The 144,179-nt window shown below is 39.4% G+C and overlaps 4 long non-coding RNA genes across 4 annotated transcripts; all 4 read left to right on the top strand.

Moving 5' to 3' along the window:
• The first annotated feature begins 34,239 nt into the window (after positions 1 to 34,239).
• LOC128651866 (uncharacterized) lies at positions 34,240 to 39,289 on the top strand. Its single transcript, XR_008401204.1, has 4 exons — positions 34,240 to 34,283; positions 35,483 to 35,554; positions 36,146 to 36,216; positions 39,232 to 39,289. It is a non-coding gene; the product is annotated as an uncharacterized LOC128651866 (long non-coding RNA).
• A 28,578-nt stretch (positions 39,290 to 67,867) lies between these two features.
• LOC128651865 (uncharacterized) lies at positions 67,868 to 78,566 on the top strand. The gene is made up of 6 exons (XR_008401203.1): positions 67,868 to 67,938; positions 68,075 to 68,138; positions 68,264 to 68,324; positions 68,481 to 68,544; positions 76,973 to 77,043; positions 78,355 to 78,566. It is a non-coding gene; the product is annotated as an uncharacterized LOC128651865 (long non-coding RNA).
• A 7,189-nt stretch (positions 78,567 to 85,755) lies between these two features.
• On the top strand, positions 85,756 to 92,415 carry LOC128651864 (uncharacterized). The gene is made up of 4 exons (XR_008401202.1): positions 85,756 to 85,786; positions 85,943 to 86,006; positions 90,942 to 91,012; positions 92,343 to 92,415. It is a non-coding gene; the product is annotated as an uncharacterized LOC128651864 (long non-coding RNA).
• Positions 92,416 to 94,816: 2,401 nt separating this feature from the next.
• On the top strand, positions 94,817 to 125,981 carry LOC128651863 (uncharacterized). The gene is made up of 5 exons (XR_008401201.1): positions 94,817 to 94,878; positions 95,001 to 95,061; positions 95,217 to 95,280; positions 104,217 to 104,308; positions 125,621 to 125,981. It is a non-coding gene; the product is annotated as an uncharacterized LOC128651863 (long non-coding RNA).
• The last annotated feature ends 18,198 nt before the right edge of the window (positions 125,982 to 144,179 follow it).

Here is a 144,179-nt window from a genome sequence, read left to right as displayed (position 1 = left end):
TCTCTCACGGCACACTAGTGTGCCACGACACACTGGTTGAAAAACACTGGTATAACGCATACTTCCCTCCTGTACAGTATGATAGGTATGAAATTCTTTTTTTTCCTCACTTTGACCAGTCTAGTAAGATTTTTGGCTGAGCTACCATGAAAGCTCCTGAAATATAAATTCATTTTAGTCTCTTCTTCTTGATGTTTTTGCTATAGAAATATGTCTCTTTCCTTCCTTAAATCAATATACTTTTTCCAATTAAGGATTGAACGAACTCTATGGTACTTTTTATAAGCATTTTTAACTTGGTTAGTTAGTTGTATACCTGTTGATTCTTATTAGACTTGTGAGCGGTGAAAAAAAAATTAGTTTTGGTTCGTTTCGGATCGATTCGGATGTTTCGGATCGATTCAAATTCGGATACATTCGAATGCATTCATTTCGGATTCGTTCGGATTCATTCAGATTCGAATAAATTCGGATGTATTCAGTTCGGATTCGATTCGTAAATTTGGAAACTCGGTATGTGTTAGGTGGGATGTACTGTAATATAAGGTGTAACCCATAGCAGAGTGATATAACCTAATATACAGTACAATACTAGTGTAATTGTGATTAGTCCATGGCCATCCGAATGTTACAAATAAATTCGAACTAATTCAGATTTATTCATTAGATTCTGTGCTACGGTAATTCAGAAATTCGAATCGATCCGAATCACAGAATTTGACAAATTTAAATTCGGAACGAAACAAAACGCACTTGTCTAATTCTTATTTCGAACATCAAGGAATGTCTTAATTTCCCCTCGTAAAACAGCTTTTGATGCCTTCCAAAATGTTTCAAATCTTGTGAAGATATGAAATATTACGAGTACAATAATCCTTCCATTTCTGTCTTATCCAACATAAAAACCTAGGATTATTATAAAGATAACGGGGATAAAAAAACGCCCTAGGGGCTTTTGGTTTGAACCTATCCTGGCAGTTTAAAACTAAATATATAATCGAGTGGTCCAAGATCAAAATCTCGCCTATTCCTGCTTCTGTTTTACAAATCGACAATGATTCAGAAATTAAAAACAAATCTAACCTAGAGAATGTCCTATGCGCTTTAGACTCACATGTAAAACACAACGTATCAGGGTTTAATCTACGCCAAATGTCAATAACCTGTAATTTCTGTCAGAATCTAGAGAAGTATTTTGAGTTTCTCTTAGTCTCTGGAACATTTTTATGTGAAAATCTATCTATTTCTGGACATATAGTCATATTAAAATCTCCGCCATGTATAAGGTTCTCTTTAATATGAGGAAAGAGTTTAACCTTGATATTCTCCCAAAACTCGCTGCTGAATTTATTTGGGCCATACACATTGCAAAGGATGAATTTGGTATTATTTATAAGAATTTGTAATAGTATAAACCTAGCAGCAGAATCCGTCTCCACACGTAATATCTTATAATCAAGAGATTTATTAATCAAAATAGCTACGCCACGGGGGGCGGAGCTAGCTACCTAGCTGAACAGTCACAGCAAAGAGGAGCTCCTCACAGAAAAGTGTTCAAAAGTCTAGTTTTCGCTAATTACAGTCTTGGGATGAGCTATTCTATACACATAGTTAACCCCCTGTACTAAGGGTTTATGATCCGGATCTCTCCCTGCATCGACCGGTGCTTATTGAAGGAATCGCACTAAGTCCAACTGCCTAACAGCCTGCATCTTACAGCAATTACTTAGACACAGTTACCCTACCAATCAGCCGGCATCTGCAACCGAGACCCAGCTCCGGAGGGTCGGAGCTTCGCTCCGGAGCTATAGTGGCCCCAGGCAGCGTCGCTCCCCATCGCTGATCTCCAAACATAAGCAGGGACGTGGCTCAGACCTGCATCCAACACGAAAGGAGACCTGGCGGCAATCCAATTACTGCTGACAACCACTTACCCAGGCGGTCTCAAGTCAAGAAAGACGTCCCTCATCTTGGGAAAGTTGTGGGGCTAAACGGGTAAGTGCTTTTGCACTTTACATTACTAGTGTGGTGTGGCACGAAAAGCCTTCATTATACCCTCCCCCACACCAATCTCACACAGACGCCCGCAGCAGGCTCCGGAGGGTTGGGGATCCGCTCCGGAGCTGAAGAACTGGGCCACATCTACAATTCAGGCCAAGAGAAACGGACTGTAGCTGACATCAACCTGGGTCTGGCTGGGGAACCCCTTGCTATACTTATATGTCCTACGCTGTAACCCGGTGCAGCCCGGACGCCTGACCGCTTCGCTTACATCACACTGCCCAGAATGAGGAGACGAGAGGTGTTAGGAGGCCACTGATAGAACCTGTGGTTCAAGAAGAGGATAAGCAGAGGCCTGTGAGCTTACCCTTAGCACCTTTGGAGCGAACCGCGGCCATATTGTTTCAATAAACAGGAGGCCGCCATCGGAGGTGAAGGTGGCCTTAAAGCAACAGGGTCACCTCTGACCTTTATGTCCGGACGGCTTTCCTAGGTGCACGAAGAGTCTTTTGTGTGAGGTGACATCAAGGAGTTCCGGTATATGGACTTTCCTCTGAACAATCTGGGTGAGATCAATTTAATTTACATATAACCTGTGGGCTGCCTGGGGACACTGACACCTTTTGCTACCCCTATTTATTAAGTAGGAGGCATAAACTTAGCCCTAAGGCCCTTTATACTGTTTTGTGAACTTTGCAGCTACATCGCAACAGTGACATTGGGCTCATTTGTATATATTTTAAATGCCTCTACGATTATAGGAACTATAATTCCAGCTTGTTTTGTGGCCCCTGGAAGGGATCTTCAAGATATTTAATGTTTCCATAAGCAGGGAGGTCCTCCTGTACCCAACTCTTTCCTGGTACTTTGCAAGCCTCACCTTATTAGCAGAATTTTCCTTATCGACTGCACTGCTCTTACATAAGCAATAAACTTCTCCTTTACTGCCCTTTATCGATTTAGGCCTATCCCTGCATCTGTTCTGCAGTGACTCTCTTCAGACACATTAAAGGCCCATACCACAGGCCATCACTCTCATTGCATTTTGCGGACCCTCTACACTAACAGCTGCTGTGCCAGCTATCTACCCAAATTGGAGTGTTAATTTTGCCAACTAACTCTAACCTTTTCTTTACAGGGATACTATTGCAAATGTTTTTCTGTTTATAAACAGGTCATGGAGCAGGGCTACCCAACCTATATAATCTGCTTGTATTTTATATAATAATTGCCACCTGGGAACCTCTGACCAGCTCCTCATAAATCTACTGTCAGCGTCAGTAGACAATAGTATTTGGGGACTGTCCCCACAAGGTTTAGGAGACACAGTGTGTCTATTATTTAACATATCCTCTAAGCTGCTGCGTCAGCTCAGGTGTCTCTGTAATTTTACAATACAGAGTGTAGTGTTTATTTCCTAACCTGTATTTTTCTCCGCAGGAGACTAGACTTGGATAACCCACTATATATTAGGTGCCAGCAATTATAAGCCAAATACTTTGCATTCCTCGGCACTCTCTCCACCCCTTTCCTGCTGTATACAAGTGCAGCAGGTTATATCCCCACTCCTTTTTCCGTCTTGGCCCAGTGAGGGCACTTTCCCCGGAGAGGGTGAATACAAGGATTATCACTTTATTTGTTTCTGTGGAAGGTTGACCAGGAGAAGGTACTACCGGGGGTCATGTTGACATATTTTTCCCTGGCTGCAGGCAATATGTTGAACATGGCTGCCTAAACCAAGATTGACGTCAGGGGGACTATGTTATAACTCTCTTTACCATTGCTTTTCCTATCAGTATTCTGCATTCAAGTGTGATTTATCATTAAACATATACCATATTCACCGGTTTGACCAAGGATATAGCACAGAACATGTCCCAAACTACCAAAAGAAAATCAAAACCGTCTCACCCACCCAAAAAAACAGTGGCAGATCATTTTAAAGGCCAACCTACTGGAAAATCTCAGTTGTACAGAGAATCTACTTCTGCATTGGAAGGCAGTGAATCTGAAAGCAGTATGGATTCCCAGTCTCCTACATCAGATGCTCTATCTACGAATATTGTCGATGTTCTATCCAGACGTATGAACCTCCTTCAAGACACGCTAACTAAAGAAATGAAAGGTTCCACAGCAGAGCTTCAAAGAGAGATTGCAGCGTTAGGAGCTGTGGACCAAGCCCATCTACTAACTTATTCTCAGAGTCTGGCAACCCAGATATCTGACCTGGAATTAAAACTAGCTGACATGGAAGATCGGTCCAGACAGAATAATTTGAGGTTTAGAGGGATATCTGAAGAGATTGGCTCCCAAGAGCTTGAGTCCTATGTTTTGGAATTTTGTAATATCTTGCTACCTTCAATAGACCCACTGGGTCTTCTACTCGACAGAGTCCACAGAGTAGCACGCCCTAGATCTGTCTCGCAGGACAAACCAAGAGATGTCCTAGCTAGGATTCACTTCTTCACACATAAAGAGAAGATAATGAGAGAGCTGACTAATAAACCTCAACTGACAGATAAATTCCAACAAATTACTGTCTTCCCGGATATTTCCAGCTACACCTTACAAAGAAGAAGAACCTTCAGAAACATCACCCAAATTTTGAGAACGGAAAATATTAGATATAGGTGGGGGTATCCGACAAGGCTAATAGTTTCAAAGAATGGAGAGACTCATACAATCATGGCCCCCCAGGAAGGGTTTGACCTGATAAAAGAATGGGGTCTAGCTTTGACTGAGCCCCGAACAACAACTGACTCTATGCATCCTAAAAATCGTTCTGAAGCCTCATGTTTGGCCCTACAGCTACAGCGGTCTAGTGCATTGGAAGTTCCTCTAGCCGCAAAAATCCGAGCTGGAGCTCCAGATTTCACTCCTAGGTCACAACGGCCTACTACATGAAAATAAATAGCTCCTGCCTCTTTGCTAGATTGAATATGATATGATAGCATTTCTTCATACAATATATGTGTATTTATGTGTTTTGCTAATTATATTTATCCTGTGTCTAGATGCCTGTTTAGTGTAAGGAGCGGAGGGACTCGGGACTTCTCGCAAGAGACTGTAAATCTACCTAGAAGCACTTGCCTCTACCCTTTAAATACTCTTTTCTCAATAGCTGAGACTCGCGGGTACCTCTCCAACTCCTTTAAATACTTTAGGTTGAATAATCTCTATCAGACATCTAACAAACGTTGTTCAGAACAGCTTTTAGTGACAATTGGAATTTGAGTCTATTAATATAGCATAAATTAGACATATTGCACTGAATGTAAAAATGTGTTATTTCGTTAGTTCACTAGAGAGACAACATTGTTGTCTTATAGTTCACACTCCCCCGTAGATAGTCAATCTACTCATACAAGTTGTTTTACTTGTACTGCCCCCCCCTCACTTACGCAAATTCTATTTGTGTTATCCCCTTTTACGGGGACTGGAGAAGTCAGTCTAATTTCTAGATAAACTTCTCCTTTTGGTGATCCAGTGGTTCACCATATTTGTTAATGCACTTACGCCTTAACTAGTTAATACTTGATACGTTTGGTTCAAATTTAACAATATATATTGTATCCTTTATATTGCACAGTTTACTTTTATGTTCACTTTGCTCCTTTTTCTAGGTGAAAGTCATAAATCTTTCGGGACTTGGTCCCCTGTGGCTTTTCTGACCATTGATACGATCATATAGATCTAAGACCACCGAGAGTCACAGTTGGGTGCGCAGATCCAGGCGGGGTGAGTTGAATACCTAAATCCTATTCCTTTCCTTATCCTCTTTACATCTCCTTCCCTTCCTAAGCCTATAATGGTGACAATCCCCAATAATATCTCCTTTGCAACATTAAATGTTAAGGGACTTAATTCACAGGAAAAAAGAAGTATGCTCACTAACACTATGAAGACTCTAAAAATACAAGTTATATTTTTACAAGAAATTCATTGGCTAGCATCATCTCAGAATCCATACAGAACCGCAGACTATCCCATAGTGATTCTAGCCTCTCATTCTGAGAAGTCTAAAGGTGTAGCAATTGCCATACATAAATCTATACACTTTGAACACATCCATGTAGAGAAAGACAATCAAGGGAGGTTTCTACTGCTCAATTGTAAACTAAATGGTATTTTATTTACATTGGTCAACATATATGCCCCGAACCAATTACAATCCAATTTCCTGAAGGGGATACTGTCTAAAGTTGAGAAACACAAAGTCGGAACTATAGTCCTGGGGGGTGATTTTAATATGGTGTGGGACCCCCTAGTTGACAAGAAAGTCCAAAGGGGGAAAAAATTGACGCATACACCATAAATACTGCCAATAAATTTCGTCAGTACATAATCCAACACAACCTATATGATATCTGGAGGGCACACCATCACAACGACAGAGACTATACTTACTTTTCCAGACCCCACAACTCTTACTCGAGACTTGATCATTTTTTCACAAACTCGTGGTTACTTGACAGAGTTTTAACGTCACATATTAGGGTTTGCCCATGGTCAGACCATGATATCCTTATGTTCACCCTCTCCACTGATTTAACCACAATGTCTAGACCTAGCTGGAAATTCCCGAACGAAATACTCCAAGATAAAGCTTTTAGGATCTCCCTCCAGAACTCTATAACTGAGTTCTTGAGAATAAACGAAACCCCAGATATGCCATCTCAAACAATATGGGCTACTTTAAAAGCATATGTGAGAGGGATATGTATTAGGAGACAGGCAATGCTTAGACGTCAAGCAGGAGCTTCCTTAGGCCTTCTTATGGTTGAACTACGATCTGTAGAACAAGAAAATAAAAATTCTCCATCCATACCTCTAGCTGATAAAATTAAAAAACTTAGAGCACTAGCAGACAGAGAGCTAGAGAGAGTGAAGGAATCCTATACTCGATTCAAGAAGTTAATGTACTATCAGGGCAATAAGGCCTCGACACTCCTAGCTCATAAATTGAGAGGTAGAACCGAGGCAGCCAGGATACTGTCACTCAAGCTGGGGACTATATCGGTCTCTTCGCCTAAGGAAATCGGAGAAACTTTTGCGGCCTACTATTCAGAACTATATCACCTTCAACCCTCAATGGCTGGTAGAGAATCCTCTGTACAAAATATAGTTGATTTCCTACGAAACTTAAACTTGCCAACTTTATCAGAAGGAGATAGGGAAGCGCTTAAGGCCCCATTTTCTTTAGCTGAACTTAACTTAGCCATTAAACATACCCAAAATAATAAGGCTCCTGGTCCAGATGGTTATCCGGTGGCCTTCTACAAACTTTTCAAGACAGAGTTAAACAAGATCCTCCTCAAAGTTTTTTCAGAGGCCTGAGAGTCAGGTTCGTTCCACAAGGAATTTTTTCAGGCAATAATCTTACCTATCCCTAAGCCGAACAAAGATCCTTCTCAGTGTACCAGTTATAGACCGATCTCATTGATCAATGGCGATGTAAAGTTGTATGCAAAACTTTGGGCTAATTGCCTCAATAGCCTACTCCTGAAGGTAATACACTCTGACCAGGTCAGGTTCACTTTTGGCAGGGAAGGCCCAGATAATTCCCGAAAAATGCTTGACATTCTTACAGAGGCTTCCCGGTTGAAGTTACCCATGCTGGCCCTGTCGTTAGATGCAGAGAAAGCGTTTGACAGGGTCAGATGGGACTACTTGTGGTGCACGCTTGCTCAGTTTGGTTTACCAGGCGAGGTGATTATCGCAATTTGAGCCCTGTACTCTTGTCCCTCTGCCGTGGTTAAGGGCCTGGGATTCGCTTCTCCGGAAATACATATCACTAATGGTACCAGACAGGGGTGTCCTCTGTCGCCCCTAATCTTTACAATGGCCATTGAACCTTTAGCCCAAGCTATTAGGCATTCCCACATGATATGAGGTGTTCAGTTTGGCAGAGAAGTTGCGAAGATAGCACTGTTCGCGGACGACGTGACATTATTTCTAACAAACCCATTAGGCTCCTTGCCTGCTCTCGTTGACCTTGTTTCCGAGTATGGTGCCTATAGCTATTACAAGGTCAATGTTTCCAAAACTGAGGCTTTGCCTGTTGGCATCCCGGCATTTGAACTGGATGTTCTGCGAACGTCGTACTCTTTTCAGTGGTCACAAAACACCATTCGACACTTAGGAGCGCAGCTTGGCCCCCGAAGTTAGTAGTTGCCATAAATTACTCAGATATTATTAGAGAAGTCACTGAACTTACCACCTCCTGGAGTCTTAAGGAGATCTCATGGTTAGGCCGCATAGCATCTTTTAAAATGACGATCCTACCCAAAATTCTCTACTACTTTCGCTGTATTCCTCTTAATGTTCCTAGAGCCCTAATAGATAAGCTCCAATCTTTTGGTCAAAATAATATCTGGGGCAAGTCTAAACCTCGTATTGCAGCGAAAATACTCCAGAAAAAATATGAGCAGGGAGGAGTAGCTATGCCTAGCATATACTGTTATTATGAAGCTGCCAGGCTCTCTCACATTTCGGCATGGGCGGACAAAGGCGAACCGCATGGGTGGAAGAACATAGAGGCCTTAGACCTCCCCGTGGGTTTGACCTTAGCTGACTTACCCTGGATCCCTGACTACCGGTTAGACACTCTGGGAATTAAGAATGTCATTGTCAGAGATAATCTAAAAGCTTGGCATAATCTTAGGAATCTACCTGAGATTGCCCCGCATCCATCTCTTATACATTTTTATCAGCCTTACTTGCAGCCCTGCCTGATACGCATGTGCTACAAAGGGGTGAGTGGGACTTGAGACTGGTCTCTCACTTATACTCCTCGGGCACTCTCCTCACTCCGAACAATATAGGATCTATCATTCAAGACCCTCCTCTATGGGCCACATTTGAATACTCTAGACTCTATACTTTCGTGATATCTTGGGGATTCCCTAAAGTTCTTAATAGACCCCTGACTAACTGGGAAAAATTGTGGCAGCTCAATGTCAAGACTCCTAGACTTATATCATTCCACTATAATCTATTACAGACGTCCACGAACAAGGACAGACCCTGGCAACTTAGGGCCTGGGAGGGAGACTTATCCAGATCTACATATAGCTATGACATTAACTAAGAAGACTATACACTGTGCAAACACTTTAGAATCATACATGAAACTGTTCCTGAAATGGTATTATACCCCCTCTAGACTTTCACAGATGTTTCCTACAACATCCCCTCTATGCTGGAGAGAATGTGAACAAAGACGCTCAGATATACATATATGGTGGGACTGCCCAAAATTAAAACCCATATGGAATCAGATATCTAACCTTTGCTCTACCCTTGGGCTGATTGTCTCGCTCACCCCTGAAATTGCTCTACTACACATGTTCCCACGAAATGTCCCGACTCCCCAATCTAAGCTGATAATCTTTGTTCTCGCGGCCACAAAATTGGCGTTAGCGAGAGAATGGAAGCAGTCCCAGCCCCCAGATATTACAGCTGTCACCTCTATAATGCAGATATATGCCAAGATGGAACAAAGTTTCTACTTTAAAATGGATAAAGAGGACCTCTATTGGCAGATTTGGGAGCCCTGGTTTAGCTATCAGGAAGACCGTAGACAAACATGCAGGCACGATGCGGTCCCTGGACATCCCCATTAATGTAACTTAGCTTTAAAATTTGATGTTACCTAGCTAAGGAGTAGGACCCTCGCCTACTCCCTTTTATCTTTAAACTTTGACTAGTACCCTCCCCCTTCCTTCTCTATCCCCCTCCCCCCCTCTTCCCCCTATAATATGCGACCTGTTACTCCCGTCCTACCTTTTACCCTTTTCTCGTCTCACCTCTTTTGGAGCTGCTTCCCCCGCCTGGAGATGCGCACTAAGGTTACTGGAAGAAGTATGTTAACAACTATTTATTGGCAGACTCTCCGAAGCCTCTATAAGGTTTAGTTAATATTTATGACTAATGTATTACACTAGTCTCTACATTTAAATTTTATTGATAACTATTGCTCACTTTCTGTAACCTCCTAAATTAAGGAGACTTTATGTATGTATGATATAATTTCTTGACGGTCCATGTGGACAGTCTTACTGTGTTTATTTAGCGAATATTGTTTGACATATGATTGTAAAAGAAATTGATGAACCTGCTGTTGTTATTAACAAGTTTATTTTGCAATAAAAAAAAAAGTGTAAAAAAAAAAAAATAGCTACTCCACATTTTTTCCTTCTAGTTGATGAGGCAATTACCTCACCTACCCATTTTGTCTTAAGCTTAATGACTTCCTGCTTTTTAAGATGAGTCTCCTGTATAAAGGCAATATCCGGTTTAGCTAGTAATTTTTTTTTTTTTAAATTATTTTTTTATTGAGGTTATGCAACGATACAAAAGAAGGAACATCAAACATTGATATGGTTGCAGTAGTAAATACGTTTCAGTCAGTTGTGAATAAACATTTTTGAACATAAAAAAGAAAGACAGTAAGAATCATATACAACAGAAATTGCAACAATGTTTGACATCAAATAAGTTTCTCAAACCTCAAGGTTTTTTTTTGTATATATTCGTAAAACTGGCTGACTAATGAGAAGGTCTCTCATGGACCCATTGGCTTTGTTAAAGTGAAATAATCTATAAGACAGTCAGATCTGCGGCCACTATTGGGCCTAGAGATAGCTCATGTAACAATATTATGGGTGAGGGAGGAATTTCAGCGGGTAAGCACCGCTCATCAAATAGGGGGGAGTATGGGAGTATGGAGGGGCGGAGCCATATATAAAAGTTACTAAGGTATCTAGGGGGCTGGTATAGGGCATAAAATTGATAATAATGCTATGGTAATAAAGAACTTAAGGTCTGCTGGGGCTGGTTATCATCTTGAATATCCTGGGTAAAAGTGTATTAACTGAGCGAAATAAAGAGAACATTAATAGAACGGGACCTACACAAAAGGATGCAGATGTGCACTAATCCATAATAGTAGTAGTCGCAAGACATATAGGTAATAGGGGTCAATCAGATCGCTGTTAGGCCAGAACATATATGAATTGGGGCTATATAAGCGCTGTGGGTGACTCAGCTATCTCTAGAAGCTGATATAGCAGGTATAGACGTGACCCTTAAGATGGGAGGTAAAACAAAGCAACGGCTTATAAGATACTATTTGGGATAAGTTGACGTAACTAAATATTAATTACACCATCTAATGTGCTGGCTAAATAAATAAGGAAAGACATATCCTGTTCTGACTGCATATCTAGGGGGTGGGGGTGAATTCCAATGTAGCAGTGAGTACCGTCTAAGAAGTATATGGGTGATGTGAAACACAATTGGGTCAGCATAACCATTTGCTAAAATCTTTGCATAAAGATATGACTACCATAATATATTGTAGAGGATAGGCATAAAATCAAAATAATATATCAGTAAATGGTAGCTTAGCCGTTTAAAGACCAGAAAGCTAAAAAAACAGCTCTTATACCAGTAAATAAGTACTACCCTGCATCAGAGCCTAATGAGGATTAATATAAGTTTACCTAGATTATAACTCGAAAAGAATAAATTCGCTAGGCATTAATTTAAGTTAACAAGACCAGTAATTCTACACTTAGAAGTTTTTTTCTTTTTTTTTTTCCCCTTGTTTATTTAGAAACCTTCTCTTTAGGTTATTATCAGTCATAATAAAATATGGCGCTTGAGATATGCTGGGTAACGCTTAATAAAGCTAGTAAGGGGGATTACCATTATACAGCTTTAGGATCAGTATATCCAATCAAAATATATAATGGAAGAGGGTCCAAAAAAGAAACCTATAAACAACATTAGTAAAAAAGCTTGCTCGAGATATACAGCAATGTATGATGGTTGTCTACATTGAGATTGCCATTACCTAATATTTTTAAGCAGCTACCTGCACATTCCCAATACACAAATTGTGTCTGCGACCGGATTTTTAATATGTGTACCTCAAGCGTGAGACAAGACATTGTAATTTACATAGTAACATAGATATCGTTTAATAGAATGAGCAATGAAAAATGAAAAATGAAAAATGAAAATGCAGGTGAGTTTAGTAAATAATATAGAATAGCCCTAATGGGTATATTTCCTCTAATACAATTAGGGACTGAGGTGTAACTAAATAGCTATGCCTGTGTATAAAACAAGACCTAGGTTGATATATAAATGCTATACAAAAAGAAAAACAAAAAACAAAAAAAAAATGAGTTAGTGCAAGACTAAAATTAAGCTGTAAGTTTCAAAGTATAACAGCAACGTATATATCATTTGCTTATATAAATCAAACAAATCATCATAGTGAGAAGCTATAGCATAGGGGCTATATAGTCCACTAGTAAATGTTCAACCTGCAGGGGAGAGAGAAGACAGTCTAAAAAGTGTAATACACATTGCAAAAAAGGATACATGTAGCAGATGGCTGATTTTCCAGATAGTAAGGATATAGGTGTGTTTCAGTGTTGCACAGGATACCGTGGTGTATAATTACAAACTTGGTTGTTTAAGGGTCCTGTTGGCTGGTGTTGCGCCTCTTAGATGCAGGAGACAAGTGTCTCGGCTTTGGAGCCCATTCGGAGGCGGACGCTCTTAAAGAAGCAGAGTTTGAAGGCAAAGATGCTTGAGTGGTGATCTCTCTCAGGAGAGGTACTGTATCCCGCTGAACAGAAGGCTCAGTAGAAGAGTTCTGAAGCAATTTCAGTTTACACAGTAGCTCCATTCCCTGTTGCAAATTAGATAAGGTGTAGGATAAGTCCTCATATTGGAAGAAAAGTTTCACTGGAAACCCCCACCTGTATTTAATTGAATGCTTGCGTAGACACTGGGTTATAGGTTGAAAGGACCTTCTCTTAGCTAATGTATGGGTTGACAGGTCTGGGAAGAATAGAATCTCTTTATAGGGATCAGGCAAGTCTTTATTGGCGAAGGCGGCCTTAAGTAGTTTCTCCTTATAGGTAAAATAGTGGAGTCTGACGATAACATCCCTTGGCTGAGCTTGGTTGGCATTCCTGGGCCTGATTGCTCTGTGCGCTCTGTCTATTTTAGCTTCAGGATCTTGTGGATTGCTTAATAAGATCCCAAATAAATCTGAGAGGTATGTAGGGAGGTCTGCAGGAGCTATACTTTCAGGTATTCCCCTGAGTCTCACGTTGTTGCGGCGAGACCTATCTTCAAGGTCGGCTAGTTTCGTCTCGAGGTCTGAAATCAACTCTGCAAGTGTTTGGGAGTAGGACGGTTTAGCTAGTAATTTAATGATCAATTTACGCTTCATAGAAGAGGAAATCCCTCCTACATTCCAAGATAGAATTTTAATATCCACTAAAGTCCCCTAAAACCTTTTTCCAAACTCGCGGACCCTGGGGGAACACAAAAAAAAAAAAAAAAGAACCCAGAAGATAGAGGAGACAACCTTGTCCAATAAGAGGGAAAAAACACAACATTAACATCATATCTTAATAAGAAAGTAATGTAAGTAACTCTACAAATGAATTTAAAGCCCCATAGGGGACAATATATATATATATATATATATATATATATATATATATATCAGTTTGGAGAAACATTCTGACTATTAACCATCTGGAAAGCAGAGAAGAAAAAAGAGAGATATCTCACTTATCTTCCAGAAATTCTTTTACCGCTCCAACCTCAGAGAAGACTAATCTAGACCCACTGTGCTCCACTATAATTTTAGCCAGATAAACCATCCTTACACTTATTCCTTAGTTTATAAGTTGGGTACAGAAGGGTGCCATTGTCTTCCTTTTTAGTGAGGTTTCAGTTGAAAAATCCTGGAATAGTAAGATTTTGCCATTTCCGAATATAAGGGGATTACTTTTTTAAAATAATTTAATTATCTCAATTTTATCCTGGAAATGTAAGACTTTGAAAATACACATTCTATTCCTAGCAGGGCCTTCAGAGTGAAATTTCTTAGGGCCCATTCTATGGGCTCTCTCAATAGCGATTGGTAACGCCAGCTGTGGGAAGCCAAGAGCCTGGGGCAAAACCAGTGAGGTGAACTTTATCAAGTCTTCATATTCGGCTGATTCAGGGAGACCGACAATTCTAATATTATTGCGTCTTGAACGATCCTCAAGATCGTCAAGACGCAATTGAAGATAATTAATTTTAGAATCTTGCTTGACAATGATATTACCTTGGGTACTAACCTGGTCCTCTAGTTCAAGCATTCTGTTAGAAAACTGCCTAACTTCTGCCGAGAGAACAGATATTTCTGAAGAGATTGTACCTAATTCTTTTTTTATCATGCCAAATTGGGGGAGAACAGTTCCAATAACTGAACAACCAGGGTCTGATTATCTCTATTATTAGCCATAGAATCACCCGTGATATCTAAATTAGACTTGGACAACTTAGTTTTTTTGTCTTTACCTTTTACAGGCATTTTTGGTGATGAAGATTTAATCTGTTGTTGTTGTTGTTCAGGAAAAAAAAAAAGGAATCACCTTTCTTCCCCCCCCCCCTTCCTCTCTCTCTAGTGTTCCCCTTCTCCTTCCTCCTTCCTTTTTTTTTTTTTTTTTTTTTTTTTTTTAATTATCATTTGTCCACCTTCTAGCATAAACAGTTGTAATCAGGCCCTAAGATCTATACTTTCAACATATACCTATATACACCCCTGGCTTGAACCAATACCACTGTTCTAAATAATAACTGGATTGTTCCCTCTATATAAGGAGATGCTCTAAAAAAGGATGTGTCTAAGCTAGTAAATTCTATAGAGTGTTCACAGCTAGGGGATGGGTACTAAAAACTCGCTGTAGGGGGATATAATACCAATGATTATGTAAATGTCAGCAACAGCATTCCTGGATTTTCAATGAGATAGATATCACCCAAACCAGCCTCTGCTGCTTTACCATGAACAAGTCATCAGTAAGGTGATCCGCCCAAAGGTTGATCCCCCGAGGATTAGGCCTATATAGTAACAATATAAATATGCCTAATTCTATCTCAATTTTTGACTCTCTAATTGTTACATGCCATTCTCATTACTAGGACAGAAGATATCAAGATTAATTACAGGGAGAAACATGGAGTAATCTCTCATTATATCAATTGATGATGTTTCTTCACCCTTTCCTTATACAGACAGAGTTTCGCCCAGTGTCCAGGGAAGACAATATAAATCAAACCCCTTTTTCTTTCTTTCTTTCTTTCTTTCTTTCTTTCTTTCTTTCTTTCTTTCTTTCTTTCTTTCTTTCTCTTTCACCTTCTTTTTAATTGGGGCTTGTACAGTCAACATATAAGTGTTAGTGTCCCGGGCAAACACCTGCGATATCATCCATAGAAACCCCAGTCACTTCCCTTCTGTGGAGCAAAACCCTTTTAAGGAATCTAGGCTTGGTTTACCATTCCCTTAAAATGATTTTATAGGGCCAGCAGATGGATAGTTTAAAACTTGCTGAAAGAAAAGAGAACACCAGGATTTGTACATATATCAGTGACACCGCTCCACCCCTAGGGCTAAAATTATTAATGCCTTATGTTAGGGTCACTGTATAACAAAAGAAAGTACTTGCTTTTACCGGACTCCTGTCCGTCCACAACGAGTGGATAAGCGATTTTCTTGTGACTCCCAAAAGCTTGGAACCCTAGGAGAGATGCGGTGAGTAGGCTGGCTCAGTGACGGCACCCATATGCTGTGATGATAATCATCGGAGCTGCTACACAGATTTCAAGTTGATTTGTAGCTTTGCAACAAGTAACAAGCCAGAATTCCCTGAGCCGCTACTTTGTAGCTTTCCCCAGACGTGCAGCTCGTACTGAACGGCTTCCAACAGGTGCTTCCCCTTGTAGTTATCGGGCAGGAACTAGGCTGGTGTAGACAGACTAGGAAACCACCTCCGGGCAGCCTGGCATCTTTGCAGGTGAAAGCTTAATTTCTTAGTCCCAGCTGTTATCGCTCACCTTTTTTTTGCCCTCGGTGTACAATTTGTGGAGAGCCTCCAGAGAAAAGTTAAAAAATACTGCGATAAGATTGCAAGCCAAATACTGCTTGGGAGGGCTCCAAACTCAGGCGGGCCAAAACCACATCAAGCGCCACACACTTCTTTTTCCCCTTGCGAGCGCACCGGGGTAAGTGGCTGTGAGTGGGGAGATGATGAATCGGCGTTCTCTCACCATGCTGTCATGCAGGTACACTGCACCGCTCCTCCCCCAATGGAAGTCCTTCTGACCCAGTCTCTCTTTTCCTCTGAATACAATTCTAAGCATAGATAAAAAATTATTAAAACCGACACCTTTACATCCCAGCCATGCTGTAGAGACTCACCCAACCGGTAACCAGGATTCCAATCCACACCAGCAGATGAATCCTGTTCAAACTGCAGATCCTAGAAATCAGAGAGAAGAGACAAGCAGCAACAATGCCAGAAAACCTGGTCTGTCTCCTAGAAAATCCAGCTTTAAAGCACCCGGCTAGAAACAAACTGTTCAACACTCAGGAAGTAACAGAGCGGTCACATGATCGCAAATTGAAAAATAAGGTGTGATCCAACAACTTTCTTAAAGAGATATTACCCAAACTAAATAAAAGGTAAACTTGTGCAAGCAAATCCCCATAGCCAAAATAAAAAAAGCCTTCACATGATTGAAACAGTGGATATTCAGTCCCATAAGGATCTACCTTGTTCTCTAAGTATCCTTTTTTTTCTAAAACAAGGAACTCGTAGGTGCTGCATCCTTCTCACCTAGAAGGTAAAAGCACTTACCTGTGGATCCGCTGTAGGGCAGGTACAGCAAACAGATGTGACAGAATCCTAACTGACACAGACCTGTAGATAGAGACAAAACAGAGTAACCAACCCTGGTTTTCTATATTGGGGTAGCAAAAATGTTGGAAGGTAATCAAAGATCACTTTGCCGTCTTCCAACTGCTAAAAGCTACCATTACTCTTACTAAAGAGAATTACATGGACACAGCATAACCCCAATCCTTGCTTGCAGGGAAAAGTACCCATTAAAGGATTAACAATTAAATTTCTTCAGGCACCTTCTTCGCACATCCGTCTACAATGCTGCACAGGCAAAGAATGACTGGGGATTGTGGGTAGGGGAGGATACTTGAAGCTTTGCTGGGGTGTTCTTTGCCTCCACCTGGTGGCCAGGAGTTGAATTCCCACTAGTAATTCAATGGATTTGTGGACTCTCCATGCCATTGGAAAGAAATAATATTTTTTGGAACAATGGTATCTTATATCTGTTTATTTCTGGTTATATTTTCCCTTTACAGCAGGGCTAATGCTGCTATAAGGCAGAAAAGATTAGGGCACTCTTGCAGCTGGTTGCAGGGTCACACTGCAGCAGGGCACAGAAAATTGCTTTTAAGCAGTCAGGATTTTGTGAAATGGTAATCTATATTCTCTATATTCAAGTTTTAGATTTGATATTTAAAAAACATGTGAACCAAAACATAGGGAATTATAAAACAAGCAAATAACATATTCATAGAAACAATATCTTATAAAACTCAAGAGGCAAACTGGTAGGTGCATTTTCTGCATTATACTGGGGCAGCATCTTTTAGTAGTGAACTTCATGTGGCTCCACAGAGCTGTAAACTCCACATTGCTTCACCTTTCCACAGACTCCACTCTATAGAATTTTCTTTACCCCACTGATTTAACCTAAGGGCTTACACATAGCGTAGTTTTCCTACATTTGCTTTGCTGTGTTATCTTAAGTTTCCCTTACCCTGGAAACCTGTGCAAAGTGTTATACTTAATGTTACCAAATAATAATAGTTTACATTTATATTTATATATATATATATATATATATATATATATATATATATATATATATATATATATATATATATATATTGTCAGTTAAACAATATTTATTTACCAAAATAGTAGCAATGTTTTGCCAGCTATGGGCTAGATAACAAGTGGAGCGCTAAATTATTGCACTCCCGCAAATGGGCAAATTTGCCTGTTTGCAGGAGAGCAATAATTAACCGGCCATTATAAGTGGCTGGTTATTGCTATCACAAGCTTGCGGTAGTAATTTTCTAAAAGTGCCCCAAATGCCCTCAAAATAGAGGACATTGTAGTTTTTATTAAAAAAAATGTAGCTTTTTTTTTTTTTAAATTAAAAACAACTGCACTAGGCAGTTTTGGGGGTCTAAAGTTGGTGGGAGGGGGGTGCTAGAAAAAAAACGGCCTTCACATTGCAGTCTATAGGAACACACAGTGTATATACACATATCGTATATACGTATATAATCCTATACATATATATTTTAAAACGCTGCCCATCGCTGCACTACTTACCCCCTTTGCTGCTATGGAAGCGCTCTCTCGTGAGCAATTAACTTGTAATAACAGCACACATTATTGTGCAATATTTAGCGCTTCACTTGTAATCTGGCCCTATGTGTGCAGGAAATAATTTAGATCACATACCTGCTATTTCATCCCTTTTCATGATTCTGTAGCCCCATTTGTGCAAAATATATAACCGATAGACATCAGCTCAGCTGTGTGCTCTACTGAGAGATCAGGTCAGATCTATAGCCCCACAGTCTAAATTAGATATCTGAACAGATGTAGAGTCTCATCCCTTTATTGCTGCCCAAATAAGGCCTAATATTAATTGTATTAATTGTTGAGTCTTGCAGGTCACTTTATGCCAGCTCTGTGCCCAATGAGACCTAAGATCAGATACATAGTTTCTGTTGACCCATCATGCCACCTATATACCTAGATACCTACTGTATATACCAAAATTTGAGTTCAGATCAGAGGCATAACCCCTCAATATTGTTCACACTAGATATAAGACCAAATTCCATTTTACATCATGTACACAGCCGCTGTAGTCCCAGCATCCTCTTACTCTATTTAGGTAAATGTAATAAGCCCTTTAAAAAAAAATCCCAGTCTAAATCCTGCAACGCAGTTCTGCAATCGCCCTGCATCGCTAAATGCTAACAGCATACGCAAAATATATATACAGGTGGCCCTCGGTTTACAACGGTTCAATTTACACCGTTTCAGATTAACAACCTTTTTTTTCAGTCATGTGACTGCTATTGAAAAGCATTGAGAAGCAGTGCATTGATTAAAATAGCCAGTAGGTGGAGCTGTCCGTTTGTGTTGCAGCAAAGATATGCAAGCAAAGCAAGCTGAAATTAATCAGTTTAACCAGACCTGAGCTATCGAGCAGATTTCAAAGGAACAAGATCTTCCTGTCTATAAATCAGTCCATATTGGAATGCATAGAAAGAAATGTTTGCAGAAAAATGCAAGTAAAGTCTGTGTTGTGTGATTATTTTATTAGGCTTATAATGCTGTTTAGCAAATGTTTTTGTTCATTTAACTTAGTTTAATTATATATTCTGTGCTGTGTGATTATTTTATTAGGTTTATAATGCTGTTTAACATGTAAAGTCTTCATTTCAAAGCTTTAAAAATAATGTATTAGGTGTTACTTATGACAATTTTGAGAGGGGCCTGGAACCTAACCCCCTCACTTCCCATTGACTTACATTATAAACTGGGTTTCAATTTACAATGGTTTCGATTTACAACCATTCCTTCTGGAACCTAACCCCGGCGTAAACTGAGGGCTACCTGTATTCAATTTGCTAGTCACTGGGACCTCTGTACCTCTGCCACCACTGGCCCTAATACTATAATTTACAGTGGCTCAGAGAAATTGCTATGTGCTTGTCCCCCTCCAGACGCCCATGCACACGCACACGTTTTTGTCTCGTGTAAGAGTTAACCAGAGGGAGTTTACTTTCAACTTGTAACTGATGCGTGCAAAGAGCTGCGATATATCCCCTTATCGCTTTTGCGCAATAGATAACACTCCTCTAGTAATCTAAGCCCATACTAAACAGATTTCCCAGACCCAAATTTGAGAAAAACTGTTGAAAATTAGTAAAAACTGTTGCTAAGATCACACTGTTGTTTGATGTTATCCTTACTTTACATTTAGGATGAAGAAGTACTGTTGTATTTCTCAGAGCTACAAATTTTTCTGTGGTATTTTTTTAATCTCAAGCATCGATAATGTGCGCTGGTATTACATGTTAATTGCTCACGAGAGCGCGCTTCCATAGCAGCAAAGGGGGTAAGTAGTGCAGCGATGGGCAGCGTTATTAAATATATATGTATGTGTGTTCCCATAGACTGCAATGTGAAGGCCATTTTTTTCTAGAACCCCACTCCCTCCAACTTTAGACCCCCAAAACTGCCTAGTGCAGTAGTTTTTTTATTAAAAACTACAATGTCCTCTATTTTGTGGGCATTTGGGGCACTTTTAGAAAATTAACCAGAGATCTAATCTCTGGTTAATTTTCAGAGCGCAAATTACTACCGCGAGCTTGTGATAGCAATAACCAGCCACTTATAATGGCTGGTTAATTATTGCTCTCCCGCAAACAGGCAAATTTGCCCATTTGCGGGAGTGCAATAATTTAGTGCTCCACTTGTAATCTAGCCCATAGCTGGCAAAACATTGCTACTATTTTGGTAAATAAATATTGTTTAACTGACAATATATATATATATATATATATATATATATATAAACGTAAACTATTATTATTTGGTATATTTGGAATCATTTATTTTAATTTGGTTAAATTATATTTAAGTTAGGGGGGGGCTAGGGTTAGGGTTAGACTTAGGTTTAGGGGTTAATACATTTAATATAGTGGCAGCGGTGTAGGGGGGCAGATTAGGGGTTAATAGATGTAATGTAGGTGGCGGCGGTGTAGGGGGGCAGATTAGGGGTTTATAAGTTTAACCCGTTAATGACCACAGCACTTTTCCATTTTCTGTCTGTTTGGGACCAAGGCTATTTTTACATTTCTGTGGTGTTTGTGTTTAGCTGTAATTTTCCCCTTACTCATTTAATGTACCCACACATATTATATACCGTTTTTCTCGCCATTAAATGGACTTTCAAAATATACCATTATTTTCATCATATCTTATAATTTACTATAAAAAAATTATAAAATATGAGGAAAAAATGGAAAAAAACACACTTTTTCTAACTTTGACCCCCAAAATCTGTTACACATCTACAACCACCAAAAAAAAACATATGCTAAATAGTTTCTAAATTTTGTCCTGAGTTTAGAAATACCCAATGTTTACATGTTCTTTGCTTTTTTTGCAAGTTATAGGGCCATAAATACAAGTAGCACTTTGCTATTTCCAAACCACTTTTTTTAAAAATTAGCGATAGTTACATTGGGACACTGATATATTTCAGGAATCCCTGAATATCCATTGACATGTATATATTTTTTTTTAGAAGACATCCCAAAGTATTGATCTAGGCCCATTTTGGTATATTTCATGCCACCATTTCACCGCCAAATGCGATCAAATAAAAAAAATTGTTCACTTTTTCACAATTTTTTTCACAAACTTTAGTTTTCTCTAGGGATGCACCGATACCGATACTAGTATCGGTATCGGTGCCGATACTTAGCATTTGCACAAGTACTTGTACTCATGCAAAATGCTCCGATACCTCTACCGATACTTTTGGAGCTGCTTTGAAGGAAGGAGGGACGTGATGCAAGGGAGCTTTTGTCTTTACTTCTGCCCTTAGTATAGACACGCTGCCACGCTAACACAAATTGTTTCAGGAGAACATGCTACAGGGGGTGGGCGGACCCAGTGAGAGAGCACAATAGAGCGACGGCGCGTGGAGGTTTGAGGTAAGCTGATCTATAATGATGATCAGTATATGCATAATCTTGTGTAACAGCAAAAATTGGGCATAATTGTAGTCCCAGTCTAATTTAAACGAACGTATGCTTGTTTCATATTCAAAGCAATTGCATATTTATATCAGTGTCAGTGATATAAGATTTTTGGCAGCAAGTTATCTACAAAACGTTACATAGGTTTTTCATACATGTCAAAATATGGCACAAGCTAAAAAAGGAGACTGTAGCTAAGTATTAAATAAAAAGGTCTCTTTGCTTAGAGCATTTTATTTTTAAACAAAAACGGTTTGTTTTTTTGCTTATCAAATAAAATAAAAGTTAAATGAAATGTATGAAGTCAAAGTTCCACTTCCAGAATGCCGCAGTGCTTTTCAGGCCACTGTTTTATATGTTTTATTTATATTTTATACATTTTGTAAAATATGGTTATGGACTGGTAAATATTAGACCATTTTTTCTAAATATATTTAGCTCTGTAAGGTATACAGAACAAATTTAAATTCAGTAATTTTGAAACAAGCAATTCTCCCTATATTAATTCTTAATATTTATGGCCCTGTTTAATTTTGTGATGCAATGTGTTAATTTGCCTGTTAAAAAATATTTCACCTCTAACATGTCTCTCTTTTGGAGCAAAGATACTCTTTTTAAGAGCAAATTCATTTCTCATGATCCTATAAATGTTCATTTTTGAAAACCTTCTGGTTTTCAAAGGGAACAACTACCCTTACAAAAACTGGTAAAATCAACCTTTGAATTTGTGAAGCGGGGCATGTATACTTGTGTAGAACTTAATACATTGTACATGAATACATTTTTATTATTGGCCTTCTGGACAGGATTTTATATCATAAAATTAAGCTATTTTTTTTATAGAGACTTCTACGTCCCTTTCAGTGTAAATCATGATTTTGCAGCTGATTTATTATATTGTGTCACGGTAGCATGCTTGGTTTCTTCAACCCTAGCATGCTTAGGCATTGGCAGTACCTTTTCAATCCTCTCACATATTTTATTCCAAGCAAACTCCTTCTGAATTGTATACACTAATAAAAGGGACAGTAAAGTCAAAATTATTCAGAAAGAGTTGTGTTTTTGGTATTCTTTGTTGAAACACATATTTTTATATGCTCACTAGCAGAAATACGCTACTGGGAGCTAGCTGATGGTGGCTGCACATATATTCATCCTGTCATTTGCTCACTTAACTTGTTGAGCTAGCCCCCAGTAGTGCATTGCTGTTCCTTCAACAAAGTGTGTCTGTGTGAGAGAGTTTGTGTCTGTGTGAGAGAGTGTGTGTCTGTGTGAGAGAGTGTGTGTGTCTGTGTGAGAGAGTGTTTGTGTCTGTGTGAGAGAGTGTGTGTGTCTGTGTGAGAGAGTGTGTGTGTCTGTGAGAGTAGCTAAATCATTAGTCTCTGTATTGCTCTTGGGAAACTGTCACATGACAAAAAAAGTATCGGTAATTGGTATCGGCGAGTACCTGAAAAAAAGTATCGGTACTTGTACTCGGTCTTAAAAAAATGGTATCGGTGCAACCCTAGTTTTCTCACTGAAATTATTTACAAAAAACTTATGCAATTATAGCATACATGGTTGTAAATGCTTCTCTGGGATCCCCTTTGTTCATAAATAGCAGACATATATGGCTTTGGTTTTGCTTTTTACTAATTAGAAGGCTGCTAAATGCGACTGCGCACCACACGTGTATTATGCCCAGCAGTGAAGGGGTTAATTAGGGAGCATGTAGGGAGCTTCTAGGGTTAATTTTAGCTTCAGTGTAGTGTAGTAGACAACCTCAAGTATTGATCTAGGCCCATTTTGGTATATTTCATGCCACCATTTCACCGCCAAATGCAATCAAATTAAAAAAAACACAAAATTTTTCACAATTTTAGGTTTCTCGCTGAAATTATTTACAAACAGCATGTGCAATGATGGCACAAATGGTTGTAAATGCTTCTCTGGGATCCCCTTTGTTCAGAAATAGCAGACATATATGACTTTGGCGTTGCTTTTTGGTAATTAAAAGGCCGCTAAGTGCTGCTGCGCATCACACGTGTATTATGGCTAGCAGTGAAGGGGTTAATTAGGTAGTTTGTAGGGAGCTTGCAGGGTTAATTTTAGCTTTAGTGTAGAGATCAGCCTCCCACCTGACACATCAGACCCCTGATCCCTCCAAAACAGCTCCCTTCCCTCCCCCACCCCACAACTGTCCCCGCCATCTTAAGTACTGGCAGAAAGTCTGCCAGTACTAAAATAAAAGTTTTTTTAAAAAAAAATAAAATACATCTTTAGCATATTTACATATGCTACTTTGTAGGATCCCCCCTTAGCCCCCAACCTCCCTGATCCCCCCCAAAACAGCTCTCTAACCTCCCCCTCTGCCTTATTGGGGGCCATCTTGGGTACTGGCAGCTGTCTGCCAGTACCCAGTTTGCAAAAAAAAAACAGACCAATCCCCCACCCCCTGACTAATTTATTTTTACATAGCTAAATCTATTTTTTACAAGTTATCATACATAATTTTTCTGTAGTGTAGCGGTTCCCACCCGCTCCCTCCCTGTGCGCGCGCCCGCCCCCGCCCTCCCGTGCACGTGCGCGCGCCCGTGCGCGCCTCTGATGACCCCCGCCCACGATCCCGCCCCCTACACATCATCATGGCCAACGATTGCCGCCACCCGCCTCCCGAACCGGCTCCCACCCACCAACGGAACTAGCCGGTGATGTCCGGTGCAGAGAGGGCCACAGAGTGGCTCTCTCTGCACCGGATTGCTAAAAAAGGTTATTGCAGGATGCCTCAATATCGAGGCATCACTGTAATAACCGGAAAGCAACTGGAAGCGAGCAGGATCGCTTCCAGCTGCTTTCCAGACCAAGGACGTATGTCACACGTCCTCAGTCATTAAGTGTATTTTTTTTGAGGACGTGTGGCGTACGTCCTTGGTCGTTAAGGGGATAATGTAGGTGGCGGTGGGCTCCGGGAGTGGCGGTTTATGGGTTAAACACTTTATTTAGTTGTGGGGGGGGTCCGGGAGTGGCGGTTTAGGGGTTAATAAGTATAATGTAGGTGGCGGCGGTGTCGGGGCGGCAGATTAGGGGTTAATAAGTATAATGTAGGTGGCGGGGGTGTAGGGGGGCAGATTAGGGGTGTTTAGATTCGGGGTACATGTTAGGGTGTTAGGTGTAGACATTACCATAGGAATCAATGGGATATCGGGCAGCAGCGATCATTAGCTTTCGCTGCTTTCCAACTCCCATTGAAAACCAGGTACGCTGGGCCGGAAAAGTGCCGAGCGTACCTGCTAGTTATTTGATAACTAGCAAAAGTAGTCAGATTGTGCCGAACTTGCATTCGGAACATCTTTAGTGACGTAAGCATCGATCTGTGTCGGACTGAGTCCGGAGTATCGTATGTTACGTCACTAAATTCTACTTTTGCCGGTTTGTAGGGTTTGATAACTAAGGCGAATCAGGCTCGCCACAAATACGCTGCGGAATTCCAGCGTATTTGCGGTTGACAGCTTGATAAATAGAGGCCAAAGAATTCTTTGGACATTAAACTACTTTCTTGGAAAGTGTTGTTTCTTTTGGCCATTTCTTCTGCTAGAAGAGTTTTTGAATTATTCGCTCTCTCTTGTGAATCTCCTTTTCTGATTTTTCATCAGTTTTGCGGACTTTATTTAAATTCTTACCTAAGGTTGTGAATTCTAACAACATTAATAGTGAAATTGTTGTTCCTTCCTTGTGTCCTAATCCTAAGAATTCTTAAGAGAGATCTTTACATTCTTTGGATGTGGTGAGAGCTCTGAAATATTATGTTGAAGCTACTAAATATTTCAGGAAGACTTCTAGTCTATTTGTTATCTTTTCTGGTTCCAGGAAAGGTCAGAAGGCTTCTGCCGTTTCCTTGGCCTCGTGGTTAAAGCTTTTGATTCATCAAGCCTATTTGGAGTCGTGTCAAGCCCCGCCTCAGAGAATTACAGCTCATTCTACTAGATCAGTTTTTAAGAATGAAGCTTCAGTTGATCAGATTTGCAAAGCAGTAACTTGGTCTTCTTTACATACATTTACTAAATTCTACCATTTTGATGTATTTGCTTCTTCGGAAGCAGTTTTTGGTAGAAAAGTTCTTCAGGTAGCTGTTTCAGTTAGATTTTTCTGCTTTTGATTTAAGTTTTTTCCTTTCATTTATGAGCATGAACTTATATTTTGGGTTGTGGATTATTTTTTTCAGCTGAAAATGGCTGATTTTATTTTTATCCCTCCCTCTCTAGTGACTCTTGCGTGGAGTTCCACATCTTGGATATTGCTATCCCATACGTCACTAGCTCATGGACTCTTGCCAATTACATGAAAGAAAACATAATTTATGTAAGAACTTACCTGATAAATTCAGTTCTTTCATATTGGCAAGAGTCCATGAGGCCCACCCCCTTTTTTTATGGTGGTTATGATTTTTTTGTATAAAGCACAATTATTTCCAAATTCCTTTGTTGATGCTTTTTACTCCTTTCTTTATCACCCCACTTCTTGGCTATTCGTTAAACTGAATTGTGGGTGTGGTGAGGGGTGTATTTATTGGCATTTTTAGGTTTGGGAAACTTTGTCCCTCCTGGTAGGATTGTATATCCCATATGTCACTAGCTCATGGACTCTTGCCAATATGAAAGAAATTAATTCATCAGGTAAGTTCTTACATAAATTATGTTTTTCCTTGTTCCGTTATTCTGAAGTTCCTGTGCAGACTCACAAAAACGGGAGTGGCTGTTTGTCTGTTGCTAGGCAACATTCTCTGCTCCCAGCTTGTGCTTCTAAAGGCTGCTGAAGGAAGGGAGGTGCAGAACCGGTGAGTGAGCCAACTGGTACTCATGTTCAAAACAGTTATGCTCAGAATGAAGTCAATCCCTCATTGTGCTGTAGGAGATGTCAGCAACTGGCATGTAAGTGTCAAGTGGATTTTACATCTATGTGCATGTCACTGTAAGCAAGTGTGTAAGTTTGTTCCTGGGTGTGTCTGTGTGTGCAAGAGTTTTAGTTGTTCCTGTTTGTGCGTGTGTGTGTATGTGCGTGTGTTAGCAAGAGTGTTATTGTATTCCTGTCTGTCTGTGAGCAAGAGTGTTATTTTATTCCTGTCAGTGTGTGAGCAAGAGTCTTAGTTGTTCCTGTGTGTGAGCAAGAGTGTTAGTTTATTCATGTGTGTTCATGTGAACAAGAGTGTTAGTTTGTTCCTGTTTGTGAGCAAGAGTGTTAGTTTGTTCATGTGTGTGTGAGCAAGTGTATGTATGTGTGTGTATGTGATTAAGAAGGTGAGTTTGTGTGTGTGAACAAGAGTGAGTGTGTTTGAGCAAGAGTGTGTGTGAGTAAGAGTGTTATTTTGTGGGTGTGTCAGAAAGTGTTAGTTTGTTCCTGTGTGTGTGTGTGTGTGTGAACAAGAGTGTTAGTTTGCTCCTGTTTGTGTGTGTTTGTGAGCAAGAGTGTTAGTTTGTTCATGTGTGTGTGAGCAAGTGTATGTATGTGTGTGTATGTTAGCAAGAAAGTAAGTTTGTGTGCGTGTGTGTGAGCAAGAGTGTGTGTGTGAGCAAGAGTGTTGTGGGTGTGTCAGAAAGTGTTAGTTTGTTCCTGTGTGTGTGTGTGTCTGTGTGTGAATGAGCAGAGTGTTAGTTTGTTCCTGTTTGTGTGTGTGTGTGTGTGTTAGGGAGCAAGAGTGTAAGTTTGTTCATGTGTATGTGAGCGTGAGTTTGTTTGTGTGTGTTTCAGAAAGAGTAAGTTTGTTCCTGTGTGTGTCTTTGTGTGTGAGCAAGAGTGTGTGTGAGTAAGAGGGCTAGATTGTTCCCGTGTGTGTGTGTGTGTCAGCAAGTGTTATTGTGTTCATGTGTGTGTGAGCAAGAGTGTGTGTTTGTTTGCATGTGTGTCAGAAAGAGTAAGTTTGTGTGTGTGTGTGTGTGTGAGAGAGAGTGAGTTTATTGGTGTGTGTGTGAGGAAGAGTGTGAGTTTGTTCATGTTAGAAAGGGTGTGTATGTTCCTACAGTATATATATATATATATATATATATATATATATATATATATATATATATATATATATATATATATATATATATATATATATAGTGCTCAAGATATTATGTTCACTATTTATGTGTTTATACTACAATATTATTGGATATAAGTGATTATCTTTTAAAATATATCTGGAAATAGATCAGTTCCAGATGTTATAAATAGAAATATTTTCTAAATGTCGCCACTTACAAAAACAATATATGCTAATATGTAACATATAGTCAACAAACAAATAAAACACATCTCAAATGAATAAATGATAGCAACTTGTTTTAAGCAATATGTAGCAATATTTCACCAGGGCCGTTTTTAAAAAGGGGGAGTTCATGGGTGGGAAATCAAATATCCAATGAACTCCCGCCGGAAGAAGCCCTTATTGGAATGGGGTGAAATGTGCATAGCTGATGTTTGTATTGTTGGTGGTGTAATCAGCTGTACAGCACAAACTTTTTCTCAAACTGCTACAAAGTGGGAAAGTTAAATTGAGAAGGCATGCTTGCCACTAATGTGCCTTCTTGCAATAAACAGAAGTATCTGCTGGGATCTGTTAGGTGATGAATTTGTCTGAGGTGTGCTAGTTACCTGTTAGCCTCGGTGGTATGTGATAATCCAAGTGTGCTATGTGGCAGCCGAGAGCTGTGTTATAGTCCGGATAAGCTAATCACTGTTACTAGAGATGTCTCAGGGATAAAAAGGAAATATATGACCGGTAAGCACCGAACCTTGATTGAATCCTGGTTTTAAGGTAACACATCGTGCTTTTTTGCACATTACCACATTGGATTACAATTGCATTGGGAAATTGGAACTTTATGTTCACCCTCAGGGTTTGAGAACTTCTATTACTAATTCTGGAACGCTTTATATAGCACGTTGTTGCAATTGATGAATAGTGCTTTATACTATTCTGTATGGGAATCTGGTATATGACAGTTTGTTTATTTGCCAACCTTTAAGCATTTTGAGTTTTGATTGTTAGAACTACAATGAGAGGGGGCACACACTATACAAAATATACCATATACCCTGTGAAATTGTATATCCACACAATGAATATATGATCAGTTGATATATAAAGATGGTAAATGGATTGATATATAAAGGTTGTAAATACTGAGTCTCAATATAGCGTCCAATATTGTGCAATGTTCATGATCTCAAATGGTAAACAACTGCAGCTGCTCTCCTCCTCACAGACAAATCCAAATAGAACTATAAAAAGAACAGGAGACAGAGGGGCGCTTCATGTTTATATCAGCATATCCACAAATAAGCATACAGGTATTCAAGCCAAATGGATACTCACATTTGAAATTAGTACACTTATGTACTGGTAGGAGCAGGCTGGTAACTTGGGGTGTACCAGCTAAACCTCTCTTGGTTCCCACAAGGAAAATAAATGCAATCCAACCCACTACAGAAGTAGGTGACTTCCGCATAGATCACGATTATATCTTTCACCGACTAGAACCTGTAAGTAGGGAGCTGTCAGCAAACGTATTGAATCCGATATAGAATCATGAATAATATTACCAATGATCCCATGATACCAACTAAGCAACCAAATAAGAGGTGGCCAATAATTGTCTCATATTCCACTATGTATCATTACTACGAAAAGCTACAATCTATGTGGAAAGTGCAGCGGTGATTTAATAACCTTGTATAACACTAAAGGTCTTATAGCATAGAGATAACACAGCTGTTCACCACACTTAAGACAAGGTTTACACATATTATACACAGTAAACTCTCAAATAACTGGCACCCATGGGGATTGGTAGATTCCAGATAAGTGTATATCTGGTTGCTTGAGAGTTACTATTGAACCTGCAGCAGTTAGAAGACTCGCCACCGGAGAGGTATTGACTATGTACAATACAGCTAGGAAGGGTTATTGTAGCAGAAAAAAGTCCTGAGACATCAATTACTGTGCCTGTCTATTGGTCTATCTACCGCAGCTCCTGCTGTTTCAAGAGTTTCGGACTGTTTGTTTGTTATAGAGCACATTTATGCTCTAACATGTTTCCTTTTTTTTTCTGGTTGGTTGAGAGTGCCGGTTGCTTGAGTTCCGGATAACTGAGAGTCTACTGTAAATATATATATATATAAAGTCCAGAAAGAAAGGCACTTACCGGGTCTGGAATTACAGTAATAACTTCTTTAATCAGGTGATGTTTCGAGGTCTCCCTCGTCCTCAAACCAATAAACATACATAACAAGTGATTTACCAAACTTAAATAAGCCCAACATGCCCAGACCACTGCTCCATAACCCTGCCTGCCTGCTCTGAGCAGGCGGACAGGAATCGCCACAATTCAACCCGATCGAGTACGATCAGGTTGATTGACACCCCCTGCTGGCGGCCCATTGGCCGCGAGTCTGCAGGAGGCGGCATTGCACCAGCAGCTCTTGTAAGCTGCTGGTGCAATGCTGAATACGAGAGCGTATTGCTCTCCGCATTTAGCGAGGTCTTGCGGACCTGATCCGCACTGTCGGATCAGGTCCGTAAGACCTTTGATAAATAGGTCTTCATAATCCCTTGCTTAACAAGATGCAATCGCCATGTTACACTTTCTATGTACGGTGTTTTCAACGTATCACTTAGTATGTTGCATATAACGGCTTTGCAGTGTAGCTTGCCGGTTACCATAGTGATCAATGACGTGGATCGTTACCACGTGATCACTGGGACTTCTGGTTATTTGCTAGGGGTGCCGCAGGTTGGGATGTTGGGCTTATTTAAGTTTGGTAAGTCATTTGGTTTGTATGCTTATTGGTTTGAGGACGAGAGAGACCTCGAAACGTCACCTGATTAAAGAAGTTATTTCTGTAATTCAAGACCTGGTGAGCGCCTTTCTATCTGGACTTTGTATTTAATTTAAAGTGCACCCCGGGCAAAACTTTGTTTATTTATTTACTGAGAGTGCTGTACCACCAATGACTGTTTATATATATATATATATATATATATATATATATGTGTGTGTGTGTGTATACATGTTGGCATTGATATTCTTATGCTTAGGGCAGTTTATTTTTTGCCCCTAGCCCGGAAACATTTCTGCAGACGCCAATGGTCACGTGACAGCATCATATACTAATCTGTGCCTTTAAATTCTATCCTTTTGCTTTTATGCTCCTTTAAGATAGTTTAGAAATGTACCACCTTGCTATAGTGTGTTTAGAGAATATAGATTACCATTTCACAAAACCCTAACTGCTAAAAAGCTATTTTCTGTGTCCTGGTGCAGTGTGACCCTGCAACCAGCTGCAAGGGTGCCCTAATCTTTTTTGCCTTCCAGCAGCATTGGCCCTGCTGTAAAGGGAAAATATAACCAAAATAAGATACCATTGTTCAAAAAAAGATTGATTAATTTTGAATTAAAAGTACTGTAATATCAAGATCATCATTTTCTCAACTGACTCAGGTTAATAAATTCACCTGCATCCCCCCGACCACTTGAAAGGAAAATTTTACCCCATTTTTTTCTCCACATTAATTTGTTTCCAATGATCCATTTGAACTGCTGGAGTGTATTAAAATGATTACAAACGGCTCCTTTTATTTTATTTTGGCATTTTAAATATATGACTTTTCCTGTGCTATCCCTATCTATTCTGAAAGTTTCTATACTTAAGTATAGGTTAAAGAAAACCTGTGTAATATTGAAGAAATTACACTCCCAGTAGGAGGTAGAAGAGATAAGCAATGAAATGTTAATTTTCAATTGTTCTGAGTATTGGTCTTTAGTTTACAGGGAAAAGCATGTGTGTAGCTACCAATCATCTGCTAGCAGCAACCAGTAGCGCATTGCTGCGGTGCCTACCTAGGTATGCTTTTCAACAGATGATACCAAGAGAACAAAACAAATTTCTCAATAGTATTTAAATTACATACCTGATTCATGCAAGTTTAATTTTTCCTTTCATGTCCCTTTTTAAAGGGACTGAATCACTTTAGCTAAGCAAACTACTATTCTATTAGACTATAACACTTCATTCAAGGACATATTTATAAGATTTGTTCCATATTGGAAACCTCTAGAGTAGCAGTTCACCTCATTGTCTGTGGTTAGAGGAGGGGAGTTACCATGGAGCCTGTGATGTCACAGAGGAGCTTTTGCTAACAAACAGGTATCAACTCTTGAGTCAGTGATCACATTTGCTCTGACAATGGATAGGGCATTAGTAACTTATAGAAAAGCTTTTATTGCAGGCTATTTTTTTGTCTTCAGACCAGCAATTTGTGGTGTTTGAGTAGCAGATGCTATAACTTTATAGTGTGAATATTTATCAGGGATGGTCTCATATTTCACTGGACAAGATTCAGGATCATCACACATCAGTAGATAATTAAAGTTGCCAATACTTTCTTTTGTGATGCTGTTGTGGAAATAATCTTCATCAATGCCAAAATGCAGCTTGGCCCTTTAACTAGAAGAGCCTGGTGGTTAAAATCTTGGTCGTTGGATATGGTTTGTAAAGGCAGATTTTGTCTCCTCCTTTTCAGGGGCAGATTTTATTCAATTCCGGACTGTATGCATGTTCTTCTACAGCAGTTTTTTATGTTTTTCTGATTTAGCCATTGACACTCTTCTTCAAGGCAGCAATCCTTCTTCAAGTCTAGGAAGATTTATCATAAGGCCTGGAAATGTTTTCTTTCTTGATGTCACAGTAAGAGTTTCCTTGGAAAACTGAAATATGTTACATGGTTTAGAATATCCAATACAGCAGTAGTAGATGACTAGGTACACACAGTAATATTAATAGAAATCTGAGTTATGTTGCAGGGTCAGGGTATACAATACAGTTGTAGCAGATGACTGAATAATCACATTAATACTTGTCTGTTAATTGAGTTATTTTGCAAGATTAGGGTATAGAATTTACTTGTAGCAAATGGCTGGATGATCACAATAATAGTTCTTTGGGAACTGAGATATGTTGCAGAGTTTAGAATATACAATATAGCGGTGTCCAGGATAACATTAGACAGATGTTTTATCCAGTATCTCCTCCTTGGAACCTTTCTGGCCCTATGGGTGTTATAAACAACATCCTTTACACTTATGCATGGTTTGGATACTCAACTTCTGTGTGGAAGATAATATCTTATATCTAATACACTTTCTTCTTGGCTAAAGCAAATGATTACACTTATGCTGGTAGAGAGATCTGTTTCTACTTCTAGGGCTTTTAGGAATTAAGTATCTGTGGAACAAATCTGCAAGGCATCTATTTGGTTCTTACATTTTTTTACTACATTTTATCATTTAGATGTTTTTTGTCTCTTATGTTTTTAGCAGGAAAGTTCTCCAGGCAACAGTATCTGTCATTAGTTTTCATGTCTTAAAGGGACAGTCTACACCAGAATTGTTATTGTTTTAAAAGATAGATAATCCCTTTATTACCCATTCCCCAGTTTTGCATAACCAACACAGTTATATTAATATACTTTTAACCTCTGTGATTATCTTGTATCTAAGCCTCTGCAAACTGCCCCTTTATTTCAGTTCTTTTGACAGACTTGCAGTTTAGCCAATCAGTGCCTGCTCCCAGATAACTTCACGTGCACGAGCACAGTGTTATCTATATGAAATACATGAACTAACACCCTCTAGTGGTGAAAAACTGTTAAAATGCATTCTGAAAAGAGGTGGCCTTCAAGGTCTAAAATATTAGCATATGAACCTCCTAGGTTAAGCTTTCAACTAAGAATACCAAGAGAACAAAGCAAAATTGGTGGTAAAAGTAAATAGGAAAATTGTTTAAAATTACATGCTCTATCTGAATCATGAAAGTTTTTTTTGGCCTAGACTGTCCCTTTAAGTTCATGTCCCGTGCTTTCATGGTTATCTCGTGGACTCCACAACTTGAGTATTAGATCACAGATGCGATGTCTTGTGGACTCTCTACACCTTATGAAAGAAATCAAAATGTATACTTACCTGTTAAGTTCATTTCTTTCATGGTGATGAGAGTCCACAAGACCCGCCATTTTTATACTCGGCAGCAGTTCCATTTTGCACTTAATTTACCCTACCTTGATCTTTTCTGATTTTCTGTTCCACTTCTTCCTTGGCCATATTTTTGACTGCGGTAATATGTGAAATGGATGGGATTAAAAGCTCTTGGTATGTTGAGTATTTTGCCTCCTCCTAGTGGACTGGAGTATAATCCCACATGTGATTTCTCATGGACTCCACCATGAAAGAAATTAATTTATCAGGTAAGAATATTTTTTTTAAAGCTCTTCTTTTAAAATCAAATTGATACAAATTGTATAAGTATTTTTTAAAATATTTTTATATTGGTGTAAATCTGTATGATCCTGAAAACATACTAATCATGGGGAAAGTTTCCTTAACCTCTTTTTTTAGCTTGTATATGTTTGTATACTAAGTTTGTATGTTTATTTTTTATAGAAACAGGTCTCTTAACTTAAACTTCCCAAGAAGTTTTTAATAGAACTGTTCATCAAACCACTGGAATGGAGGAAGAGGTAAGCTGTTTTAATTACCACCTCTTTTGGGTTAAGAACTTTTTAGATTTGTGTTTTTGATAAAAGTATTTGCTTTTGGAGAGCTGCCAACACCTCTAGAGCCAACTAGTGCTTTTAATGAATTGTTTTAATATTAGAATAACAGTTTTGTTTTGTTCTCGGAAGGACCAAAAAGGTCACCAAGCAGAGTGACACATCCCCCCTCTTCCTCTATGGAGTATTGGATTAGTGGTGTGGTGTTGTAGGAGGGAGAGAGGAAGTGATTTTCACACTGGTTGATGCACCTTTTTGTTTTTTAGAAAGAGCAGGTAATCTTAAGTAAAATATAGCAGTGGAATTAATAATGTTTTAATGTGTGTCCTCTATATTAAAGGGCCAGTCAATGTACAAATTAATGCTACATAATTATGTAGATAGTGGAAAGGATTTTAAAGATTTAACTCCTTAAACTCATACTTACCTCACCTCACCTTTCTCCCAGCCTCTTTTGCTCTTCTGGTTTCTTCAACAACGAGGTTTCTAATCACAGCGCAATCGGTCGTCTTGTTGAACTGCATGTAGCACTGGGCAAAGCTGTCGGCTGCTTTACCCAGCACAGGAGCGCACTACATGTAGTTCAACAACATGACCTGGTGCACTGTGATTAGACCGCACACCCGTGACGTACTGTTGAAGAAACCTGAAGAGTAGTAGAGGCTGGCGAAGAAGGTAAGGTGAGTATGGTTTTGGTGGTTGGGGGGTAAATCTCTCTTTTTTCTTTTGCATGTGCCGCTAAGTTAATGTTACATAATTCTGCACATAGTGCAGAATTATGTGACATTAATTTGAACATTGACTGGCCCTTTAATTTGTAATGTAGCCTGTACATGTCTGATTGTCTTTTTATTAGCATTTTTAAATATTTCCACCAAATATTATTCTATATTAAAAATAGTGTCTTTTTTTTTAACTTGTTAAAGAGTTGTTCAAAATATAGCTTAATTTTTTCAAACATGAGGAGATTATTGTTTTATTTTTATTAAGCTCCTCTTTAGGAATCAAAATTATACAAATCTGATAAGGCCTGTGTAATACAAAATGAATGCCATTGGTATAAAGCTGTAGTGATTCTAAGAGGACACTAATCATGTTGCAATATTCTTCACCCTCTTTTTTATGTTTTATATTTTTGTAAAATAACTATAATATTCTTTAAACAGGTTTCTTTACTCAAGGTTCCCAAGAAGTCTTAAATTGAACTGTTCAGCAAACCCTCGTAATGGAGGAAGGAGGTAAATTATTTTATTTACCACCTATTTTAGGTTAAAACCTTTTGTTTTGTTTTTTTAATAAAAGCATTTAGGTGAGTTGTCTAAACCTCTACATTACCCAAATGGAAGCCAAGCAGAGTGGCAGCCCCCCTCATCCTCTGAGGGGAACTGGAATGGTAAAGAACTTGTGGAGGTGAGAGAGGAAAGGGGGTTGTCACACGGTTTGGTCAGTCTTTGGGTTCTGTAGAAATCAGTAGGTGATCTTATAGAATTTATATCAATAAAATTAGATAGATGAAAGTTTGATGTGTTTCCTTCCTTTAAATTTGTAATTTATATTGTATTTAGCTGTTTTTTTTATTTTTTTTATTCGGTTCTTGTTGAATATTATACCTCCTAATTTGATTTAACATTTATTTTAATATTTTTTTTATTACTTTTAAATTAAGATAAAAAAAATCTTGTTTTGGCTGAACCTTTAAAGGGATAGAAAGGTCAAAATTGAAATGTGCATTTCATTTTTAAATATATCTATTTTTACATGTACCCTTAAAGTTATATACTTCCATTAGCTTGAGACCTATATATCTTTGTTTTAATATTTCTAAACAGGTCTCTTTACTTGAGCTTCCCAAGAAGTTTTAAATAGAACTGTTCTTCAAACCCTTGGAATGTAGGAAGAGGTAAGCTTTTTTTTTTTTTTTTTTGTTTAAATGGTTTTTATTGAGGTTTATGGCAAAAAAAACCATACAAATATATTAAAAGACGAAACTCATATAACAACGGGAGACATCATTATACAGTAAAAGCTCAGTAGTTATCAGGTACAGGTCACTAGTAGCATATTGTACAATAGTTTCCAATACAGAGTAATGTTAGACAATATGAAATCATAAATAGAGTTCCAACATAAAACAAACCTCGTATAATTTTTACTTTTGTAGTACTAGACATAATGATTCATTAACAGTCAATAAACAACACTTTATTATATAAACATAAACTAACGAGTTGGTTATTGAATATTGATATCAAGCGAGAGAAAGAGCAACTCACCAAAAGTATACCACATAGTTTAGGGAAAGAAGGGGAGGGAAAGGGGGGGAAGAGAGAAAAAAAAAAAAAAAAAAAAAAGGGGGGGGAGGGAGGTAAAGAGTGAGGAGGGCAGGTAGGAGAGTGACTCCCTATCTCTGGTTCTAAGTTTCCCAAAGGCACTAAATCTCTACAGGAGGACCCACCGGCGGTCAGTCTCCACACCCAATGCCTGGTGTCATCTAAAGTCCTATTACTTAAAACATAAGGCAGAGTTAGCACGTGGTAATCTCTCCTTCTAGGCATTGTCGCCAAGCTTCCCAGCATAGACAATGAATCGGGATTTTGTTGTTGGCTGCAAAGACCGCGCATTCCATAGTTTCAATATGCACCATTGTAGACTTAATCTGGTTCCACCTAGGGCCCTTAGGTTGGAGCCATGCCTTGGCGATATTTTGTTTAACAGACATGAAAATATAGATGCACAGGTATTTTAAGTGTCGAGGTATCTTGTCAGAGAATATATGGAATAGTGCCACAGCTGGCCGATTGGATTCCACCAAACCTAGTTTGGTGCAGTAATAGAATGCCCTGGTCCAAATTCTCTGAATCTTAGGACACTCCCACCACATATGGGCAGGGGATCCCACTTTGCCGCATCCCCTCCAGCACATAGAGGAGTTTGTTTTGGAGATCTGAAATAGGCGTAAGGGGGTGTAATGCCATTGTGTCAGGATCTTAAAATAAAGTTCAAAATAGGTAGTACTATGAACCGCGTTTTTTGTTAACAGGGTTGCAAATCTCCACTCTTCTTCAGAAGCGTTGAAGTGCAGAGCACCCTCCCAATGCACGATATAGAAAGATTTGTTATATATAGGTGCTTGTATGAGGGCGGAGTATGCCAGAGAGAATACCTTTGGGGCGAGATATTTTGCGTCCCAAAGTTTCTCCCACAAAGTTCGGGTTCTTAGAGGTCCCGAGGTAAAACCCCACACACGCAGAAAGTTTCGTAGTCGAAAGAACTCGAAACTCATCAGGGGTGAAGGGGAAAATCTGCTTTGAAAAAGCGTGACTGAGAGTAGACCCGTATCCGAGATCAAGTCCTCTACACTCCGAATCTGTAGTGCCTTCCACTCCTGGGGATGTGAATCTGCTAAGGCCCCCAAAAGGCCGGCGATAGAGTGGGTCGGGGAGGGATGTGGAGCTATAGCATTTCTATGGTGAATTTTATCCCAAAACTTTAAGTTAGTAGCTATGATGTAGTTTAGACCTAGTTCTGGTTTCCTGGAATGTTTTGGGATCCAGATAAGATCCCGTAGGTTAAGTCCCTTTGGTAGAGACGCCTGCTCAAGCTCTGCCCATCTACTTTCAGAGGACTCCAGCCCCCAGGCCGTGATATGAGCCAACCTAGAAGCTTCATGATAAACCATTATATTGGGAGCTGCTGCTCCGCCAGCTAGTATTGGATATGTCATGATTTTCATCGCTACTCTAGGGCGCTTACATTTCCAAATAAAATTATTACACATTCGTTGGAACTGTGAAATTATGCTCTTGGGAATAGGGAGAGGTAAACATCGGAAAAGTTAAGTCAGTTTTGGTAGGAGGTTCATTTTAATGGCGGCTATCCTACCCCACCAAGAAATAGTATGTGAGTCCCATTTTACAAAATATTCTTTAAACTTACATAATAGGGGATGAAAATTAGACGATATAATGGTAGAAATATTTTGCGATAGATAAACTCCCAAGTGTTTTAGCCGCGTGGAGGACCAAACAAAAGGGAATCGACGCTTTAGAATCTGGAAGTCTAAATTGGAGATGTTTAAGGTGAATGCCTCAGTTTTAGAGTAGTTAAGCTTGTACATGCTAATGTTGGAAAAAGTTTCTAATAGATCGAATAATTTTGGTAGTGATTCTAATGGGTTGGTAACTAACACAGTCAGGTCATCTGCGAATAAAACTACCTTTTGGGTAGTACCATGTAATGTAATTCCCTTTATTTCACTAGACATCCTAATAGCCTCTGCAAGTGGCTCCATCATAAGAGCAAAAAGCAAGGGGGACAACGGACACCCTTGCCGGGTACCGTTTGTGATTTTGAATTCAGGAGACAGGAACCCTAATCCTCTCACTCGAGCTGAGGGGTTGGAATAGAGCGCAAATATTTTAGTGCAAATAGACGACGTGAACCCAAAGTGCATCAAGACCTCTCTCATATATAGCCAGTCGACTCGGTCAAACGCTTTCTCAGCGTCAAGTGATACTGCAGCGCATGGAAGACCGAGCCGACCTACTTCAAAAAATATATTTAACAATCTTCTAGTGTTATCGGGACTTTGTCGCCCCAAGGTGAAGCCCACCTGATCTGGAGTCACTAGACAGGGGATCAGTTTGTTTAGGCGCTTAGCCAAGATCTTGGCATATAGTTTTGCATCAAGATTTAGAAGGGAGATCGGCCTGAAATTAGGACAAACGTCTGGGGGTTTCCCGGGCTTAGGTAAAGTTACGATGGATGCCTGAAGGAATTCATTAGCTTTTTTATTAATCATCTCTTTTGGGTTAAACTGTCTTTACATTTGTGCTTTTTATAAAAAATATTTATATATGTTTTATATTTAGCTAAACTAACTTTGTATGTTTTTTTTAAAAATATTTTTAAACAGGTCTCAAGGTTACCAAGAAGTTTAAGATAGAACTGTTTGTCAAACCCTTGGAATGGAGGAAGACGTAAGCTAATTGTTTCACCATCTCTTTTTTTGTTAAACCATATATAAATTTGTGTTTTTTGATAAAAACTTTGTTATGTTTTATATTTTTGTAAACCGTGTGTTTTTTTTAAACAGGTCTCATGCTTCTCAAGAAGTTTTCAATAGGACTGTTCAAACCGTCGGAATGGAGGAAGAGGTAAGCTATTTTATTTACCATCTCTTTTGGGCTAAACTGTTTTATTTTTGTGTGTTTTTTGTTGTTTTTTTTAATTTTATTTTAAAAAGAATTAAGATGTGTTTTTTTATTTTGCTAAACTAAATTTATATATTTTTTTGTAAGATGTTTTAAACAGGTCTTGAGCTTCCCAATAAGCTTTACATAGAACTGTGCATCGAACTCTTGGAATGGAGGAAGAGGTAAGATATTTTATTTACCATCTCTTTTGGATTAATCCATTTTTATTTCATAAGGTGGTGAAAGCCCATGAGCCATCACATGTTAAATTAAACTCCAGTCCATTTGGAGGAGGCAAAAAATACCAGGGGCCTTTAATCCTTCCCACTTCCCAGTACACCTCAGTCTTATCTGCCTCCATCAGAGAAGGTGAAAATTGAAGTTCTCTTCAGGGGTTCTCAGACCCATGTGAGACCCATTATCCCCTTCAGAGAGTTAGGAATAGGAAAATGGAATGTACTTGAGTAAACTGGCAGTGATAGTAATTCTCCCTTGGGAGTTTGTCACTGACCTGCCTCAGTTGTTGATGGGAATTATGCTGCAGCCTCCTCCTGTTGACCTCTCAATGTACTTCTGCTTCAGATCTAGCCAGGATGGGCTATTGTGCTGGACACAGGTTTACTGCAGCTGTGTAAGAAAGGTGGGCCCAGTTCTAACAGGTAGGTGAAGATGAGTATTCACATAGCCCACAGGCTATTGGTATGTATATTGTTAATTTTACACCTAGCCTGAGGACAATACACACATAGGTTTTTCTCTCTGATGGGTTTATGTAACTTTATAAGTTAGAGTCCGTCATGGGTATAATCTCTTTACATTCTTTGTGTGGAGGTCAGTTTTTGCCTTTGGAAACTATTTGTGTTATAGATGTGCTGACTGAGAGACAATTACAGTATATGGTAGATCCCAATGAAGTTACCTAGATACTTCTCCTGATGTTAAGGAATATTTGCACTCCTCTATTTGTGAAGTTTTGGCATCTATGCTTCCCCAGAGCAAACATAGTGTAAGGATTCTGATGTGTAAGATTCAGATACTTCATAAGGTGAGATACTGTTAGATAGTCAGGATTCTTCATTGGAGCTGGAACAACAGTTCATATTTAAGATAGATTATCTGCACACTTTGCTGCAAGGTTTTCCTTACTCTGGGAGTTCCAAAAACCTGTTCCTACAGAAGAAAAGATTGGTTTAACAACTAGATTTGTTATTTAAGCCTGATAAAACTTTGGAGAGTTCAAGAGGATATTTCAAATTCCTCACAAAAATGTTGAATTTTGGGAATCTTTTCCAAAAGTGAATGGAGCTATTTCTACGCTTGCTAAAAGTACTACTATCCCCTTAGAGAATAGTATCTCTTTAAATGAGTCCATGGATAAAAAGCTAGAGGCTCTTCATTGGAAAGGTTTCATCAAACAGAATTTTTTATTCAGGCCAGCAATCAGTGTGGCCTAAGTAGTGGGAGCTATCACTTTGTGGTGTGACACCTTATCAGAGATGGTTTCTCTTTAGAAACCTCTCCTAAGAGGAAATTCAGGATTGTATTAAAATGATCAAGGTTGCTAATTCCTTCATTTGTGACAATTTTTTAAATCATTTACATTAAAGCAAAGATTTTGACTTTGGTGGTTCTCACAAGAGCTTTGTGGCTCAAATCTTGGTCTGTAGACATGGGGACTGATTTATTACAGCACAAATGGAGCCGTGTACCCCTGTTTTCACACAAGCCTTCTGGCTCGCCAGAAACAGGAGTTAAGAAGCAGCGGTCTTAAGACCGCTGCTCCTTGACTCGTTCGCCTGCTCTGAGGCGGCGGACAGCAATGCGCCCGATCTTATACGATCGGGTTGATTGACACCCCCTGCTAGTGACCGATTGCCCGCAAATCTACAGGGGGCAGAATTGCACAAGCAGTTCACCAGAACTTCTTGTGCAATGATAAATGCCGACAGCGTATGCTGTCGGAATTTATCGATATCTGGCGGACATGAACGCTACAGCGGATCATGTCTGCCAGACAGATGATAAATTGGCCCATTGTGTCAATGGACAGACTCTTATTTCTATCTTTTCAAGAATAAATTTTATTCAGTCCTAGTTTGAAAGCAATTATTGACACAGTGTCTGGTGCTAAGGATGCTTTTTTTTAAAGTCCAAAAACAAAACTTGATTTGCATATCATTTTCTTTCTTTTCACTGGTCCAGTAATAAGAAATATTCCTCATTTGACCAGAAAGCTTTACTTAGAACAAATCCAAGCACTTTTCTTTCTTTCAAAATCTGAATAAAGGTGTGACACCTAAACCAGGCTTAGCTCTGGTACGGGGCAGATAGAGCCTTTTTCAGTCAGCTTGGGCACTGAACATTGTATTGCAGGGATACAGAATAGGGCTTTGGTCCAGGCCTCCTTGGTAAAGGTTCTTCCTGTCACATGTACCCAAACTTCAGTCAAAGGCACTAGCCTGTTTCTAATGTTAACAAGACCTGAACAATTTGGGAGTGATCATTCCCATTCCAGAGATGGAAAGAAGTCAAGGGTTTAATTTAAATCTTTTCACAGTTCTGAATAAGGAGATAACTTACAGACCCATTCTAGATCTCAAGTTCTTAACATTTCTTTGGGTAACCACATTCAAGATGGAGGGGATTTGGACCATCTTACCCTTAGTACAAGAGTGTCAATTAATTACCACCATAGACTTGAAAGATAACTTCTTGTATTTCTCTATTCACAAAGATGATTTTCATTGTAAAAGGTTTGCCTTCCTAGACAAACATTTCCAGTTTGTGGCTCTACCTTTCAAGTTGGATACAGCTCCAAAAGCCATCACAAAGGTTCTGGGCGCTATGCTAGCAGTGCTGCGGTCAGTCATTAATGGTGGGATTAGGGCACAATACATGATACTTATGCAAGAGATCATAGGGCCGATTTATCAATGTCTGGCGGATCATGTCTGCCAGACATTGCTAAATGCTGACAGCGTATGCTTGTGCAATGCCACCCCCTGCAGATTCGCGGCTAATCGTCCGCTAGCAGGGGGTGTCAATCAACCCGATCATACACAGAGGAGACGTACAAGTTAAGGAGCAGCGGTCTTAAGACCGTTGCTTCTTAACTCTTGTTTCCAGCGAGCCTGAAGGCTCGCATGCAAACAGAGGCATTGGGGCCGATACGGGGGTTGGTACATCGGCCCTAATGCCTCAATAAAAAATTACATTATTATCATTATTATATATATATCCTCAGTGCCACTGAACAGAAAACAAACATCTGGCAGGTCAGGTATGGACCCTGGGCATAGTTTGGACAGCCCTGCTCTATGTCCAGGGTTCTTCAATTCCACTTCTTAACAGCCACTAACTGGCAGAAACTTACCTAATCCCACAACAGGCTCCTGCCTCCACATAGAGGAAAGCTGAGGCCTGTCTTCTGCTGCTGCTCTCCCTAGGCGCATGGTGCCACATGCTGCTATAATTTAAAGGGGCAACAACTAATTACAAGAACTCCTACCTATGTGGCCACAGGTGTGGAAATTCTTTTATAAACTTACTCAGCCCATCACTCTGGGGTGAGTTATTGAGGAGCTTACCTCATGCTTACCGGCCCTCCTGTTCCTTTTCTCACTTATCCTAGTATCCCATAACATCCTGCTTAGTCTCCTGTATCTGGCTGTACCAGTGACAGCTTACCTGTATCCGCTGTACCTGCTGCACTCACCTGGTATCCTGTGACAGCCTGCTGAGCCTCCTGTATCCTGCTGTACCAGTGGCAGCTTACCTGTATCCTGCTGTACCTGCTGCATTCACCTGGTATCCCGTGACAGCCTGCTGAACCTCCTGTATCCTGCTGTACCTGCTGCACTCACCTGGTTTCCCGTGACTGTCTCACCAATAGTACCAGCTGGGTATCCTGCTTAACCTACTGCACTCACCTAGTATCCCGTGACAGCCTGCTGAGCCTCCTGTATCCTGCTGTACCAGTGGCAGCTTACCTGTACCCAGCTGTACTTGGTGCACTTACCTGGTATCCCGTGACTGCCTGCTGAGTCTCCTGTATCCTTCTGTACCAGTGGAAGCTTACCTGTACCCAGCTGTACTTGGTGCACTTACCTGGTATCCCGTGACTGCCTGCTGAGTCTCCTGTATCCTGCTGTACCAGTGGCAGCTTACCTGAATCCTGCTGTACCCAATTCACCCACCTGCTGAGTCTCCTGTATCCTGCTGCACCAGTGGCATATTACCTGAATCCTGTTGTTACTACTGCATCTATCAGGTATTCTGTACCAGCCTGTACACCTATACCTGTTGGACATTGCTCCTGCTTTCCCTCTTGGTACCTAGTTGCTGGTCTGATCTCATGGTCCTGACCTTTGGCCTGTTCCTGGACTCTGCAGTTGTTTTAAACCTTAGTTTTTGTTTCTCTTGCTTTATTAAAACTTTTTAAAATAATTTTGGTTTCCTGTACATCTATTCCTGCATATTCAAGTTACACTCATCCTAACTGTCACACTTACACTAACAGACCAGTGCATCAGTAGCACCATGGCTGAGAACAAGTTAAAAGGGACAGGAAACTCAAAATATAACTTTCATGTTCAGAACATGTTAATTTAAAAGACTTTACTTCTACTATCAAATTTACTTCCTTTGTTGAAAAGCATACCAAGGTAGGCTTAGGAGCAGCAATGCACTACTTGGAGCTAGCTGGTGTTTGGTTGCACATATGCCTCTTGTCATTGGCTCAACAAATGTGTTCAGGTAGGTCTGTGCCAGTACATTGCTGATCTAGGTTTAAATGCTTTATCCTCCCCCCTGGAATTTGCAAGCACACAGAAATTGCTCCAGGTGCAAGTACAGCGGTATACGTGAAAATAAGAAACAGCACCCACAGTTCACAGAACACGGAGAAGGCTTACCATGCCTATCTGCACATCCACATAAGAAGGAACCTCTCCAGCTGTGATAAATTAAAAGACCTTTATTTTTCACACAGGGTCAACAAACATATAGCGACGTTTCGGGTAAACACTTAGCGTGAAAAGTCACTGTATGTTTGTGGACTCTGTGTGAAAAATAAAGGACTTTTAATTTATCACAGCCGGAGAGATTCCTTCTTATGTGCAAGTACAGAGGTCTCAGTGACTGGCAAACTGTTTATGTATTTTATTACCTCACATTGCAGCTGTACCGGTTGTGGCACAACTGCTTTAGTGTCATTTCCAGTCATGTTGCAGCACAGTCTGCTCCTTCTGAAGTTCCTGTACAGTGACTCACAAAAACAGGAGTGGTTGCCTGTGTGTCATCAGTTGCTAGGCTAAATTCTTGCTTCCCAGCTTGTGCTTCTAAATGCTGCTGAGTGAGGGGAGGTGCAGAACTGGTGAGGGAGCCAGCTGGTGCTCAGGTCGAAAATGGGTGTGGGTGCCAGCTAATATAATATATTGGGTATGAACAATATTCAGGGGTTATTCCTCTGATCTGAACTCAAAGTTTGGTATATAGGTGGCATGATGTCTCATTGGGCACAAAGCTAGCATAAAGTAGCAGGCTGCAAGATTCAAACAATTAATATTAGGTCTTATCTGGGCATATAACAGCAATAAAGGGGGCTACTGAGACCATACATCTGTTCAGATATATAATTTAGGCTGTGGGGCCATAGATCTGACCTGATCTCTCATTAGAGCATACAGCTGAGCTAATGAGGCCGAATTATCAAATGTCTGTCGGACCTGATCCGACAGTGCGGAACAGGTCCGACAGACATCGATGAATGCGGAGAGCAATGCGCTCTCCGTATTCAGTATTGCACCAGCAGCTCACAAGAGCTGCTGGTGCAACGCCGCCCCCTGCAGACTCGCGGCCAATGGGCCGCCAGCAGGGAGGTGTCAATCAACCCGATCGTACTCGATCGGGTTGAATTGTGGCGATTCCTGTCCGCTTCATCAGAGCAGGCGGACAGGGTTATGGAGCAGCGGTCTTTAGACCGTTGCTCCATAACTTGTGTTTCTGGCGAGTCTGAAGACCTCAATGTCTCCTTTAAATGTATATTTTGCACAAATGGGGCTACAGGGGCATGAACAGTTATGACATATCATGTATGTGATCTAAACTATTACTTTCACATACAGCTGGCAAAAGATTACTACTATTTTGGTAAACAAATATTATTTCATGTATGTACCTTAATGTGTTTGATTAAAAGAATGTCTTATGTGGTTGTAAGTTAGGGACCCAGGGAGAAGATAACTTAATGTGACCCTGGGACTATCACTATTTAGCTAAACACTGTAACGCTTCCATTTTTCTTTTAGTCTAGCTGTGTGCCTGAAAGAGTGTCAGACTTTCTATCTTTTTTCATATATATTTATTTAAACAAAATGCTTTCTCATCATATTGCAGACGCCAATGGTCATGTGACAGCATCATATACTAAACTGTGCCTTTAAATTCTACCCTTTAGCTTTTATGCTCCTTTAAGATAGTTTAGAAACGTACCACCTTGCTATAGTGTGTTTAGAGAATATAGATTACCATTTCACAAAACCCTAACTGCTAAAAAGCTATTTTCTGTGCCCTGGTGCAGTGTGACCCTGCAACCAGCTGCAAGGGTGCCCTAATCCTTTTTGCCTTCCAGCAGCATTTGCCCTGCTGTAAAGGGAAACTATAATCAAAAATAACCAAAATAAGATACCATTGTTCAAAAAAAGATTGATTTATTTTTAATTAAAAGTACTATAATATCAAGATCTTCATTTTGTCAACTGACCCAGGTTAGTAAATTCACCTGCATCCCCCCGACCACTTGAAAGGAAAACTTTACCCCATTTTTTTCTCCACATTAATTTGTTTCCAATGATCCATTTGAACTACTGGAGTGTATTAAAATGATTACAAACGGCTCCTTTTATTTTATTTTGGCATTTTAAATATCTGACTTTTCCTGTGCTATCTATTCTGAAAGTTTCTATACTTAAGTATAGGTTAAAGAAAACCTGTGTAATATTGAAGAAATTACACTCCCAGTAGGAGGTAGAAGAGATAAGCAATGAAATGTTAATTTTCAATTGTTCTGAGTATTGGTCTTTAGTTGAGAGGGGAGAAGCACCAATCATCTGTTAGCAGCAACCAGTAGCGCATTGCTGCGGTGCCTACCTAGGTATGCTTTTCAACAGAGGATACCAAGAGAACAAAACACATTTCTCAATAGTATTTAAAGGGACTGAATCACTTTAGCTAAGCAAACTACTATTCTATTAGAATATAACACTTTATTCAAGGACATATTTATAAGATTTGTTCCATATTGGAAACCTCTAGAGTGGCAGTTCACCGCATTGTTTATGGTTAGAGCTGGTGAGTTACCATGGAGCCTGTGATGTCACAGAGGAGCTTTTGCTCACAAACAGGTATCAACTCTTGAGTCAGTGATCACATTTGCTCTGACAATGGATAGGGCATTAGTAACTTATTATAGAAAAGCTTTTATTGCAGGCTTTTTTTTTGTCTTCAGACCAGCAGTGTGTGGTGTTTGAGTAGCAGACGCTATAACTTTATAGTGTGAATCTTTATCAGAGATGGTCTCAGATTTCACTGGACAAGATTCAGGATCATCCGTAGATAATTAAAGTTGCCAATACTTACTTTTGTGATGCTGTTGTGGAAATAATCTTCATCAATGCCAAAATGCAGCATGGCCGTTTAACTAGAAGAGCCTATTCAATTCCGGACTGTACGCATGTGCTTCTACAGCAGTTTTTGATGTTTTTCTGATTTAGCCATTGACACTCTTCTTCAAGGCAGCAATCCAGGATAAATACAGCAGAATAAACTAACAAATAGGTACATGTGACACTAGGACACAGGCAGGACCGAAATCACTTGAAATATACAGGGAAAAGATATGCTGGAAACTGCAACTAAGCTGGTGCATTGAGCCTAGGCATAAGAATTTCCTAAATAGAAACTGAATCAGAGATCAGGTGGGAGAGAATTAATCACACAGGTTCCAGCAAAAGAGGTTGATGCCCAAAGCAAGCTGACTGACAGGGAAGCCGAGTATCATCCTTAAAGAGACAGGGGTATAAAACAAGCAGGCATGGCATAGACACCGTTTACCATTAGACAGATGTTTTATCCAGTATCTCCTCCTTGGAACCTTTCTGGCCCTATGGGTGTTATAAACAACATCCTTTACACGTATGCATGGTTTGGATACTCAACTTCTGTGTGGAAGATAATATCTTATATCTAATACACTTTCTTCTTGGCTAAAGCAAATGATTAGTAAGGCTGGTAGAGAGATCTGATTCTACTTCTAGGGCTTTTAGGAATTAAGTATCTGTGGAACAAATCTGCAAGACATCTATTTGGTTCTTACAGTTTTTACTCTATTTTATCATTTAGATGTTTTTTGTCTCTTATGTTTTTAGCAGGAAAGTTCTCCAGGCAACAGTATCTGTCATTAGTTTTCATGTCTTAAGTTTATGTTCCGCGCTTTCACTGTTATTTCGTGGACTCCACAACTTGAGTATTAGATCACAGATGCGATGTCTTGTGGACTCTCTACACCTTATGAAAGAAAACAAAATTTATACTTACCTGATAAGTTAATTTCTTTCATGGTGATGAGAGTCCACCATTTTTATACTCTGCAGCAGTTCCAGTTTGCACTTAATTTACCCTACCTTTATCTTTTCTGATTTTCTGTTCCTCTTCTTCCTTGGCCATATTTTTTACTGAGGTAATCAGTGAAATGGATGGGATTAAAAGCTCTTGGTATGTCTGAGACATCCACAGAAAACACACAAAGACATACACACACCCTCACAGAGACACCCACAGAAAACACACACCCTCACAGAGACATCCACAGAAAACACAGACATACATACATACACACACACCTTTACAGAGACATCCACAGAAAACAGATATACACACCCACCCTCACAGAGGCATCCAGAGAAAATACACAAAGGCAAACATACACACACCCTCGCAGAGACACCCATAGAAAAAGCTCAAAGGCATATGCACACACCCTTACAGACATCCACAGAAAATGCACAAAGACATACACACCCACCCTCACAGAGAGACCCTCAGAAAAAAATACATACACACTCATAGACACAAACCAAAGCACAAAGACATAAACACAGACACCCACAGAAACACTCACAGGAGGGAACATTTATGCACCTTGCATCCCCTAAATCAACAGTGTGTGACATGCATGATAAAAAAAAATTGCAGAAATTAAGAGAACACTTTTTAAAGAATCATATTTGTAAATGTGTAAACAAAAATAATTCTGTGAATTCAAAATTGTACATTAATGATCTGGGTAGATGGCTAGATGAAGAAAAGTACTTTTTAAAGGTTGACATATGTTTGTTTGTTTTTTCCCCATTTTCCCCAACCAAGAGCACCACTTCAAATATAGTGTACAAATGTTCCCATCTGTCAGCTATACTTATGTATTTTGAAAATGCTGTACTCTATATGGTCTTGGTGGAACCATAAGCTGTGGTGCTCATACCATTAGATCTGGTTTAATGCAGGATTTAGGTTTGTTGGTATGTATTTCAAAATTAAGTCAGCTGTAGTGTAAACTGAACAGTGTTAAGTTAACCTGTCTCATTTCAAACACTGAGCAATCTTAGTCTGAGAGTAACATTTTATGCAGATGTAAAAATCTTAGATAAAATGCCTCCTTGCATCTTGAAAGTCCTTGCATAAAGGGGCAGTAAACTGGAATGTAATGAAAATATATATAGTAATAAAAAAACTAATATCTGCCAAAAGGGCACCTACCATTTGTGTATTGAGGAGGAAACATTTCTACATGGCTTTAAATATAGAATTTCTACAGCATTGTCAAATAATCATAAATACACTGCTACATATTGCTAAAAAAATTTGTTTTCTTTCATGTAATTAGCAAGAGTCCATGAGCTAGTGACGTATGGGATATACATTCCTACCAGGAGGGGCAAAGTTTCCCAAACCTCAAAATGCCTATAAATACACCCCTCACCACACCCACAATTCAGTTTTACAAACTTTGCCTCCCATGGAGGTGGTGAAGTATGTTTGTGGTAGATTCTACGTTGATATGCGCTTCGCAGCAGGCTGGAGCCCGGTTTTCCTCTCAGAGTGCAGTGAATATCAGAGGGATGTGAAGAGAGTATTGCCTATTTTAATACAATGGTCTCCTTCTACGGGATCTATTTCATAGGTTCTCTGTTATCGGTCGTAGAGATTCATCTCTTACCTCCCTTTTCAGATCAACGATATACTCTTATATACCATTACCTTTACTGATTCTCGTTTCAGTACTGGTTTGGCTGTCTACTATATGTAGATGAGTGTCTTAGGGTAAGTAAGTCTTATTTTATTATGACACTCTAAGCTATGGTTGGGCACTTTATATGTAAAGTTCTAAATATATGTCTTTAAACTTATATTTGCCATGATTCAGGATAATCAGTATTCCTTATTTTCAGACAGTCCGTTTCATTATTGGGATAATGCATATGAAATATTTTTTTCTTACCTTAAAAGAATTTTTTCAATTGACCTTTTTTCCCTGTGGGCTGTTAGGCTCGCGGGGGCTGAAAATGCTTCAATTTATTGCGTCATTCTTGGCGCAGACTTTTTTGGCGCAAAATTTTTTTTTTTGTCATTTCCGGTGCCCTAATTGACGCCGGAAGTTTGTGCATGGTTGCGTCATTTTGGACGTTCAGACGTTTTTTTGCGCCAAAATTGTGGGCGTCATTTTTTTCGGCGTCACAGGATGTGGCGTCATATTTGGCGCCAAAAAATATGGGCGTTGTACTTGGCGCCAATAATGTGGGCGTCATTTTTGGCGCTAAAAAATGTGGGCGTTATTCTTGTCTCCACCTTTTTTCACATTATTTCAGTCTCATTTTTCATTGCTTCTGGTTGCTAGAGGCTTGTTCATTTGGCATTTTTTTCCCATTCCTGAAACTGTCATTTAAGGAATTTGATAATTTTGCTTTATATGTTGTTTTTTCTATTACATATTGCAAGATGTCTCAACATGACCCTGGATCAGAATCTACTTCTGGAAAGACGCTGCCTGATGCTGGTTCTACCAAAGTTAAGTGCATCTGTTGTAAACTTTTGGTAACTGTTCCTCCGGCTGTTGTTTGTGATAACTGTCATGATAAACTTTCTAATGCAGATTGTGTTTCCATTAGTAATAATCCATTACCTGTTGTTGTTCCTTCAACATCTAATGTTCAGGATGTCCCTGTTAATGTAAAAGAATTTGTTTCTAAATCTATTAGGAAGGCTCTGTCTGTTATTCCTCCTTCCAGTAAGCGTAAAAGGTCTTTTAAAACTTCTCATATTTCAGATGAATTTTTAAGTGACCGTCATCATTCTGACTTATCTGTCTCTGATGAGGATCTATCTGGTTCAGAAGATTCTGCCTCAGATATTGACACTGATAAATCTTCATATTTATTTAAGATGGAGTTTATTCGTTCTTTACTTAAAGAAGTGTTAATTGCATTAGATATGGAAGAGTGTAGTCCTCTTGATACAAAATCTACTAAGCGTTTAAATTCGGTTTTTAAATCTCATGTAGTTATTCCTGAAGTTTTTCCAGTTCCTGATGCTACTTCAGAAGTAATTTCTAGGGAATGGAATAGTCTGGGTACTTCATTTACTCCTTCTCAAAGGTTTAAGAAATTGTACCCTGTGCCATCTGATAGATTAGAATTTTGGGATAAAACCCCTAAAGTTGATGGGGCTATTTCTACTCTTGCTAAACGTACTACTATTCCTACGGCGGATAGTACTTCCTTTAAGGATCCTTTAGACAGGAAGATTGAATCCTTTCTAAGGAGAGCTTATTTATGTTCAGGTAATCTTCTTAGACCTGCTATTTCTTTGGCTGATGTTGCTGCAGCCTCAACTTTCTGGTTGGAGGCTTTAGCACAACAAGTGTCAGACCATAATGCTTATAGCATTGTTAAACTTCTTCAACATGCTAATAACTTTATTTGTGATGCCATTTTTTATATCATTAGAATTGATGTCAGGTATATGTCTTTAGCTATTTTAGCTAGAAGAGCTTTATGGCTTAAATCTTGGAATGCAGATATGACTTCTAAGTCAACTTTGCTTTCTCTTTCTTTCCAAGGTAATACATTTTTTGGTTCACAGTTGGATTCTATTATTTCAACTGTTACTGGGGGGAAAGGAACCTTTTTGCCGCAGGACAAAAAATCTAAAGGTAAATACAGGGCTAATCATTTTCGTTCCTTTCGTCAGAATAAGGAACAGAAGCCTGACCCTTCCCCTAAAGAAACGGTTTCAGTTTGGAAGCCTTCTCCAGTCTGGAATAAATCCAAGCCTTTTAGAAAGTCAAAACCAGCTCCCAAATCTGCATGAAGGTGCGGCCCTCATTCCAGCACAGCTGGTAGGGGGCAGGTTACAATTTTTCAAAGATATTTGGATCAATTCAATTCACAGTCTTTGGATTCAGAACATTATTTCTCAAGGATACAGAATAGGTTTCAAGATAAGACCTCCTGTGAGAAGATTTTTTCTCTCTCGCATTCGAGTAAACCCAGTAAAGGCTCAGGCATTTCTGAAATGTGTTTCAGATCTAGAGTTGGCTGGGGTAATCGTGCCAGTTCCAGTTCTGGAACGGGGTCTGGGGTTTTACTCAAATCTATTCATTGTACCAAAGAATGAGAATTCCTTCAGACCAGTTCTGGATCTAAAAATATTGAATCGTTATGTAAGAATACCAACATTCAAAATGGTGACTATAAGGACTATTCTGCCTTTTGTTCAGCAAGGGCATTATATGTCCACAATAGATTTACAGGATGCATATCTTCATATTCCAATTCATCCAGATCACTATCAGTTCCTGAGATTCTCTTTTTTAGACAAGCATTACCAGTTTGTTGCCCTTCCGTTTGGCCTACCAACAGCTCCAAGGATCTTTTCAAAGGTTCTCGGTGCCCTTCTCTCTGTAATCAGAGAACAGGGTATTGCGGTATTTCCTTATTTGGACGATATCTTGGTACTTGCTCAGTCTTTACATTCTGCAGAATCTCATACAAATCAACTTGTGTTGTTTCTTCAAAGACATGGTTGGAGGATCAATTTACCAAAGAGTTCTTTGATTCCTCAAACAAAAGTAACCTTTTTGGGCTTTCAAATAGATTCAGTGTCCATGACTTTGTCTCTAACAGAAAAGAGACGTCTGAAGTTGGTTTCAGCTTGTCGAAACCTTCAGTCTCAGTCATTCCCTTCGGTAGCTTTTTGTATGGAAATTCTAGGTCTCATGACTGCTGCATCGGACGTGATCCCCTTTGCTCGTTTTCACATGAGACCTCTTCAGCTTTGTATGCTGAACCAGTGGTGCAGGGATTATACAAGGATATCACAAATAATATCCTTAAATCCCAATGTTCGATCTTCTCTAACTTGGTGGATGAATTACCATTGTTTAATTCAAGGGGCCTCTTTTGTTCGTCCAACCTGGACTGTGATCTCATCAGATGCAAGTCTTTCAGGTTGGGGAGCTGTATGGGGATCTCTGACAGCGCAGGGGGTTTGGGAATCTCAGGAGGCGAGATTACCAATCAACATTTTGGAACTCCATGCGATTTTCAGAGCTCTCCAGTTCTGGCCTCTTCTGAAGAGAGAATCGTTTATTTGTTTTCAGACGGACAATGTCACAACCGTGGCGTATGTCAATCATCAAGGTGGGACTCACAGTCCTCAAGCTATGAAAGAAGTATCTTGGATACTTGTATGGGCGGAATCCAGCTCCTGTCTAATTTCTGCGGTTCACATCCCAGGTGTAGACAATTGGGAAGCGGATTATCTCAGTCGCCAGACATTACATCCGGGTGAATGGTCTCTTCACCCAGAGGTATTTCTTCAGATTGTTCAAATCTGGGGACTTCCAGAAATAGATCTGATTGCCTCTCATCTAAACAAAAAACTTCCCAGGTATCTCTCCAGATCCAGGGATCCTCAGGCGGAAGCAGTGGACGCGTTGTCGCTTCCTTGGAATTATCATCCTGCCTATATCTTTCCGCCTCTAGTTCTTCTTCCAAGAGTGATATCCAAAATTCTAATGGAACGTTCGTTTGTACTGCTGGTGGCTCCAGCAAGGCCTCACAGGTTTTGGTATGCGGATCTCAATCGGATGGCCAGTTGCCAACCTTGGACACTTCCGTTAAGACCAGACCTTCTATCTCAAGGCCCATTTTTCCATCAGGATCTCAAATCATTAAATTTGAAGGTATGGAAATTGAACGCTTGATTCTTAGTCATAGAGGTTTCTCTGACTCAGTAATTAATACTATGTTACAGGCTCGTAAATCTGTGTCTCGGAAGATTTATTATCGAGTCTGGAAGACTTACATTTCTTGGTGTTCTTCTCATAAGTTCTCCTGGCATTCTTTTAGAATTCCTAGAATTTTACAGTTTCTTCAGGATGGTTTGGATAAAGGATTATCTGCAAGTTCTTTGAAAGGACAAATCTCTGCTCTTTCTGTTCTTTTTCATAGAAAGATTGCTAATCTTCCTGATGTTCATTGTTTTGTACAGGCTTTGGTTTGTATCAAGCCTGTCATTAAGTCAATCTCACCTCCTTGGAGTCTTAATTTGGTTCTGAGGGCTTTACAGGCTCCTCCGTTTGAACCTATGCATTCTCTGGATATTAAATTACTTTCTTGGAAAGTTTTGTTCCTTTTGGCTATCTCTTCTGCTAGAAGAGTTTCTGAGTTATCTGCTCTTTCTTGTGAATCTCCTTTTCTGATTTTTCATCAGGATAAGGCGGTGTTGTGGACTTCATTTCAATTTTTACCTAAGGTTGTGAATTCTAACAACATTAGTAGAGAAATTGTTGTCCCTTCATTGTGCCCTGATCCTAAGAATTCAAAGGAGAGATCTTTACATTCTTTGGATGTAGTAAGAGTTTTGAAATATTATGTTGAAGCTACTAAAGATTTTAGAAAGACTTCTAGTCTATTTGTTATCTTTTCTGGTTCCAGGAAAGGTCAGAAAGCTTCTGCCATTTCATTGGCGTCTTGGTTAAAGTCTTTGATTCATCATGCTTATGTGGAGTCGGGTAAATCCCTGCCTCAAAGGATTACGGCTCATTCTACTAGGTCAGTTTCTACTTCCTGGGCTTTTAGGAATGAAGCTTCTGTTGATCAGATTTGCAAAGCAGCAACTTGGTCTTCTTTGCATAGTTTTACTAAATTCTACCATTTTGATGTTTTCTCTTCTTCTGAAGCAGTTTTTGGTAGAAAAGTACTTCAGGCAGCTGTTTCAGTTTGATTCTTCTGCTTATGATTTCAGTTTTTTTCATTATTTAGATTAAAACTTTTGATTTGGGTTGTGGATTATTTTTTCAGCGGAATTGGCTGTCTTTATTTTATCCCTCCCTCTCTAGTGACTCTTGCGTGGAAGTTCCACATCTTGGGTATCTGCTATCTCATACGTCACTAGCTCATGGACTCTTGCTAATTACATGAAAGAAAACATAATTTATGTAAGAACTTACCTGATAAATTCATTTCTTTCATATTAGCAAGAGTCCATGAGACCCACCCTTTTTATGGTGGTTATGATTTTTTTGTATAAAGCACAATTATTCCAATTCCTTATTTTTGATGCTTTCGCTCCTTTCTTATCACCCCACTTCTTGGCTATTCGTTAAACTGAATTGTGGGTGTGGTGAGGGGTGTATTTATAGGCATTTTGAGGTTTGGGAAACTTTGCCCCTCCTGGTAGGAATGTATATCCCATACGTCACTAGCTCATGGACTCTTGCTAATATGAAAGAAATTAATTTATCAGGTAAGTTCTTACATAAATTATGTTTTTATGGACCCCTGGCCCCATCATACAACTACTACCACACTGAAGTTACAATCTGAAATTGCACAAAGAAATAAAAAACATTTGCTAAGTAAGTCCTACCTCCTCTGCAAATGAAAGTGATCTGCCGTCTGACTCAGGCACACACTGTACAAACAAAGTGCCTAGTCTGTCTCACACTGTGCATAGTGGTTTAGTGCACACTCAAAAATCCTCTCAAATACTAATACTTTACTCCTTCTAATAACATTCGCCATGCTCAATTAGCACTCTGCTGTAGTACCCACTGGTGGCTGCCAAAATTTGAAAACAAATTTTTTTTTTTTTTTAGTTCTTGCCTCATGGGGCCCCCCTGGCCCATTGGGCCCCTGACAGGAGTCACCCCTGTCATCCCCTGATGGCAGCCCTGACCTTATCATAGAAAAGCTTTTTTTTGCAGGCTATTTTTTTGTCTTCAGACCAGCAGTTTGTGGTGTTTGAGTAGCAGACGCTATAACTTTATAGTGTGAATCTTTATCAGAGATGGTCTCAGATTTCACTGGACAAGATTCAGGATCATCAGTAGATAATTAAAGTTGCCAATACTTTCTTTTGTGATGCTGTTGTGGAAATAATCTTCATCAATGCCGAAATGCAGCTTGGCTGTTTAACTAGAAGAGCCTGGTGGTTAAAATCTTGATCGTCGGATATGGTTTGTAAAGGCAGATTTTGTCTCCTCCTTTTCAGGGGAAGATTTTATTCAATCCCGGACTGTACGCATGTTCTTCTACAGCAGTTTTTGATGTTTTTCTGATTTAGCCATTGACACTCTTCTTCAAGGCAGCAATCAAGGATAAATACAGCAGAATAAACTAACAAATAGGTACATGTGACACTAGGACACAGGCAGGACCGAAATCACTTGAAATATACAGGGAAAAGATACGCTGGAAACTGCAACTAAGCTGGTGCATTGAGCCTAGGCATAAGAATTTCCTAAATAGAAACTGAATCAGAGATCAGGTGGGAGAGAATTAATCACACAGGTTCCAGCAAAAGAGGTTGATGCCCAAAGCAAGCTGACTGACAGGGAAGCCCAGTATCATCCTTAAAGAGACAGGGGCATAAAACAAGCAGGCATGACATAGACACTGTTTACCATTAGACAGATGTTTTATCCAGTATCTCCTCCTTGGAACCTTTCTGGCCCTATGGGTGTTATAAACAACATCCTTTACACGTATGCATGGTTTGGATACTCAACTTCTGTGTGGAAGATAATATCTAATATCTAATACACTTTCTTCTTGGCTAAAGCAAATGATTAGTAAGGCTGGTAGAGAGATCTGATTCTACTTCTAGGGCTTTTAGGAATTAAGTATCTGTGGAACAAATCTGCAAGACATCTATTTGGTTCTTACATTTTTTACTCTATTTTATCATTTAGATGTTTTTTGTCTCTTATGTTTTTAGTAGGAAAGTTCTCCAGGCAACAGTATCTGTCATTAGTTTTCATGTCTTAAGTTTATGTTCCGCGCTTTCACTGTTATTTTGTGGACTCCACAACTTGAGTATTAGATCACAGATGCGATGTCTTGTGGACTCTCTACACCTTATGAAAGAAAACAAAATTTATACTTACCTGATAAGTTCATTTCTTTCATGGTGATAAGAGTCCACAAGACCCACCATTTTTATACTCGGCAGCAGTTCCAGTTTGCACTTAATTTACCCTACCTTTATCTTTTCTGATTTTCTGTTCCTCTTCTTCCTTGGCCAGATTTTTGACTGAGGTAATCAGTGAAATGGATGGGATTAAAAACTCTTGGTATGTTGAGTATTTTTTGCCTCCTCCTAGTGGACTGGAGCATAATCCCACATGTGATTTCTCATGGACTCCACCATGAAAGAAATTAATTTATCAGGTAACCATTATTTTTTTTTTTTTTAAAGCTCTTCTTTTAAAATCAAATTTATACAAATTGTATAAATATTTTTTTAAATATTTTTATATTGCTGTAAATCTGTAATGATCCTGAAAACGTACTAATCATGGAGAAAGTTTCCTTAACCTCTTTTTTTAGCTTGTATATGTTTGTATACTAAGTTTGTATGTTTTATTTTTTATATAAACAGGTCTCTTAACTTGAGTTTCCCAAGAAGTTTTTAATAGAACTGTTCATCAAACCACTGGAATGGAGGAAGAGGTAAGCTGTTTTAATTACCACCTCTTTTGCATTAAGAACTTTTTAGATTTGTGTTTTTGATAAAAGTATTTGCTTTTGGAGAGCTGCTAACATCTCTAGAGGACATGAATGGAAGTGAAGCGAAGTGATATTCTCTGTAGGGAACTGGAATGGTAGAGAGTTTGTGGAGCTGAGATAGGGAAGGGGATTTAGTTTAATACGTTTTTCAACTAGAGTTTTGTATGAATTGTTTTAATATTAGAATAACAGCTTTGTTTTTATTTTGGAAGGACCAAAAAGGTCACCAATCAGAGTGACACATCCCCTCTTCCTCTATGGAGTATCTGATTAGTGGTGGGATGGTGTAGGAGAGAGAGAGGAAGTGATTGTCAGTGCACACTGGTTGATGCACCTTTTTGTTTTTATGGAAAGAGCAGGTAATCTTAAGTAAAATATGGCAGTGGAATTACTAATGTTTTAATGTGTGTCCTCTATATTACAGGGCTAGTCAATGTACAAATTATTGCTACATAATTATGTAGATAGTGGAAAGGATTTTAAAGATTTAACTCCTTAAACTCATACTTACTTCACCTTTCTCCCAGCCTCTTTTGCTCTTCTGGTTTCTTCAACAACAAGGTTTCTAATCACAGAGCAATCGGTCATCTTGTTGAACTGCATGTAGCACACTATCACGCTGGGTAAAGCTGTCGGCTGATTTACCCAGCACAAGAGCGCACTACATGTAGTTCAATGACATGACCTGGTGCACTGTGATTAGACCGCACACCCGTGACGTACTGTTGAAGAAACCTGAAGAGCAGTAGAGGCTGGCAAAGAAGGTAAGGTGAGTATGGTTTTGGTGGTTGGGGGGTAAATCTCCCTTTTCTTTTGCATGTGCCGCTAAGTTAATGTTACATAATTCTGCACATAGTTCAGAATTATGTGACATGAATATGAATGTTGACTGGCCCTTTCATTTGTAATGTAGCCTGTACATGTCTGATTGTCTTTTTATTAGCATTTTTAAATATTTCCACCAAATATTATTCTAAATTTAAAATATTGTCTGTTTTTTTTTTAACTTGTTAAAGAGTTGTTAAAAAAATAGCTTAATTTTTTCAAACATAAGGAGATTATTGTTTTATTTTTATTAAGCTCCTCTTTTGGAATCAAAATTATACAAATCTGATGTCTTTTTTAATACAAAATTATTGACATTGGTTTAAATTTGTAGTGAATCTGAGAGGACACTAATCATGTTGCAATATTCTTCACCCTCTTTTTTTATGTTCTATATTTTTGTAAAATAACTTTAATATTCTTTAAACAGGTTTCTTTACTCAAGGTTCCCAAGAAGTCTTAAATTGAACTGTTCAGCAAACCCTCGTAATGGAGGAAGGAGGTAAATTATTTTATTTACCACCTATTTTAGGTTAAAACCTTTTGTGTTTTTTTTTTTTTTTTATAAAAGCATTTAGGTGAGTTGTCTAAACCTCTACAGTACCCAAATGGAAGCCAAGCAGAGTGGCAGCCCCCCTCATCCTCTGAGGGGAACTGGAATGGTAAAGAGCTTGTGGAGGTGAGAGAGGAAAGGGGGTTGTCACACTGTTTGGTCTGTCTTTGGGTTCTGTAGAAATCAGTAGGTGATCTTATAGAATTTATATAAATAAAATTAGATAGATGAAAGTTTGATGTGTGTCCTTCCTTTAAGTTTGTAATTTATATTGTATTTAGCAGTGTTGTTTTTTTTTTTGTTGTATTCGGTTTTTGTTGAATATTATACCTCCTTATTTGATTTAACATTTATTTTATATATTTTTTTGTTATTACTTTTAAATTAAGCTAAAAAAAATCTTGTTTTGGCTGAACCTTTAAGGGATAGAAAGGTCAAAATTGAAATGTGCATTTTATTATTTTTTTTTTTTTTTAAATAAAGTTTTATTGAGTACAAATAAGCATAGTACAGAATATCATACCACACATATTCAAATGTTACAAATAGAAAAAGGGAAGAGAGGATAAGGGGCAAACACAGATATATCTTTTGCCAGGGAGTGAAAAGAATGAATCAGTCTTTTGCCCATTACCTAGGCCATTCACTTAAATGTCCAGCTGTGTTCAATATGTACTTGCCGATCATGTGGGTAATCAAACTACACTTTTATGAGAAACCATCACAAATTTTGCAAAATTCAAACTCAGAACCTGTTTAACCATCATTCCAATTGTTGTAAAAGAGGAGGGGGGGGGGGTCAGCCCGGGTGGGCAGTTTAGATTAGCTAATGTTCATGTTGTTTTACTATCTAAGGTGGTCTTATAGGAGCGTGTAGTAATGTTTGCCAGTAAATCTGGATGTTATGGTATAGGGGAAAACAACCACTCTTAAAATAAGAGTATTCTTCCACAGAAAGGAGTTCAGATGTGTTAAGTAGCCACTCATGCACAGTAGGTACACCTGTAGACTTCCACTTTCGGGCAATAAGTAATCTGGCACTATTAAGGCAATTTTGTATAAGTTTCCATCTAAGTTTACATATTTTGCCTGGGTTGTAGTTAAGAAGAGCTGTGAGAGGTCATAAGTTAAATTGATCCCCTAAGACTATTCTCATGTGACTAGTGATACCTTCCCAGAAGGGAAGCAGCCTCAGGCACTGCCACCAAATATGGGCCATCGTGCCAGGAGACCCACAGCCCCTCCAGCATGTCGCATTGGAGCTAGGATATATATGCTTAAGCTAACTGGGGTAAGATACCACCGGTATAGAATTTTGTGATTCATCTCCAGTATCCTGGGAGATGATGAGGACTTGGAGGAGTGGTAGAATATGTTTTCCCACTGTTCTTTGGAAATAGGGAAGTCTAACTCAGTCTGCCAGTGTAGGTCGTATGACGAGGGTGGTAGTGTAAGGGACATGTCCATCAGTTTTTTAACCATCGATAGAGACCCCTTAGGAACCGTTCCTTCAAAGCAGAAACGTTTGACGCGTGTCATTTCTCTCAGGAGGTCTTGTTTGTGGGGTGAGGTGCTCAATAAGTGTGTCAGTTGAGCGTATTTAAGCCAATGGGAGAAGGCCCCCCCAGCAGTGTCTAATAGTTGTGTTCTTAGTTTCAGGGCCCCTCTATTAGTCAGGCATGTGAATGGGATTGTTTGAGTTGTGCCTACATGGCCTGGCACCTGCGGGACTATCCCTCCACTAAATTCTGCATTTATTGGTATTGGAGACATAGGTGAGGTAAACGATGATATTCCCTTAACTTTGATTCTAACTGAGTCCCATGTACGAAAAATGTGGGAGTATAACAATGAGGACCTAGCGTATGCAGGTCTGCATTTGTGTGAGATCCAGCAAAGTGGGCCTATGGTAGGTGTTCCCAAGAGAAAGGAGTCAATGGAGGCCCAAGCCTTAGTGGAGGAACGGTCATGCCACTCCCACACTCTCTGCAGTGTTACTGCGCTATAATATTGAGAGATCAAGGGAACTCCTAATCCTCCCCCTCCCAATGGTTTTACTAGAACTCTCTTACTGATCCGGGGTTTAATATTCCCCCATATGAAGGAATTTATTAGAGCTTGGATTTGATTCAGGTATGTAATCAGTAAGTGAACTGGAGCAGCTTGTAGAATGTATAGGATCTGAGGGAGGGTAGTCATCTTAATCGACTGGATCCTGCCCCACCAAGAGAGGGGTCGAGCTTGCCAGGAGTCAAAGTCCTTCCTAATCTTATGCAGGATAGGTAGGTAGTTGTATTTAAATATTTTATTGATGGATGGGGCTATGTGTATTCCTAAATATTTAATTTTATTGTGTAGGAGTCTATACTGACAATATGTCTTAAGTGCATCAAAGTCTCCTATTCGCATATTGAGGTTAAGAATTTCCGACTTTTGTGTGTTGATCAGGAAGTTTGAATGGCCACCAAACTTATCAAATTCCTCTGTGCAAGGTGGGGGTGGGGAGCGCTCAAAGAGAGCTGTGAGTTGGACTGTGATTCTATTAACTATTCCATAAATTCCTTAAAAATCTTCTCACGAAAATCGTTAATTAGTATGCCTGTGTTTATATTATAAATGTGAATCTGCTACAAAGTGTTTACCTCGTGTTACACCACTAGTGAAAAAATGTGTTGGTGATTATTCTCCTAATCGGCAACTGTAGAATTGCCTGATACAACAATATATATTGTTTAAAAGTTAGTGTGAGGTGAAGTGTACGTGTATATGTACGTATATAATTTATTCCATCTGCATCGGATGCTGTTTAAATTACTCCTGTTCTTATAGGTTCTGGTTATTGTGTACAGATTACTGACTTTCAATATTCTTATGTTCTATGTTCCTTTAGACTTTCATCTGTGATACATGCACAATATTGTAAATATACTTTACTCCAACTTATAAGCAAATAATAAAACTGAACAGTTGTATAAGAAATAGCGTTTACTTAAAACTTGGTTAAAAAAACAGGTTCTACTGGTATAGGCAATTCATAAGGTGTTTCATACCATATTTAATTTAAGCATATATATTAGAGCATGTCCATACCCTGTAAAAAATACGATTTAAAACTTGATAATGTTCAGTGAGTTCAGATATTGTAATCCTTTTGTGATGTATCTGATAGGATATTCCTAAATTGTGGCCACAACTTGTCCTGAGACTGTTAAAAATCCCAATGTTATAGTTAAAATTAAAAGTATCAGCTAGACTCCCCCTAACCGGACCTCCGATATCCCTTACCTCTGTGTTTTTTGAACTTTTTCGTGGTGCCGTGGGTTCTGGGAAGAGCAAACTCAGCTTGTACACAGAAGCACTCTTCCCAGAACCCACGGCACCACGAAAAAGTTCAAAAAACACGGAGTTCAATATCTGAACTCACTGAACATTATCAAGTTTTAAATCATATTTTTTACAGGGTATGGACATGCTCTAATATATATGCTTAAATTAAATATGGTATGAAACACCTTATGAATTGCCTATACCAGTAGAACCTGTTTTTTTAACCAAGTTTTAAGTAAACGCTTTTTCTAATACAACTGTTCAGTTTTATTATTTGCTTATAAGTTGGAGTAAAGTATATTTACAATATTGTGCATGTATCACAGATAAAAGTCTAAAGGAACATAGAACATAAGAATATTGAAAGTCAGTAATCTGTACACAATAACCAGAACCTATAAGAACAGGAGTAATTTAAACAGCATCCGATGCAGATGGAATAAATTATATACGTACATATACATGTACACTTCACCTCACACTAACTTTGAAACAATATATATTGTTGTATCAGGCAATTCTAGAGTTGCCGATTAGGAGAATAATCACCAACACATTTTTTCACTAGTGGTGTAACACGAGGTAAACACTTTGTAGCAGATTCATATTTATAATATAAACACAGGCATACTAATTAACGATTTTCATGAGAAGATTTTTAAGGAATTTATGGAATAGTTAATAGAATCACAGTCCAACTCACAGCTCTCTTTGAGCGCTCCCCACCCCCACCTTGCACACTTTCACATAATCTGATATTGGGAGCATATCAGACTTGGGGAAGCAAGTTGAGTCTGATCTAAACTTCACTCCACATACCCTTTTTTTGTTTATCAAATTCCTCTAGCAGGTGTGGCAAAGACCCATGCGGATGAGTTAGCAGGGTAAGGACATTGTCGGCATAAAGGGTGAGTTTATATGTATTTGGGCCTAATTTTATGCCAGATATGTTGGGATTATTTCTGATGTGTGACGCAAGTACTTCAATTGAGATGGCGAATAGCAGAGGAGACAGGGGGCACCCCTGTCTCGTGCCATTTTGTATGTTAAAACTATCAGACAAAGTCCCATTCGTGCGAACCCTTGCCGTGGGGCGAGAATATAAGCTAAATATCCTTTGGATCATGACAGAGCCGAAGCCGAAGGCCTCCAGACACTGCTTCAGAAAGTTCCAGTCCAGTCGGTCAAACGCTTTTTCAGCATCTGTAGAGATTAGGATAGATGGTATGTTCGACCGGCTGGACTGTCCGATCAAGTGCAGAACTCTGATAGTATTGTCTCGGGCTTCTCTTTTTGGTATGAAGCCCGATTGGTCGACATGTATGATTTGGGGGAGTATTCTATTGACTCGGGCGGCAAGGATCTTAGCATAAATTTTCAGATCTGAATTTAATAGGGAGATTGGCCTATAGTTGCTTACTAGTGTGGGGTCTTTATCTGGTTTAGCTATGACAGAAATATGTGCTTCAAGGGAGCTCCTAGACCATTTCATACCGTCATCTATAGATTGAAATAGAGACGTGAGATGTGGGATTAATAAATTCTTAAACTGCTTGTAATACATATTGCTGAAGCCATCAGGGCCAGGGCTTTTATGGGAAGGAAGAGATTTTATAGCCTCCGCCACTTCTTGAGGTGACATAGGGTTGTCTAAGGTTTCGGAGGTTTCTTTAGGTATAGTAGGGAGTGAGGCCTCTGCAATATATTTTCCTGTAGCTAATGGGATGCCTGCTGTGCGCAGGGTAGGTAAGTTGTATAGTGTACTGTAATACTTTTTGAATTCGTCTGCTATTGAGAGGCTACCTACCACAGGATCCCCAGAGTTATCTAGTATTTTATGGATATAAGAGTTGAGTTTATGCTCTTTAAGGGCTCTAGCTAGCAACGGGCCTATTTTATTAAATCTGGCTAAGTATAATTTCCTAAGGTATAGGGCTCTGGTTTGTGCTTCTGCTTATAACAATTGGTTGAGTTCGTTTCTGTAGTGTCGAAGCTGACTAGATAGTGCTACATCATGGGGAGCCTCCTGGTGTCGCCTCTCTAGAGTGTAAATGGACCGAAGAATACTGTCATGTCGGACTCTATACTGCTTCCTTTTCCCCGCTTTATATTTAATGAACTCACCCCTCAACACAGTTTTATGGGCTTCCCAGAGAGTATGGGGGGAGATATTATCTATGTTGTTGAATCTGAAGTACTCTGCCATAGTCTCCGCCAGCCTCTTAGTCAAGGCATTGTCTTTAAGTAATGACTCATCCAATCTCCATATGTATGGGGATAACGGGGTGTTTAACCATTTTAAGCTTAAGGAGACCATGGCGTGGTCAGACCAAGTTGTTGGGATAATGTCATTCTCCATGACCGAGTCATAAAGGAGTTGGTCTGTAAAGATATAGTCAATTCGGGAGTGATTTCTATGGGGATTAGAGTAAAAGGTGAAGGTGTGCTGAGAGGGGTGTCTCATTCGCCATGCGTCAATCAATGCTAATTGATGAATTAGGGATGTCGTATCTGACAGTGTTTTGGGAGAAACGCTACTTCGGCCCGATGAACAGTCCAGTGTTGGGTCAAGTGCTATGTTACAGTCGCCCGCTAAGATCAGCGGTCCAGTCTGGTTAAGAAGGAGGTGTCGCTTTAAGTTCTTAAACAATTTGGTGTGTTTGGTGTTAGGAGCGTAAATATTAGCCAGAGTGAGTGGTCTATTGTGAAAAAGTCCTGTAACCATAAGCCATCTACCTCTGGGGTCTGCCTCAACTTTGTTTAGCTGGAAAGGGACATTTCTGCTGATCAGGATCCCCACTCCCCCTACTTTTCTAATATTATGGGCAAAGTATCCCGTTGGGTAGTCTTTATTTGCTAGTGTGGGGGGTGAGTCTTTGGGGAAGTGGGTCTCCTGCACAAAAACGATATCTGCCTTTGATTGTTTAAACCATGCTAGTGCGACAGAACGCTTGGTCGGGGAGTTCAGTCCCTTAGCATTCTGTGTGACTATAGTTAACACTCCGGTTGCCATGGATTGATATATGTGGTTGAAACATTGTTGTGGCTCTGGAGGGAAGAGTTATGTGCTACAGTAACGTTAGTTAACAGCGAATAGAAGTTATGGCTTACCTGACTTGTGGAGATCTTGTTACCACTGAAAACCCGGGCTGACCACCAGGGATATAGGGTTGGGGATGGGGAGGGTGGAGAGGAATAGAAAGCAATGACCATTCTGGAATGAAGAAACACACATGTAAACAATACAACAATAAACAAGGTAAAACAAAAAAGAGATAACAATTTAACGAAAATGATACTCATAAGTTTCTCTTAGGAAAATTTCCTAGAGGAGGAAAAAAGTGATTGCTACAGCTCTTGGTAGCAGGTCGGTTAACTGATATGCATACAAACAGGAAAAGTTTTGATTAGACATACATATCTAGTGTACTATTCAATTATGAGCCAAAAGTTCTAGAAAGTTTTGGCTGCATACAATGTAGACCATCTTGGCGACAATCAGAATGTACTCTGGACCTCGGTCCATGATAAAAGGGACAGATTGTTTGAAGCTTTGTAATTCAGTATTGTCCCGATTTGAATAGAACATAGGGTACCTCAGCGTTCATGGAGGACTATAGAAGTATAGCACCAGGGGGGGTCCCTGGACTATGGTAGCATAGGAAGAGTGCCAGGGCGGCAGGGGCTACCAATTTTGCAAAGAAATTGAACCAGGTTGTAGTTTCAAGTGGCTCGGTCCTGGACAGAGGACAAATTTTTGTTTGTCATCTTGTTTCTTTTATGGCGAGAGACTCTGCTCCATTCTTGGCGTGGGGGTCTCTGTTCCAGTGGGTCAGGGCTAGGATCCCTGATTGTAGGTAGATCTGGAGGTTTGATTCCCAGCTGGGTGCAAAAAGTGTCCAAATCTTCCTGGGATCTGTAAGTTATTGTGGCATTGTCCTATATTACTTTCAAACAAAAGGGAAATCCCCAGCGATAGGGGATCTTCAGTTCCCTTAGGTGCATTGTAAGTGGCCAAATTTCTCTTCTTTTGGTTAGTGTCATTTGGCTGAGGTCTGCGAAAAATTGAAGGGCATGGCCCTCAAATGTTATAGGGGCTTGTTTCCTGGCCGCAGATAAGATACTTTCTTTTTCTTTAAAACGTGTAAATTTGAGGATGATGTCTCGTGGCGGTGCTGTGTCTTTAGGTGGTGGCCGGAGGGCTCGGTGGAATCTATCCAGTTGGAATTCGGCAGGGGTCCCACTGTGATTGTCCCCTCTCATTAGCTCATTAAACAACTTTTGCAGAAAGGGCAACAAGTCCGCAGATTTAATGGATTCTGGTACACCTCGACCTGGTCATGTAGTTGTTAAATGAGATTAGAGTTTTGAGTGGTATGACGGATCTGCTGATCTAAGATTCTATCAGTGTGTTCCACATCCTCTTCAAGATGCATAATTCTGTTGCCAATCTCAGTTATTTATTTTTTAACTTCAGAAAGACTTGATTTTATCATAGAGTTTACTTGTGAGATAAAACTAGTAAAATCTTCCTTTGAGGGGAGTGACATACTGTCTGCTTTTGTGAGAGTGGTATCCCCCTCTGTTTGGCTTTCAGTGGTATTTAAAGTGTTTACAGTCTCGTGTGAGAGAGAGGGGGGGAATGCGGTGCAGAGACCTCCATAGTTTTGAAGTGAACTTTTGATGGTGCTGGAGTAAGCCCTTTACCAGATTTTTCAGTTCTGGGCCCTTTTTTTGATGCCATGAGGGGATATGTGAGTAGAAAGAGGACGCTGAGTATAGTAAAATGCAGCCTTTCAAAACAGGTGAACTGCAAACTTCAAGTGGCTCAGGACACTTTTTAACAGTTAGAGATGCAGCTGTCCTAAGATTAAGGGTTGAATAATTTAGGTTCTGTTTCTCGTTACAACGATAAAGATGGCGCTCAATGTAAATTAAATATTGTCTGATGTCGCAGTGGAGGAGCGCAGCAAGTCGTGTATATAGTATCCCCTACTAAACGGATGATTTATCTCCTTTGGAGCATAATTAGGATATTGCGGTTGTTGAGCAGTTATGTCCACCTCTTAATCCGCCTGCCTCCGGTTCAGCTTAATTGCTGTGGGGCTTCCAAGTGTCGGGTAGACCTTTATTGTACAGCTGGGCTGGTGCAAGGAGACACAAAACAGGCCGGAGTTGTGCGGCGGTATCACTAGCAGCCACGTGGTCGGCCATTCAGCTCCGTGTCGGCTGAAGTCCAGAGCTCCGTTCTGCCTCTCCAGCGGGTTCACCAGTTGTCAATTGGTGTCCGGTCACTGTGTGTTATAGATCCCAGGCCATAGGTCTCTTTTCCATGTCCTTTAGCTGTTAGAAGGACCGACCTCACTTTGGAGCTCTAAGAGCCTGCGTCCATCTTGGTACAGGCTAGCTCCGCCTCCCCGTGCATTTCATTTTTAAATGTAACTATTTTTACATGTACCCTTAAAGTTATATTCTTCCATTAGCTTGAGACCTATATATCTTTGTTTTAATATTTTTAAACAGGTCTCTTTACTTGAGCTTCCCAAGAAGTTTTAAATAGAACTGTTCTTCAAACCCTTGGAATGGAGGAAGAGGTAAGCTTTTTTATTTATCATCTCTTTTGGGTTAAACTGTCTTTACATTTGTGTTTTTTATAAAAAAATATTTATATATGTTTTATATTTAGCTAAACTAACTTTGTATGTTTTTTTTTTTTATATTTTTAAACAGGTCTCAAGGTTCCCAAGAAGTTTAAGATAGAACTGTTTGTCAAACCCTTGGAATGGAGGAAGAGGTAACCTATTTGTTTCACCATCTCTTTTTGGTTAAGCCATATATAAATTTGTGTTTTTTTTATACAAACATTTAGTTATGTTTTATATTTTTGTAAACCAACTGTGTGTTTTTTTTTTTAAACAGGTCTCGTGCTTCCCAAGAAGTTTTCAATAGGACTGTTCAAACTGTCGGAATGGAGAAAGAGGTAAGCTATTTTATTTACCATCTCTTTTGGGCTAAACTGTTTTATTATTGTGTGTCTTTTATTGTTTTTTATTTTATTTTAAAAAGAATTAAGATGTGTGTTTTTTTATTTTGCTAAACTAACTTTGTATTTTTTTTTGTAATATGTTTTAAACAGGTCTTGAGCTTCCCAATAAGCTTTACATAGAACTGTCCATCAAACCCTTGGAATGGAGGAAGAGGTAAGATATTTTATTTACCATCTCTTTTGGGCTAATCCCTTTTTCTTTCATAAGGTGGGGAAAGCCCATGAGCCATCACATGTGGAATTAAACTCCAGTCCATTTGGAGGAGGCAAAAAATACCACGGGCCTTTAATCCTTCCCACTTCCCAGTACACCTCAGTCTTATCTGCCTCCATCAGAGAAGGTGAAAATTGAAGTTCTCTTCAGGGGTTCTCAGACCCATGTTAGACCCATTATCCCCTTCAGAGAGCTGGGAATAGGAAAATGGAATGTACTTGAGTAAACTTACAGTCATAGTAATTCTCCCTTGGGAGTTTGTCACTGACCTGGCTCAGTTGTTGCTGGGAATTATGCTTCAGCCTCCTCCTGTTGACCTCTCAATGTACTCCTGCTTCAGATCTAGCCAGGGTGGGCTATTGTGCTGGACACAGGTTTACTGCAGCTGTGTAAGAAAGGTGGGGCCAGTTCTAACAGGTAGGCGAAGATGAGTATTTACATAGCCCACAGGCTATTGGTATGTATATTGTTAATTTTACACCTAGCCTGAGGACAATACACACATAGGTTTTTCTCTCTGATGGGTTTAGGTCACTTTATAACTTAGAGTCCGTCCTGGGTATTATCTCTTTACATTCTTTGTGTGGAGGTCAGTTCTTGCCATTGGAAACTCTTTGTGTTATAGATGTGCTGACTGAGAGACCATTACAGTATAGGGTAGATCCCAATGAAGTTACCTAGATACTTCTGATTTTAAGGAATATTTGCACTCCTCTATTTGTGAAGTTCTGGCATCTTTGCTTCCCCAGAGCAAACATTGTTTAAGGATTCTGATGTGTAAGATTCAGATACTTCATAAGGTGAGATACTGTTAGATAGTAAGGATTCTTCGTTGGAGCTGGAACAGTGCATATTTAAGATAGATTATCTGCACACTTTGCTGCAAGAAGTTTCCTTACTCTGGGAGTTCCAAAAATCTGTTCCTACAGAAGAAAAGATTGGTTAAACTAGATTTGTTATTTAAGCCTGATAAAACTTTGGAGAGTTCAAGAAGATATTTCCAATTCCTCACAAAAATGTGGAATTTTGGCAATCTATTTCAAAAGTGAATGGAGCTATTTCTACGCTTGCTGAAAGTACTACTATCCCCTTAGAGAATATAATCTCTTTTAATGACTCCATGGATAAAAATCTAGAAGCTTTTCATTGGAAAGTTTTAATCAAACATGATTTTTTATTCAGGCCAGCAATCAATGTGACCTAAGTAGTGGGTGCTATCACCTTATCAGAGATGTTTTCTCTTCAGAAACCTCTAATTAGAGAAAATTCAGGATTGTCTTAAAATGATCAAGGTTGCTAATTCCTTCATTTTTGACAATTTTAAATAATTTACATTAAAGCAAAGATTTGGTTCTCACAAGAGCTTTGTGGCTCAAATCTTGGTCTGTAGACATGGGGGCTGATTTATCACGGCACAAATGGAGCCGTGTACCCCTGTTTTCGCATGAGCCTTCTGGCTCGCCAAAAACAGGAGTTAAGAAGCAGCAGTCTTAAGACCGTTGCTCCTTAACTCGTCCACCTGCTCTGAGGTGGCGGACAGGAATCCGCCCGATCTCATTTGATCGGGTTTATTGACACCCCCTGCTAGCGACCGATTGCCCGCAAATCTGCAGGGGGCGGCATTGCACAAGCAGTTCACCAGAACTTCTTGTGCAATGATAAATGCTGACAAATATGATTTTCGTTGTAAAAGGATTGCCTTCCTAGACAAACATTTCCAGTTTGTGGCTCTACCTTTCAAGTTGGATACAGATCCAAGAACCATCACAAAGGTTCTGAGAGCTATGCTAGCAGTGCTGTGGTCAGTCATTAATGGTGAGATTAGGGCACATTACATGATACTTATGCAAGAGATCATAGAGCCGATTTATCAATGTCTGTCTGACATGATCCGCTGAAGCGGACCATGTCTGCCAGACATTGCTGAATGCCAACAGCGTATGCATGTGCAATGCCACCCCCGGCAGATTCACGGCCAATCGTCCGCTAGCAGGGGGTGTCAATCAACCCGATCGTACACAGAGGAGACGTACAAGTTAAGGAGCAGCAATCTTAAGACTATTGCTTCTTAACTCCTGTTTCCAGCGAGCCTGAAGGCTCGCACGCAAACAGAGGCATTGGGGCCGATACGGGGGTTGGTACATCGGCCCTAGTGCCTCAATAAAAAATTACATTATTATCATTATTATATATATATCCTCAGTGCCACTGAACAGAAAACAAACATCTGGCAGGTCGGGTATGGGTCCTGGGCATAGTTTGGGCAGCCCTGCTCTAAGTCCAGGGTTCTTCAATTCCACTTCTTAACAGCCACTAACTGTCAGAAACTTACCTAATCCCACAACAGGCTCCTGCCTCCACATAGAGCAAAGCTGAGGCCTGTCTTCTGCTGCTGCTCTCCCTAGGCGTATGGTGCCACATGCTGCTCTAATTTAAAGGGGCAACAACTAATTACAAGAACTCCTACCTATGTGGCCACAGGTGTGGGAATTCTTTTATAAACTTACTCAGCCCATCACTCTGGGGTGAGTTATTGAGGAGCTTACCTCGTGCTTACCGGCCCTCCTGTTCCTTTTCTCACTTATCCTAATATCCCATGACATCCTGCTTAGTCTCCTCTATCTGGCTGTACCAGTGACAGCTTACCTGTATCCAGCTGTACCTGCTGCATTCACCTGGTATCCCGTGACTGTCTCACCAATAGTACCCGCTGGGTATCCTTGCTTAACTTACTGCACTCACCTAGTATCCCATGACAGCCTTCTGAGCCTCCTGTATCCTGCTGTACCAGTGGAAGCTTACCTGTATCCAGCTGTACTTGGTGCACTTACCTGGTATCCTGTGACTGCCTGCTGAGTCTCCTGTATCCTGCTGTACCAGTGGCAGCTTACCTGTATCAAGCTGTACCTGCTGCACTAACCTGGTATCCCGTGACTGCCTGCTGAGCCTCCTGTATCCTGCTGTACCAGTGACAGCTTACCTGTATCCCGCTGTACCTGCTGCACTTGCCTGGTTTCCTGTGACTGTCTCACCAATAGTACCCACTGGGTATCCTGCTTAACCTACTGCACTCACCTAGTATCCCGTGACAGCCTACTGAGCCTCCTGTATCCTGCTGTACCAGTGGAAGCTTACCTGTATCCCGCTGTACCTGCTGCACTCACCTGGTTTCCTGTGACTGTCTCACCAATAGTACCAGCTGGGTATCCTGCTTAACCTACTGCACTCACCTAGTATCCCATGACAGCCTACTGAGCCTCCTGTATCCTGCTGTGCCAGTGGAAGCTTACCTGTACCCAGCTGTACTTGGTGCACTTACCTGGTATCCCGTGACTGCCTGCTGAGTCTCCTGTATCCTGCTGTACCAGTGGCAGCTTACCTGAATCCTGCTGTACCCAATTCAGCCACCTGCTATTCCGTGACAGCCTCACCATAAGTACCCGCTGGGTATTCTGTGCCTGCTGAGTATCCTGTATCCCGCTGCTGAGTCTGTGCTTACTGTACCAGTGGCATATTACCTGAATCCTGTTGTTACTACTGCATCTATCAGGTATCCTGTAACAGCCTGTACACCTATACCTGTTGGACATTGCGACCTGTTGGACATTGCTCCTGCTTTCCCTCTTGGTACCTAGTTGCTGGTCTGATCTCATGGTCCTGACCTTTGGCCTGTTCCTGGACTCTGCAGTTGTTTTAAACCTTAGTTTTTGTTTCTCTTGCTTTATTAAAACTTTTTAAAATACTTTTGGTTTCCTGTACATCTATTCCTGCATATTCAAGTTACACTCATCCTAACTGTCACACTTACACTAACAGACCAGTGCATCAGTAGCACCATGGCTGAGAACAAGTTAAAAGGGACATGAAACTCAAAATATAACTCATGTTCAGAACATGTTAATTTAAAAGACTTTACTTCTACTATCAAATTTACTTCCTTTGTTGAAAAGCGTACCTAGGTAGGCTTAGGAGCAGCAATGCACTACTTGGAGCTAGCTGGTGTTCGTTTGCACATATGCCTCTTGTCATTGGCTCAACAAATGTGTTAAGGTAGGTCTGTGCAAGTACATTGCTGCTCTAGGTTTAAATGCTTTATCCTCCCCCCTGGAATTTGCAAGCACACAGCAATTGCTCCAGGTGCAAGTACAGCGGTATACGTGAAAATAAGAAACAGCACCCACAGTTCACAGAACACGGAGAAGGCTTACCATGCCTATCTGCACATCCACATAAGAAGGAACCTCTCCAGCTGTGATAAATTAAAAGACGTTTATTTTTCACACAGGGTCCACAAACATATAGCGACGTTTCGGGTAAACACTTAGCGTGAAAAGTCACTGTATGTTTGTGGAATCTGTGTGAAAAATAAAGGACTTTTAATTTATCACAGCCGGAGAGATTCCTTCTTATGTGCAAGTACAGAGGTCTCAGTGACTGGCAAACTGTTTATGTATTTTATTACCTCACATTGCAGCTGTACCGCTTGTGGCACAACTGCTTTAGTATCATTTACAGTCATGTTGCCGCACAGTCTGCTCCTTCTGAAGTTCCTGTACAGTGACTCACAAAAACGGGAGTGGTTACCTGTGTGTCATCAGTTGCTAGGCTAAATTCTTGCCTCCCAGCTTGTGCTTCTAAATGCTGCTGAGTGAGGGGAGGTGCAGAGCTGGTGCTCAGGTCCAAAATGGGTGTGGGTGCCAGCTAATATAATATATTGGGTATGAACAATATTCAGGGGTTATTCCTCTGATCTGAACTCAAAGTTTGGTATATAGGTGGCATGATGTCTCATTGGGCACAAAGCTGGCATAAAGTAGCAGGCTGCAAGATTCAAACAATTAATATTAGGTCTTATCTGGGCATATAACAGCAATAAAGGGGGCTACTGAGACCATACATCTGTTCAGATATATAATTTAGGCTGTGGGGCCATAGATCTGACCTGATCTCTCATTAGAGCATACAGCTGAGCTAATGAGGCCGAATTATCAAATGTCTGTCGGACCTGATCCGACAGTGCGGAACAGGTCCGACAGACATCGATGAATGCGGAGAGCAATGCGCTCTCCGTATTCAGTATTGCACCAGCAGCTCACAAGAGCTGCTGGTGCAACGCCCCCCCCTGCAGACTCGCGGCCAATGGGCCGCCAGCAGGGAGGTGTCAATCAACCCGATCGTACTTGATCGGGTTGAATTGTAGCGATTCCTGTCCGCTTCATCAGAGCAGGCGGACAGGGTTATGGAGCAGCGGTCTTTAGACCGTTGCTCCATAACTTGTGTTTCTGGCGAGTCTGAAGACCTCAATGTCTCCTTTAAATGTATATTTTGCACAAATGGGGCTACAGGGGCATGAACAGTTATGACATATCATGTATGTGATCTAAACTATTACTTTCACATACAGCTGGCAAAACATTACTACTATTTTGGTAAACAAATATTATTTCATGTATGTACCTTAATGTGTTTGATTAAAAGAATGTCTTATGTGGTTGTAAGTTAGGGACCCAGGGAGGAAGATACCTTAATGTGACCCTGGGACTATCACTATTTAGCTAAACACTGTAACGCTTCCATTTTTCTTTTAGTCTAGCTGTGTGCCTGAAAGAGTGTCAGACTTTCTATCTTTTTACATATATATTTATTTAAACAAAATGCTTTCTCATCATATTGCAGATGCCAATGGTCACGTGACAGCATCATATACTAAACTGTGCCTTTAAATTCTACCCTTTAGCTTTTATGCTCCTTTAAGATAGTTTAGAAACGTACCACCTTGCTATAGTGTGTTTAGAGAATATAGATTACCATTTCACAAAACCCTAACTGCTAAAAAGCTATTTTCTGTGCCCTGGTGCAGTGTGACCCTGCAACCAGCTGCAAGGGTGCCCTAATCCTTTTTGCCTTCCAGCAGCATTTGCCCTGCTGTAAAGGGAAACTATAATCAAAAATAACCAAAATAAGATACCATTGTTCAAAAAAAGATTGATTTATTTTTAATTAAAAGTACTATAATATCAAGATCTTCATTTTGTCAACTGACCCAGGTTAGTAAATTCACCTGCATCCCCCCGACCACTTGAAAGGAAAACTTTACCCCATTTTTTTCTCCACATTAATTTGTTTCCAATGATCCATTTGAACTACTGGAGTGTATTAAAATGATTAAAAAAGGCTCCTTTTATTTTATTTTGGCATTTTAAATATCTGACTTTTCCTGTGCTATCTATTCTGAAAGTTTCTATACTTAAGTATAGGTTAAAAAAAACCTGTGTAATATTGAAGAAATTACACTCCCAGTAGGAGGTAGAAGAGATAAGCAATTAAATGTTAATTTTCAATTGTTCTGAGTATTGGTCTTTAGTTTAGAGGGGAGAAGCACCAATCATCTGTTAGCAGCACCCAGTAGCGCATTGCTGTGGTGCCTACCTAGGTATGCTTTTCAACAGAGGATACCAAGAGAACAAAACAAATTTCTCAATAGTATTTAAATGACATATCTGATACATGCAAGTTTAATTTTTCCTTTCATATCCCTTTTTAAAGGGACTGAATCACTTTAGCTAAGCAAACTACTATTCTATTAGAATATAACACTTCATTCAAGGACATATTTATAAGATTTGTTCCATATTGGAAACCTCTAGAGGGGCAGTTCACCTCATTGTTTATGGTTAGAGCTGGCGAGTTACCATGGAGCCTGTGATGTCACAGAGGAGCTTTTGTGGTGTTTGAGTAGCAGACGCTATAACTTTATAGTGTGAATCTTTATCAGGGATGGTCTCATATTTCACTGGACAAGATTCAGGATCATCAGTAGATAATTAAAGTTGCCAATACTTACTTTTGTGATGCTGTTGTGGAAATAATCTTCATCAATGCCAAAATGCAGCATGGCCGTTTAACTAGAAGAGCCTGGTGGTTAAAATCTTGGTCGTCGGATATGGTTTGTAAAGGCAGATGTTGTCTCCTCCTTTTCAGGGGCAGATTTTATTCAATCCCGGACTGTACGCATGTTCTTCTACAGCAGTTTTTGATGTTTTTCTGATTTAGCCATTGACACTCTTCTTCAAGGCAGCAATCCAGGATAAATACAGCAGAATAAACTAACAAATAGGTACATGTGACACTAGGACACAGGCTGGACCGAAATAACTTGAAATATACAGGGAAAAGATACGCTGGAAACTGCAACTAAGCTGGTGCATTGAGCCTAGGCATAAGAATTTCCTAAATAGAAACTGAATCAGAGATCAGGTGGGAGAGAATTAATCACACAGGTTCCAGCAAAAGAGGTTGATGCCCAAAGCAAGCTGACTGACAGGGAAGCCCAGTATCATCCTTAAAGAGACAAGGGTATAAAACAAGCAGGCATGGCATAGACACCGTTTACCATTAGACAGATGTTTTATCCAGTATCTCCTCCTTGGAACCTTTCTGGCCCTATGGGTGTTATAAACAACATCCTTACACGTATGCATGGTTTGGATACTCAACTTCTGTGTGGAAGATAATATCTTATATCTAATACACTTTCTTCTTGGCTAAAGCAAATGATTAGTAAGGCTGGTAGAGAGATCTGATTCTACTTCTAGGGCTTTTAGGAATTAAGTATCTGTGGAACAAATCTGCAAGACATCTATTTGGTTCTTACATTTTTTACTCTATTTTATCATTTAGATGTTTTTTGTCTCTTATGTTTTTAGTAGGAAAGTTCTCCAGGCAACAGTATCTGTCATTAGTTTTCATGTCTTAAGTTTATGTTCCGCGCTTTCACTGTTATTTCGTGGACTCCACAACTTGAGTATTAGATCACAGATGCGATGTCTTGTGGACTCTCTACACCTTATGAAAGAAAACAAAATTTATACTTACCTGATAAGTTCATTTCTTTCATGGTGATAAGAGTCCACAAGACCCACCATTTTTATACTCGGCAGCAGTTCCAGTTTGCACTTAATTTACCCTACCTTTATCTTTTCTGATTTTCTGTTCCTCTTCTTCCTTGGCCATATTTTTGACTGAGGTAATCAGTGAAATGGATGGGATTAAAAGCTCTTGGTATGTTGAGTATTTTTTGCCTCCTCCTAGTGGACTGGAGCATAATCCCACATGTGATTTCTCATGGACTCCACCATGAAAGAAATTAATTTATCAGGTAACCATTATTTTATTTTTTTTAAAGCTCTTCTTTTAAAATCAAATTTATACAAATTGTATAAATATTTTTTAAAATATTTTTATATTGGTGTAAATCTGTAATGATCCTGAAAACGTACTAATCATGGAGAAAGTTTCCTTAACCTCTTTTTTTAGCTTGTATATGTTTGTATACTAAGTTTGTATGTTTTATTTTTTATATAAACAGGTCTCTTAACTTGAGTTTCCCAAGAAGTTTTTAATAGAACTGTTCATCAAACCACTGGAATGGAGGAAGAGGTAAGCTGTTTTAATTACCACCTCTTTTGCATTAAGAACTTTTTAGATTTGTGTTTTTGATAAAAGTATTTGCTTTTGGAGAGCTGCTAACATCTCTAGAGGACATGAATGGAAGTGAAGCGAAGTGATATTCTCTGTAGGGAACTGGAATGGTAGAGAGTTTGTGGAGCTGAGATAGGGAAGGGGATTTAGTTTAATACGTTTTTCAACTAGAGTTTTGTATGAATTGTTTTAATATTAGAATAACAGCTTTGTTTTGATTTTGGAAGGACCAAAAAGGTCACCAATCAGAGTGACACATCCCCTCTTCCTCTATGGAGTATCTGATTAGTGGTGGGATGGTGTAGGAGAGAGAGAGGAAGTGATTGTCAGTGCACACTGGTTGATGCACCTTTTTGTTTTTTTGGAAAGAGCAGGTAATCTTAAGTAAAATATGGCAGTGGAATTACTAATGTTTTAATGTGTGTCCTCTATATTAAAGGGCTAGTCAATGTACAAATTAATGCTACATAATTATGTAGATAGTGGAAAGGATTTTAAAGATTTAACTCCTTAAACTCATACTTACTTCACCTTTCTCCCAGCCTCTTTTGCTCTTCTGGTTTCTTCAACAACGAGGTTTCTAATCACAGAGCAATCGGTCATCTTGTTGAACTGCATGTAGCACACTATCACGCTGGGTAAAGCTGTCGGCTGATTTACCCAGCACAAGAGCGCACTACATGTAGTTCAATGACATGACCTGGTGCACTGTGATTAGACCGCACACCCGTGACGTACTGTTGAAGAAACCTGAAGAGCAGTAGAGGCTGGCAAAGAAGGTAAGGTGAGTATGGTTTTGGTGGTTGGGGGGTAAATCTCCCTTTTCTTTTGCATGTGCCGCTAAGTTAATGTTACATAATTCTGCACATAGTTCAGAATTATGTGACATGAATATGAATGTTGACTGGCCCTTTAATTTGTAATGTAGCCTGTACATGTCTGATTGTCTTTTTATTAGCATTTTTAAATATTTCCACCAAATATTATTCTAAATTTAAAATATTGTCTGTTTTTTTTTAACTTGTTAAAGAGTTGTTAAAAAAATAGCTTAATTTTTTCAAACATAAGGAGATTATTGTTTTATTTTTATTAAGCTCCTCTTTTGGAATCAAAATTATACAAATCTAATGTCTTTTTTAATACAAAATTATTGACATTGGTTTAAATTTGTAGTGAATCTGAGAGGACACTAATCATGTTGCAATATTCTTCACCCTCTATTTTTATGTTCTATATTTTTGTAAAATAACTTTAATATTCTTTAAACAGGTCTCTTTACTTAAGGTTCCCAAGAAGTCTTAAATTGAACTGTTCAGCAAACCCTCGTAATGGAGGAAGGAGGTAAATTATTTTATTTACCACCTATTTTAGGTTAAAACCTTTTGTGTTTTTTTTTTTTTTTATAAAAGCATTTAGGTGAGTTGTCTAAACCTCTACAGTACCCAAATGGAAGCCAAGCAGAGTGGCAGCCCCCCTCATCCTCTGAGGGGAACTGGAATGGTAAAGAGCTTGTGGAGGTGAGAGAGGAAAGGGGGTTGTCACACTGTTTGGTCTGTCTTTGGGTTCTGTAGAAATCAGTAGGTGATCTTATAGAATTTATATAAATAAAATTAGATAGATGAAAGTTTGATGTGTGTCCTTCCTTTAAGTTTGTAATTTATATTGTATTTAGCAGTGTATTCGGTTTTTGTTGAGTATTATACCTCCTTATTTGATTTAACATTTATTTTATATATTTTTTTGTTATTACTTTTAAATTAAGCTAAAAAAAATCTTGTTTTGGCTGAACCTTTAAGGGATAGAAAGGTCAAAATTGAAATGTGCATTTTATTATTATTTATTTTTTTTTAAATAAAGTTTTATTGAGTAAAAATAAGCATAGTACAGAATATCATACCACACATATTCAAATGTTACAAATAGAAAAAGGGAAGAGAGGATAAGGGGCAAACACAGATATATCTTTTGCCAGGGAGTGAAAAGAATGAATCAGTCTTTTGCCCATTACCTAGGCCATTCACTTAAATGTCCAGCTGTGTTCAATATGTACTTGCCGATCATGTGGGTAATCAAACTACACTTTTATGAGAAACCATCACAAATTTTGCAAAATTCAAACTCAGAGCCTATTTAACCATCATTCCAATTGTTGTAAAAGAGGAAGGGGGGGGGGGGAGGGATCAGCCCCGGTGGGCAGTTTAGATTAGCTAATGTTCATGTTGTTTTACTATCTAAGGTGGTCTTATAGGAGCGTGTAGTAATGTTTGCCAGTAAATCTGGATGTTATGGTATAGGGGCAAACAATCACTCTTAAAATAAGAGTATTCTTCCACAGAAAGGAGTTCAGATGTGTTAAGTAGCCACTCATGCACAGTAGGTACACCTGTAGACTTGATAAAGGCGCAAGTTACAGCGCTGAAACGCCTAGAAAACCTGACATCGAGTGTGGATACTATTGGCTCCAGCAGAAGAACTACAGGAACACTCACCCCACGATCCGGTTACCCGATAGGTCCTCCGTGCACCACGTCAGACGGGCATCAAACACACCTGGGTAGGAAGTAGTTGCGGAAGAAATTCAAACGGCGGCACGCCGACTGGAGAAACAGCAAACTCAGCTTGTACACAGAAGCACTCTTCCCAGAACCCACGGCACCACGAAAAAGTTAAAAGAACACGGAGGTAAGGGATATCGGAGGTCCGGTTAGGGGGAGTCTAGCTGATACTTTTAATTTTAACTATAACATTGGGATTTTTAACAGTCTCAGGACAAGTTGTGGCCACAATTTAGGAATATCCTATCAGATACATCACAAAAGGATTACAATATCTGAACTCACTGAACATTATCAAGTTTTAAATCGTATTTTTTACAGGGTATGGACATGCTCTAATATATATGCTTAAATTAAATATGGTATGAAACACCTTATGAATTGCCTATACCAGTAGAACCTGTTTTTTTAACCAAGTTTTAAGTAAATGCTTTTTCTTATACAACTGTTCAGTTTTATTATTTGCTTATAAGTTGGAGTAAAGTATATTTACAGTATTGTGCATGTATCACAGATAAAAGTCTAAAGGAACATAGAACATAAGAATATTGAAAGTCAGTAATCTGTACACAATAACCAGAACCTATAAGAACAGGAGTAATTTAAACAGCATCCGATGCAGATGGAATAAATTATATACGTACATATACACGTACACTTCACCTCACACTAACTTTGAAACAATATATATTGTTGTATCAGGCAATTCTAGAGTTGCCGATTAGGAGAATAATCACCAACACATTTTTTCACTAGTGGTGTAACACGAGGTAAACACTTTGTAGCAGATTCATATTTATAATATAAACACAGGCATACTAATTAACGATTTTCATGAGAAGATTTTTAAGGAATTTATGGAATAGTTAATAGAATCACAGTCCAACTCACAGCTCTCTTTGAGCGCTCCCCACCCCCACCTTGCACACTTTCACATAATCTGATATTGGGAGCATATCAGACTTGGGGAAGCAAGTTGAGTCTGATCTAAACTTCACTCCACATACCCTTTTTTTGTTTATCAAATTCCTCTAGCAGGTGTGGCAAAGACCCATGCGGATGAGTTAGCAGGGTAAGGACATCGTCGGCATAAAGGGTGAGTTTATATGTATTTGGACCTAATTTTATGCCAGATATGTTGGGATTATTTCTGATGTGTGACGCAAGTACTTCAATTGAGATGGCGAATAGCAGAGCCATTTTGTATGTTAAAACTATCAGACAAAGTCCCATTCGTGCGAACCCTTGCCGTGGGGCGAGAATATAAGCTAAATATCCTTTGAATCATGACAGAGCCGAAGCCGAAGGCCTCCAGACACTGCTTCAGAAAGTTCCAGTCCAGTCGGTCAAACGCTTTTTCAGCATCTGTAGAGATTAGGATAGATGGTATGTTCGACCGGCTGGACTGTCCGATCAAGTGCAGAACTCTGATAGTATTGTCTCGGGCTTCTCTTTTTGGTATGAAGCCCGATTGGTCGACATGTATGATTTGGGGGAGTATTCTATTGACTCGGGCGGCAAGGATCTTAGCATAAATTTTCAGATCTGAATTTAATAGGGAGATTGGCCTATAGTTGCTTACTAGTGTGGGGTCTTTATCTGGTTTAGCTATGACAGAAATATGTGCTTCAAGGGAGCTCCTAGACCATTTCATACCGTCATCTATAGATTGAAATAGAGACGTGAGATGTGGGATTAATAAATTCTTAAACTGCTTGTAATACATATTGCTGAAGCCATCAGGGCCAGGGCTTTTATGGGAAGGAAGAGATTTTATAGCCTCCGCCACTTCTTGAGGTGAGATAGGGTTGTCTAAGGTTTCGGAGGTTTCTTTAGGTATAGTAGGGAGTGAGGCCTCTGCAATATATTTTCCTGTAGCTAATGGGATGCCTGCTGTGCGCAGGGTAGGTAAGTTGTATAGTGTACTGTAATACTTTTTGAATTCGTCTGCTATTGAGAGGCTACCTACCACAGGATCCCCAGAGTTATCTAGTATTTTATGGATATAAGAGTTGAGTTTATGCTCTTTAAGGGCTCTAGCTAGCAACGGGCCTATTTTATTAAATCTGGCTAAGTATAATTTCCTAAGGTATAGGGCTCTGGTTTGTGCTTCTGCTTATAACAATTGGTTGAGTTCGTTTCTGTAGTGTTGAAGCTGACTAGATAGTGCTACATCATGGGGAGCCTCCTGGTGTCGCCTCTCTAGAGTGTAAATGGACCGAAGAATACTGTCATGTCGGACTCTATACTGCTTCCTTTTCCCCGCTTTATATTTAATGAACTCACCCCTCAACACAGTTTTATGGGCTTCCCAGAGAGTATGGGGGGAGATATTATCTATGTTGTTGAATCTGAAGTACTCTGCCATAGTCTCCGCCAGCCTCTTAGTCAAGGCATTGTCTTTAAGTAATGACTCATCCAATCTCCATATGTATGGGGATAACGGGGTGTTTAACCATTTTAAGCTTAAGGAGACCATGGCGTGGTCAGACCAAGTTGTTGGGATAATGTCAACCTCCATGACCGAGTCATAAAGGAGTTGGTCTGTAAAGATATAGTCAATTCGGGAGTGATTTCTATGGGGATTAGAGTAAAAGGTGAAGGTGTGCTGAGAGGGGTGTCTCATTCGCCATGCGTCAATCAATGCTAATTGATGAATTAGGGATGTCGTATCTGACAGTGTTTTGGGAGAAACGCTACTTCGGCCCGATGAACAGTCCAGTGTTGGGTCAAGTGCTATGTTACAGTCGCCCGCTAAGATCAGCGGTCCAGTCTGGTTAAGAAGGAGGTGTCGCTTTAAGTTCTTAAACAATTTGGTGTGTTTGGTGTTAGGAGCGTAAATATTAGCCAGAGTGAGTGGTCTATTGTGAAAAAGTCCTGTAACCATAAGCCATCTACCTCTGGGGTCTGCCTCAACTTTGTTTAGCTGGAAAGGGACATTTCTGCTGATCAGGATCCCCACTCCCCCTACTTTTCTAATATTATGGGCAAAGTATCCCGTTGGGTAGTCTTTATTTGCTAGTGTGGAGGGTGAGTCTTTGGGGAAGTGGGTCTCCTGCACAAAAACGATATCTGCCTTTGATTGTTTAAACCATGCTAGTGCGACAGAACGCTTGGTCGGGGAGTTCAGTCCCTTAGCATTCTGTGTGACTATAGTTAACACTCCGGTTGCCATGGATTGATATATGTGGTTGAAACATTGTTGTGGGTCTGGAGGGAAGAGTTATGTGCTACAGTAACGTTAGTTAACAGCGAATAGAAGTTATGGCTTACCTGACTTGTGGAGATCTCGTTACCACTGAAAACCCGGGCTGACCACCAGGGATATAGGGTTGGGGATGGGGAGGGTGGAGAGGAATAGAAAGCAATGACCATTCTGGAATGAAGAAACACACATGTAAACAATACAACAATAAACAAGGTAAAACAAAAAAGAGATAACAATTTAACGAAAATGATACTCATAAGTTTCACTTAGGAAAATTTCCTAGAGGAGGAAAAAAGTGATTGCTACAGCTCTTGGTAGCAGGTCGGTTAACTGATATGCATACAAACAGGAAAAGTTTTGATTAGACATACATATCTAGCGTACTATTCAATTATGAGCCAAAAGTTCTAGAAAGTTTTGGCTGCATACAATGTAGACCATCTTGGCGACAATCAGAATGTACTCTGGACCTCGGTCCATGATAGAAGGGACAGATTGTTGGAAGCTTTGTAATTCAGTATTGTCCTGATTTGAATAGAACATAGGGTACCTCAGCGTTCATGGAGGACTATAGAAGTGTAGCACCAGGGGGGGTCCCTGGACTATGGTAGCATAGGAAGAGTGCCAGGGCGGCAGGGGCTACCGATTTTGCAAAGAAATTGAACCAGGTTGTAGTTTCAAGTGGCTCGGTCCTGGACAGAGGACGAATTTTTGTTTGTCATCTTGTTTCTTTTATGGCGAGAGACTCTGCTCCATTCTTGGCGTGGGGGTCTCTGTTCCAGTGGGTCAGGGCTAGGATCCCTGATTGTAGGTAGATCTGGAGGTTTGATTCCCAGCTGGGTGCAAAAAGTGTCCAAATCTTCCTGGGATCTGTAAGTTATTGTGGCATTGTCCTATATTACTTTCAAACAAAAGGGAAATCCCCAGCGATAGGGGATCTTCAGTTCCCTTAGGTGCATTTTAAGTGGCCAAATTTATCTTCTTTTGGTTAGTGTCATTTGGCTGAGGTCTGCGAAAAATTGAAGGGCATGGCCCTCAAATGTTATAGGGGCTTGTTTCCTGGCCGCAGATAAGATACTTTCTTTTTCTTTAAAACGTGTAATTTGAGGATGATGTCTCGTGGCGGTGCTGTGTCTTTAGGTGGTGGCCGGAGGGCTCGGTGGAATCTATCCAGTTGGAATTCGGCAGGGGTCCCACTGTGATTGTCCCCTCTCATTAGCTCATTAAACAACTTTTGCAGAAAGGGCAACAAGTCCGCAGATTTAATGGATTCTGGTACGCCTCAACCTGGTCATGTAGTTGTTAAATGAGATTAGAGTTTTGAGTGGTATGACAGATCTGCTGATCTAAGATTCTATCAGTGTGTTCCACATCCTCTTCAAGATGCATAATTCTGTTGCCAATCTCAGTTATTTATTTTTTAACTTCAGAAAGACTTGATTTTATCATAGAGTTTACTTGCAAGATAAAACTAGTAAAATCTTCCTTTGAGGGGAGTGACATACTGTCTGCTTTTGTGAGAGTGGTATCCCCCTCTGTTTGGCTTTCAGTGGTATTTAAAGTGTTTACAATCTCGTGTGAGAGAGAGGGGGGGAATGCGGTGCAGAGACCTCCATAGTTTTGAAGAAGGAGTGAACTTTTGATGGTGCTGGAGTAAGCCCTTTACCAGATTTTTCAGTTCTGGGCCCTTTTTTGATGCCATGAGGGGATATGTGAGTAGAAAGAGAATGCTGAGTATAGTAAAATGCAGCCTTTCAAAACAGGTGAACTGCAAACTTCAAGTGGCTCAGGACACTTTTTTAACAGTTAGAGATGCAGCTGTCCTAAGATTAAGGGTTGAATAATTTAGGTTCTGTTTCTCGTTACAACGATAAAGATGGTGCTCAATGTAAATTAAATATTGTCTGATGTCGCAGTGGAGGAGCGTAGCAAGTCGTGTATATAGTATCCCCTACTAAACGGATGATTTATCTCCTTTGGAGCATAATTAGGATATTGCGGTTGTTGAGCAGTTATGTCCACCTCTTAATCCGCCTGCCTCCGGTTCAGCTTAATTGCTGTGGGGCTTCCAAGTGTCGGGTAGACCTTTATTGTACAGCTGGGCTGGTGCAAGGAGACACAAAACAGGCCGGAGTTGTGCGGCGGTATCACTAGCAGCCACGTGGTCGGCCATTCAGCTCCGTGTCGGCTGAAGTCCAGAGCTCCGTTCTGCCTCTCCAGCGGGTTGACCAGTTGTCAATTGGTGTCCGGTCACTGTGTGTTATAGATCCCAGGCCATAGGTCTCTTTTCCATGTCCTTTAGCTGTTAGAAGGACCGACCTCACTTCGGAGCTCTAAGAGCCTGCGTCCATCTTGGTACAGGCTAGCTCCGCCTCCCAGTGCATTTCATTTTTAAATGTAACTATTTTTACATGTACCCTTAAAGTTATATTCTTCCATTAGCTTGAGACCTATATATCTTTGTTTTAATATTTTTAAACAGGTCTCTTTACTTGAGCTTCCCAAGAAGTTTTAAATAGAACTGTTCTTCAAACCCTTGGAATGGAGGAAGAGGTAAGCTTTTTTATTTATCATCTCTTTTGGGTTAAACTGTCTTTACATTTGTGTTTTTTATAAAAAAATATTTATATATGTTTTATATTTAGCTAAACTAACTTTGTATGTTTTTTTTTTTATATTTTTAAACAGGTCTCAAGGTTCCCAAGAAGTTTAAGATAGAACTGTTTGTCAAACCCTTGGAATGGAGTAAGAGGTAACCTATTTGTTTCACCATCTCTTTTTGGTTAAGCCATATATAAATTTGTGTTTTTTTTATACAAACATTTAGTTATGTTTTATATTTTTGTAAACCAACTGTGTGTTTTTTTTTTAAAACAGGTCTCGTGCTTCCCAAGAAGTTTTCAATAGGACTGTTCAAACTGTCGGAATGGAGAAAGAGGTAAGCTATTTTATTTACCATCTCTTTTGGGCTAAACTGTTTTATTATTGTGTGTCTTTTATTGTTTTTTATTTTATTTTAAAAAGAATTAAGATGTGTGTTTTTTTATTTTGCTTAACTAACTTTGTATTTTTTTTTGTAATATGTTTTAAACAGGTCTTGAGCTTCCCAATAAGCTTTACATAGAACTGTCCATCAAACCCTTGGAATGGAGGAAGAGGTAAGATATTTTATTTACCATCTCTTTTGGGCTAATCCCTTTTTCTTTCATAAGGTGGGGAAAGCCCATGAGCCATCACATGTGGAATTAAACTCCAGTCCATTTGGAGGAGGCAAAAAATACCACGGGCCTTTAATCCTTCCCACTTCCCAGTACACCTCAGTCTTATCTGCCTCCATCAGAGAAGGTGAAAATTGAAGTTCTCTTCAGGGGTTCTCAGACCCATGTTAGACCCATTATCCCCTTCAGAGAGCTGGGAATAGGAAAATGGAATGTACTTGAGTAAACTTACAGTCATAGTAATTCTCCCTTGGGAGTTTGTCACTGACCTGCCTCAGTTGTTGCTGGGAATTATGCTTCAGCCTCCTCCTGTTGACCTCTCAATGTACTCCTGCTTCAGATCTAGCCAGGGTGGGCTATTGTGCTGGACACAGGTTTACTGCAGCTGTGTAAGAAAGGTGGGGCCAGTTCTAACAGGTAGGCGAAGATGAGTATTTACATAGCCCACAGGCTATTGGTATGTATATTGTTAATTTTACACCTAGCCTGAGGACAATACACACATAGGTTTTTCTCTCTGATGGGTTTAGGTCACTTTATAACTTAGAGTCCGTCCTGGGTATTATCTCTTTACATTCTTTGTGTGGAGGTCAGTTCTTGCCATTGGAAACTCTTTGTGTTATAGATGTGCTGACTGAGAGACCATTACAGTATAGGGTAGATCCCAATGAAGTTACCTAGATACTTCTGATTTTAAGGAATATTTGCACTCCTCTATTTGTGAAGTTCTGGCATCTTTGCTTCCCCAAAGCAAACATTGTTTAAGGATTCTGATGTGTAAGATTCAGATACTTCATAAGGTGAGATACTGTTAGATAGTCAGGATTCTTCGTTGGAGCTGGAACAGTGCATATTTAAGATAGATTATCTGCACACTTTGCTGCAAGAAGTTTTCCTTACTCTGGGAGTTCCAAAAATCTGTTCCTACAGAAGAAAAGATTGGTTAAACTAGATTTGTTATTTAAGCCTGATAAAACTTTGGAGAGTTCAAGAAGATATTTCCAATTCCTCACAAAAATGTGGAATTTTGGCAATCTATTTCAAAAGTGAATGGAGCTATTTCTACGCTTGCTAAAAGTACTACTATCCCCTTAGAGAATATAATCTCTTTTAATGACTCCATGGATAAAAAGCTAGAGGCTTTTCATTGGAAAGTTTTAATCAAACAGGATTTTTTATTCAGGCCAGCAATCAGTGTGGCCTAAGTAGTGGGTGCTATCACTTTGTGGTGTGACGCCTTATCAGAGATGGTTTCTCTTTAGAAACCTCTAATTAGAGAAAATTCAGGATTGTCTTAAAATGATCAAGGTTGCTAATTCCTTCATTTGTGACAATTTTTGAAATAATTTACATTAAAGCAAAGATTTGGTTCTCACAAGAGCTTTGTGGCTCAAATCTTGGTCTGTAGACATGGGGGCTGATTTATCACGGCACAAATGGAGCCGTGTACTCCTGTTTTCGCACAGGTCCGACAGACATCGATGAATGCGGAGAGTAATGCGCTCTCAGTATTCAGTTTTGCACCAGCAGCTCACAAGAGCTGCTGGTGCAACGCCGCCCCCTGCAGACTCGCGGCCAATGGGCCGCCAGCAGGGAGGTGTCAATCAACCCGATCGTACTTGATTGGGTTAAATTGTGGCGATTCCTGTCCGCTTCATCAGAGCAGGCGGACAGGGTTATGGAGCAGCGGTCTTTAGACCGTTGCTCCATAACTTGTGTTTCTGGCGAGTCTGAAGACCTCAATGTCTCCTTTAAATGTATATTTTGCACAAATGGGGCTACAGGGGCATGAACAGTTATGACATTTCATGTATGTGATCTAAACTATTACTTTCACATACAGCTGGCAAAACATTACTACTATTTTGGTAAACAAATATTATTTCATGTATGTACCTTAGTGTGTTTGATTAAAAGCATGTCTTATGTGGTTGTAAGTTAGGGACCCAGGGAGGAAGATACCTTAATGTGACCCTGGGACTATCACTATTTAGCTAAACACTGTAACGCTTCCATTTTTCTTTTAGTCTAGCTGTGTCCCTGAAAGAGTGTCAGACTTTCTATCTTTTTTCATATATATTTATTTAAACAAAATGCTTTCTCATCATATTGCAGACGCCAATGGTCACGTGACAGCATCATATACTAAACTGTGCCTTTATATTCTACCCTTTTGCTTTTATGCTCCTTTAAGATAGTTTAGAAACGTACCACCTTGCTATAGTGTGTTTAGAGAATATAGATTACCATTTCACAAAACCCTAACTGCTAAAAAGCTATTTTCTGTGCCCTGGTGCAGTGTGACCCTGCAACCAGCTGCAAGGGTGCCCTAATCTTTTTTGCCTTCCAGCAGCATTTGCCCTGCTGTAAAGGGAAAATATAACCAAAAATAACCAAAATAAGATACCATTGTTCAAAAAAAGATTGATTTATTTATACTCAGGTTAGTAAATTCACCTGCATCCCCCCGACCACTTGAAAGGAAAACTTTACCCCATTTTTTTCTCCACATTAATTTTTTTCCAATGATCCATTTGAACTACTGGAGTGTATTAAAATGATTACAAACGGCTCCTTTTATTTTATTTTGGCATTTTAAATATCTGACTTTTCCTGTGCTATCTATTCTGAAAGTTTCTATACTTAAGTATAGGTTAAAGAAAACCTGTGTAAAATTGAAGAAATTACACTCCCAGTAGGAGGTAGAAGAGATAAGCAATGAAATGTTAATTTTCAATTGTTCTGAGTATTGGTCTTTAGTTTAGAGGGGAGAAGCACCAATCATCTGTTAGCAGCACCCAGAAGCGCATTGCTGCAGTGCCTACCTAGGTATGCTTTTCAACAGAGGATACCAAGAAAACAAAACAAATTTCTCAATAGTATTTAAATGACATATCTGATACATGCAAGTTTAATTTTTCCTTTCATATCCCTTTTTAAAGGGACAGAATCACTTTAGCTAAGCAAACTACTATTCTATTAGAATATAACACTTCATTCAAGGACGTATTTATAAGATGTGTTCCATATTGGAAACCTCTAGAGTGGCAGTTCACCTCATTGTCTGTGGTTAGAGGTGGTGAGTTACCATGGAGCCTGTGATGTCACAGAGGAGCTTTTGCTCACAAACAGGTATCAACTCTTGAGTCAGTGATCACATTTGCTCTGACAATGGATAGGGAATTAGTAACTTATTATAGAAAAGCTTTTTTTGCAGGCTATTTTTTTGTCTTCAGACCAGCAGTTTGTGGTGTTTGAGTAGCAGACGCTATAACTTTATAGTGTGAATATTTATCAGGGATGGTCTCATATTTCACTGGACAAGATTCAGGATCATCCGTAGATAATTAAAGTTGCCAATACTTACTTTTGTGATGCTGTTGTGGAAATAATCTTCATCAATGCCAAAATGCAGCATGGCCGTTTAACTAGAAGAGCCTGGTGAATAAAATCTTGGTCGTCGGATATGGTTTGTAAAGGCAGATGTTGTCTCCTCCTTTTCAGGGGCAGATTTTATTCAATTCCGGACTGTACGCATGTTCTTCTACAGCAGTTTTTGATGTTTTTCTGATTTAGCCATTGACACTCTTCTTCAAGGCAGCAATCCAGGATAAATACAGCAGAATAAACTAACAAATAGGTACATGTGACACTAGGACACAGGCAGGACCGAAATCACTTGAAATATACAGGGAAAATATACGCTGGAAACTGCAACTAAGCTGGTGCATTGAGCCTAGGCATAAGAATTTCCTAAATAGAGACTGAATCAGAGATCAGGTGGGAGAGAATTAATCACACAGGTTCCAGCAAAAGAGGTTGATGCCCAAAGCAAGCTGACTGACAGGGAAGCCCAGTATCATCCTTAAAGAGACAAGGGCATAAAACAAGCAGGCATGACATAGACACCGTTTACCATTAGACAGATGTTTTATCCAGTATCTCCTCCTTGGAACCTTTCTGGCCCTATGGGTGTTATAAACAACATCCTTACACGTATGCATGGTTTGGATATTCAACTTCTGTGTGGAAGATAATATCTAATATCTAATACACTTTCTTCTTGGCTAAAGCAAATGATTAGTAAGGCTGGTAGGGAGATCTGATTCTACTTCTAGGGCTTTTAGGAATTAAGTATCTGTGGAACAAATCTGCAAGACATCTATTTGGTTCTTACATTTTTTTACTCTATTTTATCATTTAGATGTTTTTTGTCTCTTATGTTTTTAGCAGGAAAGTTCTCCAGGCAACAGTATCTGTCATTAGTTTTAATGTCTTAAGTTTATGTTCCGCGCTTTCACTGTTATCTCGTGGACTCCACAACTTGAGTATTAAATCACAGATGCGATGTCTTGTGGACTCTCTACACCTTATGAAAGAAAACAAAATTTATACTTACCTGATAATTTCATTTCTTTCATGGTGATGAGAGTCCACAAGACCCACCATTTTTATACTCAGCAGCAGTTCCAGTTTGCACTTAATTTACCCTACCTTTATCTTTTCTGATTTTCTGTTCACTGATTACTGAGGTAATCAGTGAAATGTATGGGATTAAAAGCTCTTGGTATGTTGAGTATTTTTTGCCTCCTCCTAGTGGACTGGAGCATAATCCCACATGTGATTTCTCATGGACTCCACCATGAAAGAAATTAATTTATCAGGTAACCATTATTTTTTTTATTTTTAAAGCTCTTCTTTTAAAATCAAATTTATACAAATTGTATAAGTATTTTTTTAAATATTTTTATATTGGTGTAAATCTGTAATGATCCTGAAAACGTACTAATCATGGAGAAAGTTTCCTTAACCTCTTTTTTTAGCTTGTATATGTTTGTATACTAAGTTTGTATGTTTTATTTTTTATATAAACAGGTCTCTTAACTTGAGTTTCCCAAGAAGTTTTTAATAGAACTGTTCATCAAACCACTGGAATGGAGGAAGAGGTAAGCTGTTTTAATTACCACCTCTTTTGCATTAAGAACTTTTTAGATTTGTGTTTTTGATAAAAGTATTTGCTTTTGGAGAGCTGCTAACATCTCTAGAGGACATGAATGGAAGTGAAGCGAAGTGATATTCTCTGTAGGGAACTGGAATGGTAGAGAGTTTGTGGAGCTGAGATAGGGAAGGGGATTTAGTTTAATACGTTTTTCAACTAGAGTTTTGTATGAATTGTTTTAATATTAGAATAACAGCTTTGTTTTTATTTTGGAAGGACCAAAAAGGTCACCAATCAGAGTGACACATCCCCTCTTCCTCTATGGAGTATCTGATTAGTGGTGTGGTGTTGTAGGAGGGAGAGAGGAAGTGATTTTTACACTGGTTGATGCACCTTTTTGTTTTTTAGAAAGAGCAGGTAATCTTAATTAAAATATAGCAGTGGAATTACTAATGTTTTAATGTGTGTCCTCTATATTAAAGGGCTAGTCAATGTACAAATTAATGCTACATAATTATGTAGATAGTGGAAAGGATTTTAAATATTTAACTCCTTAAACTCATACTTACCTCACCTTTCTCCCAGCCTCTTTTGCTCTTCTGGTTTCTTCAACAACGAGATTTCTAATCACAGCGCAATCGGTCATCTTGTTGAACTGCATGTAGCACACTATCACGCTGGGTAAAGCTGTCGGCTGATTTACCCAGCACAGGAGCGCACTACATGTAGTTCAATGACATGACCTGGTGCACTGTGATTAGACCGCACACCCGTGACGTACTGTTGAAGAAACCTGAAGAGCAGTAGAGGCTGGCGAAGAAGGTAAGGTGAGTATGGTTTTGGTGGTTGGGGGGTAAATCTCTCTTTTTCTTTTGCATGTGCCGCTAAGTTAATGTTACAGAATTCTGCACATAGTGCAGAATTATGTGACATTAATATGAATGTTGACTGGCCCTTTAATTTGTAATGTAGCCTGTACATGTCTGATTGTCTTTTTATTAGCATTTTTAAATATTTCCACCAAATATTATTCTAAATTTAAAATAGTGTCTGCTCTCTCTCCCTCTGTCCTCTCTCATGTCAGCAACTTGTTAAAGAGTTGTTAAAAAAATAGCTTAATTTTATCAAACATGAGGAGATTATTGTTTTATTTTTATTAAGCTCCTCTTTTGGAATCAAAATTATACAAATCTGATGTCTTTTTTAATACAAAATTATTGACATTGGTATAAATTTGTAGTGAATCTGAGAGGACACTAATCATGTTGCAATATTCTTCACCCTCTTTTTATAATGTTCTATATTTTTGTAAAATAACTATAATATTCTTTAAACAGGTTTCTTTACTCAAGGTTCCCAAGAAGTCTTAAATAGAACTGTTCAGCAAACCCTCGTAATGGAGGAAGGAGGTAAATTATTTTATTTACCACCTATTTTAGGTTAAAACCTTTTGTGTTTTTTTTTTTTAATAAAAGCATTTAGGTGAGTTGTCTAAACCTCTACAGTACCCAAATGGAAGCCAAGCAGAGTGGCAGCCCCCCTCATCCTCTGAGGGGAACTGGAATGGTAAAGAACTGGTGGAGGTGAGAGAGGAAAGGGGGTTGTCACACTGTTTGGTCTGTCTTTGGGTTCTATAGAAATCAGTAGGTTATCTTATAGAATTTATATCAATAAAATTAGATAGATGAAAGTTTGATGTGTTTCCTTCCTTTAAGTTTGTAATTTATATTGTATTTAGCTGTGGTTTTTTTTTGTTGTATTCGGTTTTTGTTGAATATTATACCTCCTTATTTGATTTAACATTTATTTTATATATTTTTTTGTTATTACTTTTAAATTAAAATCACTGCTTCCACTAACATCAAAACTCCTTGAAAAACTAGTTTACAATCGCCTAACCCACTTCCTGTCCGCCAACTCCTTGCTTGACCCACTGTAATCCGGATTCCGCCCAAAACACTCAACTGAGACTGCCCTTACTAAGGTCACAAACGATCTTCTCTCTGCTAAAAATATTGGCCACTACTCTATACTCATCTTACTTGACCTCTCAGCTGCCTTTGACACAGTTGACCACCCCTTCCTCCTACAGACCCTTAGCTCTTTTGGCCTCTGTGACACTGCTCTTTCCTGGATTCACTCCTATCTTTCTCACAGGTCTTTTTCTGTGTCATTTGCCGGCGACTCCTCCTCTCCTATGCCTCTGTCTGTTGGAGTACCTCAAGGATCTGTTCTGGGTCCTCTACTCTTCTCCATCTATACTTCTTCGCTGGGTAAACTTATCAACAGTTATGGCTTCAAATATCACCTCTATGCTGACGACACCCAGATCTACCTCTCCACCCCTGCTCTCTCTCCCTCTGTCCTCTCTCATGTCAGCAACTGCTTATCTGGTATTTCTTCCTGGATGGCCTCTCACCACCTAAAGATTAACATGTCCAAGACTGAGCTCCTTCTTATCCCCCCCCTCAAGCTCTACACCGACTTCTGACTTCTCTATCCCTGTTGACGGCATCACCATTTCCCCATCGCCCCAAGTCTGCTGCCTCGGAGTCACACTTGACTCAAACCTATCCTTCATCCCCCATATCCAATCGCTTTCTACATCCTGCCGCAATCATCTACGCAATATTTCCAAAATTCGCCCTTTTCTGAGCGCTGACACCACAAAGCAAATAATCCACTCCCTTGTTATCTCCCGACTTGACTACTGCAATAACCTACTTGCTGGCCTTCCTCTTTCCCACCTCTCCCCCCTTCAATCCATCCTAAATGCCTCTGCCAGTCTGATCCACCTTTCCCATCGATCTGTATCTGCTGCACCTCTCTGTGGGTCACTTCATTGGCTCCCCATTCACAGCAGAATTAAATTCAAAATTCTCACCCTTACATACAAAACTCTCACCAACGCTGCTCCCCTCTACCTATCCTCTCTAATACACAAGTATACTCCAGCCAGTCCACTAAGATCCAACAATGACCTGCTCCTTGCATCCGCAACTATCACCTCCTCTCATGCTAGACTGCAGGACCTCTGTCGTGCAGCACCTACCCTCTGGAACACTCTCCCTCATGCTGTCAGACTTTGCCCTAATCTTTCTTCCTTTAAATTCTCCCTGAAGACTTTTCTGTTCAGGGAAGCCTACCACCTAACTCAATAATAACTTAATTTCACCTACCTAACATTTCCCTCATCTAACTCTGTATTGACATCCTTCTCAATCTTGCAGTCCTCACCTCCTGTTTCTCAACCTCCTACCCTTCTAGATTGTAAATTCCCACGGGAATAGGGCCCTCAATCCCTCCTGTATGTGTTTGTAAATTTTGTCCTGTATCTTACAAGTCTTGTATTGTTTTATTTAAATAATTTGTATCCATGGACAGCGCTGCGGAATATGTTGGCGCTTAATAAATAAAGTATAATAATAATAATAATTAAGCTAAAAAAAAATCTTGTTTTGGCTGAACCTTTAAGGGATAGAAAGGTCAAAATTGAAATGTGCATTTCATTTTTAAATGTAACTATTTTTACATGTACCCTTAAAGTTATATTCTTCCATTAGCTTGAGACCTACTGTATATATCTTTGTTTGTTTTAATATCTTTAAACAGGTCTCTTTACTTGAGCTTCCCAAGAAGTTTTAAATAGAACTGTTCAAACCCTTGGAATGTAGGAAGAGGTAAGCTTTTTTATTTATCATCTCTTTTGGGTTAAACTGTCTTTCATTTGTGTTTTTTATAAAAATATTTATAAATGTTTTATATTTAGCTAAACTAACTTTGTATGTTTTTTTTATATTTTTAAACAGGTCTCAAGGTTCCCAAGAAGTTTAAGATAGAACTGTTCGTCAAACCCTTGGAATGGAGGAAGAGGTAACCTATTTGTTTCACCATCTCTTTTTGGTTAAGCTATATATAAATTTGTGTTTTTTGATAAAAACTTTTAGTTATGTTTTATATTTTTGTAAACCAACTGTGTGTTTTTTTTTAAACAGGTCTCGTGCTTCCCAAGAAGTTTTCAATAGGACTGTTCAAACCGTCGGAATGGAGAAAGAAGTAAGCTATTTTATTTACCATCTCTTTTGGGCTAAACTGTTTTATTTTTGTGTGTTTTTTATTGTTTTTTATTTTATTTTAAAAAGAATTAAGATGTGTGTTTTTTTATTTTGCTAAACTAACTTTGTATTTTTTTTGTAATATGTTTTAAACAGGTCTTGAGCTTCCCAATAAGCTTTACATAGAACTGTCCATCAAACTCTTGGAATAGAGGAAGAGGTAAGATATTTTATTTACCATCTCTTTTGGGTTAATCCCTTTTTCTTTCATAAGGTGGGGAAAGCCCATGAGCCATCACATGTGGAATTAAACTCCAGTCCATTTGCAGGAGGCAAAAAATACAAGGGGCCTTTAATCCTTCCCACTTCCCAGTACACCTCAGTCTTATCTGCCTCCATCAGAGAAGGTGAAAATTGAAGTTCTCTTCAGGGGTTCTCAGACCCATGTTAGACCCATTATCCCCTTCAGAGAGCTGGGAATAGGAAAATGGAATGTACTTGAGTAAACTTGCAGTGATAGTAATTCTCCCTTGGGAGTTTGTCACTGACCTGCCTCAGTTGTTGCTGGGAATTATGCTTCAGCCTCCATCTGTTGATCTCTCAATGTACTCCTGCTTCAGTTCTAGCCAGGATGGGCTATTGTGCTGGACACAGGTTTACTGAAGCTGTGTAAGAAAGGTGGGGCCAGTTCTAACAGGTAGGCGAAGATGAGTATTCACATAGCCCACAGGCTATTGGTATGTATATTGTTAATTTTACACCTAGCCTGAGGACAATACACACATAGGTTTTTCTCTCTGATGGGTTTAGGTCACTTTATAACTTAGAGTCCGTCCTGGGTATTATCTCTTTACATTCTTTGTGTGGAGGTCAGTTCTTGCCATTGGAAACTCTTTGTGTTATAGATGTGCTGACTGAGAGACCATTACAGTATAGGGTAGATCCCAATGAAGTTACCTAGATACTTCTGATTTTAAGGAATATTTGTACTCCTCTATTTGTGAAGTTCTGGCATCTTTGCTTCCCCAGAGCAAACATTGTTTAAGGATTCTGATGTGTAAGATTCAGATACTTCATAGAGATACTGTTAGATAGTCAGGATTCTTCGTTGGAGCTGGAACAGTGCATATTTAAGATAGATTATCTGCACACTTTGCTGCAAGAAGTTTTCCTTACTCTGGGAGTTACAAAAATCTGTTCCTACAGAAGAAAAGATTGGTTAAACTAGATTTGTTATATAAGCCTGATAAAACTTTGGAGAGTTCAAGAAGATATTTCCAATTCCTCACAAAAATTTGGAATTTTGGGAATCTATTCCAAAAGTGAATGGAGCTATTTCTACGCTTGCTAAAAGTACTACTATCCCCTTAGAGAATATAATCTCTTTTAATGACTCCATGGATAAAAAGCTAGAGGCTTTTCATTGGAAAGTTTTAATCAAACAGGATTTTTTTATTCAGGCCAGCAATCAGTGTGGCCTAAGTAGTGGGTGCTATCACTTTGTGGTGTGACACCTTATCAGAGATGGTTTCTCTTTAGAAACCTCTAATTAGAGAAAATTCAGGATTGTCTTAAAATGATCAAGGTTGCTAATTCCTTCATTTGTGACAATTTTTTAAATTATTTACATTAAAGCAAAGATTGTGACTTTGGTGGTTCTCACAAGAGCTTTGTGGCTCAAATCTTGGTCTGTAGACATGGGGGCTGATTTATCAAGGCACAAATGGAGCCGTGTACTCCTGTTTTTGCACGAGCCTTCTGGCTCGCCAGAAACAGGAGTTAAGAAGCAGCAGTCTTAAGACCGCTGCTCCTTAACTCGTCCGCCTGCTCTGAGGCGGTGGACAGCAATCCACCCGATCTTATACGATCGGGTTGATTGAAATCCCCTGCTAGCGACCGATTGCCTGAAAATCTACAGGGGTGGCATTGCACAAGCAGTTCACCAGAACTTTTTGTGCAATGATTAATGCCGACAGCGTATGCTGTCGGCATTTATCGATATCTGGCGGACATGATCGCTACAGCAGATCATGTCTGCCAGACAGATGATAAATCGGCCCATTGTGTCAATGGACAGACTTTTATTTCTCCCTTTTCAAGAATAAATTTTATTCAGTCCTAGTATTCCACTTCTTAACAGCCACTAACTGTCAGAAACTTACCTAATCCCACAACAGGCTCCTGCCTCCACAGGAAAGCTGAGGCCTGTCTTCTGCTCTCCCTAGGCGCATGGTGCCACATGCTGCTCTAATTTAAAGGGGCAGCAACTAATTACAAGAACTCCTACCTATGTGGCCACAGGTGTGGGAATTCTTTTATAAACTTACTCAGCCCATCACTCTGGGGTGAGTTATTGAGGAGCTTACCTCGTGCTTACCGGCCCTCCTGTTCCTTTTCTCACTTATCCTAGTATCCCATGACATCCTGCTTAGTCTCCTGTATCCTGCTGTACCAGTGGCAGCTTAACTGTATCCCGCTGTACCTGCTGCCCTCACCTGGTATCCCGTGACTGTCTCACCAATAGTACACGCTGGGTATCCTTTCTTAACCTACTGCACTCACCTAGTATACCATGACAGCCTACTGAGCCTCCTGTATCCTGCTGTGCCAGTGGCAGCCTACCTGTACCCAGCTGTACTTGGTGCACTCACCTGGTATCCCGTGACTGTCTCACCAATAATACCCGCTGGGTATCCTTGCTTAACCTACTGCACTCACCTAGTATCCCATGACAGCCTCCTGAGCCTCCTGTATCCTGCTGTACCAGTGACAGCTTACCTGAATCCCCCTGTACCTGCTGTACTCACCTGGTATCCTGTGACAGCCTGCTGAGTCTCCTGTATCCTTCTGTACAAGTGGCAATTTCTTTGTATCCTGCTGTACCTGCTGCACTTGCCTGGTTTCCTGTGACTGTGTCACCAATAGTACCCGCTGGGTATCCTGCTTAACCGACTGCACTCACCTAGTATCCCGTGACAGCCTACTGAGCCTCCTGTATCCCGCTGTACCAGTGGAAGCTTACCTGTACCCAGCTGTACCTGCTGCACTCACCTGGTATCCCGTGACTGTCTCACTAATAGTACCCGCTGGGTATCCTGCTTCACCTACTGCACTCACCTGGTATCCCGTGACAGCCTACTGAGCCTCCTGTATCCTGCTGTGCCAGTGGAAGCTTACCTGAACCCATCTGTACCTGCTGCACTCACCTGGTATCCTGTGACAGCCTACTGAGCCTCCTGTATCCTGTTGTGCCAGTGGAAGCTTACCTGTATCCAGCTGTACTTGGTGCACTTACCTGGTATCCCGTGACATCCTACTGAGTCTCCTGTATCCTGCTGTGCCAGTGGAAGCTTACCTGTACCCAGCTGTACTTGGTGCACTTACCTGGTATCCCGTGACTGCCTGCTGAGTCTCCTGTATCCTGCTGTGCCAGTGGAAGCTTACCTGTAACCAGCTGTACTTGGTGCACTCACCTAGTATTGGAGTAGGGGAAGAATCAGCGCTAGTTATAACCTAAAGCCAAATACAAGTAGGGACCCTCTCAAGAAATCCCTTGGGTGTGTGGCTACAGAAAAGTGGAAGTATTGGCGCTTACAGCTAGGATAGATCTATATTTATATGAAAATACGAATAAATAATACAAAATATATATATATATATATATATATATATATGAGCAAGAGATAATAAAGATATATTAAGGGGCTTCTAAGAGATTGCTTAAAATGATACAGCACTCAAGAAAAGATATCAAGAATTTAATATTAGTAAATAAATAAATACAATTGATAAAGAACAATGTCTAAAATATCAAGCACAATTACAATATAAAATTTAAAGGGAAGGGGTATGCAGGGCAGTAAAACCTAACTCTAAAGACTAGCTCAAACAAGCAGATTACAATAGAGAGGTACAATGTCAAGCAGAACGATTCCCTATTCCTAAATACACACGTGGATAAGAGATGGCCTCAGTGATGTAAATATAGCACTCGATAATAAAACACTGAATAATAAAACACTTAATAATAAAACATTCAAATATAGAATCTGGACGTCCAGTATTAAAATAATAGGGATAAACGTGCAAAAGAAAATAGTCTAAAAGGGTTAAATATAAACAATGATCAGAATAAAAATGATCAGAGTAAATTGTCCCGTGAGAGCAAGTATATATATAGGCTCAGTAAGCAACGATGGTATTGTATATCACCAGTATGTCTATTGGAGCTTAGTCTATTCACTTTATGCTCTCAAATGTAGTTGATCTTGCTCATCGAGTATTGGATCAAACTTACACACATTTGAGAGTGGTACCTTAAGCTTTGTTAAGAAGAGAGAAGGCAGCTGTCTGTAGTAGAGTGGATCGATCTTTTCTGTCTCTATTCAGTAGTCGGTCTGTGTCCGATAACCGCCTCTTCAAAATCACAAGAGCAGTGTATCCAATAGCCAGCTTAGGCTTTGCTGGCGTCTTCTGTTTCTGCACGGCCGGTCACGTGATGTTGTGTCAGCTGTCAGGTAACGTGTAGCCGTATCAGCTGTTTTTACCGGTGTCCGTGCACTCTCTGCTTTCAGTGAAAGCTAAGTCGGTATATTCAGAATTGGTGTGTTGGAAGTTCCTCCTTCCAGGCTTACAGCTGAGGGTGAACTCTTCTTAATGGAAAGTAGCACCACTCCTCTTTTAGATAGAAATAGAGGGTGATGTGAATGTCTCAAGGTGGATGGTAGTAAACAACTTCAACGCGTTTCTCCCCTTCCTGGGGCTTTTTCAAGAAGTGTTCACCTGTCTTCTAGGGCTCCTTAATATACACCTCATAGGTGTCTCATTGGTCAAAAGTCCTGTGGGTGTGTGAATCAATTACCAGGTGATATTTAAGGTGGTAATTTTTCGTTCTATGCAATAGATTATAGTTCAATTTCTTAGGGATATTTAAGGTGGTATCCTTTGGATCTCATCAGTAGTGATTTTACAGACATATACTGCATAGGTTATACAACATTCTCCATATATATATATAAATTATAGACATTTGGATAATTATCATAGATTAATATTAGTGTAAGAGATATAGTTAGACTCAGTATATTTTACTCTAAAAAGATGAAATTATTAAAATTAAAAAACAAAGGTTGAAAAGGATAATATTTTTAAAAAAAAATTTAAATTTTTTTAAAAATTCTTAAAAATTTTTAATTTTTTTTTTTTTTTTTTTTTTTTTTTTTTTAAAAAAAAAACCTTCAAAAAATTTCCAAATTTCTTTAATCATACATAAATGGGCTTAGATCCAGTTCTGAGTTTAAACCCAGGGGGTGTAAAGTTTTCATATTGTATATTAGCTCAGCCTCTCTTTTGAGTAGTTTAGTCTCGTAATTTCCCCCTCTCCAGTCACGTTTAACTTTCATTATTCCCCAAAAAGAGAAATCTTTAAGTTTATTGTTGTGGACATTCCTAAAGTGACTATACAGATGTGTGTCCATCTTTCCCTTTTCTATTATGCACAGGTGTTCCCTTATTCTTTCCCTTAATGTTCTTGAGGTCTCACCTAGGTACTGTTTTTTACAGCTACACTGTATTAAATAGATGATCCCTTTATCAGTGCATCGTATTGTATCCGTAATGGGAAATACTTCACCCGTTTGTGTGGAAGAGTACTGTTTTATTTTATTGCTGTAGTTACATGATCTGCAGCAGTGACAGGGGTAGAAACCTTTTAGTGTGTTCCCTAAAAGATCCTGTTCTTTTAGGGGGGGTTTTGTCTTAAATTCACTTGGCGCTAGTAGTGTTTTTAGGTTTCTAGATTTCCTGTATATAAATTTTGGATTTAGGGAGATTTTATCCCCTATGATTGGATCTTCTCTCACATGATGCCAGTGTTTCTTGATTATTTTTTCTATCTTTTTGTGTTCTCCATTAAAATTTGTGATAAATGGAACTGATATTTCATCTATTGGTTGTATTTCAAGATTAGTTTTGTCTTTATATGTAAGTAGTGTTGCTCTATCTATGTGTTTAACTTGTTCATAATTTACCTCTATTAGCTTATCTTCATAGCCTTTTTCCCCAAATTTTTTGCTCAGGATTTGTGCCTGTTCTTCGTAATCTAATATGTTTGAACAATTCTTTCTTATTCTTAAGAACTGTGCTCTACCTGTACCCAGCTGTACTTGGTGCACTTACCTGGTATCCCGTGACAGCCTACTGAGCCTCCTGTATCCTGCTGTGCCAGTGGAAGCTTACCTGTACCCAGCTGTACTTGGTGCACTTACCTGGTATCCTGTGACAGCCTACTGAGTCTCCTGTATCCTGCTGTGCCAGTGGAAGCTTACCTGTACCCAGCTGTACTTGGTGCACTCACCTGGTATCCCGTGACTGCCTGCTGAGTCTCCTGTATCCTGCTGTGACAGTGGAAGCTTACCTGTACCCAGCTGTACTTGGTGCACTTACCTGGTAACCCGTGACTGCCTGCTGAGCCTCCTGTATCCTGCTGTACCAGTGGAAGCTTACCTGTACCCAGCTGTACTTGGTGCACTTACCTGGTATCCTGTGACTGCCTGCTGAGTCTCCTGTATCCTGCTGTGCCAGTGGAAGCTTACCTGTACCCAGCTGTACTTGGTGCACTTACCTGGTATCCCGTGACTGCCTGCTGAGTCTCCTGTATCCTGCTGTACCAGTGGCAGCTTACTTGAATCCTGCTGTACCTGCTGCACTCACCTGGTATCCCGTGACAGCCTGCTGAGCCTCCTGTATCCTGCTGTGCCAGTGGAAGCTTACCTGTACCCAGCTGTACTTGGTGCACTTACCTGGTATCCCGTGACTGCCTGCTGAGTCTCCTGTATCCTGCTGTACCAGTGGCAGCTTACCTGAATCCTGCTGTACCCAATTCACCCACCTGATATTCCGTGACAGCCTCACCAAAGTACCCGCTGGGCATTCTGTGCCTGCTGAGTATCCTGTATCCTGCTGCTGATTCTGTGCTTACTGTACCAGTTGCATATTACCTTAATCCTGTTGTTACTACTGCATCTATCAGGTATTCTGTACCAGCCTGTACACCTATACCTGTTGGACATTATTCCTGCTTTCCCTCTTGGTACCTAGTTGCTGCCCTGATCTCATGGTTCTGACCTTTGGCCTGTTCCTGGACTCTGCAGTTGTTTTAAACCTTAGTTTTTGTTTCTCTTGCTTTATTAAAACTTTTTAAAATACTTTTGGTTTCCTGTACATCTATTCCTGCATATTCAAGTTACACTCATCCTAACTGTCACACTTACACTAACAGACCAGTGCATCAGTAGCACCATGTGTATATATATATATATATATATATATATATATATATATATATATATATCTGTATATATATTCCTATAGATATATAAGCATAGATAAGTATTTTACATATTTTAGGGATTATTTATAATATTTATAATATTATTTATAATATTTTATATGTAATATTTCAATCACACACCTTAAGAGTACTGAGTTTTCATGTGCGCTAATCCCGACCTCGTTAAGATCTAAATCACAAAACACATTGTACACATATTGTACTTTTTATTATTAAATATATATTTCTATATTGATCTGATTCTGTTCACGTAAAATACATATTTATACCTATATATCTATAGGAATAGATATATAGGTATAGGTATATACAGATATATTTATAGAAATATGTATTTAAAAATAAATTGAACATATTCTGCTATTTGAAGAACATTGTAATGTGAAATATTAATAATTAATGTTGGGTTTAGCGCTCTTGAATATACACGATCAGGTTAGCGAGCATGGATGTTAGTTTTTTATTTTTTTTATTCCATTGACTTCTACGGGAGAAAATGTTAACATGGTCGCAATGATTTTTCTGTGTGTGTCAGGTTTACACTCACGTGCAAACTTTTTCATTTAAACTTGTAATACGAGCGCAACCCAACGCACGCATAAAGCCTCCGTCTAGTGGAGTTAACACGCGAGTGGGAGCGTTAATTTGCTCTCCACTTTTAATCTAGCCCTATTTCAGACAGCTATAGTTTAAGTTTGAACAGAGTTTCTGTTGCAAAATTTTGAAACAAAAAATGTACAGTAATTGTTCTGAACTTTGCCAGTTTTTGTAGTTATTACTAGTTATAGTGAATTTAGCTTACAATTGAATTGGTCAAACCTTTTTAAAGTTATTTAATGTAGAAAAAAGTGATGTCCCCTTGATTTATAAATTGGGATTTGTGGCCAATTCTACAGCTAACATGTATTTTCATAAAACTTAGCATGCTGATAGCTTTTGACTTGATCTAATGGTAGTTTGAAGGTTATAACTTTTATTTTTTTTAATTACTTCATACAAATTAGCTTTTGTTTTGCATCAGTACAGTACAGTTGGTCAGGTATGTCACTCAGTAATCAATGTAGCTGCAGTGCGGGAGTCTGTCAGCAGGAAGAGACTGCAATAAACATCATCGGTGCTTTACTGTGATCGCGTAAGATTTCACTGAACTCTAACAAGATTTCCTAGTAAGTTTCCTTAAACTGAGAATGGGAAATAAAGTAACTGTGCTGCACATGCCAGATGCACACACCTTTGCAATTCATGGGGCCTGCATCCTGATTGGATACTTGGGGTAGAATTATTATAGTGTGAGCAGACATGATACGATGTAGCATATCATGTCCGCTGCACATCAATAAATGCCGACAGCATACACTGTTGGCATTTATCATTGCACCAGAAGTTCTTGTGAACTGCTGGTGCAATGCCGCCCCCTGCAGATCTAGCAGGGGGTGGCAATCAACCTGATCATATTCAATTCGGTTTATTTCTGTCCGCGGCCTCAGAGCAGGTGGACAAGTTATGGAGCAGCGGTCTTTAGACCGCTGCTTCATAACTTCTGTTTCCGGCGTGCCTGCAGGCTCGCACGTAAACAGGGGCATCAAGCTCCATTCGGAGCTTGATAATTCGGCCCCTTAAAGTCCATTTACAATGGAATGTTGCTACTTAGGATATTTTGAGATAAAATATATTCCTTTTTTTTTTTTTACAAAGAGATGTCCAGGTGATATTTTCTAGTCAGCTTTTGACATATATGCTGCATCACTTTCAAGTTATTCAATTCAACATTTGGGTATCATGTCCCTTTATTTCTCTAAAAATAGGCAGACTCTGGAGGGCCCAAAGAGATGAGAGATGCCTCCCATGGAAAGGAATGAAGCCCTTTGGGATACATAATCTCGCAAAGGAAATTAAGGTTAGCAGCACCTACACTGATATAAAGTCTCAGTTTGCAGCAAATACAAATTAAACTGAAATGTTTTCAAATGTAGGAATACAAAGATTTTGCAGCCCTGTAAAAATGAAGGGGAGATGGGATTGAAGATACAGAGGGGAATTTACTAAGCAAAATATTCCATACTGATAAAGTCCAGGCGATAATAGGATTAGAGGTTTTTATTTTAGTTTTTCTATCTTTTTTGTTTAGCCAGCATTGGTCACCTATATTTTTTGATATTCCAAGATCGCTACCGAAATTCGAGATAGGTGGATGACATAATATTAAATTAATATATTTGGGGTCCCCAGCCCTCCTTTTTCTTTAGGTCTGTATAAAATACATTTTTTTAAAATTTTTTTATGGCTCCAGTTAAACTGATTTAGTAATAACAGTATTGAGAGGAGAAAAGTTCTAGGAAGAGGCAAAGGGGCCGCTTGAAGTATTTAATGGATTTTAGACAATATGGACATTTTTAAGGGATGATATCCTAAACATCCATGATAAACCTAAATGAGAAAGCGAAGAAGAGAAGTAGGACTGAATGTGTTGGTGTAGACGAGTGTACACAAGAAAAGAACAGAGCGCAACCGCGACTCAAGGTAAAAGTTTTATTACTTATTTGAGCGCTAAAAACACATTGCACTTACAAGAAGTTAGTAATAATTGAGCCTTTGGGTATAATAATCCACTGGACCACTCTCCTCTACATACACCTTCCACGCCGGAAAAGGATATGGCGTCTCCGGGAAGTCCGTAGGTATAAAGCTCAATGCTTCGATGGTAGACGATTAAAAAGTACTTGTAAAAACAATCGGCTATAATGTCTTTCAACACTGTCCCTTAATGTGGTCTACGCGTTTCGTCCTCATTGATCGGGACTTTCTCAAGACACAGGGTTTGATGTCCTTGTTCGCGGGGATCCTCTTCTTAAAAAACTCCTACTGTGTTCCTATTGGATGGACTGTAGACCAATCGCGAGCGCCGATCCGACACACCTACTTTCGATTCAAATCACACAAAAGCGGTGAGTCAGACCGGACCCGTCGGTCTCCAGTCTAATTTGCGTTCTCATTCTTAACAACCATTATATCGAATATATATAACTCTTGAATCTTGTACAAAATGAACGATTATAATTAAACAGTTATATATATAGAAACACACAAACCTAAAACTCAAAAACTCAAACTAGTCATAATATCCCGCTAGCATTTACCGATCATAAGACTTCTATCTACGATGCACATGGCTGACAGTTCTTAAAGAGATATTTTTATTGTCTTAAAGGGGTATTATCATTTTTATAAAAGGACATTGAACTTGCCTTCTCCTATCTAGTGCCTTCTAACACTGATAATAATGATGTACCAACACCAATCTTAAAATGTAAGTGATATGTGAATATCCTTAGCTAAAAAAAGTCTTAATTAGTATCAAAAGTATTAAAAAACGTCTTAAAAACATTAATTTGCATTTTAAACCTATATAAAAATAAATATCATTTTTATGAAAAAATACTAATAAGTTCATACTGATTATTTAATCTAAAAAATTGAAACAATACTACTTCCATGTGTTTTTCTACACTTATAGGGATTATTAACTTATTAAATCATGAATGCTTGGAGATCTAGATCTATATTTAACCCTTTTGGGGCCAAGCAGTCTAAAGATTGAATCCACTTTGTTTCTTTTTTTCTTAGTTCTGTTAATCTCTGATGGGGGTTAGTTGACACAGATACTGTTTCTAAGATGCTGATTTTGAGGCCACTAGGGTCTTTATTATGAAACACCCGAAAGTGATCGGACACACTATGTGTCTTCAAGCCTAATTCTATGTTATGAATATGCTCATAGCATCTACGTTTCACCTTCCTTTTTGTTCTCCCTACATAGACACATCCACATTTGCACGTTATGCTGTAAACTACATATGTGGATTGACAGGTACCACGTGAAGTAATTGGAAATACTTTTGAATGACTCGTATCCTCAATGGAGTTCCTATTCCAAATTAAGGGGCACATGCAACATTTTTTCCGACCACATTTAAAGGTCCCAGGTTTCCCTTTGACCCATTTGTCTAATGTGCCCAGGCCACTATGTTTATTACTTTCTAATACAGGTAATTTAGATGGAGCTAGAATATTCTTAAGGTTCCTATTTTTCTTATACACAATATTGGGTTTGTCATTAATTACATCCTTAAGAAGGGGGTCTGCTTGTAGGACCCCCCAATGTTTATTCAGGATTCTTTTGAAGAAGCCAGCACCTTCATTATACGTGGTTATAAACCTAATACTATCCTGCTGAGACCCTTCACTCTTTGTCATCTCTTTTGGGCATAATAATGCATCTCTACTGCAAATTGTATTTCTATTTCTTGCTTCTTTTATTAAATTTTTATCATACTCCTTCTCTAACAACTTCTTTTCCAGCACATCTGCTTCCTTCCTAAAATCCTCCAATTTGGTGCAGTTTCTTCGTACCCTACGGAACTGCCCGTAAGGGATATTTTGTATCCATGATCTCTTATGGCCACTATTGGCATTTAGGAATCCATTACTATCGGTGGGTTTGCGAAAATTTTTAACCATTACAGTATTTGGGGTACCTTCACTAAAAAATTCTACATCCAAGAATTCAATACTGACTTTTGACATTTTACTAGTGAATGATAAATTAAACAAATTGGTATTTATGTAATTGATAAATTCTGTAGCCAGTAGTTCTTCTCCTTGCCAAATGATAATAATATCGTCAATATATCTCAGATATTTGACGATATTATTTGCGTAGGGATTATTATTCCATATTTTCTCGTCCTCAAACTGGGCCATGTAGATATTGGCATAAGAGGGCGCCATTGGAGTGCCCATGGCTGTCCCTTGGGTTTGTCTGTAGAATTTACCCTGAAAATTAAAGTAATTCTTACTTAATATAAAGTCTATTATTTTTATCAAAAACTCAAGATGTTTGTTGGAAATGCCACTATTTGAACCTACTATGTTGAAAGCTTCTATTCCTTCCTTGTGGGGAATACTAGTATACAAAGAAGATACGTCGCATGTAATCCACACATAATTTTCTTTCCATATTAAACCTTCTAACTGTGTGATTACATCCAACGTATCTTTAATGTAAGATTTTATCTTTTTCACAATTGGCTGCATATAAAAATCGATATAGGTCGATAAGTTGCTGGTAATGGACTCTACCCCTGAAATGATGGGGCGACCAGGGGGGTTACTGGAGTCTTTATGCAGTTTGGGAATATGATAAAAGATAGGTATTTTCGGATGGGGGTTATAAATGAATCCAAATTCATCATTGTTCAGGATTGAATCATTTTTAGCCTCACTTAAGATTTTTAATAGTTGTTTATTATATTCAATTGTGGGATCTCTACATAATTTTTCATAAGTTTGTGTGTCTCCCAAAAGTCTGAAAGCTTCATTTAAATAATCTGCCCTATTCTGGACAATGATCCCCCCGCCCTTGTCCGCCTGTCTTATAACCAACTGTTTGTCATTTTTCAACTTACTAAGAGAAATTCTTTCCTGTTGGTTTAAATTATCTTTGAATTTAAATTTGTTCTTGAAGGAACCTGAATCAAAATATTTATTCAGTTCTTCAGTCATTAGTGCATTGAATACTGGAATGTATTCTCCTTGTGTGGAAGTAGGATTAAAAGATGATATACGTTTGAAATTACTGTGTTTAATTTCCACTTCAGGATCATGTAGACTCAGTTCTAACAAATCCTCCAATTCTGGATTCACACTATTATCTACCTCTCTTGTCTCTTTCAATTCATTAAGTATCCTTAAAGTTTCAATATCTTTCTTATCCCAAATGTTTTCCATTTGATCTTTCATATTAGCTACTTTGTATGTCATGCTTGTCTTTGCGTAATACCTCTTAAGGTTTAATTTACGAACAAATTTTTGGAGATCAATATAAGTCTCAAATTTATTTGGGAGTTGTTTGGGGGCAAATTTGAGCCCTTTGTTTAACAGCAATAGGTCTGAATTAGTCAATTCAGTGTTGGATAAATTGTAAATATTTTCTTTTGCTTTCTCTAAATGTTGTTCCTTTCTCTCTGTTTCTTTGGTTCTTTTGCCACTTCGTTTACCTCGTTTAGTTCCCAATCTCTTCCCTCTCTTTGCCTTTTTACAGAGAGTACATTTAGGTAACTAAGAGTGCTTATTGTTCAGCTTGCTTAGACCAATTTTAGTGTAAACGTTATTTTGTATTACAATTATATATATCAGTCAAGTGTGTAGAGTACAGCCAAATACACTATAGGTACTATTAGGCTCTGCAGCAGTGGTCAGTTAGCGCAGTGTGAGAGTAACGGTGTAGGGTTTTTGTTAAGTAAAGATATTTCACAGCAGCATGACAGACACTGCAGCTGAGGCAAGCACCAGCGCACCTGTTGATGTCCCTAACTCTTATTTCAATCGTAATAGGGCCATTAATCTACTTGAGTCAACAGTTCCCAATGTATTAAAGGGGGATCCTCATGAACTATTTATTACATTGGAAAAATTACTTACAGCAGACGCCAAAGATTGGCATGATTTGATTCTATTGGACAATTATGTCATGCACAATGTAATCCCAAAAGGATTACGTATTAAGAAATTCCCAGCTTTCCAATTGGACGAAGTAGAGTATACTTCTGAATGGGATAGTGCATTGCATAATTGTTCAATAACTTTAATTAAAATTTTAATTAAGTATAGAGAGAATAAACTGCAAAAACTCAAAATAGAAATTCAGGATACTATAGAGAAAATTACTCCCTTTGAAAATATAGAAAAATGGAAAAAAATTAGAGAGGATATTAAAATGAGAGTCCATAAAATTGAGGAAGAACTTCTTATTTCCAAAACAAATAAACTCAAACGAGATCTAGATGATTACAAGAACGATAGAGTGTATAATTATAACAAAGGGAGGAGACAGGGCAATTATCATAGACCAATGAATTCGAGACAGAGTACCAACACCAATCCAAATCACGCACACTCATTACCAAATGATTCATACATAGTTAAAGGCAATCAGAATGGCCAGCATACTTATAAACAAGCTGACCAACGAGTTAATAAAGATAATCCAGCAAATGAAAGGAATTACAACGATCAGTCAAATAGTTATGACACAAATAGAGAATATAAAAATAGAAATATAAATGGCACTAGACCTAAAGACAACATGGCGTCTCAAAATAAAAACTTAGGAAATTATAAGAATTCTGGTACTCCACATTCGCCAGGTGAGAGCAGGAGGAACTATAATCAGGCCAATGATATGCACTATAAAAATTCCACCAGTAGTCATTCAGGATCGCATTGGAATCATAATGTTCAATATAAACACAATAAAGACCCTAACTCTCCAGCAGGTCAGAGTCTTGAATGGAGGGGCCCACATTTTTTAGAGCAGGGTCTAGGTCCTCACCCCCCATGGCCACAAACAAACACCTGGGGAGAACCTCTAATGACAAACAGGGAGAACAGGAAAAGGCAAAGAGAGGGAAGAGATTGGGAACTAAACGAGGTAAACGAAGTGGCAAAAGAACCAAAGAAACAGAGAGAAAGGAACAACATTTAGAGAAAGCAAAAGAAAATATTTACAATTTATCCAACACTGAATTGACTAATTCAGACCTATTGCTGTTAAACAAAGGGCTCAAATTTGCCCCCAAACAACTCCCAAATAAATTTGAGACTTATATTGATCTCCAAAAATTTGTTCGTAAATTAAACCTTAAGAGGTATTACGCAAAGACAAGCATGACATACAAAGTAGCTAATATGAAAGATCAAATGGAAAACATTTGGGATAAGAAAGATATTGAAACTTTAAGGATACTTAATGAATTGAAAGAGACAAGAGAGGTAGATAATAGTGTGAATCCAGAATTGGAGGATTTGTTAGAACTGAGTCTACATGATCCTGAAGTGGAAATTAAACACAGTAATTTCAAACGTATATCATCTTTTAATCCTACTTCCACACAAGGAGAATACATTCCAGTATTCAATGCACTAATGACTGAAGAACTGAATAAATATTTTGATTCAGGTTCCTTCAAGAACAAATTTAAATTCAAAGATAATTTAAACCAACAGGAAAGAATTTCTCTTAGTAAGTTGAAAAATGACAAACAGTTGGTTATAAGACAGGCGGACAAGGGCGGGGGGATCATTGTCCAGAATAGGGCAGATTATTTAAATGAAGCTTTCAGACTTTTGGGAGACACACAAACTTATGAAAAATTATGTAGAGATCCCACAATTGAATATAATAAACAACTATTAAAAATCTTAAGTGAGGCTAAAAATGATTCAATCCTGAACAATGATGAATTTGGATTCATTTATAACCCCCATCCGAAAATACCTATCTTTTATCATATTCCCAAACTGCATAAAGACTCCAGTAACCCCCCTGGTCGCCCCATCATTTCAGGGGTAGAGTCCATTACCAGCAACTTATCGACCTATATCGATTTTTATATGCAGCCAATTGTGAAAAAGATAAAATCTTACATTAAAGATACGTTGGATGTAATCACACAGTTAGAAGGTTTAATATGGAAAGAAAATTATGTGTGGATTACATGCGACGTATCTTCTTTGTATACTAGTATTCCCCACAAGGAAGGAATAGAAGCTTTCAACATAGTAGGTTCAAATAGTGGCATTTCCAACAAACATCTTGAGTTTTTGATAAAAATAATAGACTTTATATTAAGTAAGAATTACTTTAATTTTCAGGGTAAATTCTACAGACAAACCCAAGGGACAGCCATGGGCACTCCAATGGCGCCCTCTTATGCCAATATCTACATGGCCCAGTTTGAGGACGAGAAAATATGGAATAATAATCCCTACGCAAATAATATCGTCAAATATCTGAGATATATTGACGATATTATTATCATTTGGCAAGGAGAAGAACTACTGGCTACAGAATTTATCAATTACATAAATACCAATTTGTTTAATTTATCATTCACTAGTAAAATGTCAAAAGTCAGTATTGAATTCTTGGATGTAGAATTTTTTAGTGAAGGTACCCCAAATACTGTAATGGTTAAAAATTTTCGCAAACCCACCGATAGTAATGGATTCCTAAATGCCAATAGTGGCCATAAGAGATCATGGATACAAAATATCCCTTACGGGCAGTTCCGTAGGGTACGAAGAAACTGCACCAAATTGGAGGATTTTAGGAAGGAAGCAGATGTGCTGGAAAAGAAGTTGTTAGAGAAGGAGTATGATAAAAATTTAATAAAAGAAGCAAGAAATAGAAATACAATTTGCAGTAGAGATGCATTATTATGCCCAAAAGAGATGACAAAGAGTGAAGGGTCTCAGCAGGATAGTATTAGGTTTATAACCACGTATAATGAAGGTGCTGGCTTCTTCAAAAGAATCCTGAATAAACATTGGGGGGTCCTACAAGCAGACCCCCTTCTTAAGGATGTAATTAATGACAAACCCAATATTGTGTATAAGAAAAATAGGAACCTTAAGAATATTCTAGCTCCATCTAAATTACCTGTATTAGAAAGTAATAAACATAGTGGCCTGGGCACATTAGACAAATGGGTCAAAGGGAAACCTGGGACCTTTAAATGTGGTCGGAAAAAATGTTGCATGTGCCCCTTAATTTGGAATAGGAACTCCATTGAGGATACGAGTCATTCAAAAGTATTTCCAATTACTTCACGTGGTACCTGTCAATCCACATATGTAGTTTACAGCATAACGTGCAAATGTGGATGTGTCTATGTAGGGAGAACAAAAAGGAAGGTGAAACGTAGATGCTATGAGCATATTCATAACATAGAATTAGGCTTGAAGACACATAGTGTGTCCGATCACTTTCGGGTGTTTCATAATAAAGACCCTAGTGGCCTCAAAATCAGCATCTTAGAAACAGTATCTGTGTCAACTAACCCCCATCAGAGATTAACAGAACTAAGAAAAAAAGAAACAAAGTGGATTCAATCTTTAGACTGCTTGGCCCCAAAAGGGTTAAATATAGATCTAGATCTCCAAGCATTCATGATTTAATAAGTTAATAATCCCTATAAGTGTAGAAAAACACATGGAAGTAGTATTGTTTCAATTTTTTAGATTAAATAATCAGTATGAACTTATTAGTATTTTTTCATAAAAATGATATTTATTTTTATATAGGTTTAAAATGCAAATTAATGTTTTTAAGACGTTTTTTAATACTTTTGATACTAATTAAGACTTTTTTTAGCTAAGGATATTCACATATCACTTACATTTTAAGATTGGTGTTGGTACATCATTATTATCAGTGTTAGAAGGCACTAGATAGGAGAAGGCAAGTTCAATGTCCTTTTATAAAAATGATAATACCCCTTTAAGACAATAAAAATATCTCTTTAAGAACTGTCAGCCATGTGCATCGTAGATAGAAGTCTTATGATCGGTAAATGCTAGCGGGATATTATGACTAGTTTGAGTTTTTGAGTTTTAGGTTTGTGTGTTTCTATATATATAACTGTTTAATTATAATCGTTCATTTTGTACAAGATTCAAGAGTTATATATATTCGATATAATGGTTGTTAAGAATGAGAACGCAAATTAGACTGGAGACCGACGGGTCCGGTCTGACTCACCGCTTTTGTGTGATTTGAATCGAAAGTAGGTGTGTCGGATCGGCGCTCGCGATTGGTCTACAGTCCATCCAATAGGAACACAGTAGGAGTTTTTTAAGAAGAGGATCCCCGCGAACAAGGACATCAAACCCTGTGTCTTGAGAAAGTCCCGATCAATGAGGACGAAACGCGTAGACCACATTAAGGGACAGTGTTGAAAGACATTATAGCCGATTGTTTTTACAAGTACTTTTTAATCGTCTACCATCGAAGCATTGAGCTTTATACCTACGGACTTCCCGGAGACGCCATATCCTTTTCCGGCGTGGAAGGTGTATGTAGAGGAGAGTGGTCCAGTGGATTATTATACCCAAAGGCTCAATTATTACTAACTTCTTGTAAGTGCAATGTGTTTTTAGCGCTCAAATAAGTAATAAAACTTTTACCTTGAGTCGCGGTTGCGCTCTGTTCTTTTCTTGTGTTCACAGCTACCAGTTGTTTGGGCGCTCTTCAGCGTCCAACGATCAGTAAAGCAGCACCGCTCTCAGCTACAGAGTCAGGAGGAGTCATATTCAGGCACCAGAACACTATATAGATTTTACCATACTCCTGGGGACATCGAGGTGAGATTGGTAACATTTTTTAATGTTATAAGTCCTTGTGTTTGTTTTTAGATTCTCAGGTATCACTGGTAATTGTTGTACAATAGTGTGTTTATGATTGTTATGTTTCAGTGTTATCTATAGGTATTATTGACACTATTTATTGTCAATCTCTGTTCAAAACAATAGAGCTTTTTGCCGGAAATGTATGTGTAAAGATCAATAGACAGTACTGATATTAATATAAGGAACGGCACAGAGAGTACATTTAGGTAACTAAGAGTGCTTATTGTTCAGCTTGCTTAGACCAATTTTAGTGTAAACGTTATTTTGTATTACAATTATATATATCAGTCAAGTGTGTAGAGTACAGCCAAATACACTATAGGTACTATTAGGCTCTGCAGCAGTGGTCAGTTAGCGCAGTGTGAGAGTAACGGTGTAGACGAGTGTAGTTTAAGCTAAATATTTCTAATGGTTTGCTGGACAATATGATTCTGAGATTTTATTGTGGTAGAATTAATGTTATACAGTGTTATTATATTAACTCCATGTAGGGTCTGTAAGGTAGCGGAAATGTTGAGAATATCTAATTTGTTATAATTAATGAAAAAATTAGACTTATGCCTATAAAAGACGAATGTAGTTATTAGAGACTGTACAGAAGATAAAGTGGAAGATAATGTTAAAATATAATATATTTTAACATAACACATCATAACATAACAGAATATAATATATGTGCCACTTCTAGCTGAATAAAAGTGTTTATTATTTATTTAAATTTTTATAAAAAAATATTTAAAAATAGTTATATTTGTTTGTTTTTTTTCTTTTTAAAACAGTCTCTTTTTTTCTAAAATGTATATGTATATTACATTATATTTGTTTTAACTTCTTTGGGAAAAACGAGGACATTAACTGTCAAAAAAACTTAAATTAAAGCAGAGTTTAAGGTTAGTGGATGAGGCGGTGATTGCATTTATTGGAAAGGAGGAATGAAAAGGTGAGCATGGATGTATATGCGAGTGATCTTAGCTGGGGCAGATTATACTGTATATAATATAATAGGTGATGTCACCAGTGACATCAGAGCTGATGTAATCAACAATTTTATGTGTGATGTCAGCGCTGCGGAATCTGTTGGCGCTCTACAAATACCTGATAATAATAATGTCCTTGTTTTTGTTAAGTGGGATTGGAGGCAGTTTATGTTAGGAATTTCCTAAACATTTGATAGAAAACTAAGTCTGGTTTTAACATAGGTTTTTGATATAATTCTACTGGAGATTTCCCATTCTCTAACTCCAGGATCTTGTCATTGTCATTATGGACTTTTAATCCTCTATGAGACTAGCATTGTCGAATTGTCTTGAGTTCCCAATATCCTGACTCTCCTGCTCTCAAAATAAAATGAATTGCTATATTTATATTGCTATAGGTCATACCATTCACCCAGCTATAAAAAATTAAAACATATTGCTTCCATGGCTGGCCCCAGGAAATAAATATATTGCTCCAGATATAATGGTTTAAAAATGAATAATTTAAAATACAAAAATAGGAATATAAATATGTGATGGGGATAAAAAAAACTAAAATGTAAAATTACTACAATTCCTACTCTTGATGGCCGAAGGAAAAAAACACAGTTTACACAGTTCTGGTTGTTGTATCAATCCAGGTTAAAAAATTCCTGTGCTACAATAAACATTTGATAGTGTTTTACACAATATAGCTTCTGATATTTGTTATCCATAACGTTTTTTTAAAGGGACATTCTTGAGCAAATATAAAATATTCTATTTCATTTTTACAATTTAGTTAACCCTTGCAATGCAGTTAATTGCATAATCAAAGTTGTGCTCCTGTTTTACTCCAGATGACGGTACGGCTGCTAAGTAAAAGAAAAGCAGGGATACACGTGTATGCTCCAATCACCGGCCTTATTCTCATCAGGAGCAAAAATGGTGTCTTTCAAGGTGCAACTTTGATTGAAAGTTTAACCCTTTTGAAAATGGTTGTTTAACTCTTTTGAAATGGTTAAAGGGACAGTCTACACCAGAATTTGTATTGTTTAAAGAGATAGATAATTCCTTTATTACCCATTCCCCAGTTTTGCATAACCAACATAGTTATATTAATATATGTTTTGCCTCTGTGATTATCTTGTATCTAAGCCTCTGTAGACTGCCCCTTATCTCAGTGCTTTTGACAGACATGCAGTTTAGCCAATCAGTGAAGACTCCTATATAACTCCATGGGAGTGAGCACAATGACATCTATATGACACACATGAACTAGTACTTTTCTAACTGTGAAAAACTTTCAAAATGCTCTGAGCTAAGAAGCAGTTTTCAACGGTTTAGAAATCAGTTTGAGCTTACCTAGGTTTAGCTTTTCAAAAATACCACCAAGGGAACAAAGCAAATTTGATTATAAAAGTAAATTGGAAAGTTGCTTAAAATTACATGCCCTTTCTGAATCATCAAAGTTAAATTTTGACTAGACTGTCCCTTTAAGGGCACAGTAAAGAAGGGAATTTTTTTCCCACTAGAATGTCCCATTAATGTGTCTGCATGAATAAAAGCGAAAAATAACACTTTTTGTTTTAAAATAAAATGTTCTAATAAAGCTGAGCATTTTCTATTCACACTGTTATGTCCCTTTAATACATTTTTAGGTGTTACTTCTTTTTTTGGTTATACTTTATGCAATATTGCCTGCAGATGCGAGTTTAGCCAATCATAAATAGCTCTATTTATGGCCAGCATACAAATTTGGGAAGCAAAATCCATCAGTTGCTGGGACATTTAGCCATTTGATGGGTAGTTTATCTTATTTTCAGCATCAGCATTTTTACATCCTTTATTTCATTTATATATCTGTGATAGTTGAGGGTAAAGATCAAATAAAGATAGAGTGAGTTGGTCGGTTTAATATAATGATTTAGGTCTTTAATTAAAACAACAGTTTTGTTGGTCATAACCATCATACTATACATCCTACTGAGTTAAATAAAGATGAGATTTTCCTTGTTACATGATAACTTATACATATTTTATACAGTTTATAAACAACTAAGGGACAGATTACACAAGTGGAGCACTAAGTTTCACTTGCATGCAAGCGATACTAGCGTTCCACTTTGTAATACCAGTATTACCAGTGCACAATAATGTGCACTTGTATTACAAGTTAATCGCAATGCAAGCGCAAGCTCGCATTCACATTGCTATGGAAGCTATGGAAGAGCGTGCCTCCATGGCCTCCTATGGGTGCCTTGTTCTGATGCTGTCACAGATGGCATCAGAACCTCGAGCAGCAAAAGGAAGTTTGTAGCGCAGGGATGGGCAGCATATTTAAATATATATGTATATGAATATATTCTTATATATGTATGTGTTAATATGTGTATATACACATATTAACACAAAAATATATATATATTTAATCATATACATATATACACTCAGTTCCCATAGAGCGCAATGTAAAGGCACTTTTCATTGCCATTTTTCTTCTAACATCCCATTACCACAAATTTAAAAAAAAAAAAAAAATGCAATGCCCTTTATTTTTAGGTCATTTGGGGCACTTTTAGAAAATTAAACAGAGATCTAATCTCTGGTCAATTTTCGGCCCACTAATTGCTACCGCAAAACCGTTTACGGGAGTGCAATAATTTAGCGCTCCACTTGTAATCTAGCCCTAAATGTTACTGGAGTAAACAGTTTTTTTTCTTAAATGCCCACATCTTGTTCTGTGACATATTCTCTGTATATATCCCATGCTATGAACAATAATTTACTGTTAATGTTATTGGGTAGATTTATCATAATGTTAAAGGGTAGATTTATCATACCCCGGGCGGACATGATTCGCTATAGCATACGCTGTCGGCATTTAACATTGCACAAGCAGTTCACCAGAATGCCGCCCCCTGAAGATTTGCGGCCGCTAGCAGGGGGTGTCAATCACCCCGATCACATTTGATCAGTCAGATTGATGTCCGCAGCCTCAGAGGCAGCGGACGAGTTAAGGAGCAATGATCTTAAGATAGCCACTTCTTAACTCTTGTTTCCCGCGAGACTGAAGGCTCGCGCGGAAACAGTTACATTGGGGCCGATATGGAGGTTGGTAAATTGGCCCCCATATATATTTATTATATGTACATTAAAAAACGGTGGCAGTAAAATACATTTTATAATAAGATTCTTTTCTCTTCAGAAAACGGCATCTCTTAGATTCTCTTTGTCTACAATATTCATGCTCGCAATAGGGAAGTTATTTATTAATTCTGATCAGCAATAATTAGCACTATATATAAAAAATACATATAAAGTAATAATTAGGCCCTTATGACAGACATATCCAGAACATACTTTCCAGGAAAAAGAAAGTCAGCAAAAGGAGGAACTGGCTTGGCAAGCTGTCACTCATGTGGTCTAATTAAAAAATAGCAGTAGAAATTCTTGAAGACCTGCTACTAAACTGCGCCTCAGAATACATTTCTGTCAAAATAGGCAGATACAGCTGAGAACTAGGGTTGCCAGGTGAGCAGTATATACTATTCAGCTGGACAGTCAAGTATTTCAGACGGATGTCCTGTAAAATGTATACAAATAATACATGACATTTAAAGGGACATTATACACTCGATTTTTCTTTGCATAAATGTTTTGTAGATGATCTATTTATATAGCTCAGACAGGTTTTTAAAAAAAAAAAAAGTATAGTTTTGCTTATTTTTAAATAACATTGCTCTGATTTCCATACTCCGTCCTAATCAAGCCCCAAGGTTTTAGGAGAATACCGACGTATACCTAATCCAGCTTGCTCCTGTTTGTGTAAAGAGTCTTTTCATATACAGAGAAAGGGGGAGGGGGGTATCTGTTATTTCCCACTTAAAGTGGGTGTTCTGTCTTCCTTTTTAAAAGAGCTAAATTGGGAGCTTCTAAGTAAGGCCTAGATTTGGAGTTTGGCGGTAGCCGTGAAAACCAGCGTTAGAGGCTCCTAACGCTGGTTTTAGGCTACCGCCGGTATTTGGAGTCACTCAAAAAAGGGTCTAACGCTCACTTTTCAGCCGCGACTTTTCCATACCGCAGATCCCCTTACGTCATTTGCGTATCCTATCTTTTCAATGGGATCTTTCTAACTGCGGTATTTAGAGTCGTGTCTGAAGTGAGCGTTAGAAATCTAACGACAAAACTCCAGCCGCAGAAAAAAGTCAGTAGTTAAGAGCTTTCTGGGCTAACGCCGGTTCATAAAGCTCTTAACTACTGTGCTCTAAAGTACACTAACACCCATAAACTACCTATGTACCCCTAAACCGAGGTCCCCCCACATCGCCGCCACTCAATTAAATTTTTTTAACCCCTAATCTGCCGACCGCCACCTACGTTATACTTATGTACCCCTAATCTGCTGCCCCTAACACCGCCGACCCCTGTATTATATTTATTAACCCCTAACCTGCCCCCCACAACGTCTCCGCCAGCTACCTACAATAATTAACCCCTAATCTGCCGACCGCAAAGCGCCGCCACCTACATTATAGCTATGTACCCCTAATCTGCCACCCTCAACGTCGCCTCCACCTGCCTACACTTATTAACCCCTAATCTGCCGACCGGACCGCACCGCTATTATAATAAAGTTATTAACCCCTAATCCGCCTCACTAACCCTATAATAAATAGTATTAACCCCTAATCTGCCCTCCCTAACATCGCCGACACCTAACTTCAAACATTAACCCCTAATCTGCCGACCGGAGCTCACCGCTATTCTAATAAATGTATTAACCCCTAAAGCTAAGTCTAACCCTAACACTAACACCCCCTAAGTTAAATATAATTTAAATCTAACGAAATTAATTAACTCTTCTTAAATAAATTATTCCTATTTAAAGCTAAATACTTACCTGTAAAATAAATCCTAATATAGCTACAATATAAATTATATTTATATTATAGCTATTTTAGGATTTATATTTATTTTACAGGTAACTTTGTATTTATTTTAACCAGGTACAATAGCTATTAAATAGTTAAGAACTATTTAATAGCTAAAATAGTTAAAATAATTACAAATTTACCTGTAAAATAAATCCTAACCTAAGTTACAATTAAACCTAACACTACACTATCAATAAATTAATTAAATACAATTCCTACAAATAAATACAATGAAATAAACTAACTAAAGTACAAAAAATAAAAAAGAAATAAGTTACAAAAAATAAAAAAATATTTACAAACATTAGAAAAATATTACAACAATTTTAAACTAATTACACCTACTCTAAGCCCCCTAATAAAATAACAAAGCCCCCCAAAATAAAAAAATGCCCTACCCTATTCTAAATTACTAAAGTTCAAAGCTCTTTTACCTTACCAGCCCTGAACAGAGCCCTTTGCGGGGCATGCCCCAAGAAGTTCAGCTCTTTTGCCTGTAAAAAAAAACATACAATACCCCCCCCAACATTACAACTCACCACCCACATACCCCTAATCTAACCCAAACCCCCCTTAAATAAACCTAACACTAAGCCCCTGAAGATCTCCCTACCTTGAGTCGTCTTCACCCAGTCGAGCCAAATTCTTCATCCAAGCAGAGCAAGAAGAGGTCCTCCATCCGGTAGAAGTCTTCATCCAAGCGGGGCAGAAGAGGTCTTCCATCCGATTGAAGTCTTCATCCAAGAGGCATCTTCTATCGTCATCCATCCGGAGCAGAGCGGCAGCATCCTGAAGACCTCCGACGCGGAACATCCATCCTGGCCGACGACTGAACGACGAATGACAGTTCCTTTAAATGACGTCATCCAAGATGGCGTCCCTCGAATTCCGATTGGCTGATAGGATTCTATCAGCCAATCAGAATTAAGGTAGGAATATTCTGATTGGCTGATGGAATCAGCCAATCAGAATCAAGTTCAATCCGATTGGCTAATTCAATCAGCCAATCAGATTGAGCTCGCATTCTATTGGCTGATCGGAACAGCCAATAGAATGCGAGCTCAATCTGATTGGCTGATTGAATCAGCCAATCGGATTGAACTTGATTCTGATTGGCTGATTCCATCAGCCAATCAGAATATTCCTACCTTAATTCCGATTGGCTGATAGAATCCTATCAGCCAATCGGAATTCGAGGGACGCCATCTTGGATGACGTCATTTAAAGGAACCGTCATTCGGCTAGTAGGCGTCGGGAGAAGAGGATGTTCCGTGTCGGATGGAAGATGATGGCTCCCGAAGAAAGAAGATTGAAGATGCCGTTGATAGAAGACTTCATCCGGATCATGGACCTCTTCAGCTCCCGCTTGGATGAAGACTTCAGCCGGATCATGGACCTCTTCAGCTCCCGCTTGGATGATGACTTCAGCCGGATCATGGACCTCTTCAGCCCCCCCGCTTGGGCTTGGATCAGGACATCGGAGGAGCTCTTCTGGATCGATCGGTGAACCTGGTATGGTGAAGATAAGGTAGGAAGATCTTCAGGGGCTTAGTGTTAGGTTTATTTAAGGGGGGTTTGGGTTAGATTAGGGGTATGTGGGTGGTGGGTTGTAATGTTGGGGGGGGTATTGTATGTTTTTTTTTTACAGGCAAAAGAGCTGAACTTCTTGGGGCATGCCCCGCAAAGGGCCCTGTTCAGGGCTGGTAAGGTAAAAGAGCTTTGAACTTTAGTAATTTAGAATAGGGTAGGGCATTTTTTTATTTTGGGGGGCTTTGTTATTTTATTAGGGGGCTTAGAGTAGGTGTAATTAGTTTAAAATTGTTGTAATATATTTCTAATGTTTGTAAATATTTTTTTATTTTTTGTAACTTAGTTCTTTTTTATTTTTTGTACTTTAGTTAGTTTATTTCATTGTATTTATTTGTAGGAATTGTATTTAATTTATTTATTGATAGTGTAGTGTTAAATTTGTAATTATTTTAACTATTTTAGCTATTAAATAGTTCTTAACTATTTAATAGCTATTGTACCTGGTTAAAATAAATACAAAGTTACCTGTAAAATAAATATTAATCCTAAAATAGCTATAATATAATTATAATTTATATTGTAGCTATATTAGGATTTATTTTACAGTTAAGTATTTAGCTTTAAATAGGAATAATTTATTTAATAAGAGTTAATTAATTTCGTTAGATTTAAATTATATTTAACTTAGGGTGGTGTTAGGGTTAGACTTAGCTTTAGGGGTTAATACATTTATTAGAATAGCGGTGAGCTCCAGTCGGCAGATTAGGGGTTAATAATTGAAGTTAGGTGTCGGCGATGTTAGGGAGGGCAGATTAGGGGTTAATACTATTTATTATAGGGTTAGTGAGGCGGATTAGGGGTTAATAACTTTATAATAATAGCGATGCGGTCCGCTCGGCAGATTAGGGGTTAATAAGTGTAGGCAGGTGGAGGCGACGTTGTGGGGGGCAGATTAAGGGTTAATAAATATAATATAGGGGTCGGCGATGTTAGGGCAGCAGATTAGGGGTACATAGGGATAATGTAAGTAGCGGCGGTTTACGGAGCGGCAGATTAGGGGTTAATAATAATATGCAGGGGTCAGCGATAGCGGGGGGCGGCAGATTAGGGGTTAATAAGTGTAAGGTTAGGGGTGTTTAGACTCGGGATACATGTTAGAGTGTTAGGTGCAGACGTAGGAAGTGTTTCCCCATAGCAAACAATGGGGCTGCGTTAGGAGCTGAACGCGGCTTTTTTGCAGGTGTTAGGTTTTTTTTCAGCTCAAACAGCCCCATTGTTTCCTATGGGGCAATCGTGCACGAGCACGTTTTTGAGGCTGGCCGCTTGCGTAAGCAACTCTGGTATCGAGAGTTGAAGTTGCTTTAAATATGCTCTACGCTCCTTTTTTGGAGCCCAACGCAGCCATTCTGTGGACTCTCAATACCAGAGTTATTTTAAAGGTGCGGCCAGAAAAAAGCCAGCGTTAGCTACACGGGTCGTTACCGACAAAACTCTAAATCTAGCCGTAAGTTTTTAAACGGTTTTATACTGGATTTTTATATAAGTATCTGTGCATATTATTCTTTATTGTAGTGTCTATTGCATGCAGTTATATGAAAATTGGTGTATACCATACCTTTAAATATCCAAGGTAGCGGAAATGTTGAGAATATCTGATTTGTTATTATTAATGAAAAAATTAGACTTATGCCTATAAAAGACGAATGTAGTTATTAGAGACTGTACAGAAGATAAAGGGGAAGATAATGTTAAAATATAATATAGTTTAACATAACACATCATAACATAACAGAATATAATATATGTGCCACTTCTAGCTGAATAAAAGTGTTTATTATTTATTTAAGTTTTTATAAGGAAATATTTCAAAATACAGGTATACCTCACTTTACAGCGCTTCACTTTACAGCGATTCGCTAATACAGCGCTTTGTGAAGCTGAAGTTCAACCTCCAAGGATTTTGAAACAGTGCTGTAAATCATTGTGAGATTGCGAGAAAAGTGACTGGCACCGTTTTGTTATGCTTAGTTCACTCTGTTAACTGCATTGCAGTGCAATCTGTGTCTCAGTGCTATAGTCTGGCAAATTTTTACTACAGTAATTCTCACTATATTACAGGTACAGTATTTATTGAATACTAATTGAATACTTGCTGTGCTAGTGTTAAACTAAACATAGCACTATTGCACCCCTAATATATGTTAGTTCAAACACGTTTTTAAGATGTTAAACACTGAAAAGAAAGTTAAAACTGCCTTGTTTCACTTTAAGGCGGTTTTCACTTTACAGCGGGGCTCCGGTCCCTAACCCGCTGTATGAGCGGGGTATACCTGTAGTTATATTGGTTTGGTTCTTTTTTCTTTTTAAAACCGTCTCTTTTTTTTCTAAAATGTATATATATATTACATTATATTTGTTTTAACTTCTTTGGTGAAAACAAGGAAATTAACTGTAAAAAAACCTTAAATTAAAGCAGAGTTTAAGTTGTGTGTAAGGTTAGTGGATGAGGCGGTGATTGCATTTATTGGAAAGGAGGAATGAAAAGGTGAGCAGGGACGTATGTGAGAGTGATCTTAGCTGGGGCAGATTATACTATATATAATAGGTGATGTCACTAGTGACATCAGAGATGATGTAATCAACAATGTTATGTGTGATGTCCTTGTTGATGTTAAGTGGGATTGGGGGCAGTTTAAGTTAGGAATTTCCTAAACATTTGATAGAAAACTTAGTCTGGTTTTAACATAGGTTTTTGACATAATTCTACTGGAGATTTCCCATTCTCTAACTCCAGGATCTTGTCATTGTCATTATGGACTTTTAATCCTCTATGAGACTAGCATTGTCGAATTGTCTTGAGTTCCCAATATCCTAACTCTCCTGCTCTCAAAATAAAATGAATGGCTATATTTATATTGCTATAGGTCATACCATTCACCCAGCTATAAAAAAAATAAAACATATTGCTTCCATGGCTGGCCCCAGGAAATACATATATTGCTCCAGATATAATGGTTTAAAAATGAATAATTTAAAATACAAAAATAGGAATATAAATATGTGATGGGGATAAAAAAAAACTAAAATGTAAAATTACTACAATTCCTACTCTTGATGGCCGAAGGAAAAAAACAGTTTACACAGTTCTGGTTGTTGTATCAATCCAGGTTAAAAAAAATCCCTGTGCTACAATCAAAATTTGATAGTGTTTTACACAATATAGCTTCTGATATTTGTTATCCATAACGTTTTTTTAAAGGGACATTCTTGAGCAAATATAAAATATTCTATTTCATTTTTACAATTTATTTAACCCTTGCAATGCAGTTAATTGCATAATCAAATTTGTGCTCCTTTTCTACTCCAGTTGAGGGTATGGCTGCTGTCAATGGAGCTTTGGGGAAAGGAGGGACCATTATGTGATCCCCCCAACCACCCGTGCACATTCATCTACAGGTTGTCCAGTGTTTTATTTTGGATATCTGCTGGCAACCTTAGCCACAATATTCCTCTGCATCTTCCTTGTTAATCTAGAATATGGTGTAACATAATTTTTTTTATGGAGCTGCAGGTTAATACCAGGTGATTATTATGATGATTAAATGACAGCTATAAGGGCAAGAAACCCTGAATGCTATGTCACTAACTTTCAAACATTGTGTTGATATATTTCTATGGTTAAGGGTTATAGGAGATTCTATAAGGTTGCCAAAAGCCATAAATAAATAAAGCTAAAATTGAAGGCTGTAAATTATAATCATCTGGCAGTTGGAGGGTCCAAAGACCACTCGTATGAAAGAGTTGGTTTTCCTATTTTAAACAAGGGATCTCAGATCCCTCTATATATATTGTGGGAAAAGATAAAAGGGCACTCTGGTGCATTCATTTTGTTCCATATGTCAGGAAAATGATTCTATTACAATGGTAAACACCAGTGTATTACAGGTACAAATGACAGCTTATTCAAAGGAATTAGGTAATTCAGAGGAAGAGATAGGAGTTACACAATAACTTCCTCTTCCTCAATAAAAACCTCACAGTGATCAGTTACAACTCAGCTATATCATTTGTGCAAAGAATAGTTTTCGCTGTTTCAAATGTGGGTTCAAGTACTGCAAAGAGGGACATAAGGGTGTTTAGGGATACAAATGCTATTTGTACATCAACCCCATACTCAGAGGATGGACATTGAAAACCATACTCTCCTCTTTTATACAAGGGCAAATTACAGAGCTATTAAACCAACATTAAGAGCAATGAAGATGTTCTGTTGCCTCTATTTACTACGCCGCTTCTTAGGATGGCATCATGCATTGTATGATAAAGTCATACAGCACTGACGTTCACTAGCAAATTATATAATGGGAAGGGGTTTCCATTCCATATTCATTTGCTTACTTGAAGATGGAAGCACAAGTGGAAGATTACTTTGTATGGTCCTTCTTATCTTATCAGTGAAAGCAAACCTGATAGTGAACTTGTATGAATGACAATAACCCATGTATCTTTAAATCCTTTTTTCTTTTTTTTTATTCTTAGTGACAGCACCTGTAGCAAAAGATGATTTGTTACCCCTTGAATTAATATTAAACCACAAACAAGACAGGAAGAAGAAATTCAAACATCCAGAAACCCCTTGTCTCCCTGCCCCTTTTTCTCTCCTTCCGGTTTCAGTGTTTAGCCACATGAAGGGAAAAGGCAGAAGAACAGAGGATAAGTAGATCAATATTGAGAAACTGGATGTTCATGAACTGTCACTGAGAACATGATAAAAAGGATTCAATGGTAACTAGAAAAAATCCTATTTTCTCACATGTTCATACTCAATGCATAAAGCAAAAAATGATTATTTACTAGAGATTTTCACAGACAAAAAAATAAATTTTTGCTGAAAGTTTCATTTTGGATTATTTACAATGTCAGACAAATTTCTTTCATATGAGCATTCATTCCAGACGAATATTAATTTCAGATTTGTTACTGTTATTTCCAAAAGGAACAGCAAATATATACAACTAATTTTAACAAAAATCTTACATTATAGAATTAAAATTAACTTATATTTGAAAGCTAACAGAACAAATAACTGGCTTATTGAATTTTAGTCAATGACTAGCTCAGAGGCACACAAATGCGCATTGAAATAGCTTGTCATAGTGGTTGAAAATGGCTGAGCTTCCCCAAGTCTTCTACCTCCCTATGTTAGGTTAAGGCTTGATTGGACAAGCATGTATGGCTAAAATCAACATTTAGGGCTAGATTACATATGTGGTGTCGCCTGCAAAAGCCGGTGACACCGTTTTTTACGCAGTTTTGGTATTACATATACAGCGCAGCATATAAATGCGGAGCATATATTTCATCTGTCGGCCGCTATTTTTACTCACATAAGCTAACATAGAACCACGTCGGAAATCAGTATCATATATTCAGCAAAAGGACTTATGCAGCGAAAATTGAGAAATTTTACTCCATTTTCACCTTGCCACACATAGGCAGATCCAGCAAGCCTTGCACTGAGTATGTGAGCACTGTAACTCCCTGAAAATAGTAACTAACACCTAAACACATGCACAATATCTATCTTGCTCCTGAAAATAACTAACACCTAATGCATGCTCAATATCTATCTACCTGTCAACCGCAATCCCCCACCTCAATAACTAATAAAGTATATTAACCCCTAATCCACCAACCCCCACATCGCAATAAACGTAATAAATGTATTAACCCCTAATCCGCCATTAAACCACATCGCAATAAACGTAATAAATGTATTAACCCCTAATCTACCATTAATCCACAATGCAATAAACCTAATAAATGTATTAACCCCTAATCCACCATTAACCCACATCACAATAAACCTAATCAATGTATTAACCCCTAATATGCCATTAACCTACAACAGAATAATCCTAATAAATCTATTAACCCCTAATCCGCTAAACTCCCACAACGCAAATAACTAATTGAATTACTAAGCCCCCTAACCTAACACCCCCTAAATTAACCCCAATTACTTAAATTAAAAAATACTAAATTACAATTAAAATTAAAAAGCTAACATTACTTAAAAAATATATATATATATTAAACTAATCTAAAATTACCAAAAATAAGAGTCTAACGTCACTGAAAAAAATAAACAAAATTATCCAAAATAAAAAATGAAACCTAATCCCTATAAAAATAACCCCCCCAAAAAAACACCCCCTAATCTAATGCTAAACTAACAAAAGCCCTTAAAAGGGCCTTTGTAGGGCATTGCCCTAAGTTAAACAGCTCTTTTACCTTAAAAAATACTAAGTCCCCCCTCTAACAGTAAAACCCACTACCCAACAAACCCCCCAAAATAAAAAACCTAACACTAAAAAATCCTAAACTACCCATTGCCCCTAAAGGGGCATTTGTATGGGCATTCAACTTTTTAAAGAGTGCCCATTAAAACCCTAGTCTAAAAAAAAAAAAAATCCTAACTCCAACCCCCAAAAAGGTACTCCCCATTCCTGAAGTCCGGCGGAGAAGGTCCTGTTCCAGGCAGTGAAGTCTTCTTCCAAGCAGCTGACATCTTCTTACAAGCGGGGACCACTTCCTTCTTCATCCAGGACGAAGCCGGCGCGGAGCGGAGATGAGCGTGGAGCAGGACCGGCGACCGCTGAGCCATGGAGCGATCACCATACACTGAATAGTGAATTCAAGGTATGCGGTTAAATATGGCGTCCCTTGCATTCCTATTGGCTGATTTAATTTTTCTAATTCAAATCAGCCAATAGGATCAGAGCTACTGAAATCCTATTGGCTGATTTGAACAGGGTACTTGCTGATTTGGGGTTTGGCGGTTTAGGGGTTAACAGTTTTATTAGGATTATTGTGTTGTGTGGGTTTGGCGCATTAGGGGTTAATAGATTTATAAGGTTAGTTGAGATGTGGGTTAATGGCGGATTAGGGTTAATACATTTATTAGGTAGATTGCGATGTTGGGGTTGGCGGATTTAGGGGTAATACTTTTTCTAGGTAGATCATGATGTGGGTTAATGGTGGATTAGGGGTTAATAGTTTAATTAGGCATATTGCGTTGGGGGGGTTGTTGGTCTAGGGCAGTGATTTTCAACTAGTTTGCCGCGGCACACTAGTGTGCCATGAGAGATCCTCAGGTGTGCCATGGACAGGCTCATCATCATTTTAGTTTAAATTTTTTATTTTATTATTTCATCATCATTTTAGTGGAGAGGTCCGCCACAAGTTAACTTAAGTGCATGCATTCAAGCTTATCCCTGCTACATTTACATTGTCACACATTCACACACATCACAGCGTTCCCGCCAGCAGATCAGCTTCACACTAACTGGTTCAGATTTGTAATTTTATTGATCAGTCGCGCTACTGAGTTGCTCCCATATTCAGCTCAGCATTCATTGGTTCATTGCAGCGCAACAGCATAGAACAGGCGGAACCTATCTCCCCTGGCTAGGGCAGCAGCACTGGTAGCACCTAGGAGCAGGACAACAACCATAGCGGCAAGTACCCGGGGGGCTATGGGCTCCAAGCTCACCCTGGCTGCAGGCCCTGTTACATTCAGCCAGTGTCCCCGCCAGCAGATCAGCTTCACATCATCGGTACAGACTCCACTTTTTGTCCAGTCGTGATACTGAGTTTCACTTTCTGACTCGGCATAGATAACTACACATTTTGAATAGAAAGATTAATGTGGAGCGAGCTAAGCCAAGGGAGGAGCACAACTCAGTAGCGCTGCTGGACAAAAAGTGGTAAAGCCTCAACGACAACCAATGTAAAGGTTTAGCGCTCTCGGCTCTCCCATTCTCCTTTTTTATCAGACAGCATTGGGGGTTCTTATTGGCAGTGTGACTGCATAGCACCATTACGTTCTATCACTTCTCCACTGTACACTATTTCTGTGTTTTCCTATGGCTCATCTTTGCAATGGAACAAGTAAAGTGTTTTCCAGGGGGAATTAATGGGGCTGGGGCATAATGACTTATGGGAAAGGAATTAGTTACAATCTGGCTATCGAATAGAGTGGTGATAAATTAGCCCATTGGGGAATATTGCCCTTATATTTAAAGCATTAGGATTGTGTATACTTCATCATGTTGTCTGGGTACACCAGTATTACTTTTCCCATTGGCATATACAAGGTTAAGGTCATGTGGTATGTTTAGGAACCAGGCTGTCAGGTTGCCTTTGCTTGTGTGTTATTTTTACATATATGGACCTAGTACCATTTCCTAAATGTGTTACAATAAATATGAGAGTGTGTGTGTGTGTGTAAATACGTACATGAATGTGTGTGTGTGATTATGTGTTTATCAATGCGTGTATAAATGTGTGAGTGTGTGTATGTATATACTGTATGTGTAGGTATAAGTGTGTGTGTAAATATGTATATGTGTGTATGAATATGTGTCTGTGTGATTATGTGTTTATCAGTGTGTGCATATAAATGTGTATGTGTGTGTACTGTATATACAGGGAGTGCAGAATTATTAGGCATATGAGTATTTTGACCACATCATCCTCTTTATGCATGTTGTCTTACTCCAAGCTGTATAGGCTCGAAAGCCTACTACCAATTAAGCATATTAGGTGATGTGCATCTCTGTAATGAGAAGGGGTGTGGTCTAATGACATCAACACCCTATATCAGGTGTGCATAATTATTAGGCAACTTCCTTTCCTTTGGCAAAATGGGTCAAAAGAAGGACTTGACAGGCTCAGAAAAGTCAAAAATAGTGAGATATCTTGCAGAGGGATGCAGCACTCTTAAAATTGCAAAGCTTCTGAAGCGTGATCATCGAACAATCAAGCGTTTCATTCAAAATAGTCAACAGGGTCGCAGGAAGCGTGTGGAAAAACCAAGGCGCAAAATAACTGCCCATGAACTGAGAAAAGTCAAGCGTCCAGCTGCCAAGATGCCACTTGCCACCAGTTTGGCCATATTTAAGAGCTGCAACATCACTGGAGTGCCCAAAAGCACAAGGTGTGCAATACTCAGAGACATGGCCAAGGTAAGAGAGGCTGAAAGACGACCACCACTGAACAAGACACACAAGCTGAAACATCAAGACTGGGCCAAGAAATATCTCAAGACTGATTTTTCTAAGGTTTTATGGACTGATGAAATGAGAGTGAGTCTTGATGGGCCAGATGGATGGGCCCGTGGCTGGATTGGTAAAGGGCAGAGAGCTCCAGTCCGACTCAGACGCCAGCAAGGTGGAGGTGGAGTACTGGTTTGGGCTGGTATCATCAAAGATGAGCTTGTGGGGCCTTTTCGGGTTGAGGATGGAGTCAAGCTCAACTCCCAGTCCTACTGCCAGTTTCTGGAAGACACCTTCTTCAAGCAGTGGTACAGGAAGAAGTCTGCATCCTTCAAGAAAAACATGATTTTCATGCAGGACAATGCTCCATCACACGCGTCCAAGTACTCCACAGCGTGGCTGGCAAGAAAGGGTATAAAAGAAGAAAATCTAATGACATGGCCTCCTTGTTCACCTGATCTGAACCCCATTGAGAACCTGTGGTCCATCATCAAATGGGAGATTTACAAGGAGGGAAAACAGTACACCTCTCTGAACAGTGTCTGGGAGGCTGTGGTTGCTGCTGCACGCAATGTTGATGGTGAACAGATCAAAACACTGACAGAATCCATGGATGGCAGGCCTTTGAGTGTCCTTGCAAAGAAAGGTGGCTATATTGGTCACTGATTTGTTTTTGTTTTGTTTTTGAATGTCAGAAATGTATATTTGTGAATGTTGAGATGTTATATTGGTTTCACTGGTAAAAATAAATAATTGAAATGGGTATATATTTGTTTTTGTTAAGTTGCCTAATAATTATGCACAGTAATAGTCACCTGCACACACAGATATCCCCCTAAAATAGCTATAACTAAAAACAAACTAAAAACTACTTTCAAAACTATTCAGCTTTGATATTAATGAGTTTTTTGGGTTCATTGAGAACATGGTTGTTGTTCAATAATAAAATTAATCCTCAAAAATACAACTTGCCTAAAAATTCTGCACTCCCTGTATGAGTGTGTGTGTAAATATTTATGTGTGTATGAATATGTGTTTATCAGTGTGTATAAATATGTATGTGTGTGTGTAAATATGTGTCCCCCTTCTATTTGTGGGGGGGGGGGGCGGATAGCGGAGCTCTGTTAACGGGAAGAAAAGTGTCCCTCTTTGGCTATATTAAATGTTGGGAGGTATGATAAGGCTGGTGCTTTGGTTAAAAAAAAAAGAAGTTTGTCTGTCATACCTAGAAAGTGAATGGCTGAATATACAACAATAACACCCATAACATGGGTTTGATGAAAGATATAGGGGTTTTACGTGTCAGGTTTATTTTTGGGAGGCGGGTTAGACTTTTACGAAAGATTTGATATTTTTTTTAATTTTCTTAGGCGCCGGCAGTTTCTATTATGCCGTAAGTCACTGGTGACTCCAGAAATTTGTATTTACGCTCATTTCTAGACATCGTCTGACTTAGGGCACTTTATGAACTGCCGGCGCCGTATATGTGATACCCCGATGTGCGAGGTGAAATTATGGGCGGCGCGGGTTTCAGCAGTTGCACTGATGGTTGCGCCACATATGTAATCTCGCCCTACTAGTGGAGCACTAAATTTGCCTTTTTTCAGGCTTGCGTGGCTGGTTTTGCTACTACGAGCTCATGGTAGCAATTAGTGCTTATAAAATTAACCAGAGATCCGATCTCTGGTTGAAGTGAAAGTAAAGTTGAGTATATCCCTAGATATGCTTATATAAATCTATTAAAAATAACATCACTTTCATTCATCATTTTTTATTAAGTTTTATCTATCATCATTTTTTTACCCTCAATGCCGCAATACATGTTAGCCGTTCCTCCGCCTGCATTATAAAAAATGTTTCCTTCAGTCGTGACGGAATAGCTGTATCAGAATTTCATTGGTCCCCCATGGGCGTCTAGCCTGTTCTATTTACGCCCCCATTTTCAAATGCGCATGTGGCTATCCTTAAAGTTCATCCACTATCCGATGCAGGTTCATAATAGCCGCATGCGCATTTAGAACTTCAAAGGAAATCCCTTAGTGACGTAACTCAACTGAAACAATATACTTTTCTAGAACTATAATAAATTTCTCTTGCTCATTAGTCATCAGGGAATTCTCTGCTTACAGACAAATTTATACTATCACCGCCGCACCCATACTAAACAATGAATCCAGTGATTCAATATTTAGTATTGGAGTGGAGCTCGTATCATTGCGCATTCGCAAAATATTGGGCTCACAAGAGCGTACACGGCTTATGATGTATAGAGCGAGTGGGACCGCTATTTCCTCTAACACTTGTAAACCCGGAAGCTAGCAGGGGGTGGAAGAAGCTAGGAAAAGGTACACAATATTAAATATAAATTTCTAAGTATAGGAACTTTTTTAAACATAAAAAGTTAGCGACTATCCATTATGGGAGATGTTTTATCAATAGCGTTAATGGCGGAACTAAAAATTTACTTTCACTTAAATTTTATAAATGTGCCCCAAATGCCCTCAAAATAGAGCCTAGTGTATTTTATTAAAAAATAAATATAGCAGCATGTTTATTTTTTAATAAAATTACTGCGCTAGGCAGAATTTTGGGGCTAAAGTTGGTGGGAGTGGGGTATTAAAAAAAAAAAAACGGCACTGAAAAGGGCCTTAACATTGTGGTCTATGGGAACTATGTGTTCCCAGTAAATATATATATATTTGCTTATATACATATATATTAACAAATAAATTCAAGAGGATGAACATTTTCATAAAAATATGGTCGTTGGGTTCTTATACCATAGCTGATTATAGTAGAAATTTGGATTCTGGTTATTCTGAGCTCAAAAATGCCTTACTAGGCCAACAAAAGACATCCACAATGGTAATCACTGAAATGTAATATAGGCCATAGTAATTTAAACACATTTTAATTACAAAATTCACAATGTTAAAATCATTTTTTTTTAACTCAACACATTAACACTGTCAGTTTTTAGTATCAATACTGCCGAAAATATTGTTTTTAAGGAAAACTTGTTGCAGCTTGTTTTGTCTTGTCTGTAACACACGATATGCATCAGCATATATAGGTAAAGCTATACACTGTGTGCCTATTTAATCCCCCATAAGACATTCATCTGTTGGAATGGACAGAAGAATGTTAGAATAGTGATTTACAGAGAACATCTGTAATAAAACATTTTCCTTCCAGTCATATGTAAATTTTTTAAGTACTCTCTCTCTCCCCCCCTCTTTTGCGCTCTCTCTCCCCCTCTTTTGCTCTCTCTCTCCCCCTCTTGTGCTCTCTCTCTCCCCCTCTTTTGCTCTCTCCCCCTCTTTTTCTTTCTCCCCCCTCTTTTGCTCTCTCCCCCCTCTTTTGCTCTCTCTTCCTTCTTTTGGTCTCTCTCCCCTTTTTTGCTCTCTCTCCCACCTCTTTTGTGCTCTCTCTCCCACCTCTCTTTTGCTCTCGCTCTCTCCCCCCTCTTTAACTCTCTCTCTCCCCCTCTTTTGCTTGCTCTCTCTCCCCCCCCTCTTCTGCTCTCTCCCCCCTCTTTTACGCTCTCTGTCTCCCCCTCTTTTGCTCTCTCCCCCTCTTTTGCTCTCTCTCCCCCTCTTTTGCTTGCTCTCTCTCTCTCCCCCCTCTTCTGCTCTCTCCCCCCTGTTTTACGCTCTCTGTCTCCCCCTCTTTTGCTTTTGCTCTCTCTCCCCCTCTTTTGCTCTCTCTCCCCCTCTTTTGCTCTCTCTCCACTTTTTTGCTCTCTTTTTTTTTTGCTCTCTTTCTCTTTTGGTCTCTCCCCTTCTCTCTCCCCTCTGTTTTGCTCTCCCCTCTGTTTTTCTCTCTCACTTGACCATACTCAAAAATGCCTTACTAGTCCAACAAAACACATCCAAAATGGCATTCACTGAAATGTAATATAAGCCATAGTAATTTAAACACATTTTAATTACAAAATGCACAATGTTAAAATCATTTTTTTTACTCAACACATTAGCACTGTCAGTTTTTAGTATCTATACCGCTGAAAATGTTGTTTTTAAGGAAAACTCAGGGCAGCTTGTTTTGTCTTGTCTGTAACACAGGATATGCATCAGCATATATAAACATTTCATGATAGGTAAAGCTATACACTGTTTGCCTATTTAATCCCCCATAAGACATTCATCTGTTGGAATGGACAGAAGAATGTTAGAATAGTGATTTACAGAAAACATCTGTTATTAAACATTTTCCTTCCAGTCATGTGTATAGCTGGGAACAGCATCGGACTGCATGCCCAATTAATTCTACTTGCTTGCTAATTACAATAAAGTTGTCTTAAAAAGACATTGAGACACAAACCTGTATGCAACTGCATTATTTTAGTCCTAAAGCCTGTGTACACGGGCCAAATTTGTTAAGTACCGTGGTTCCAACCCTTGCTCCCTCTCTCTCTCCCCTCTCTTTTGTGATCTCTCTCCCCCTCTTTTGCTCTCTCTCCCCCTCTTGTGCTCTCTCCCCCTCTTTTGCTCTCTCTCCCCCTCTTTTTCTCTCTCTCTCCCCCTCTCTTTTGCTCTTTCTCTCCCCCTCTTTTGCTCTCTCTCTCCCCCTCTTTTGCTTGCTCTCTCTCCCCCCTCTTCTGCTCTCTCCCCCCTCTTTTACGCTCTCTGTCTCCCCCTCTTTTGCTCTCCCCCCCTCTTTTGCTCTCTCCCCCTCTTTTGCTCTCTCTCCCCCTCTTTTGCTCTCTCTCCCCTTTTTTGCTCTCTCTTTTTTTTTTTGCTCTCTTTCTCTTTTGGTCTCTCCCCTCCTCTCTCCCCTCTGTTTTGCTCTCCCCTCTGTTTTTCTCTCTCATTTGACCATACTCAAAAATGCCTAACTAGGCCAACAAAACACATCCAAAATGGCATTCACTGAAATGTAATATAAGCCATAGTAATTTAAATACATTTTAATTACAAAATGCACAATGTTAAAATCATTTTTTTTACTCAACACATTAGCACTGTCAGATTTTAGTATCAATACCGCCGAAAATGTTGTTTTTAAGGAAAACTCAGGGAAGCTTGTTTTGTCTTGTCTGTAACACAGGATATGCATCAGCATATATAAACATTTCATGATAGGTAAAGCTATACACTGTGTGCCTATTTAATCCCCCATAAGACATTCATCTGTTGGAATGGACAGAAGAATGTTAGAATAGTGATTTACAGAGAACATCTGTTATTAAACATTTTCCTTCCAGTCATATGTATAGCTGGGAACAGCATCGGACTGCATGCCCAATTAATTCTACTTGCTTGATAATTACAATAAAGTTGTCTTAAAAAGACATTGAGACACAAACCTGTATGCAACTGCATTATTCCAGTCCTAAGCCCCGTGTACACTGGCCAAATTTTGTAAGTACCGTGGTTCCAACCCTTGCTCCCTCTCTCTCTCCCCCCTCTTTTGTGCTCTCTCTCCCCCTCTTTTGCTCTCTCTCCCCCTCTTGTGCTCTCTCCCCCTCTTTTTCTCTCTCTCCCCCTCTTTTTCTCTCTCACCCCTCTTTTGCTCTCTCCCCCCTCTTTTGCTCTCTCTCCCCCCTCTTCTGCTCTCTCTCTCTCACCCTCTTTTGCTCTCTCTCCCCTATTTTTTTCCCTCTCCCCCCTCTTTTACTCTCTCCCCCCTCTTTTGTGCTCTCTCTCTCTCTCCCCCCTCTTTTGTGCTCTCTCTCTCCCCCTCTCTTTTGCTCTCTCTCCCCCTTCTCTTTTGCGCTCTCTCCCCCCTCTCTTTTGCGCTCTCTCCCCCTCTCTTTTGCACTCTCTCCCCCTCTCTTTTGCTCTCTCTCTCCCCCCTCATTTGCTCTCTCTCCTCTCTTTTGCTCTCTCTCTCCCCTCTTTTGTGCTCTCTCTCTCTCCCACCTCTCTTTTGCTCTCTCTCCCCCTCTTTTGCTCTCTCTCCCCTCTTTTGCTCTCTCTCCCACCTCTATTTTGCTCTCTCTCCCACCTCTCTTTTGCTCTCTCTCCCCCTCTCTTTTGCTCTCTCTCCCCCCTCTCTTTTGCTGTCTCTCCCTCTCTCTTTTGCTCTCTCTCTCCGCTCTCTTTTGCTCTCTCTATCCCCCCTCTTTTGCTCTCTCCCCCCTCTTTTGCTCTCTCTCTCTCCTCTCTTTTGCTCTCTCTCTCCACCTCTCTTTTGCTCTCACACTCTCTCCCCCCTCTTTTGCTCTCTATCTCCCCCTCTCTTTTGCTCTCTCTCTCCTGCTCTTGTGCTCTCTCTCTCCCTCCCTCTTGTGCTCTCTCTCTCCCCCCTCTTTTGCTCTCTCTCTCCCCCTCTTTTGCTCTCTCTCTCCCCCCCTCTTCAGCTCTCTCTCCCTCTCTTTTGCTCTCTCTCCCCTTTTTTGCTCTCTCTCCCCCTCTTTTGCGCTCTCTCTCCCCCCTCTCTTTTGCTCTCTCTCCCCCTCTCTTTTGCTCTCTCTCTCCCCCCTCTCTTTTGCGCTCTCTCCCCCCTCTCTTTTGCGCTCTCTCCCCTCCCTCTCTTTTGCTCTCTCTCCGCTCTTTTGCTCTCTCCCCCCTCTCTTACTCTCTCCCCCCTCTCTTTTGCTCTCTATCTCCCCCTCTCTTTTGCTCTCTCTCTCTCCTGCTCTTGTGCTCTCTCTCTCCCTCTTGTGTTCTCTCTCTCCCCCCTCTTTTGCTCTCTCTCTCCCCCTCTTTTGCTCTCTCTCCCCCCCCCCCCTCTTCAGCTCTCTCTCCCTCTCTTTTGCTCTATCCCCCTCTTTTGCTCTCTCTCCCCTTTTTTGCTCTCTCCCCCCCTCTTTTGCGCTCTCTCTCCCCTCTTTTGCTCTCTCTCCCCCTCTCTTTTGCTCTCTCTCTCCCCCCTCTCTTTTGCTCTTTGTCCTCTCTTTGCTCTCTCTCTCTCCCCCTCTCTTTTGCTCTCTCTCTCTCCCCTCTTTTGCTCTCTCTCCCCTCTTTTTATCTCTCTCCCCCCCTCTTTTGCTCTCTCTTTCCCTCCTCTCTTTTGCTCTCTCTCTCTCTCTCTCTCTCTCCTCTTTTGCTCTCTCTCTCCTCTTTTGCTCTCTCTCCCCTCTCTTTTTCTCTCTCTCTCTCTTTCCCCCCTCTCTTTTACTCTTTCCCTCCTCTTTTTTGGTCTCTCCCCTCCTCTCTCCCCTCTGTTTTGCTCTCCCCTCTGTTTTTCTCTCTCACTTGACCATGCCGCTGCCACCATGGCTGCTCCCATCAGCCCCGCCCCTTCATGCGAGCTCCCGGACGGCCATGCCCCCTCGTCACACCTGACGGCCACCCCCACATCATGGCATGCCTGGTCATGCCCCCACCAGGCAGCTTCCGCAGTGCGCACTCCTCTGCTGCTCAAAGGGCCTTAACATTGTGGTCTATGGGAACTATGTGTTCCCAGTAAATATATATATATTTGCTTATATACATATATATTAACAAATAAATTCAAGAGGATGAACATGTTCATAAAAATATGGTCGTTGGGTTCTTATACCATAGCTGATTATAGTAGAAATTTGGATTCTGGTTATTCTGAGCTCAAAAATGCCTTACTAGGCCAACAAAAGACATCCACAATGGTAATCACTGAAATGTAATATAGGCCATAGTAATTTAAACACATTTTAATTACAAAATTCACAATGTTAAAATCATTTTTTTTTAACTCAACACATTAACACTGTCAGTTTTTAGTATCAATACCGCCGAAAATATTGTTTTTAAGGAAAACTTGTTGCAGCTTGTTTTGTCTTGTCTGTAACACACGATATGCATCAGCAAATATAGGTAAAGCTATAAACTGTGTGCCTATTTAATCCCCCATAAGACATTCATCTGTTTGAATGGACAGAAGAATGTTAGAATAGTGATTTACAGAGAACATCTGTAATTAAACATTTTCCTTCCAGTCATATGTATAGCTTGGAACAGCATCGGACTGCATGCCCAATTAATTCTACTTGCTTGAAAATTACAATAAAGTTGTCTTAAAAAGACATTGAGACACAAACCTGTATGCAACTGCATTATTCTATACTAGTCCTAAAGCCGTGTGCACGGGCCAAATTTTTTAAGTACTCTCTCTCTCCCCCCCTCTTTTGCGCTCTCTCTCCCCCTCTTTTGCTCTATCTCTCCCCCTCTTGTGCTCTCTCTCTCCCCCTCTTTTGCTCTCTCCCCCTCTTTTTCTTTCTCCCCCCTCTTTTGCTCTCTCCCCCCTCTTTTGCTCTCTCTTCCTTCTTTTGGTCTCTCTCCCCTTTTTTGCTCTCTCTCCCACCTCTTTTGTGCTCTCTCTCCCACCTCTCTTTTGCTCTCGCTCTCTCCCCCCTCTTTAACTCTCTCTCTCCCCCTCTTTTGCTTGCTCTCTCTCTCCCCCCCCTCTTCTGCTCTCTCCCCCCTCTTTTACGCTCTCTGTCTCCCCCTCTTTTGCTCTCTCCCCCTCTTTTGCTCTCTCTCCCCCTCTTTTGCTTGCTCTCTCTCTCTCCCCCCTCTTCTGCTCTCTCCCCCCTCTTTTACGCTCTCTGTCTCCCCCTCTTTTGCTCTCTCTCCCCCTCTTTTGCTCTCTCTCCCCCTCTTTTGCTCTCTCTCCACTTTTTTGCTCTCTTTTTTTTTTGCTCTCTTTCTCTTTTGGTCTCTCCCCTCCTCTCTCCCCTCTGTTTTGCTCTCCCCTCTGTTTTTCTCTCTCACTTGACCATACTCAAAAATGCCTTACTAGTCCAACAAAACACATCCAAAATGGCATTCACTGAAATGTAATATAAGCCATAGTAATTTAAACACATTTTAATTACAAAATGCACAATGTTAAAATAGGTAAAGCTATACACTGTTTGCCTATTTAATCCCCCATAAGACATTCATCTGTTGGAATGGACAGAAGAATGTTAGAATAGTGATTTACAGAGAACATCTGTTATTAAACATTTTCCTTCCAGTCATATGTATAGCTGGGAACAGCATCGGACTGCATGCCCAATTAATTCTACTTGCTTGATAATTACAATAAAGTTGTCTTAAGAAGACATTGAGACACAAACCTATATGCAACTGCATTATTCCAGTCCTAAAGCCCGTGTACACGGGACAAATTTTGTAAGTACCGTGGTTCCAACCCTTGCTCCCTCTTTCTCCCCCCCCCCCTCTTTTGTGCTCTCTCTCCCCCTCTTTTGCTCTCTCTCCCCCTCTTTTGCTCTCTCTCCCCCTCTTGTGCTCTCTCCCCCTCTTTTTCTCTCTCTCCCCCTCTTTTTCTCTCTCACCCCTCTTTTGCTCTCTCCCCCCTCCTTTGCTCTCTCTCCCCCCCCTCTTCTGCTCTCTCTCTCACCCTCGTTTGCTCTCTCTCCCCTATTTTTCTCTCTCTCCCCCCTCTTTTACTCTCTCTCCCCCCTCTTTTACTCTCTCTCCCCCCTCTTTTGTGCTCTCTCTCTCTGTCCCCCCTCTTTTGTGCTCTTACTCTCCCCCTCTCTTTTGCTCTCTCTCCCCCTCTCTTTTGCTCTCTCTCCCCCCTCTCTTTTGCTCTCTCTCCCTCTCTCTTTTTCTCTCTCTCTCCGCTCTCTTTTGCTCTCTCTATCCCCCCTCTTTTGCTCTCTCCCCCCTCTTTTGCTCTCTCTCTCCTCTCTTTTGCTCTCTCTCCACCTCTCTTTTGCTCTCACACTCTCTCCCCCCTCTTTTGCTCTCTCTCTCTTCCCCTCTCTTTTGCTCTCTATCTCCCCCTCTCTTTTGCTCTCTCTCTCCTGCTCTTGTGCTCTCTCTCTCCCTCTTGTGCTCTCCCTCTCCCCCCTCTTTTGCTCTCTCTCTCCCCCTATTTTGCTCTCTCTCTCCCCCCCTCTTCAGCTCTCTCTCCCTCTCTTTTGTTCTATCCCCCTCTTTTGCTCTCTCTCCCCCTCTTTTGCGCTCTCTCTCCCCCCTCTCTTTTGCTCTCTCTCCCCCTCTCTTTTGCTCTCTCTCTCCCCCCTCTCTTTTGCGTTCTCTCCCCCCTCTCTTTCGTGCTCTCTCCCCTCCCTCTCTTTTGCTCTCTCTCCGCTCTTTTGCTCTCTCCCCCCTCTCTTACTCTCTCCCCCCTCTCTTTTGCTCTCTATCTCCCCTTCTCTTTTGCTCTCTCTCTCCTGCTCTTGTGCTCTCTCTCTCCCCCCTCTTTTGCTCTCTCTCTCCCCCTCTTTTGCTCTCTCTCTCTCCCCCCCCTCTTAAGCTCTCTCTCCCTCTCTTTTGCTCTATCCCCCTCTTTTGCTCTCTCTCCCCTTTTTTGCTCTCTCTCCCACTCTTTTGCGCTCTCTCTCCCCTCTTTTGCTCTCTCTCCCCCTCTCTTTTGCTCTCTCTCTTTCCCCTCTCTTTTGCGTTCTCTCCTCCCTCTCTTTTGCTCTCTCTCCTCTCTTTTGCTCTCTCTCTCTCCCCCTCTCTTTTGCTCTCTCTCTCCCCTCTTTTGCTCTCTCTCTCCCCTCTTTTTCTCTCTCTCCCCCCTCTTTTGCTCTCTCTTTCCCTCCTCTCTTTTGCTCTCTCTCTCTCTCTCTCTCTCTCCTCTTTTGCTCTCTCTCTCCTCTTTTGCTCTCTCTCCCCTCTCTTTTTCTCTCTCTCTCTTTCCCCCCTCTCTTTTACTCTTTCCCCTCTGTTTTGCTCTCCCCTCTGTTTTTCTCTCTCACTTGACCATGCCGCTGTCACCATGGCTGCTCCCGTCAGCCCCGCCCCTTCATGCGAGCTCCCGCACGGCCATGCCCCCTCGTCACACCTGACAGCCACCCCCACATCATGGCATGCCTGGTCATGCCCCCACCAGGCAGCTTCCGCAGTGCGCACTCCTCTGCTGCTCAAAGCCAGGTATGTTTGTCCTTGTGCAGTCTCTACTGCGCATGACTACATCTGACAAACATACCTGGCCTTTTATTATATAGGATAGTTTATCAACATGACAACTTGTACCCCTGCTGGTATTTGTCCAATAAGCAAGGGGTATTCTAAAAATTTTCAATATAGATATTTCCCTGAAAAAAGGTCAAACACAATCTGCTAGATTACGAGTCTTGCATTAGCCTTAAAAAGCAGCGTTGAGAGGTCCCAACGCTGTTTTTTAACGCCCGCTGGTATTATGAGTCTGGCAGGTACAGGTGTACCGCTCACTTTTCTTCCGTGACTCGAGCATACCGCAAATCCCCTTACGTCAATTGCGTATCCTATCTTTTCCATGGGATTTGCCTAACGCTGGTATTACGAGTCTTGGAAGAAGTGAGCGGTAGTCCCTCTCCTGTCAAGACTCCTACCACATTTAAAAGTCAGTAGTTAAGAGATTTATGGGCTAACGCCATAACATAAAACTCTTAACTAAAGTGCTACAAAGTACACTAACACCCATAAACTACCTATTAACCTCTAAACCGAGCCCCCCCCCCCCACATCGCAAACACTTAAATACATTTTTAACCCCTAATCTGCCGACCGGACATCGCCGCCACTTCAATAAATATATTAACCCCTAACCCGCTGCACTCCCGCCTCGCAAACACTAGTTAAATTTTATTAACCCCTAATCTGCCATCCCTAACATCGCCGACACCTACCTACATTTATTAACCCCTAATCTGCTGCCCCCAACGTCGCCACAACTATATTAAGTGTATTAACCCCTAAATCTAAGTCTAACCCTAACCCCCCCTAACTTAAATATAATTTAAATAAAACGAAATAAAATTACTACAATTAAATAAATTATTCCAATTTAAAACTAAATACTTACCGATAAATAAACCCTAAGCTAGCTACAATATAACTAATAGTTACATTGTAGCTATATCAGGGTTTATTTTTATTTTACAGGCAATTTTGTATTTATTTTAACTAGGTACAATAGTTATTAAATAGTTATTAACTATTTAATAACTACCTAGTTAAAATAAAGACAAATTTACCTGTAAAATAAATCCTAACCTAAATTACAATTACACCTAACACTACACTATAATTAAAATAATTTCCTAAATTAACTACAATTAACTACAATTAAATTAAATAAACTAAAGTACAAAAAACCCCCACTAAATTACAGAAAAAAATAAAATAATTACAAGAATTTTAAACTAATTACACCTAATCTAATCCCCTAATAAAATAAAAAAGCCCCCCAAAATAAAAAAATCCCTACCCTATACTAAATTACAAATAGCCCTTAAATGGGCTTTTTGCGGGGCATTGCCCCAAAGTAATCAGCTCTTTTATCTGTAAAACAAAATACAATACCCCCCAACATTAAAACCCACCACCCACACACCCAACCCTACTCTAAAACCCACCCAATCCCCCCTTAATAAAACCTTACACTACCCCCTTGAAGATCACCCTACCTTGAGAAGTCTTTACCCAACCGGGCAGAAGTGTTCCTCCAGAGGGGCAGAAGTCTTCATCCGATCCGGGCAGAAGAGGACCTCCAGAAGGGCAGAAGTCTTCATCCAGGCAGCATCTTCTATCTTCATCCATCCGACGAGGAGCGGCTCCATCTTGAAGACATCCGATGCAGAGCATCCATCCAGACCGACGACTACCCGATGAATGACGGTTCCTTTAAATGACGTCATCCAAGATGGCGTCCCTTGAATTCCGATTGACTGATAGGATTCTATCAGCCAATCGGAATTAAGGTAAGAAAAATCCTATTGGCTGATGCAATCAGCCAATAGGATTGAAGTTCAATCATATTGGCTGATCCAATCAGCCAATAAGATTGAGCTTGCATTCTATTGGCTGTTCCAATCAGCCAATAGAATGTGAGCTCAATCCTATTGGCTGATTGCATCAGCCAATAGGATTTTTCCTACCTTAATTCCGATTGGCTGATAGAATCCTATCAGCCAATCGAAATTCAAGGGACGCCATCTTGGATGACGTCATTTAAAGGAACAGTCAATCGTCGAGTAGTCGTCGGTCTGGATGGATGCTCCGCGTCGGATGTCTTCAAGAGGGAGCCGCTCCTCGTTGGATGGATGAAGATAGAAGATGCCGCCTGGATGAAGACTTCTTCCCGTCTGGAGGTCCTCTTCTGCCCGGATCAGATGAAGACTTCTGGCCCTTTGGAGGACCACTTCTGCCCGGTTGGGTGAAGACGTCTCAAGGTAGGGTGATCTTCAAGGGGGTTAGTGTTAGGTTTTATTAAGGGAGGATTGGGTGGGTTTTAGAGTAGGGTTGGGTGTGTGGGTGGTGGGTTGTAATGTTGCGGGGGGGGGGGTATTGTATTTTTTTTACAGGTAAAAGAGCTGATTACTTTGGGGCAATACCCCGCAAAAGGTCCTTAAGGGCTATTTGTAATTTAGTATAGGGTAGGGATTTTTTTTATTTTTGGGGGCTTTGTTATTTTATTAGGGGGATTAGATTAGGTGTAATTAGTTTAAAATTCTTGTAATTATTTTATTATTTTTTGTATTTTAGTGTTTGTTTTTTTCGTACTTTAGTTTATTTAATTTAATTGTATTTAATTTTAGTTAGTTTAGATAATTAATTTAATTATAATGTAGTGTTAGGTGTAATTGTAACTTAGGTTAGGTTTTATTTTACAGGTAAATTTGTACTTATTTTATCTAGGTAGTTAGTAAATAGTTAATAACTATTTAATAACTATTGTACCTAGTTAAAAAAAATACAAAGTTGCCTGTAAAATAAAAATAAATCCTAAGCTAGCTACAATGTAACTATTAGTTATATTGTAGCTATCTTAGGGTTTATTTTACAGGTAAGTATTTAGTTTTAAATAGGAATAATTAATTTAATTGTAGTAATTTTATTTAGATTATTTTAAATTATATTTAAGTTAAGGGGGGGTTAGGGTTAGACGTTGGGGGCGGCAGATTAGGGGTTAATAAGTGTAGGTAAGTGGCGGCAACATTGGGGGCAACATAGTAGGGATTAATAAATAAAATGTAGGGTTCGGTGATGTTGGGGGCAGCAGATTAGGGGTTAATAAGTATAATGTAGGTGGCAGCTGTGTCCGGAGCGGCAGATTAGGGGTTAATAATATAATGTAGGTGTCGGCGATGTCGGGGGCGGCAAATTAGGGGTTAATAAGTGTAATATTAGGGGTATTTAGACTCGGGGTTCATGTTAGGGTGTTAGGTG

This window comes from Bombina bombina, chromosome 3, assembly GCF_027579735.1.
Source record: "Bombina bombina isolate aBomBom1 chromosome 3, aBomBom1.pri, whole genome shotgun sequence".
NCBI lineage: Eukaryota > Metazoa > Chordata > Amphibia > Anura > Bombinatoridae > Bombina > Bombina bombina.
This window is presented reverse-complemented; position numbering and strand designations above follow the sequence as displayed.